This window comes from Apteryx mantelli, chromosome 4 (assembly GCF_036417845.1).
Source record: "Apteryx mantelli isolate bAptMan1 chromosome 4, bAptMan1.hap1, whole genome shotgun sequence".
NCBI lineage: Eukaryota > Metazoa > Chordata > Aves > Apterygiformes > Apterygidae > Apteryx > Apteryx mantelli.
In genome coordinates this window covers 36,486,899-36,606,672 of record NC_089981.1, presented here as the reverse complement: position 1 = coordinate 36,606,672, position 119,774 = coordinate 36,486,899, and the positions used below count along the sequence as shown (strand labels likewise).

General features: G+C 38.2%; 2 protein-coding genes across 4 annotated transcripts; both read left to right on the top strand.

Moving 5' to 3' along the window:
- The first annotated feature begins 2,705 nt into the window (after nt 1–2,705).
- ANO5 (anoctamin 5) lies at nt 2,706–62,148 on the top strand. 3 transcript variants are annotated; one of them, XM_067296243.1, is made up of 22 exons: nt 2,706–2,810; nt 15,196–15,266; nt 21,169–21,207; nt 22,598–22,645; nt 29,563–29,676; nt 36,014–36,082; nt 37,303–37,587; nt 37,923–38,036; nt 39,213–39,328; nt 40,196–40,330; nt 41,711–41,816; nt 41,904–41,964; nt 43,649–43,800; nt 47,882–47,956; nt 48,613–48,835; nt 51,314–51,483; nt 52,620–52,717; nt 52,990–53,120; nt 54,834–55,039; nt 56,228–56,409; nt 57,496–57,601; nt 58,445–62,148. In XM_067296243.1, exons 1-22 carry the CDS (start codon nt 2,750–2,752, stop codon nt 58,664–58,666), a joined length of 2,784 nt encoding a protein of 927 aa, XP_067152344.1. In that variant the 5' UTR covers nt 2,706–2,749; the 3' UTR covers nt 58,667–62,148. The 3 variants fall into 3 exon arrangements, with proteins under 3 accessions (XP_067152344.1, XP_067152345.1, XP_067152346.1); XM_067296244.1 differs by lacking the exon at nt 21,169–21,207; XM_067296245.1 differs by lacking the exons at nt 21,169–21,207; nt 22,598–22,645.
- A 17,955-nt stretch (nt 62,149–80,103) lies between these two features.
- Nucleotides 80,104–111,897, top strand: SLC17A6 (solute carrier family 17 member 6). The gene is made up of 12 exons (XM_013959297.2): nt 80,104–80,189; nt 83,079–83,331; nt 84,488–84,606; nt 101,550–101,664; nt 102,606–102,693; nt 102,793–102,879; nt 103,772–103,914; nt 105,969–106,118; nt 108,629–108,761; nt 109,492–109,602; nt 111,044–111,171; nt 111,565–111,897. Exons 1-12 carry the CDS (start codon nt 80,104–80,106, stop codon nt 111,895–111,897), a joined length of 1,746 nt encoding a protein of 581 aa, XP_013814751.1.
- Nucleotides 111,898–119,774: the final 7,877 nt, after the last annotated feature.

Genomic DNA, 119,774 nt, shown 5'->3' with positions numbered 1-119,774 from the left:
CATCAGGAAGAGTGTTGCCAGCAGGTCGAGGGAGGTGATCCTGCCCCTCTCCTCAGCCCTGGTGAGGCCACGTCTGGAGTCCTGCATCCAGTTCTGGGCTCCCCAGTACAAGAGGGATGTGGCACTACTGGAGCAAGTCCAGCGAAGGGCTACAAAGATGATTAGGGGACTGGAGCATCTCTCTTATGAGGAAAGGCTGAGAGAGCTGGGCCTGTTTAGCTTGGAGAAGAGAAGGCTGAGAGGAGAGCTTATCAATGTGTACAAGTATCTGAAGGGAGGGTGTCAAGAGGATGGAGCCAGACTCTTTTCAGTGGTGCCGAGCGACAGGACGCGAGGCAACGGGCACAAACTGAAACACAGACAATTCTATCTGAACATGAGGAAAAACTTTCTCACTGTGAGAGTGACAGAGCACTGGCACAGGTTGCCCAGAGAGGTTGTGGAGTCTCCTTCTCTGGAGATATTCAAAACACGCCTGGACGCAATCCTGTGCAACGTGCTCTAGGTGACCCTGCTTGAGCAGGGGGGTTGGACTAGATGATCTCCAGAGGTCCCTTCCAACCTCAGCGATTCTGTGATTCTGTGACTCTGTGACTGTACAGCCTTATGATCACCAGTGAAAATACAAGGTGGGAGGAAAAAAGGTTTGTGCCTTTTGAAGGAAGCAAGGTCCTGGATCACTTAAGCATACTGTGAAACCAGAGTGTGAGACAATAGTTGCTTAAACTCTGAATATACAGGAAACCTAAAAGCTGGGTGTTGCATGTACTCAGCTTATGTGTGCCTGCTAAGGGCACAAGGCCTTCATAGCTCTTTCTGGGACAGCAGATTTCTGACCTGTCTCTAACATTGGTCAGTGTGTAATTTACACAAATTCAGTGCCTCAACAAACTATGAGCCTGTCCAATTACAGAGATTTGCAAAAGCATCTTTAGCATTCTAGATATAGTACTTATAGCTTTAGATATGGTCAGCTTCACTGCTGCACATGCAGGGTGGAGCTGGGAAGGGCGAGCACATAATTGGAAGGCAAAACCTAGCCTTGGCCACTGAAATCCTTGCTATTCCTGGCTCTTATTAAATACTGGCTTCTAACTGCATCTTCTACGGGCATAAAAGCTTTTATCCTATCATATAAAGCTGTGATAAAATTAAAGGCTTAGAAATGCAGATTTTAAAGTAATCATTCTGACCCAGTGAATTGTATGCAATTTCAAGTTCATAAATGCCTCCTTTGGTATGCCATTTCTGTACTCTTTGTTCCCATTACCCTGTATCTTCAGATTAAAATCCAAGCTAAACATTTCAGACTTTGGAAAGCAACCAAGTATGTTTTTAGTCCTTCTTTTGACTAAAAATACATTTCTAGAAGCAGTTACACATTACATGAAAAATAAAGGCCTAATACGACATATAGACCTGAACACAACCCCAACGCCTTGAGTAACTTTGACTCACCATACTTGATTAACTTCATGCTTGAGAAATCCCATCATGACACAGCTGTTGTGCATCAGTTGCCCAAGTAACAGAAATGCAAATCAGTTTGTTGTGTGAAGTTGTTATTTAGTCAATAAAAGGTGAATATGCAAAGTTGATCTGAGAAAAGGCCTCAGGGTCTGCCCTGAAATGATGTTAGCGAACAAAAGGTATATGAAATAAATGAAAAGAGTATTGGAAACCACCCCTAGCTATTGAAGAAAATGACGATAAAGCGAGGCTGCTTCACACATGGAAAATCTGTCATTAGGACATCTAATAGCAACTTCCCACATTGCCTGATACCGGCACAAACAAGCCCTCCGAGCACGCGAGAGCCCTGTGCACTGCACGGTTCATCCTTGCAGCACCATCAAAAGCAAGCGCAAGCTGGTCCTCAGTAAAGAGAAATGTGAACCTAACAAAGGGAATATTATTCTATCCCACTTCCTTTAGCTTCTCCTCTTCGCTCACGGAAGGTTCACTGTTATAAAAGCTCCAGCCAGAAGGACAACTCCTCTGCTGGATCCAGCCTGGCAAGTAACACCGCCAAAGGGGGCTGCTCTTCTAAAACGCTTCAAGACAGGCAACGTTGAAACGCACATTGTTAAAACTGGAGTTCTGTGTAACATTCATGTTTCAAATGCTTTCTCTGTTTGTTTTTTTGTAGTTATTTCAGTATTGTCAGCACAAATTCAAAGATTTTAACAGAGTCCTTACCCAGAGACTGCATCAACCAAAATGTCTCTCTTCAAGACTTTAGACAACACGAAACTGCAGAGAGACTGCTCGTCTCGACACAGCCCTGTTTTACGGGAACATTTCGGCTAAGAAAGGCACAAAAAGCGTTCGAGAGGGAACAGAAAAGCGCTCGGCGCTCCGCAGCGCGGCAGGGAAGCGGCAAGTCCCGGTTCAGCTCCCGCCCGGGGCCCCGCGGCCTTCCCAGCCCTCGGCGGCGCCGCGCCCCGCCGCAGCCACCGCCGGCAGCGGGGAGCCGCCACCCGCCCCGCCGGCTGCCCCTCACGCCGCCCCGCCCGAGGAGCAACGGCGCCGCCCCGCTTCCCGCCGCGCCAACGGCCGCGGAGCGCCGCGCGGGGCGGGGCGGGGCGGGGCGGGGCGGGGCGGGGCGGGGCCGCGGCGCCCCCCGCCGCCGGGGCGGGCAGTGCGCATGCACGCGGGGCTGCACAGCGCCGCCGCGGTGGCGTGCGGCCCCTGACTTGCGCCGCGCCGCGCCGCGCCCAGGCCGCCCGGGGAGGGGGCGGCAGCCGCCATGAGCCGCCTGGGCAGGAAGGCGGGCGAGACCCTCATAGAGATGGCGCTGACCGCCGACGGTAGGTGCCGCCGGGGGAGCGCGGAGCGGGGCGCGGCGCCACTTCCCGCCCGGCGGCGGGGCTTTTCGGCCCCGTGACTCGGGGTCCCGGAGCGGTGGCGGTTAACGAAACGGTTGGACCGACGGTCCGTTGCCCGCTCCCTCGGAAGCGGGCAGCCGTGGGCAGCCCTCGCCCGCGGCGCCCGGTCAGTTTCCCGCAGGTTCGCGGTGTGCGGCGCGGCTGGCGGTGGGGTCTGCTCGTGGCAACGGTTTCCAGCTCGTGTCGGTACTTGGCGTGATTATTTATAGTTAACGCGGTGATCTTATGCTTTCATAAAGCGAGATTGCGTAAATGCCAAGTGTGTATGTGTCGGTACCTCGCCTGGCAACACAAAGCAACAGTCAGATATGAGATTGTACATGGATATTTTCAGAAAGATCCTTCAGTATTAAAAAAAAAAAAAAAGAAAAACATTGCGCTGGAAAAACTTCTTTGAGAGTCATGCTTTGACGTCAGTCCTGGAAGTAAAGACTGTAAGGAAGGAAAGGACCACTAGCAGCATCTGGAGTGGCCTCTTGGCTTTACGGGCTCCTGCCTTTCCCTCGCAAGCCTGACTGTTGTGCCTTTTAGAAAAATATATATTGCCATTTTAAACACTCCAAGTAGTAGTGTAAAATCGTGTTTTTTCAAAGTATTTGACAGTACTGCTTTAGGGAAATAGTACTGCAAATAATGCCTGTGGAAGTTATCTGAAGGAAGCTATTTGCAATGACAGCCACAAGCATAGCATAGTCCAGCTCCTGGAGAGGCAGGGGGTCACAGCTGGTGTCAGACAGACATTTGCCGTCTCCCTGAAAGCATCTTGCAGTTGGCAGTCTTGCTTGGGAGCTGAAGCAGATGGGATATCACAGCCTCTTGGCCAGTGAAGCTTTTCCAAAGCCTTGTGGGGAGACCTGAGTCATTGCCCTTCCCACTGCACGTAAGCATGGAAATGTGCTTGAAACTGTCTCACTGTTCTAAGCAGTAGTGTTTTTTTCTGAAGTAGCTTGAGACTAAATTTTCATCATGATTAATAGGAAATTAAATATTTGCAAAATATACAATAACCATTTAGGGAACAGTGTTGGGAAGTCAGGTTTATAAACACGATTCCCTAGCATTCAGTTTTCCCGTGTAAATCTTGTGGTTCATTAGTCATAAACATTGAATGTAAGGAGATTTGAGGGGTTTCAGTAAACAAGGATGATTTACCAGAATTTACAGTACCGTAACACATTACTGTCTGTGCAAAATCTTGTACCAGCTCCAATCTTTTTTTTTTTTTTTAATAAAAACTTTTCTGAAACAGAAATTGGGCTATAGTGGATAGAGGAGAAAACTTCTATGTTAATTTGTTGTTCAAAAATTTCTTGGGATTAGAAAAAATGTCTTTGGTAGAATAAATAATATTCCTTCAATAATGGTCTATGAAAGTTAACAACAGGCATATAAGATCTCCGCTAGGCCTTCTAGTAGATCTAAACATGTGCTTTGTGCTCCTGAGAAAAAACATAGCCTCTTAAGGAGACTCTAAGCTGTAGATGTCCGATGTGCAAGAGGAGGGTCTGTGCGAGTCAGTAGGAACGAGGCAGGAAAAAGAACAACTGCTGCATATTTCCCTTAAAGACTTGTTCATATTTGGTGAGTGAATATGCATTTAATTCTGTTTTACTACTGCATTTCGTTAATGAATGCTGAAGAATAGGTTATGGGAATGAAAAACTACCTACTAGCAGCAGAAAGTTCATCTCACAGTCTGTGTATAGAGGCCATATGCCAAGCCTTCTACCTTGAAGGAAGCTTTCTTGCTTCCCGTTGAATTACTGCAGCATGAGGTAGTAGCTTCCATTTGCATGTGTGTGATTTTGCTTTTTGTTGAAGATGTGATATTTACCTAAATATTAAAAACTAAGAAAAATGAACTTCCAAAATTTGAATGTAAATATCACAGGAGGAAGACCATAATATGTGGTTAGGAGTATTTCCTTAGGTCTATGCTGTCTTTCAGCTTTTTTTTTTTTCCCCCTCCCCTTAAAGCATGAAACATTAATATTACAGTAGCTGTGTTGTGGAATATGTCCTAACGCTGTGAATCTTCTTGAAACTAGTAATTGGCTCAGTGTCATGTTTTGAAATGAACCACCTTTATATCGGGGTTCTTTCTGCAAAACTTCTGGAAGTATGGTTTGAACTTAGAATATTGTAGCAGATGGTAAGAGATTATACAGAGTTTGCCTTCAGTAGCAGGAGATTGGACTCAGCTATGGATCCTGTTTCTAAGATTTACCGTGACTGCTCTAATTTCAAATGCTTACTTATGTTGTTTGGCATCTTGTTCATCTTCCCTCATCTGAAAAAGTAGGTAGCAAAATATCAAGAGAAGCTGATGTGGTGACTTCTGAAGAGCATTTATTCCAGTTAATTGCATTCTAATAATGCATCAGCATTCTGGGCCAAATTTTAATATCATTTAATGGTGTTACTGTACATACTTAATTGGAACTATTATGATTAATACCAATAATAAAAATTAAATATGGGGCTCTGTTCAAAACCACATCTGTCTTTAATTACTGAAGAAATACATGTAATAATTTCTGGTCTATTTGTAGAAATGGAGATATCGTGTAGAATGGGATATCATGTTCCCACAGGACTAAACTGGAAGATTTATTAACCAGAAAACAGTTTGAAATACCATCGCTAGATAATGAAATAAAAACTCCAATAAATGTAGATGTATTTAGAATATAAAAGATAGGTGAGAAAATATTCTATTAGATCAACCAACATGTAACTCCTGAGCGGAATTTCTTTACTGGCTGAGATGTGTCACTGTCCAGGCACAGTTTAAGTATAGGCTGGTTATCCGAAAGGTCAACTTTGTTTTAAGAGAAGGCTGCAGTTTGTGGTAGGAAAGTGTGTTTTCTGGAACCGATTCCTACAACTTGCATAATATTGCTTTATATCTCTGCCATGTATATGCGGTGGTGCTTTTAATGAAAAATTGAAAACTTCAACCCCATTCCACCACAGTTCTTAAATATGCATTCTATCCAAAGGTTATGTCAATAAAAAAGGCCCTAGATTGGTGACTGAGACCTATAATACTTTTCTTTTAGATGAGGACCCTGCATATGAAGTTAAAGTCACTCTGGCATACTCTCTCTGCAGCCCAGTGATTGGCAAAGTAGAACAGCTCCAAAGAGGAAATTTAGGAGTTTCACATATGCCTTATCCCACATAATTGCTATTGGGTTAATGTTTACGCCACTCTTCTGAGAGCCGGGAAATAGAGCTGAATCCCTCAGGTACAGTAAAGAACAGAACAACCATCTCTCACAGCTCAGGTGAATGCTGTCAAGCCTGTGTATTTAAAAAGGGTTTTACAATCTCACCTTCTGCTCGTAAATTGAAAGAAGAAACTCCACCACTCTTTCTCCCTTGCACCTTAGTTCTTAAAGGAGGGGCCTTGTTCTAACCTTCAGGCAAAGATTTCAGATTGTGAATTGTTTCAAATTAGACTTTTTAAAGTATATATGGACTACACATTCACTAATGGTATAATATAAGCACCTCATTATTTTATCTTGTTTGTTCTGCGTAGGTCTTCTGGTACAGTCAGAACCATCCTCCTCTGGTTATCGGTGACAACAGGTAGAGACAATGGAGTTAGGTGTTCCAAGTGCACTTTTTAGGAGGCAAGAATATTTTTTCAGTAAAGTGCAGTTTAAGACTGGAAATCCTGGATCATCTCCTCCTCCTCCTTAGCAGGCTTCCAAGGGTAAATGTGAAACCGGGCCTTTGGCAAGATGACAGAACACAGCAGGCCCTGTGGGTAGGGCTCAGGATCCCAACGGTTGGTCTTTCATTTTCTGCACTGGCCCTAAATTACAAAGGGCCCTGTGGTTTGTTATTCAAAGGGATTTTCCTAACTATTGGGTAGGAAATCAGAAAGCCTATATTTGCCCGATTTGTAGTGTGCTAGAAATACATCATGCTGATGAGTAATGACTAGCAGACACGCATTTTTGAGGCCATTGGTTGGTTAGATACCCTTCTTTACTTCAGTCCTGTTAATGAACTGGTGCTCACATCAGAAACTGTAAGCAATGGGAGCCATGGCCCATTGCTCTGCCCATTTTCTTGAATGATGGGAAACTTTTTCTCTCCAGGGCCTATATTTGACTTCCACAGTTATCCATCTTTTCTTAAAGTAATTTGGACAGAAAATGTTAGTCTTGCAAACTGAGTTCAGGAAATTTTGTTTGTTTTGCTGGGATTCATTTAAAGTCTTCTTATATTGGTATACTTTTCTCTTGTTTAACATAAGAAAATAAAATCTTTATCCTGTGGAATACAGTAGCAAAATTCTCAATGACTCCAGTAGTGCAGGCATTGTTCCCATACTTCACTGGAAGCAAAACCAAAATAATGTTGAACTAGAGCATGAGGACCAGAAACCAAAAAATTGCAGATGAAATTGGCCATCTGAAATTAAATGTCCTGGTAACATGAATTTCAGGACTATTACCAGTGGACAGTAAATGCAAGGTGTGGTTCTCCATATAGTGCTTGTCACTGTCTTAGGAAGAGTACGTCATGTATGTTGTTAGCTTATGCTACAACCCTGCTGCTCCCCCTTCCTTTTTTTTTTTTTTTTTTGCGCTGTTTCCTTGTCTTCTTGGTTCACTGTTCATGTATTGCTTTTCTCTTGCAGTGTCTAGAAAAAAATCTCTCACACATGGATGGATATTTTACCTATGTCCCTTGAATGAACAGTACATTGGGTCCCCCGATATTCCTAAGAACTAATGTAACACAAATAAAAATGGTGAAGGATAGTAAAATGGGAGATTGTGTTATTTCAGTCTTGCATCAGTGTTTTCAGAGGAAGCTGGAGAAGTGCGTTGATGAATGTTATAAGATTTTAATGGGCTTCAGCGGACGCTAGGAAGGGAAGTCTATGTTACACTTTTTGAAGTACTTGTAATTCCCTTGAGCTGTGAAATACCACAGTTCCCCTTTCTTCCACTTTTCTTAATGAGACTTGAATACACCTGGCATTTTTATACATGCGCAAGGAAAGTGAATTGCTTGGGCTGTTTTGTCTGCTTCTGTGGTCATATAGTGCTGATCACAGTCTGGCCCTGAACATATAAATAGTCTAAGTGAAAACCAGCATGGCCATACCGCTACATAAATTGCCAGGATTATTTCTGAACTCTGGTATTTACCACCATGCTTTTCCAAGATTTACTTGCCATCCTATTCCCCTTTAGTTATACACACCTAAATGTTACACAGTTTAAGATTACCTCACTTTCTACAACTATCGCTCATTTGGGTTTTCTTTTTTTTATTTATTTGTACCTGTTACATGTGTCATTCTGCAAAATGATGGTACCTGAAAGATATAAATGCTGACTTCAGTGCTCACAGTAAACTGTAGCATGCACTGTGTCCCAGTGTAGACAAGACTTGCAATATGGCCATGGTTACTGCCTAAACCACATTAAAATACCATTGAAGTTATATGTTACAAAACTCTGCTTGTGGTTTTTTGCTAGGAACGGATTTATGCTTTTTGTTTTTTTTTAAACCCAATGCCCTCTAATCAAAATGGGAGGTTTTATGATTCTTTACAAGGAAGGCAGCTAGGAGCAAATCTCAAATTCTGAGTTTAAACTATCCATTTACTGTAGGAGAGATTAAAAGTGAGCAAAAACTAAGTCAGTATGTAAGATTTGGTTGGTATTCTGTAAGGTGATAACACTCATTGATTTCTCCTTTCTGACTCATTACTCTAGATAATGTTTTAGCATGTAGGAGCTATCCTTCCTATCTTTTATAAATAGTAAATGAGGCTCTTCTTATTGCTAGGAATAGATTTCTCTCCCATATATTTATGTCTGTTAAAATACTAGGTTTTCTTCATTTACTTCCTATGTCTTGATAAATTCCTGTACTCTGGAGTCACTCATTTAATAATAAAGCACATATTATAAATTAATGTCTCTGCAGCAGATTAATTCATTCAGTTTTAATTTGATTCTGATTTCTGGAGATTGAGATACACACACAGAATTCATACAGTATGAAAAATAGCTATACTTAGGTAAACAGTGTTTTAGCAAGCACATGACAACTTGTTCATATGTGCTCAGAAGTTTCTAGCTAAAATGGGTTTGTATGTGGGCTTTAACATCTTCAGATGAGAAGCACGAGATCATTCAGCTTTCTATGGCAAGTTTTATTTATTGCTACACATTTTGAATATAACACTTTATTTCTATAAATAAATAAAAGTCAAAATGAAAATTCAGTCTGTTATGAGAACAGGGTTTTCTCAGGTGTCTGAGAAATGTTATGTCTCTGCAAAACCTGAAGAGAGATTATGAAAATAAGATTGGTGTTTACTTCCAAAGAAATCTGTTATTTCTGTGTGTTAGTATCCTAAGCATAGAAAAGAAGTTACACTGGTGGTTTTGTATCTGTTAATTTGAAGATGTATCCCTCTCTTTCAATATTACTGACTGCTGCTAGATTAAGTGTGCAGTGTCTAGTAAAAAACATGTTTTCCTGAATCTCTTGATGTGTGGTAGATTTTGTCTTTCTTCTTTGTGTCCATGTGTACATGTAAGGATTTAAAAAAAAAAAAAAAAAAAGCACAACTAGCTTGGTATGACTTGTTAACTTCCGTATGATTATTTCTTAAAGTCATAAAGTACTTTTAAAAGGTTCCTACTAAGTTATCTTGGATTTACTGAAAACTTAATGTTTTAATTGCTAAGGAATACATTTAAATTTTTAGGAGCAGCTCTGAATGTGTCTAAACCACCACTTCAAGAATAATCTTGAGATTGAATTTTTGGTTGAAGAGTACAGACACTGCTCTTGCAATGACGCCAGAAATAGTAACTGTACTGCTAAGAAGCAGTAACATGTACTGGCTCAGGAGCCAGTGTACTAGGTGGGTCCTCAATTTCCCCAGGCAAACTAGTCATCCAGGGCAGGAATCTAGGCAGTGTACCATGGTTCCCTTCCAGTCCCAGGAAGCAATCCTGGGAAACCAGGGTGCAGCAGCTTGTGTCACTGCAGAGCAGGGGTGTGTACATTATGTGAGCTGGAAGGTTGTGGTCAATGGGTATATAAATACAGTTAAATCATTTTAAAGTCATATTTTTTTAGATATGCAAGCACTTAAAATGCTCATTTTTGAAGATTACTTGGAATGAGTGGCTTTATTCTGGAGAAGTATTTGTTGAGTATGCATTTTTGTTAGTGACTCAGTGCTGAACTGAACTCCTAGGTCAAGATAGAAATCAGTAAGTCCCAGTTGATAAGTACAAACAGCAATCCCACAGTGATTTTTTTTTTTTTTTTTAACTACTTGGTAATGGTGAATATTAGAAAATGTCATTGTAGTTGCTTCATAAGCAGTTGCAGCTGCTTCATAACAGCTGAAATATAAATCTGGTTTTGTTAGTTTTGTTTCAGCTGAAACATCAAAACATTGCTTGGTTGTGTGTATATATATATGTGTGTGTATAAACCGATGTGCCAAAGGTATCTGATGAATGCAGAACAATCTGACAAGTCCAAAAGTTTCTGCTGACTGAAAGGGACATTATTGCTATGTCTGAAAAAATCATGGAAGTATATAGAAGCAGTATTTTGGAAATAATAAAATAATAATGGTACTAGTAATAATACTGTTTTCTGCTAAGCAATAAACAATTTGTTAGCTCCTGCCTAAGAATTCTGGCTCTGGCTTTTCCTTTGGGATAGATCTACCAGAGGTCCGAAGTATGCAAGTGTAGATGACTTTCTCATTTTAGCAGCAAAATCAAAAGTTTGATCCTTAAAATATCTATTCAGCTGCCACTTGGCTCTAGAAGCACCTAATATGTTTAAATTTTACTAGCAGAAGCATACCTACCATCTACCAGTATGTTTCTCAATGTGGCTATCAGTAATGCTTTAGTCTTGCATGCCTTGTCTTCTGAATTGACGGGGCATTTCAACTGCATTATTTATTTCAAGCTCTGATATTCACTTTTGTCTATTGTAGGTGCTCCTGATTAAAGGTTGATTGAGCCCTTGAGACTATGTACCCTTACTTCCATGTTTAAGGTGTTTGTTTTGGAAGGAGAGACCTAGGAGCTATCACTGTTGCAGTGGATGTTTAAGCCATTTATGAATACTGAGTGAGAGAGCTTTGCTTTTCCCTGCCGGGGAGGGGGAAGGACGATGCAAGACACTTCCGCCCTCAGCGTTTTGGCTTGCTGACTTAATTGGCTTTCTGCTCATTTGCTGTCTTCTGCAAATCCGGTTCTAAATATCAGATTGTGCATGCATTCTCTAGGCCCTGTCTCAAAGCTCAGGCTTCTGCTTTGGTGGAAGATGGCAAAAAATTGCTGAAGGAAGTGTGAGGATTCATTAAAAAATGAGCGCTAGTGGAAGAGAGGGAGGTTACTAAAAATTCTGGCAGGTTTCATATTGTGCCAGAGGGAGGTATAAACCTTTTAAGGACTCATTGCAATACGTGGAGTGAGATGCAACTGTGAGAATTTCTAGCTGGTTTGTCATCTGTGCAAGAGCTCTACTTGGTGTGGATGAGTCAGGGTGCTAGAAGTTGAAAGAAAGGGAAACTTTAAAATGCCCTGTCTTAGTCTGTATTCTGACGCAGAGTTGCTCTAAACTATGCCAGACTGCAGTAACTACACGCCAGTTGCTCAGCGCCTGAATATATTTTGAGTGTAGCATCGTTGGCCATGCTTTTTTCTTCCCATCAGCCTCTATACCCCAGCTCTCCCTGAGGATGCTGGAGTGACACAGATCGTCATTGTCCAGGGAAATTGCCAGTTGGGTGCTGTTAAAGATGTTAGAGTCTTACTGGCTGGGCCGGATGTGCAATTAATTTCCTGTTATTTCTTTTTCCACATGGCAAAACTGATGTTTTTTGTGAAAAGTGGTTCATGCAGTTAGAACAAATTTACTAGTCTGGAATGCCTAATCATTGCATTACACAAGAAGCCTTGTTTTTCGTGCTTGTTACAGAAATCATAGGAGTGCACTAGTAAAGGTACCTTTTTATGTGGAGTAAATCACATGTATTCTGAAAGACCAAGTCAGTCCTGATTATCTTCACCAGTCTTCCCTTCTGAATGTTGATTTCTCTGAACTGTTTTGGATTACTGTTGCTCTCATCTTCCAGGTCTGTAATTGAAAGAGAAAAGTTCTGTAATCCTTGCAGATGACATATTGAATGTTTATAACTAGGTTGCCCTGTAATAGGGTGTAGTTTGGGGCAATGAAGGTTAATAATACTACAAAATTGTAGGTCATGTGAAGCTCAGTCATTGCCAGTAGTGTGCAAACTCCCCAAACTCCTGTTTTTAAGGAGTTATGAATAGCTTTGTGCAGAACTGTAAGGCTGTTGGAGATAATGGCCTCATTGGGAAAGAGGCATTTTTTTTCTGGTATGACATGTGCATGCCTGTGAAAGGGCAATAACTTGAAACAAAATTATTTATATTTGAAACTACTTAAATGGATTCTGATAGTTACAGTGTTGTTCTGTGCTTAATTTTGAACAAATTATTCGCAAGGAGTGACTGCATCTCTTGTTCAAATGAATTTTGCATCGAAGGGCCGTTTATGTTCAGTGGATGTCCTCATTCTTCTTTGGTGTGCAGACTTTTTAGATCTTCTTACATACAGTGGAGCACGTAGTGTTGAAGAGCAAGACGGTTCCCTTAACTATGGTGGTTTTATCAAAATATTGTTGTACTCCCTCTTTAGATATGAAGATGTAATTTCTTGAAGTGTTTTTCTATAAGCATTTTCTTGGCTAGTGGAAACTTCTGCAGCCCTCCCTGCTGCTGGTATGGGCAAATGACATCCTTGTTTATGTTGCTGAATATGGTGCCTTATGGTACCTGGACAGAAAGGTGAATGTTGTTATTTCAAGGGGAACCTGCACCATGCTTTTTGTGTAGGTCATAATCCTTGGGTTTAATGCTTGTTCTTTTGTTTGGACATAGTGGTTTTATGGTAAAGGAGAGAGGAGACTTATTTAATGGGCTAATGTTCAAAGTGGATTTTTCTTCAAAAGACTTTTGTTTTTTACTGAAATGTTTTTTCCTTTAAAGATGACATTGTGACTCTCACCAAGTTCAAGCCATGGCGGTCAGAAGGTATTGTACTAACCAGCTTTCCTCCCTCTTGTGTGTGTCGTCTGTTAGCTTTTGTTTGCTGAGAGCTTCTGGGAATCAGGCTTTAGCTTTGGTCCTTGATATCACACACAATCAAGTTTTTTTGCAGTGTGATTTACAGTCAGTTCTTATTTATCTATGGGCTGCTCTCATGGTTAAGAACTTACCAGGCATCTCCATTCCTAGTGTGGTACATGTTGTAGTTCTGTGTTGTGGCTCCTTTACACCTTCCCACATGACGTGGACATACATTTCTCACACTCCTGCTGTTTAGGAACATGTTTATATGCTTTTCAAGGAGTGACTATTTTGAGTATGTGGTACTTCTCATTTATCGTATGTTTTGCATTCTCTCTTTTGTCTTCTTGTGTGCTTTACTTGGATTGTTCTGTTTTATTCCCCTAGATCAGAGATGCCAGGAAAGCAGTAACGGATTCCTTTTCACAAGTTGCATAAGTAATCCACTTTCTTATTGAAAGAGCATTAAAAAAGTAAAACTCTGAATTATGCTTGTTAAACTTGTTAAACTTTCACAACTGTAGGAATGGTAATCCAGAAAATATAAGACTGAGGACTGCTGTTCTAGGCTGCAGAGTCTTAGTTCTCTCAGCAGCATAGGCAAAATTGAATTTTGCTACCCCAGAAATGAAGTGTCAGGCTGCTTCTGTCACAGAGGATTGTGACAGAACTTTTGATGAAGATCCCCAGAACTTGAGCTTATGGCTCCTGGGCCCTGGCCTTGCTACCTTCTTTAAAGCAGCAGCAGCAGCAGGTAACCTGCTTTCCAGCAGTATAGGGCAAACAGGCATTGAGCATGAATGTTATGCTCCCTTTCTTTCATCAGCCAGCAGTCTGCTGTCTTAGCCAACTGCCTGGTTTGCTTATGTTTAGAGCCAGCCTTGTCTGAAGCCAGCCTCTCGTAGGAATGTTCCTGTACAAACAATTTCTGAAGTAAATTAATCTGAATATTTTGATAGTCATTTTCAAGTGGACTTCCATGTTCTTATTGTGATACTCTCCTGTTACGTGCCATTTGTTTATCTTGGGTATTGAATGTTTGTGCTTTGGGGAGTGAACTAAATTCAGTTCCATGCTGCAGCTTTTTCTTTAAACCTTTTCAGTGTTCGGTGTTGTGTTTCAGAAAGAGCGTAGTCCCTGAAGCTGTTATGGTACCGCTGGGTAGGAAGAATGAGCCTAAATCAGTTACTTCTACACTAACTTTTTAGAGGTGACTTGACACAGGTCTCCACACTTGTATCAGCATGTGCAAATACCTTTCTACAGGTGCATAAATAAAACTTATGTGCTCAAATTGTGAGATATCTAATACAGACTTCTGCAGGCATATTTTGCTTTAACAGAATAGCATGCAGCAACTTTAAATGTGTTATAATGAAGATGTTTCTGAATGCTGTATTATATCATTGACCAGTTTCTTTTCACATCAAATGAACAGTTATAAATTACAAGGACCATTATTCAATGTGATTTCCCCTGTAATGTTAACATTTAAATAATGGGTGGAGTAAGCTATTTGTGGGAAAGTCATTCCAGAAATAGTGCTGTTGTTAAAATTAAGGACTTTGCTTTAAAAAACAGGAAGTCTAGTAATTTAAGCTGATGTTACTATTCTTGATTCTCTCATTATGCCTCCATTATGTGGGCATCTATAATATGTAGTGACATGTCAGGGTTATACACCATTGATCCCTTAGCTGCAAAAGGTGATTTCAGTTTCTAGCAAACAACCCCAGAGATAATTGAACTTTCAGAATTCAGGCAGCAAAGTTCCCACTGTGTGACCCTTGTATATATGAACCAATCAGACATTTGAAGCAAGAAAAAAATTTCTTTTCTTGAATACATGATGCTGGCATATTTTGTTTGACTGTCAGAGTTAAAAATTTGTTTATATGACTGCAAGGTTACAGCTAGCCTGGGCAGATTGAGGTTATTGTGTCTCACAGCATTCTTCTTCCCTTCAAAGAATCATTCTTTAAGACTTTATGTAGCTGAGTATTATTTCCCAGCTGTCGCTTTTGGTTGTTTGTTGTATGGCGCCTTGAAGTTTTACTTCCTCCTTTTAAAATATTCCTGTATGTGAAAAGGAATATATGCATGTGAATCTTTCTTTCAATGTTCTTTAGGAGAAGAATGCAATGGACCTCTAGTTGAAACTATTTCAACAACAGGATCAGAAATCCCAAGCAGCTCTGAGGTAAGGTACAGTGCACCCAGTGTTAACATTGCAAATCTGTAAATACTAATGGTGGAAAGAAAGAGGAACAATACTGTGAAAGATCATACTAGTTCTAAAAAACTTTTTTTTTTTTTTTTTGATTCTCTGTTACTTACATATTTATCCATGTACAAGTTTTCTTCCTCTAGTGTTTTTAAGGAGCAAAGCCATGAAAGTAACACTGCTACACAGTCTTACAAAAGACTTTACAAAGCATCAGTACTAACAATAGTGGAAAAGAGCATGGGCTTAACAGTATTTCTAATACCAATCTGAAGTAAGAATCACATGATAATACAATGTTTTGGCAATTGGAAAAACATAATGCTCCTGCACAAATCCAGCATTCTTTTTATGTTGTGTGTTACATTACTGGTTTGATGGGAAAATCGGGGCACTGTTGTATCCCTGTGCTCTAGGAACTTTTTAAGAGTGCAGCAAGATTTATGAGAAGCTAAATGAAGGTTTGGCTATAAGAATTACCTCTTCTTACATATGCAATCCAAAAACCATCATCAGCCATTCATTTCTCACAGTACCTCATTGCAGTACATGCAGTACACTATCTTAAATAGATGGAGGTGTATGTTTACTATTCAATTAAAAAACGGATATAAAAATAACATTGAAAGGTACACGGTCTTGAAATCAGCATTTTATTTTAATTTCTCCATTATAATATTTCTTTATTATGGTTATTATTATTATGTTTTTAGAGGAAGATAGGGATAGTTGCTCCGCTGATATGCAGTCTCGTACTGACTGTGAGCACTCATCTGAAATGGTATCTATCGAATTGAGTGTTGGCAAACTGGTTGTTCTGCTGAACTTTAAGTGTAAAACATTTCATCACCTATCTCTAAGAAGCAAAAGGAGAGATTGTCCTGTGAAATGACAGAACTCAAAAGTGTTTCCTAGATTACACAGATCTGTGTCTCGCTATCACATGCAACCGTATCATATAAATATTTTTATAGATCTACCAAATTCTATCTTAAAAATGCTTAGTATTTTGACTTTGCTACTTCTCAGTCTGTTGGAGGACTCTTGTACTAATCTTTTCTTCAGGAAAATTTTCACTGAACAGCCATATCAAATGTTTCGCTGAAACCTGGGCAGATAAGATCTCAAATTATGACATGAACCATCATACCATGATATACAGCAGAGTCTGAAGCTGATTCTGAGTTCTTTTGAGCATCTGTGTGCAGATGGAGATGACCTATTTCACCAAAATCTGAAAGAATTCATGTGAGAAGGGAGAGAAGGGAGGGAACATGGAAGACAGGATGTGAGCCATGTGTCTTATATCTTGGGGACATAGGATTTGAACCTTGTTTAAGGGTCAAAGATGCATGATGGAGAAGAAAAGGAGGAGATGCTTTGATCTTGAGCACTTTCTTGTCTGGGAAATGAGCCTCCTTATGAAAATACATCTGGTTGCCTTTGCACAATCTATCCTTGGTAAATTTGTGCTGCTTTTTCTCTCGTTTTCTACTTAGGTATGTTCCTTATTTTTCCTAGTAATTTGTTGTGAGGTATCACGAAGTATTGTCACGCTAATATGTCTGTAGTTGACCAGATCACTGATTTCCTGCCCTCTCCACCAGGAAGACATAGCACATTGGTTTTACTAATTTTTTCAGTATTCTGAAACGGAGCTTATTTAGTTTTCTCCCTAGAGTTCAGTAAGCTGTTGAGTCTTGTTTCAGTCTCAATTATGATAATTTCAGTTTCTAAAAATTGATTCTCGGCTATCTTGCATTTGTATCTTTGTTTCGCATAATGAAAGCCAAAACAAAGTATTCATGGGATCTGGGTATTAGGTTTAGAACACATTTTGTTTTGAAAACATTGTCATTGCATGTCAGCCTCCAGTCCACTTGCTTTTTGTGCTCTTTTTATTTATAACACTAAAGGACCTTTTGATATTTGTTTTAGTTCTGCTTATATTTGGCAGTTTCTCCTTTCTGGAAAACTTAGCTTTAGTTTTCTAGGACTCCAGGTTTCTCTTTGATCAGTTTTTTTTAAACCATATATAGATACTCTGATTTTTTTTTTCCTTTTAAAATCATATTTCTTTCAGCAATTGTTTTCCAGTAAAGATTGCTCTTCTAGAGCATTTGTGGTACCCCTGTTTGGTTTCACTTTCTGCACACACAGTTCAAGTTTCTGTTTGGTAGCCCAGACTGCAACTCAGATCTTTCTCTTGGACCTAACCTAAATTTCTAATGATTTTACATACAGTTTGTTTCTCCAGGTGAGCTGGTTATCTGATGCTTGCTTACATTTGAGTTAGTACCTTCTCTGTGCTTTGCATCCTCCTACCCCGTATCCCTTAAGATGGTCTCATTTACCTGATTTTTCACTTTGTGTTCATTAACCAGACATAGAAGTTACACAGCTACTTTTAATCTTCTTGCCCAGTTTAACGGTCTAATCAGCTGTGATGGCCTTGGCTCAGGGAGATTAATGTCTTGGATATTCAGCTGAAATCTATGAAGTCTCTTTCCATGAATTCATTCCAACAGTAACATAGCCCAGATTTTTCATATAATGCTAATCCTTTTTCTTCATCTTTTGTCACAAATTCAGTTTTATTCTCTACAAACCAGAAGAATCTCCTTTCTCTCAGTTCTTCCCTAGCCTGCCTTCATCATCCTTAATGCACTCCAGGGAAGTTCAGTAGGGTAAACCACCCTGGCATAAAAGTCAGTCTGTGATTTTTTTTTTTTTCTTTTTTTTTCTTCTTCCTCCTTCCCTCTTTCCACCAAGACCCTTTTGAGCTCAGGTCAACATGTTGTGTTCTTGTTCTTGGCAGATAGTGTATTTTTCTATTTTATGAATGTACTCCTGTGATAGGCCTGTTAATAGGGTTTGCCAAGGAGTCCTTAGTCATATACACCTAACTCGCTCTTGTGTACCACTTTCTTTGTTACTTCACCAAAAACTACACTGCAGTAGGAAAATGTTAACACTCAAAGTCTTAAAATCATTTAAATAATTAAAGGAATTTAAAAACAGAAATTGAATTGATGAGTAAAAGGGGCAGTGGCAGTGTTTAAGTGAATTTACATGTCGCAGCTTCATTATGTTTGGGCTGTCTTGGCTGTCTTCTTGGAAAAGAAAAAAACACATAAAGTAATAGCATGCTGCTCAGCAGAAGGGAGAAAAAGTTATTGCTTGTACTGTTGATCTAGCAAAGGAGGGAAAGAAGATTCTGAATTTAAATACGGAGAACAGAAAACATTACCTATCTGTAATTCAGTGAAATAATTTTTCCTTTTGTAATTTGTAACGTTCCTGAACAAGGAATGATTGCAAGTCAAATGAAAAAAAAGTTGAATAAGTGAAGTGTGCCAGAAATATATACAAAACAAGTCAGATGAACTCCAGTCTTAAAAAAGCATTAGTAGTTACCATCAGTGATGCATTTAGTCCTTCCTCATGGTTTTGCGTTTGTGCCCTCATCTTGTTCTCTATTTTTTACCTTCTTGTTTTCTCTTTTATCTACTTCTTGTTGAGTCTCCGTATTTTTCTTCAGTCAGTGTCCCAGAAGGATGAAAGAAACAGGATTACTTAGAATTCAGCAGCCCTTCATATTAGAAGCTTTAAATCATGAGTCATCTCAAGATGCTTTCAGTGTAGAGAGGCATGGAGAGCTTTTCAGCAAACGAGAGGAAAGAAAGGAGTTACGATAGGAGTACTTTTAAATAGAAGCTGCAAAGGGAACTGTGCTTCAAATTGTGACTGTTAAAGCAGTGGTTCACAGACAACCACTCCTGATAGGGATAGGCAGCAGCCCTCCTAATTGATTCTGTAAAGACTCTAGCTGATTTAGGTTTTATGGAATTCCTGTTTCAAGGGATATATAAATGCCTCTGATAGTCCTCTCAGGCAATTTTGAAAATGAATGAAATAAAAGCTGAGAATATAATTTTCCACTGTACTTCATGCAGAGATAGAACTAGAAAATATATAGTGGTACAGATATATTTTGATAGCATGTTGCATCTCTTTTCAGTGATCTAATTATTTGATGAAGTTTCCAAGTAATGGCAATGAGGGCTACTGGCAAAACAGAGTTTCAATTCTCAGGAGGGAAGAAGGTCAATGAAATGCTTTGTTTAAGGATTAGAAGAAAGATTAAAAATTACAATTTGTATGTAATTTCCTGAAAGTAAAATTTTAGGCCTTTCAAGTGGGATAATTTTAAGACTACTCAGATCTTGTTGGCGATTGAGTCACTAACTAGTTGGCAATTTCTCAACATCTGTAAGATGCAAATACTTTGGAATATTTATCTGTCTCCTATTCCAATGAAGAAGTTTAAAATCACTTACAGTATTTGCTATGTATATCTGCTGTGTGTACCTCAAGTTCATCAACCTCAAAGAGCAGTGGCACTGTTCTCCAAGTGAAGCTGCAGGATTGTGCCCCATTCTAGCTGTGAGAAACTAAATTCTCTTTTGCAGAATAATGTATTAAACTTTCACCTTTTGTAGCAATTTCCCACCAAAGAAATGCTCACTGGAAATTTCTGTTAAATCAGGATTTCTGCTAGTTGTGATTTTCCTGTATTGTGGCATAAACTTGACTGTGAGAAGATCTGAGAACCAGCAGCCTTTATTTAAACCAGGCTGTGAGCAGAAGTTGTTATAGCTCCAGCAAATGCATAAAGCAGTGCATTTTACCAGCATTAGCAGTATGGCCCATGAACTTTTTTTATGAGAGCAAGCAGGAGCTCAAGATCTTTACCTGTCTATCTCAAATGAATGGTTTTTCTCTCTGAAGAAACACTATCATAATGCTCATTACTTTCTTGCTTGTTCATATTTCAATTTAGAGCAGTGTTTCCGTGTAGAAAGGAACATAAAACACAATATTGTGAAAATGGACCAAATTAATTTCAGCATCTAGAAAGAAACACTCAAAGGCTTTTTTTAAGTGTAACTACGAAACATAGCCTGAGGCGTATTTCAGAGAGAGGATGTGCCAAAGATGTACAAGTTAGGATTCCAAACGCTAAGGACCAGCTGAACTCTGCTGCTACCAGTGCCAAACTCTCATTCTTGACTTTCATCTAAACAAAGTTAGACTATTTGAGTGTTTCTGAAAGGAGTGTTTAGTTCTCGTTTTGGGGTTACGTTTTCTCAGGATTGAAGCCTGCTGTGCTGTACACACTTGGGCATATAATCCAAAAGTGGCATCACTGCAAAAGTTTTCACATTTTAAATGTTGAGGAAAAGGTATGTTGGATATCAGCAGTTCTACAATACTTAAACCTTGTGGCTTCAGTTAATTGCAGAGCAGGGTAAGTTCCCTGGATTCACAGGAAAGTATTTTACAGAAAGCATAGGAATGTAAAAAGGGTTTTCAGTAGCTAGACTGTGCCTGCTGTATGTCTTCATCCTTCACTTTAGATTTTTGCTAAATGTATTAAAATACTATCTTTGAGTGAAGCAATGTGGGCAGCATCTGAAGGCCAGTAGGTGGCTAAAGCCTATATTTACATCTGATCGTGGATATGAAAAGCTGTGAGTGGAAGGAGTATGAGGAGGAAACTTGAGGGGCCCTGGAGGGAAAGGGAGATAGAAGGGTGTCAGCTTGCACAGGAAGGGCCTATGTGAAGTGAAGGGGTCATAAATCCTCCGGGGAGCAAGGAAAAGCAAGACTGCACTTTCATTGTTCACAAATTTGTACAGTACTTTACAGGGCAGATATTTTCAGAATATAATTGGAGAAAACTTTCCACTTAAGTGTCTCAACCTCTATTTCTCCACAAATAGCACAGGTTTTTCCATTAGCATCAGTGACAAGAGGGTTAGTGAGTTCAGAATACCTTGGGATAAGAGCACAATGTTGTTATTTTTATTTGCAGTGCTTCTCTTCTCTCTGTGGATTCCCTGGAAAAAGACAGGTAGATTGATCTTCCTGTGTGTGTTTGACTAAATTATGAAAAGGATGCTTTTTGTTATTTAGATGAGCACTCGAATGGCCTCATCAGCAAAGAATGGAGAGACATTGTTTGTTCCCTCACAGTGTAAGCAGGAACAAAAATAGCGTGTTTGTTTTACAAAATTATGCAAATGAACTGTTGTGGTTTTTCTAAAGTAAAATTTTAATAGAAGAGAAAAAGTGAACAAGATTGATTAAAAATGAAAATTGGTCATTTAATTTCTAATTTTGAAATTAATACACTATTTTGTGAAAAGTGGATTTTGGGAAACGGTCTTTTTGAAGTACTACAGCCCCAAACCAATAAATAATGATAAAATCATGAAATGATGTCAGTATTCTGTTACTGCTGAAGGTTGTTTCCACTGCATAGAGAAGCGCTGTATTTTCTTCCCACATTCCTGCTGTTCAGTTGCACTGCCTATACCTGGCTGTTCAGAGTCATTTTCAGAAGCAAATATGAAACAACGCTGTGAGAAATTACTAACTAATAGATTTAGATACTGCAAACCCTTATCCTTTCCATTAGTAAAGCCTGATGCCAAAATTCCATGGTCATGCAACTAATCCTACAGTGGTGGGGCAAGCATGCCAAATAGTTAATGGATGCTTTGCAGACTCTGGCCAGAGGACGTTGCAGCTCCCTCCGGGCCCACACTCACGAAATAATGTGCACCCAGATCTTGTACGGTTAAAATCAGGCTAGGGCCTCACCTGGCATGTGTTGGAATTAGAAGCTGGGAAGTGCTCCCAAGTCTCATTAGCATAACCAATATCATGACTGATAAGAATTTGCCCTGCTTACATTAGGAGACTTAATAAATTTCATCATATTTGTTCCCATTCAGTGTGCATGGTATAATTTTGCTTTGAAAGTATAGCTAAATAAGTGGCATCACAAATGTACTGAATGCAACTGCAACAGTACTTGCTCTGTATGCTTTTGCTTTTGAAATTCAAACAAGAAAGATATTTTTAATCAGTTGGTCGTTATCATCTTGTAAACTTGTAATCTGTGTCAAGTTGCTTACGGGCTGTAACTTTTGTAATGGAAATGCTGAGGAATACTGTATAACTTCTCTTAAAAGTTGTTCTTGATCATTAAAAATCAATATGGGCCATGTAAAAGTCAGTGATAGTAGTTTGGAGAGCCAGTTGATCTGAGAAAGTAGAGATTAGTTTAAACTTCTGATATCTGGGCTGAAAATCCAAGTATAACCTAGAAGAGCTTTTCACCAATTTAAACCAGAAGCTACATTGTTTCTTCTGAAATAGCCTTTTTTTTTTTTTTTAAAAGCATTCTTTGAGTCATCACTAACAACATTATGTTTTTCCTGCAATACCACTGGCAGGGCCTAAACAGCACTGAGACTACTTTACTCATCCCTGATCATCAAGTGGTAAGCAGTAAAAAAATATTCATGCTTCCTTGCATGAATTTGTGTGGCGTCTTCTATTGCTGTGTGCCAAAAAGTCCCTTACAAAAAAATTTTCCAGTTTCGAAGCCATCCTTCTAAAAATAACTGTGTTTTTCAAGCGTATAAAAATGAATATGGTTTTCAAGTTTATTCCTAGTAAATGGCCCCATGAGCACATAATGTGATGGCTTAATTGATAAACTCAGGCAAATTGAAAGGGTTCACACAGCAAATAGGCAAAACTGAGAAATTAACCATTGGTGGAAAAAACTGGAAAGTTTTGCTTTTTCATTATTGTTTTGGTTTGATGGGATATAGAATATATTCTGCTTATGGTGTTATTAACATATGCAGGATTCCTTTTATTATAATAATCTGCAGGTCTCAGTCAGCATGATACTTTAAAAAGTTTCAAAGAGCAAGAAATAAACACTGATATTTGATATGTGATGCATTTGTTATTTCAGTAAATAATAAGGAAAGGCTCAAAATATCCTCTCATTGAAATTATCAAACATGAGAATTGTATTAATTACCAAATGTACCAGAAAACTTAAATACCTATTATTCTTTCAAAGAAGAAAAAAAAAATTTTAATTAAGATAACTGGAGAAGTACATGCTGAGGTATATTAAATTTGTCTGCTTGCGTACATTGGGCTCTGGTGTCTTACACTAACACATATTCCTCTTAGCATAGTTTTTATTTTTTCTTCTCTTTGTTTTGCTCTTGTTTAATGTCCTCTTTTATCCAGAGAGGTTTCCTCTATGCATTTAAATTTTAGTGTGAACAACTTGGTATCTTAAACAGCTTTGAAATGCATGTTTCCAAGCTTTCAGATTTTAATGTAGTTCAAAATTGTAAGACAAATGTAGTAAGGTGCAAAAATAGCTTGCAAAATTCAGCTCCAACAAACTCATGTTTTCTTTTTTAATGGAATATTTTTTGTCTATAAGTTTGTAGCCTGCATGAAGCATAACTGGAAATTGGGACATGTATGGTGTTAAGAGTTGTTTTATGCTCTTCTTTGAAGTCCATAAGCATTTTAGTTACATGGACTCCTCAAAGGAAGACTATTGACGGGAACTTTATGCAAAATTCATCTCTGGTATAATAAGAACTGAAGTTACTGTTGATAAACAAAAGTGGAATTTGCCTTTTTGATTTTTAGTGGAGTGCCTATATATTTGCATGTGTTGTATGAATACATTTATGGGAGTTTTTTTGGTCTTGGAAATAAATTTTATTGAACAGTACATTTAGCATAGCAGAACTTTAATCCGTGTTTCATTCTGTGTAAAGGTTTATATAAATGTTCTGTGCAAACTTGGAATCTAAGGGATGGTGATAACTTTGTTTTTAAGCCATGGAATATTTCTTGTCCTTTCAATTATGCAGATATTTTATTTTGATGCAGCTTTCAAACCCTTATATTTTCATGCATTTCAGTATTCTGGAAATATTTCTGCAGTGGATTGTTAATTTATAAAGAATTAACTAATTGCTTTGTAATACAGTCATTTTGGTTTGTCACGTTGACTATAACAATAACTAATTAGCTGTGTGATTATCGAAGGTGATTGCAGGTAAATAAATATTTCGTTTGTAAACCATATCAGGTAAGCATGCAAAATGTTGCAAAACGATGTTTTTTTCTTTTCCCCCCTCTTTTTGTAACTTCGGCGACTTTTCACTTTTCTGGCGATGTAGGACTATGACTGTATACCTCTTAGATGTGCTGATGGGGATAATACCATTGATAAACCTTTTAGCATACCAGTTATACCAATTCCATTCATAGCTAGAGATTCTTCATTATGCTATAACTCTACTGAATGTAATTTTTCAGGTTCCTTGGTCTTAGGTTAGTGTTGGTTACTGCTCTGTTACTTTGGTTACTGCTCCAGAGGATCTTTTTCACTCTGAGATGCAAAAAACAGAAGCTGAAGGAAGCTGACCGCCGAACCTGAAGTCCCAGTTCTGCAAGGTTGGACGTTTGTGTCATGTTAAACTCTGGAGGGAGAGAGAATTGAATTTGGGAAGCATTTTTCTGAATGCAGTCCCCTAAGAACCTTGCAGTTTTCTGATTGAATGTTAATCTGAAAAGTATTGCTCTAAGCAAAATTGCTCCATCTTCTAACATGAAGGCATGGAGATGGCTAGGATATTTAGTAGCAAGGTGAGTTTGGAGGAAACTTGGTTGCCTGAAAGGAGAGAGCTGTGCTAAGCAGTGTGTAAGGTTATGTGGATGGCCAGAAATAAATTCTCTCTGAATCCTGTGAGAATATACAGGATTAAATCATTCATGCCTGATATAGTGGCATCTGCAAAATATATTCGCTGTTCAGGTACTATCATTCAGTCAGACCCTTGAAGGATAGCTGACTGAATTAACCAAGGTCAGACACCTGTGCATTTTGGTGGGTGAGTAAGGCTAAGGAAATATTTGCCACAGTCTGTCACTCAGCATCAATGCGAAGTCATTTCTCTGAAGCACTTTCTGTTACTATGTTTAGTGGTTGATGCCACATCCAGCAGTTTGCTTTCCCCTCTCCCATTAGTGGAGACTGGCTTGTTTGCTTTGGATCTGGAGAAGCATAGCTAAACCCCCTGTGGGGATGAGGTAGTGAAGGCCTGTTCGTGAAGTATTTAGTGGTGTGACAAAATTTAAAGGATTGGATTTTAGAGTGTAAGTAGAGGGTGGCAACCACTGGCCAGCATTTACTCACTTTACCCAAATCAGTTTGGGCAAAACTGAACACGGTGTGTTGCAACTTTTCCTTTGTCTGGGACTAGGCTTGCTTTATTTTGATACTAACATTTTAGTCTTTCTTGTAACCTCTCTCCTCCAATTGGACATTCCTACCATGGGACTTCTGTTTATATCTAATATAAAGATTGCAGTACACTTACTTGTAGTGTTATTTGGATTGTTGTTTAGCTGAACATAGTCCAGCATGCTAACCTCAGGTGGATGTCTAGGTAGAAGTTAACAATATGGGATAAACTGTGAATATTAATATAACTCCATATGAGTTATCCAGTAAGTTTGCACTTATGTAACTACATAAAAGGAAAATTCAGCCCTGTACGGTAGGCAGTTTGTGTTCAATTAGCCAATCTGTCCGAATGCTATGAAGTCACTTAGTTTTTACAGAGATGATTAGACTTTTAAAACTGGTGTTACTACAGGAAAACAGGAGGATATTTTCCATTTTTTTGAAAACGTTTTTTGAACAGGCTTTTGAACTATAAATTTACTTTGTAGCTGATGGATTTATAGAACTCTTGAAAGCACTGGTAAATGTTGAACATTTGCAGTATTATCCTTTCATAGGACCATAAAATAACTTAGGTTGGAAGGGAGCTCTGGAGGTCTTCTAGTCCGACCTCCTGCTCAAGACCAGGCTGACTTCAAAGTTAGATCAGCTTGCTGAGGACGTTGCTTGGTCAAGTTTTGAAAATCTCTAAGGATGGAGATGCCGCTGTCTCCTTGGGCAGCCTGTTCCACCTGTTCAACCACTCCCTTTTATTGAGCAGGCATGTCCCTTGCTGGGACTTGAGACTGTTGCCTCTTCTCCTTTTGCTGTGTGCCTCTGAGAAGTCCGACTTGACCTTTCCTGTAATTTCTCATTGGGTAGTTGAGGACAGCAGTTATGCAGAAGCTTCTACTCGCTGTATGTATTACTTTGGGAAATTTTAATTCAGATACTTGTATTCCAGAGATATACAAGTAATGTAATGGGGTGTCTGCTAACTGTGGTGGGGGGTGGCTTAACTTAATACCTGTAAGCTGTCTTAAGATCAAGCATTTTGATCACAGTTCGGCAAAGAGATATTAAAAAGTAAAATTTAGTAATCCATCATGTCTTATGGTTCATCTGTGCAACCAGTGCAACTTACCAATGTTTTATATATTTTTAGGTGTATAAGTTTACATTTAGGCACAAAACTGCATGAATATGCAAGACTGATCTTGTTGTGAAATCAAAGAACAGCAAAATGGGAAGGAATAATTTGAGTTTAATAATTGGGCCTGTCATTTTTCTGTGATGAGTAATTATATGTTTAGAAGGAGAAAGATTTGATGAGTATTCCCCTTCTCAAACCAGATCCAAAAATAAACTATTGTATCTTCACATACCTAAATTAATAAGCAAAACTTCAGTGACAGCGAACTGGATTCTGATACATTTTAGAAAACCAGAAGACTTTGACACTAAAGATAAAATATTATTTTAACTGTATGGAATGACTGAATTATAACTATGCTACCTGAAGAATTTGGGAAACTTGCCTTTGGCAGGAGCTTTAAGTGAATATTACTGAGCTCATTTTATTTTTCTTTGTGTTTATGGCTTTTGATAGTTCACTAGGACAAAGCCTTTGTCGTCTTAAATTGGTGGTTGTGTCGGTGGGTGTTGTTTTTTTTTTTTTTTTTTAGGCAGATTCTCAATTTTGTAAGTTGTTAAAATACACTTTGGGGTTCAATTATTTAAATGCTGCATAATTACAGTACTGCTAGCGCTGTGTAGATTTCTGCGTGGTTCTGTATACTAACCAAATTCACATCTAAACAATTGCAAATTGCTTGTTGTCAGTTATTTGTACAAACAGAACTGAAGGCACAAAATAAAAAGAATTTAGAAAATGTTAACTTTCTCTTTTCATGGATTCCGTGATTTTTGTGAGCCTCTTAATTTTACATGGTCATGTACAGTATATGGAAGCAAAAGCATTTTCTGAGGTACTGTCCTGATTTCAATTCTTTTGAAGTAGCCTATGTTAATTGGTCTGCTCTAAATATTTCACAAGAAAAAAACAGAATTGCCAGATAGTGAAGACTGAGGATTGCAACACTTTCAGGGAATAAATAATTATAGTGTGTTTCTTTTTTAGTTTCATTTGCAAAATAGTGTTTTGTATCTCCCAAAGACTAGTATAGCTGCAGAAATACAGGAATTCATTGGAATGCGTGGATGGTCCAAATAGGCTAGCATCTTGTTTCAGCAGTTGTCAGTGTCTCTGTGGAAGATGCATTAAGTTGTGCAAAACTATGGAACAAGAAGGGTGTCTTCTTGGTTTTTTTGTTTTTTAACTTCAGCCTGTTTGAAAATACATGCATGTTCTGTAATACGTGGATATTATTGCATATAATTTTGTCAGCTCTGGAATTACATGGTTGTCATTTTTCTTTTTATGTTCCACAGGATCCAATAAAACATGAGTATAAGAGGAACATGTATGCTCCATTCATTAGCCAGTGCTTGTTTTTTGTTGTTGCATTTGTATTACATTCAAAAAAACTTTTTTATTTTTCCCTTTTTAACCTGTTTAATTAGCCAAATAATGGCAATTAGCAGGAGGGGTCATTATTTTAAAATACCTGAGTTTATTATCTCGGTGAATGCCAGTGCTGCTTTTCTTTTAATAAAAGATAAAGATATTAGTCAGACTGTGGATGGCTGTGTTTTTCCTAATAATTGGGGGTGTTTCTTGGCTTTGTTAAGCACACAGGTTTCTCACTAAGCTTACTTGGGGGTGGAGTGTGGGCTTGAAGCAGTTGCAGTGTGGGGCTTGGCGAGGAGCAGTGGGGCTCGCTAACGACTTGTTGGTTATTCCAGCAGACTGGAAGGAGATATAATCTGTTCCTGAAGCGACGTCTCAGGGTAAAACAGTGATGAACGATATTGCAAGTGGCTTGGATGGCTGCAGTAATAACATGCTTCACTGAGTGATGCCTCTTGTTAATTGGGAGCCACGTTCACAGTTACAAATACTTTGTGCTTTTTCAGAGAACTTTTTCACTTGCATCTCTATACAGTTTAAGAGGGAGGAGACGGACATATCCCTGTGTAAATCATTTGTGTTTTGTTCCTAACCTAATAAAATGAAAACCAAATTCAGTCCTACGTAAATACATACCACTTCTGCTGATGGGTGTGGCTAAAAAAAACCTACCTCAGCATAGACTTAAATTTAGACTAGAGTGTTTGCCTCTATAGAGAGCATTTCGTTGTAAGAAGCTGAAGTCTTGTCAACAATTTGAAGAGATAAATACTGACACAAGAATAAATAATATTCCCTAATATGTCGTTAGCTTTCCTAGGACAATGAGGTAATCGTCTGTATTGATGTAATGTTAATTGTTGTAGCCTAACTCATTGACAAAGATGAATGTTATTAATACAACATTCTGGCATGCTGATAAATGAAACTATGAACTTAATGGGTCAGTTGAAATACTAATTTCTCTGTTGAATTGATACATTTTATTAGTCTTCTCCCTCCCCCCCCCCCAGCCCCAAGAAAGCAAGTACCCAATTTTGCATCCTATGAAATGTAACCTGTGTATAGTTTGTGTGCTAATTCTGTATGTGATCACCTAAGTATCATTGCTGGGACACACTTCTATCTGGTGGCTGGTTGAACCTTTTTATGGAAATGAAATGCATGGATTTTACCTTTTGCTACCTGCTTTAAGTTGAACTGTGCCCTAATCTGCTTTTGTGTGGAGTGGCATTCCTACTAACTTTGCAGAAAAAAATCATACTGTCAGATAACACTTTCCTTGATCATTTCTGATGTATTCCAAAATCTGTGAAAGAATAAATGATAGCATTGTTCACAGGCATTACCACACTAACATATAGACGACTGCTATAAGAAGAATAAATATACGTAGCATGGGTGTATAGGCAATTAATTTTTAAGTTATTTTCAACTGGGTGAAGCCATTGTTAAATCTTGCCCAAGTACATCTTCAGCTATGAAGAAACTGAAAAATTGAAGCAATTTGGGGAAACTATTCTGTCTTTTGTTGTGTGTGTGTGGGGGGGGGTTTTGAGCAACAGCAATACTTGACTTCTTTTTTAATCAGAACCCTGTATTTTCCACAGATTGATAAAAGACATGAAAGCAAAGATTCTATTTTCTTCAGGGATGGTATCCGTCGAATTGATTTTGTTCTCTCCTATGTGGACGATCTTAATAAAGAATGGGAAAAAAAGTTGGTAAGCTGCTTCTTATGGCATCTTTGTAATTCTTATTTATCATAACCTGAATATCCTTTGCCAAGCCTTTCAAATCACTGTACTTGGTAGGAACTGAACTTTGCAAACATTTATAGCTCTGTTAAAAGCCATTCTATATACAGAAATCTCTGTAAATTATTCTTCTTCATTTTGGACCTAATCTTACTAAATATTTAGGGTTTAACTTACTGAATTGATGACTCTGCATTATTTAAGCTGGTCAGTATATTATACAAACAGTTTAATGCCAAGTAATGCAAACGATTTTACTGTCTTCATTTAACTATCTTATAATTAGTTGTATTGTTGCTGAAACCATGTCTGTAAACAGTGGTAAATGAAGGAGGTTTCTTCTAAATGAGTAAAACATTATCCAAGTAAGATATAAAAATAATTTATATTGTATAAATGGACTATGTTTTGATTTTTTTTTCTTCCTTTGACTTCAGTTAGAGCAGAAATAGATTCTTAGATGCAACACTGAATCCATGCAATTTTCCCTTTTAATTTTTTTATACTCTGAGTAAAACAATCTCATCATCTCTCCCCTGAGGTTTTGGCAGTGTTTGGCCTGCTCACTACGTAAGTGTCCTCATTCTTTTAGAAGGATATTTAAAGTGTCTGTGAAAAGAGACCACCTGTGCAGCAGGACACAAGGTACAGGCTTTCTCCACAATGCCAGTTAGTGATCATCCCTGAAGTTCCCAGCAAGAGCCAGTTGCCTGAATGGTAACAATAGGTCAGGAGGAATCAATAAATGACGTAGGTATTTGTTCCTTGCTCACACTGACATTTGAGGTCTAACTTGGACAATATGTAAATTCAAGCTGTTTGTTCATGCTGTAAAATCCAATATTATGAGCTGCAGTCAAGAGAAGTAATAAACTTATATAAAGCATAAGTTAAAAAAAAAAAAAAAAGTAGGCATTTTAGTTCTTTTTGTTTCTCTGCCTTCTTTCTGAGCCAGGAGAGGATATGCTTACAAACTGGTCTCTGCAATAAATTCACAAAAGTTTGTTCTTAAAAATGGCAAAAGCCTTCATTTTCAGGTAATCCCATTATTCTGAAAGATGAGGCTTTCTGAAAAAGTGTAATTATACTGAGGCTTATAATAAAATCACAATCAAAACTAAAGCTCTGAAGTAAAGAACATTTCTTGCCTGTATGTTGTACTATTAAAATGTTTCATAATTAAAAATGATAATTTCCTTTGAACAAAAACTACAAAATTGGGCTGTTCAATAAAACTACTGATTACATTTCTCTGTGAAAGAAATACTGATTTCATTAAACACTTATTTTCACTATACTCATATGCAAATACAATCTAGTGTAGAACACAACCCCTGCATCTTAATATATCTTATATAGACAAATAGCTTAATATATGGATCTACACACACACACATATATATAATATATCTTTATAGCTATGGAACCATAGGTTTAAAGGCATACTTTTTGAGTCCCACCCTGATTTTTTTTTTTTGGCTTCTTCAGGTTGTAATCCTAGCCAGATTCTGTCTTCTGCCATAAAGCAAAATGCATTTAAAAAAGAAGGAAGAACAGATCACTCAGCGCAGAGAGAAGAAAAAGACACCCCCACAAAATATGTGAAGAAACTCTTAAACTTTTTGCACAATAAACAAACTTTTTCCATTAGTCATGCTCAGATAACATGAGGAAAGAAAGGGAGATTATTTAGCAAATATTTCAAGTAGTAAGGGAAAAATGAACTAGAAGTTCATTCTAGTCAGTCATATAGTGTGTAGCAGTTTTCTTACCTGCTGCTTGATAGGTCGTTGTGGGAGGCAAGGATCTTAGCCAGATGATAGACCATCTACCTAGCTAGGGTGTCAATGACTAAAGGATTCCTGGGGTGCAGCAGGGTGGGGGAGAAGCTCAAGAAATAGTAGCTAATTTTGTGGTTTCTGTTTGAGACAAAAAGTGAACCTACCTAGGAAGAAACATACATCTGTTGCAAAAGAGTAGAACGTCTACAAAAAGGCTTGAGATTTAATTCTGCATACATCTGCTGCTAGCAAACGTATGTATGGCTCTGTGGAAGAAGGCCTTTGGTCTGTGGCTCTGTAGGCTCCCTCTGCAATTGCAGAACTGACAGGCATGAAGGCATTAATCTTAGGGCACACTAAGTTTTACACAGAGTTCTTGGGAAATCTGCTGAAAAAATGAAATTTACCCTGGATTTATGTCCGGTGTAAGCCTTTTCACAATGAGTATACCAGTAAATTAATACAGGCCTTCTAGCACAGAAGTACTGTGCTGTCTCCTTTGTGGGGACAAAATTTAAATATTGATGCAGTGCAGCCTTTGGAATTTGTCTGAGATAACTTACTTGTTATTGTACAGTTGTCGCTGGAAAGAAGTGTGAATTTCTTTTCCTGCAGTACAATGATTTGACAAAATGGAAAAGCTAAGAATAGAAACGTTCACAGAAAAAATAACAGTTGTGACAAAGGGTTTTATTTCCTTGTCTCAAGGAAAACAGCTTTATTCTGCATTTCTAAGAATGAGATGAATAACTTTGTGCATTTCAACACAGCCCTGGTATGGATGTTTTGGGTAAGAGGCAGTATGTTCACCTTCTCCCTTAGCTTCATGCAGAACAAGTGTATTTGTTAAGTTCTGTGATGTTCCTCAGGAATTCTCCAGCTTAAGCAGCTTAAATTCTGTTTTGAATGTGCCTTCTATGAGCTACATGCATAAATCCTAACCACAAAGTCACTTCAAACAAACAAAAAAAAGATTATATTTTTGTGAGACAATTTTTTTTCCTCAGTGCCTCTAGCAGATTGACTGAAATATTTTTTTTCCATCTATGAAATACAGAAATATGGAAAAATAGATACAATTTTTAAAGAATACCTAACAAATTATTTATGTAGGCCCAAGACATGATCTTTATTGCCCAAAAATGCATTTCTTCATAGGGAACTGCAGAGCAGTAGAACTCTGAAGTCTCCATGTGGAGTAACTTGTCTGTGTTTTATTAGAAGCAAACTCTGCCTGTCTCTAGTGGGGCATGGAGATAGAGAAAGCAGAAATTTTATCCAGGCCTTTCCCACTTTTCATCTTCTCAGACAGAACCTTCTGCATTATCCCAGACACCAGATAGCCCAAAGCTAGGGAGCTAGGAGCAGCAAAAAATTCGATGCTTGGTGCTCCTACTGCACACTGTTTGGCTGCCAGCTGGGAGAAGCAGTGTACCCAGCTCTGCAGGGGCAGCTGAAGATGAGGCTTGGTCCAAATTTGGCACCTCCCCACACTGCTTCAGAGCAACCTGGCTGGTACTTGGGAAAGGCAGGTGTTTGGTGTGTCTAGCACTATGCAGGACATGCTCACAAGCCCCATGGGCAGCCCCTGAGCGGCTGTGGTGGGTGCAGGTACCTCATCTGTCTAATCAACCTTTACTTATAGCCTTATGACTGAAGGAAGTGACATGGCAAGTGGTCTCTCCTAAATGTCTCTGGTGTCACCTGCAGATATGTAGGCAGCCTGAACTCAGATTGAGTGCATCTGTGTGAATCCTGTGAAGTGAATTGTGTTTTCTCAGGGTACAAATAAGAGCAGAATTCATGTATGCCTTATGGTCCTGTAATATTCCTAGAATTCATATTTATGTCCCAGTGTCCTACTCAAGACTGTGGTTAGAATACGTTGGAGCACTGTGATATGTAACAGTTGGAGCTCCTTGCCTAAAGGAAGGGGAAAAGCAAGGGGAAAGAGGCTTTTGATTAAAGAATGATACGTTGTAAACTTTGAAAATGATTTTATTCTTTTATTTGCTGACTGCTGTTACTAGCAATAACAACATTATTATCAAGAAACAGGTTTATAACAGTTATCTATCTTCCTTAGGTAATTTATCATGCAGTGTTGCCTCTGCATCGGGCATATTAGTGCCTTTGGACTTTGTACCTCGCTTTATTAATCTTATCAGGATGGTTCATTACGCTCAAGCGTACATTAGATGGTAAAGTTATTGTGCACTAGTATGTGAGATATCCACAGTGGTGTGGTTGGAGAGGCAAATGCTCTGTTGCATTCTGTCCTATATATGCCACCGTGGTTTCAGAAAATGTGGTTTCTCTTCAGAGAGGTTTAAGATTATTTTTTAAAACTATACTTAAAATGCGAGGAAGGGGATTAGAGAAGACTAGTATTAGGCTAGCATAACTGTTTATTTTGCTTCTCTCTATCCTCTGTGATAGTGGAGTTATATAGTCTATTGTGGAATCCAGAATACATGCCCCAAGTGTGGCTTTTCAGGTTTATCAGACCGTGAAGTTGTACCTATTAAACAAACAGCATCAACGAGACAGCACTGGCCCAAGGCTACATTTTGTCCATTTTAAGCCTTAGGCAGAGGCATTATGAAGAAAGTAAGTATTTGGCAAGAAAGGGGAAACTTATTTTTTTAGTAGGTTGATTACCTTTTAAAGATGGTTATTTCCAGTGCCTGGAGAGTACATGAATGTACAGTACCTGCATATGTGTTTCAGAGGAGATGACTTAGTGGGAAGAAGCAAGCTGATAAAAGCAGCATAATTTCTATTACAGTTCTGCAATTTATCGCAATAAGTACATGGTAAGAAAAGATAAGTAAGATGGCTCTGCCTATTACTGAGCTGCGCAGAAAAAGGAGGAACTGGCATGTAAGTGTTTCTAAGGGCTGAGAGTCCTCTGTGCTGACTCATTTGGATCTCCCTCAGGATTGCTAGGGAAAGAATGCAAGGCAGTCTGCTTTGTTTGGAGAAAATGTAATCCAGAATAGTACATAGCTTTGGATACTAGACTTGAATGTCAGCTTTTATATACCACCTTTGAATGTAATCATAAATTACCTTTAAGTTGTATTGTTTTCTGTAAGATTGGTGGGTCAGCAAACAATAGTTCTCCTGTGTGTTTATACAGGTGCATATATGCATGTTTGTGGGGTAGATGAATTAAAAAGTAATGCATGGAATTGCATTTGCCCCAGCATGCACGAGAACACAGGGATTATCATGTTTACTAAGTTTCTAGGCCAGTATCTAATTTAATATCCATTGATATTCAGCAAAACCAGGTATTACAGATAACAGTGCAAGGCTACTATCGGTAAATATATCAACACATTTAGCGTACATTTGAGGACCTTTAAACCTGTTCTTCAGTCTGTATTAGAGTAGTTTTTGCAAACTCAAGTACAAATAAGGCAGCTTGCTCTTCGCAGAAATACAGGAAAAGGAAATGGGCTGAAAACTTTTTTCAAAGCACGTTTGAAAAATGTTATGTAGGGCTGACAGTTCAGTCTAGAGAACACGTCTCGCACAGTGTTGCAGCTGTTGGCTAGAAATCAATTGGTAGTTTTGCTAGTGCTTTCTAATGAGGCTAGGGCTCAATATTTCACATAAATTCTGTTTTTCTCCTGGCAGTTCTTTAGCAAATTTTATATAATTAAAAGAAAATTAATAGGATCTCCTAATAGGAGTAGAAAATGGTCTCATTCTACAGAGGAGAGGAAGATAATGTTCTTGTCTAAAGTTGTTACCTGGGAATTACTTGACAAAATAAAGAGTTCAAAGGGGTAAACCTCAGGGTCTCCGATTTATTCCCAACTCGTTGCGTCATTAGCATTGACACAGAGATGGACGCATCACGCAACTGCCACGCACTGGCTTAGTGACCTCTGTATGAAGTCCACACTGACTTTATGCAAGCTAAGCATATGTAGGCTTACATGTCATGATTCTTTAGACTCTTACCTAGTTGTACAGTTTGGTTGTTTATGAAGTATATTATTTGCATTGTCTTTAGTCAGTATTTGAACATCTGCATCAGGAATGACTATTAAACTGGTAATTAGCTATCCCTGCAAACAATAAATGATCATTCCTAACCTTCCAGAATTTTTCTCTCTGTTTATCTAGTTTTTCCATTTTCTCTAAAACATATAGCTTAACTTTAACAGTAAAACGTTCCCCCTGCCAAGACCCAGAAATGCTGAAGACTTGTGACTTTATTGTGGTGGCTGGTTTACAAATTTGCATAGTGTATGAGACTCTTCCTAAACTACCAAGTGGCTGTCCCATTTTGTGCCACAGTCACTCACGTTGCTAGTGAACAAAATTCATGTTGTGTTGCCACTGGCCTAGCCGTTACTCAGAAGTGGATTGGTATGCATCAGCCAATTTTTATCTGCTCTGCTTTCTTTTACAAATTTCATATAGTTTAAAGAGGTCTTCATCAGTGCAGTATGAAGGAGAAGAACTACCCCAGTTCATCAGTTATTAAAGTCTTTGTTTATCTTTAGGAAAGAAGAAAAGAATTTGAGAACAATCTGCAAAAGGCTGGTTTGGAACTAGAAACAGAAGACAAGAAGGTAAAAACAAACAAACAAACAAAAGAAAAATTAGGACCAAAGAAATAGATCTGCAAATTACTAATTTATCTTTTCTTTTCCCCCGTGAGAAAAATTATTTTATAAATGATTATGATAATGAAATCTAGCCGATGTCAGTAGTTTGACTAACTCGAGTGAAACAAGCTAAATGCATCTATCTTTGAGTTATTTTTCCAGATATGTTCATAAGAGTTTTGAGAAGAAAGCCATTTTGTTTCAGGAAGAAGTGATTGCATTTGATTCTGTAACAAAAAGGAAGTGAAAAATAGCTGTGAACTAATTCAAACCCAAGCAAATGGGAAGTATACTCACAGCTAGATTTAATCCACTTAAGCCTCTTCAAAGCTGAGTGAAGCAACTGGTATCATATTTTGAAGTCATGACCACTGGGTATTGTAATTAGGATGAGGAAAGACCCCAGTGTGACGACTTTAGGACATTTCATTGGTAATACTGTTTTGCTTAATATGTGTGGAGAACACACAATCCTGACTTCCTCAGTCATCATCCTCTTTTTCTTTTTTTCTTTTTTTTCTCTCTGCCAGAGATTGGGTGGGGAAAAATAACTTTTGATGAAGTTTAGACTTTAATATCCACAGATAGGGGTTCACTGAGATACATGTTAAAAATATCTGATTGCTGTAGTCTCCTGTGCACGCATATACAACATACGCAGAAGAACACTACATGACATATGCTGTGGGGTGAGGGCTATGATAAGATTATTCCTTTTCATAGCTGCAAGGCTGTAACCCACTTTATGGGTCTTGTTGATAATAAGTTTTTGCAGGGAGACTTGTATGGTCTGCTCTGCTGTATGAAAACTGCCCCCTCTAGGAAATGGAAGAGCTTTACAATGCAACATGGTGGCAAGCAGGACATGTGGGTCACCAAGGGGCGAGTGCCCCCCAGCAAACCGTTCTATTGCCAATGCAGAATGTAATGAGAGTGTTCAGGATTCAGCATGCAAGATTAATGTAGTTTCAAAATCCTTCGTGAGCTTTGAAACGCAACAATCTGTATTGAGAATCGACTAATCAGATAAGCTTTTCAGTAAAGATATCCACCTCTTTTTTTTTTTTTTTTTTAAGATTTTAAAAATGTGCAAAAGGAAATAAACTTTGTGTAACAACTGTTCTAATAAATCTTGCAGTAAAACGCAGTTTAGTCTAATGTCAGATTTTACTCTTCTGGGGCAGGAATCTGAAGATGGCAAAATTTATTTTGTGAAGATCCATGCCCCGTGGGAGGTTCTGATCACGTATGCAGAAGTGCTGAACATTAAAGTTCCCATCAAGGAAAATGATATTCCTTCGATGGTGGAGAACCCCTTGGACTGTATGCTTACACCATTCAGGCTTCCTGAGAAGGTGATGCACCCTGAACCAGATTATTTCACTGCACCATTCAGCAAGGAGAAGCAGGAGTTGTACCTTATTAATGATGAGAGTACTTTCTTCTCACCATCCATGAGAAACAGAATAGTACGTATATGAATTTGTCTGTTTACATTTACATGTAGATTTACACTGACCCATGGGAGTATACATGCAAGAAAGGAATATATATAATACAAAATCTCTGAGTAGGTGTGCAGACACCTAGATGCCTGTGCATCTTTCTTAGAATTGGTTGGGATGGATCGGGACCTTTACAGGAAGGCTAGCTTGCCTTCAGCAGTCTCATGCAGGGTACTCCTGGTAAGCAGAACTGGATAAATACACAGTTCGTGTACAGTGCTCTTTCCATCAGCCAGTATAGGACTCTGTTAAATGGCTTTAAAACAAGAGAGGTCTGAAATGTGTGTGTTTGAATCTAGGTTTATTATATTTTAACACGTTGCCCGTATGGAACAGAAGAAGGGAAGAAAAAGTTTGGGATTAAAAGACTGCTAAATAACGGCACCTATTCAGCTGCATATCCTCTTCATGATGTAAGTACTTTAGTTTTCTGCTCCTTTGAGCATTTCCCAATGTTTTTATCTTTACGTACAGTGAGACTCCTGTTTCCAGCAGAAATGAAAATATACTCAAACCCTTTAACTTGTCCCAGAAATTAATTCTGTTTTATAATACACAAGAAATGTCTGCCAGCCCTGCTATTTGGCATTTGTGTGCCAAAATATTTCTTCTTATGGATGATTCTTATTTACTTTCAAATAATTAAAAGAAAATTAAATATGTAACATATTAAAATATTTTTAAATGTGGAAATTTTTGATTTCTTAAAAATTAATTTTTGTGCTTTTCTTCATAGCTAAGAGGCATTCAAAAAAAAGCCAAACAAGGTCACAAACTGAATTTTTAGCATAGCCAAATATTTTGAAGAGGCAGAGTTTTACAACGCAGAGCAAAATTACAAGAGCTGTCAGAAACAGTGCTTATTTTAACACATTTCTAGGAAAATGATAAAGTTGCAAAATTTTTCTTAGTTTGAGCTGGTTGATACCTGATGGTGATGAACACCACGGAAGTTAATTAGAGTCAGAATTTCATTTTGCACACACTTGCATTACAACTTTAGAAACCACAGCACTGAGCACAGTATAGTGCAATGTCTGGAGGCATGAAAACTTGAATTTATATCCCCCAGTTTACATCTCTCAGTGAAAGGCTTTTGGCTGTGAAATTTTCAATGAGAGCCTGATTCTGAACTATAGAGAACAGGATTTAGATTTGCATTATTTTTAATAAAGGGGGAGTAAAATAGGGGTTTCCTATTTTAGGGAAGTTTGAGCTTCTTCAAGTACGTATGCTATAAAGGAACAAACAATTTATTTCAATAATCTACCGGAGTAGATGAGTATCACAAAGTGCATGTTGTACCAGTGCAACATTAGTGTAACATAACATGATATGGTTACAGTACAGGTTGGCTAAATGTCTAAGATTGATGTTCTCTGAAAATGTGTTTTACCTTAAAAAGCTACATATACAGAGAAGGTTCTACTTATATAAAAGTGCTGATGTACAGTGCTAACTTAAAATTTCAAGCTATTTTAATTGGCCCAAGCTTAAGAGGGGCACATCTTCACTAGTGTTCATTTCTTTTGATGTAGCATTTGAGTCTGTCGTTGAGATGTTTTGCCTTTCCTCTGATTTGCTCACAGTGCCAGTACTGGAAAAAGGCAAATGATCCAAACTGTGACAGTGAGAGATACACACTATACATGGAGTGGGCCCGTTTCTTACGATTCTACAAAGAACAGCCCTTGGACCTCATCAGGTAAAATGCTGTCTGAGAAGCATTTGCTGTGTTTGAATTTTTACTCCTTTTAAGGTCTGATGGGAAAGAGATGCTTAATTGGGCAGTAGGTCTTTGGAGTACATGGCAAATGTTTTTATTAGCAACTGGAAAAATACTTTACCTCAAATCAAGCCCCGTTCAATCTAGCCAATGGTCTTGGGGTCAGATATTTTACAGATAATTCAATTGTAGATGAACACATATGAAGAATACGTAGTATATTACAATCAAGATGCTGTGGCAGGTGTTTTTAAAGATGGAGCTGAAATTATGAGATTTCAACACAGTCTTGAAAATATTTTGAAAACAGTCAGTTTGTGAAGCTTGACTCTTCATTCAGTATTGAACCCAAATTTAAACTGAATTTACTCAAGATCTCTTTGATTCAGCTCATATTCTTATATAACAAATATATTGCTTTATTCATGGGTTACCTTTGCTCCATTTTTAATACAACCAATTGTGTTTCTGTGATAAATAGCCCATTCATTCCAACTATGTGATCAGAACTATTGCGCCTAATTTAATTTTGTATAACTACTTCGAAAATCAGAATTGTAAATCTTTATGTACATTATCCTGTGGGCAGGGGAAAGAGTGTTTGAAAGCTGGAGCTTCTGCCAGAAAGAAAGGGTCAAAAGAGGCAATGTATTTTGTTCATTCAACTTGTGTAACTCTCACCTATGTCTGGATTCAAATCTTGTTTTTACCAGTGTACGTTAATGGATTTACTCTTCTGTTAATGAGAATTTTGTGCAGTGTTTCACTTTGACTGTGGCCATTTTTCTCTTTTATAACTTTAAATATTGCTTTGTATTCCTATTCATTTGCATTTTTTTTATTCAGGAAGTACTATGGTGAGAAGATTGGAATCTATTTTGCCTGGCTAGGATTTTACACTGAGATGTTATTCCTTGCAGCAGTTGTTGGCTTAATCTGTTTTCTCTACGGCTTGTTTACAATGGATGAAAATATGAGCAGGTGAGTGTAATATTGAAAATCTCCTGCACTTATAATGGTAAAAACTAAGACTTACCTGGCAAATCAAGTAATGCAAAAACTTTGTTCCTGCGGAAAAACAGATAACATGTTTTTAATCTTGGGGCAGACTAATTTGTTCTCCAGCTATATTTATTGACTAAAATGGTGATGGACAGCTAGTGTAGAACTGGTGACTATTAATTAGCAAGACCCAACTTGTAGGCAAGAGGTGGTATTTTACTGCTGTTTGGCAACAGTTTTTTATATTGGATTACCTGCAATACTTAGGATCTTAAGAATACCGCTAACATCTTTCAGAATAGTTTGTTTCAACTGTTTATTGTTTCCTTAACCTTCTAAATTTTATCTTAGCTCACAGAGTAGTCTATTGACCTTTTGCAAAGGTGAAGGGGGTGGGGGTCATCATTTTTACTATCTATCAAAAGCATGAGGACAATGGAGATCAGCAGTGTTTTCTCATCAGAGATGAGTCCATTATGTCATAAGCCAGACTTTGTTAAAGTTTCTTTTGTAAATAATTTTGTATTTCTTTCTTCAAGGAATCCCAGTATTTACTATATTCAGGGATTTGTCGGGGAGGAGGGTTGGCACCATTTCACTGCTCCTGATTTTAATGAAAAGGCTTCCAGGAGCTTTCTTCATTTTTAATCATAAAAGATAATATAACAAATTAAAATTCAGAAACTAGCATATTACTTATATTTCTATACAGAAGGTAACTGCTGTCTGGCCCATTCTGTTGAATTATGTTATTTTGAGACTTGCATTACAGTTACCATATTCTGAATTCACCTGGATATACTGCTATGCATGTTCAGATTTCTCTGGATATAATGGAGGTATATATAGGACTGTAAACTTCACCCACTGTAGGAATTAAATTCAGTGGGGTTTAAAATAGAAATTCTTTAACAGATAGATTAAAGAGCTGTGTCAGATTGAAGTAGCACATTTTGCTGTAGATAGCAAAGTTGAATTAATACTTTTGCTTTTAGAAAAGGTGTGATGAGCACTTTACTAGTCTGATGAAAAATAACATGGTTTATATCTCACCTGAAAGCTGTGCATGCGCAGTTCAGCTTCTTATGGACCTCTGATCCATTTCTGACCCTCCCCCCCCAAAAAAAAAATCCAAAGCATATACTAAGTGAATTGCTAGTTTTCCTCCTTGTAGCAGCTGCTTTTTCTTGTCCTGACCTGACTCACTACAGGTTACATCAGTGGATGTGACAAGTTTGTGAAGCTGCAAATGTTGATCTTCGAACAAATGAAGCTCTGACATTTTTTTTCTGAAATAAATTCATGTAGTGGTTCTTAAGATAGTATAAAGCAGATACTGTAAAACATTTTCTTCTTCAGCAAAGAAATCTGTGACCCTGCAATTGGAGGAGAGATCATTATGTGCCCTCTTTGTGACCGAGAGTGTGACTACTGGAAACTAAACACCACCTGTGCATCTTCAGAGGTCTGTATCTGGTTCTCCAGCCGTTGTCATTTTGTTCATGCTGAAAACTATTTTGTTACTGAACTCTTCCTATGTGTTCTGTTGCAGTATTCCCATTTGTTTGATAACGTGGCAACTCTTTTTTTTGCCATTTTCATGGGCATATGGGGTGAGTACATCTGATAATAAATTTATGTCAAGCAACAAGGAGATCTTGGACAAACTGCTGAGGGATGCTGGGGTGGGAAGAAGGGGAAGAATGGCTTTATGTTTTAATGTTCTGTCTCAGGTGCGGAAGTATCTACCTGGTGAAAGAATAAAAATAATTTAAGGTTATGGAGTGATTTGACATTAAAAAAACAAACAAACAAAAAAAACAAAAAACAACCCCCCCCCCAGCAGGTATGTAGGCTGTCTAGGATGTCATAAGCATTGTGTACTCCAACTACTACCATTTGTTTCTCTACTTAGTAGCCTAACCTAGAGTGATCCAACCACATGTAGTCCTTATAAGAGTTCTTCCTACTGAGTCCTGCAAGTTATCAGTGCCCACATGAGGGAATAGAGGGCTTCTGCGTCCTTTCACTGGAGCCCAGCACTACCACGTTACCAGCAGCACTTTTAGGACAAGAATCAGTTTGCTTCTACTCCAGTGAAGTTCATACATTACATGTATGTTTTGATGATGCAGAAATGGGTAGATTTCCTGAGACTTGCTATAAGGGTGGGTTTACACCAACAGATATTTGTTCAAACTGTAAGGTTATGTTGTCTTGAAAACATGTTCTTTTCTTGAATTCTATACATCTTCATAGATTCAGGATAACATGGTTATTATTTCTCACTTCCTTAAATACCTTGTCTACTGTTTAGGGGAAACACTGTATCAAATACCATAATTAAACAGCCCTTCAATTTGGATACAGATCTGTTAACACACAAAGATTTGTCTATTTATTATCAGAACTACTAGCTTTTTCACAGAGCATTCTCAAAAAATCTTGAAATGAGATGTTGTGTGCCTGTTTCCTAAAACTTTTTTGGTTATAAACACTAGCCTTTGGGTGACATAGATTAGTCATTCAGGAAGCACCAGAAAAAGATTGTAGAACTGCACAAGATAAAATTTCCTGTGTTTGTGTAAACCATAGTCTCTTGAGTTCAAATAAGAATAATCAGATTACCAAAGGCTTACATTTTAAAATAGTTTATAGAAGGCTTTTTTAACATTATATGGTATTACCACTTTCATAGTTGTTTGTTTTATATTAAAAAAAACATTTCCCACTTGTATTTAAAAAACAGTTCTTAAGCCAGCCTCAGTCTCGGTCACTTGAATAGCATCAGACATTCACTGTCTTCAAAATGACCACAATATCAAATAATTACCATAAAAGTAACAAAGTCTTTGAACTTAGTACTTTGAAACAGTTCTGCTTATCTGTAATACAGTTCATGTGTTACACATCTGTACACAGGGAATTAACTGAATTATCTCAGTTCTTTTGTTAAGCCGTGTTGATAATTGCGTTTGAAAAACAGTTAAAATGTAATTGAACATGGTTGTCGTAACTATGGAAATAATCCTATCCTGTCTTGACATCTCCCTTTTCATCCACTTTTGGACTTCAGATAATAAATATATTTAATCCATGTTATTGTTCTTAGCTATGAACTTTAATAGGTAGTCAATAAAAATAGATGGGTCACATTGTGAGAGCAAATAATAGGCTGCAGAACAGGAGCCAGTGCAGAGACAAGTTATTTAATGTAGGTAATAAACTTGTTCACATCTCCTAAAAGTTTTTTTTTTTTCTCCTTTTTAACTATTTCTCAACATTTTCAAATTGAAGTTACTCTTTTCTTGGAGTTTTGGAAGAGACGGCAAGCTAGACTGAAATATGAGTGGGACTTGGTTGATTTTGAAGAAGAACAGCAGCAGCTCCAGCTGAGGCCTGAGTATGAAGCCAAATGTACCCAAAAGAAGAAGAACCCTGTAACTCAGGTAATTAAACATGCTGGATTGACATGCTTGCAAATTCAATTTTGTGCTGAAAGATGTTAGGGGGAGGGTTTGATAATGTATGAGCATCTAATTGCTGGGTAAAGATTTGTGTGACACAGATAAGCAGTACAGCATGTATATCAGAGCAGGGCAGGCCCTCAGCTATAATATCTCCACGCAACTATGTTTATGATTGCAAAGATCTTGGCTTAAATATGTAGAACATGGTGCCAACCACACCCTGCTGCAGCCTCACTGACCACAGTAGAATGCTTTGGGTATCAAAGCAGAATTCGGTAACCCTTAACTGTTTTCTCACTGAAGGCATCCAGTTGGTGAGAGCTGAGGTTTGCACTCTTTGATTGACTAATATCAGATATAAGCTCTTTAACTGCTGAAAGTAGTGTTGCTGTGTTAGCATTGATTGCTACTGGAGCTAACAGCCCTGCCTTTCAGGGGTCAGTTTATCCTGGCACAATGCCACGGTGGTGTGGCTGTACTGCTTTCCAGTCCGGAGTAACTGGCTCTCAGCACTTCAGCCTGTTGCGTGGCAGGCATGCCCCATCTCTTAGATCATGGCTAGGCTTCTTGACCCACAATAAATGAGAATGTGTTTTTTTCCTCTGGGGTGTGTTCATAATTTTAATTAAATATCCTCTAATGATTTTAATTTCCACAGGAAACTGATATATTAAATGAGAAATACTGAGGCACAGCTTATACCTTTCAGTTTGCTATCACCATCTTTACAGTGTCATTCACATTTCAGCATAGCAGTCTCTGAAATCTTCATGCTCTCAGTAGAGCACTCTTTCTCATCCCTACACAACATGAAAAGGAACAGTTGTCTTGATATAAAAATGCTTAAGTGTGACATAAGCTGTGGTTTCACTTATGATATCTAAACACAGTTTGGGGAGCATTTAGAAGATGAAGGTTGCTAAAGTCCTTTGAAATTTAACTGAGATGCAGTTAACCACACTATTTAACTCTTAAACAAGTTCATCGTCTTCATTAAAACTTAATTTAGGTAGGAGTTATTTGACAAATTTAGGGACCAGATGGTTACATTCCAGTACAACATCTACTACCTCAATCAGAAGTATTTAAATCATCCTCTCTCTTCCTAGAATTGTATTGTATGTAAGGAATTTATTTTCACCAGTCATGAGTATACTAAGGTAACCCAGTCTTCAGAAAAGAAATAGAAACTTGTCCAGAGCATGGGAAACACCATTATTATGCAAACAGTAGCCTGTCTTTCAGGGCTGTCTCCTTAATTAGGGAATATATACACTAATCTCATTTCTCATGAGTGTTTCTCTTGTTGCCTTTCAGCACATGCAGCATTGATGTTGTTGTTTTTATAACTGTAACTTGCACACTCCAGTCAAACAGAGATCTTTGAAGATCATGCAGTACGATTTTGAGTGTAGCTCTGCAGAGGTATTACTTTCTGCAGGCTCAAGAAAACAGTTTCAGGCAAATCATAATTTTGGACTAGCTAGTTCAGCTAATTGAAAACAGATGCCTGCCTGTTGCATGTTATTTGCTAGTGTTAGTCTTTCTGTATGCCTAGGCTCAAAACCTCCATTTTCTTAGGTAGCTACACAATAACCAAAACTGGCTGAACCACTGTGGTTCTGCTGCAGTTGAAGGAGAGAACAGGGGAAAATCACGCAGGCAGTTCATGGCCCTCGTGTCCTCTGGAGTAACATACTGCAGCAGAGCATAATCAGGTGAGGACATGGAAGGAGTGGAGTGACCCGTAGGCAGTGCTTACATGCAGCCTGGACCGAAACCCGTAGTCTGGGGAGGTGAATCAGCCACAGCAGATTACAGCCAGAGACGGCACAGGCTAGTCCATTTGTGTTAGTGCTCTGGAGGAGGAGATTGTTACCTCTGTAAGTGCACACAGATCCCCTAGGTAAGATAGTTTATTTGGACTTTATTTAGCAAATAAAAATGGGATCTTAATATATTTTTTTCATCTCAGACTGAGATACTGACTTATAATATAGGATAGTCAGTCCACAGCTGTTTAGTGTTGCCCCCTATGTATGCATTGACAATTACCATAGAAATACAATTATTGGATAGTCCTTTATTTTATGACACATCACATTTATTACCTTGGTAGATTTGCAGAAGCTATTGTGTGGCAGGGTTTTGCAGTGATCCTTGTCAATGCCCAATTACAGCAAACTATGCAGGTTAGCCACACTGTAATCTAATTTCCTTTCATTAGATAATGTGTAATACTGAATATGGGAAAGGAGAATGATTTAAAATAGATTTTTTCTCTAGTCTGAAAAGATGTTATGGATACAGATCACAGAGTTTACTCGGTCCCAGGAAACTTTGCTTCAGTTAGAAAACCTATTTTCTCATTACTCTGCCATGAATCTAAGTTCTAGGTACACTGAAACAGAAATCACCGATCTTGAGACTTAACTGATACCTTATTTGCTATTGATAAAGTATCGGCATCATACTTGTGGTGCTGAAGTATTTAACTAAATGATAGCTAAATTTCATTTTTGCTGATTTCAGCAAAATCTTAATTTATATAAATGGTGAGGCATTCCATTCAAAATTAGGCCATGTCACTGCACAGTGTTATTGCCTACATTTTGTTCTTAAGTAAAAATCTACTTGCTAAATAGCCTAGAATGTCTGAGACATTTGTTCTTAATATAGTGTATATACATATTATTTGTTAATACATAATATGTATTAAATGTTATTATGTAGAGTCCCCTGGTATCTATGCCCATATCAACTTATCTTCAGCCTTTTTATAGTACTGTTAATAGAGCCTTTAATTGTTATCATCACCAAAAACCTTGTAGTAAGTCAAAACCAAAGTATTCATAATAGTGTTTAGTAAGTATATACTTTAGGCAGATATAAGCAGTATGTTTTATTCTCTAATGAGAGAACAGCACATTACGTTTAAAACAAAAAAAAAAAAAAAAAGAAGAAGAAGAAGATAGTACTGCCTGATCTGGCTACAGAATATTGCCATCCAAAGGAACACTTGTCAGGTCAAATGATTAATACTGCTTGATTGTCTCAAGGGGAAACGTGCTGCTCAGTTTTGTGTCCATTGTATTCAGAGTAATTTTGCCATGTTACACTGGTGTGTTAGCACACTCTGGACTTTTGTGTAACAGAAACTAAACTTGCTTCAACAACATGTTACAGCTTAAATGTTTTCCGCTTTCAGAACAAGTATCTACAATTTCAAAAAAGTCATTTGTAGCATACTTAAAATTGTGCTAGCCTGTAGTAATTGGGGCCCTTTGTCCAAGAGTCACATAAGCACAGTACAGTGCCCTTGTCCCAAAGTTTTATCAACTTCATATTATTCTGTATTAAATTTCCTTCCCTTGGCATAGTTCTTAAGTAATCTCTTCTTAATACATGTAATCTGATATTTTAGGAATTAGAACTGGTTGCTAAAAAGAGAACTGTACACGAACATGGAAAACTGTTCTTGTGCTATATGGGAATAGTCTTTTGGGTAAGACCTAGCCGCCTGATACTGCAGCAGAGATTGGCAACTAATGAATGTAGCCATTTCTTCAATAAAATAAATAAATTGAAGGAGTGGAGGAAAATGCTTTCTGGCTGTGTGGAACAACATGGTACATCCAAATAAAGGATGATTTTAAAAAAACCTTCACATGCAGAATCTCTTAAGATTCAGTCCAATTTTGAACGCAGAGCTTGTATGACAGCTGACCTAGCATTACAATAAATAGTTCTGTCCTGTTCATGTGATTAAGAAGTGGGTCTTTGTCCTTCAGGCACTGATTGATTTTGCCAAGTTTTAATTATTCTTTCCAGGTATTGTGTTTACTTTTAGCATTGTTTACGGCCACTTCTGTCCTGAATATTTTTTTTTATCAGCACATTCAAAATCATGTCATACTTGCCCTTATAGAGAGAGGGGTTATGAATGGTTTTCCTCGGATGTGGTGACTTTCACACAGCTGTTGAGAGCTCTCTGTGCTGCTTGATATTAAAATAAGATTATGGATTTGTGAACTGTGCTGTGCTTGCTTGACTGTTTCAGGAGATGGAGCCTTATTTGCCTCTAACTAGCCAGGCTGTACGGTTCTGCATCTCAGGAACTACAGTGTTGTTCTGGGTGAGCATTTTTTGAATCATCACCTTAACATGTATTAGAATTGCTGATTATCACTAATCGTCACATTAACGCATACTAGTGCGTTTAACCGTCCCTTCTTACTGTTGTCCTGTACATTTCCTGCTGTCATGCAAAGTGCACTTCAATTCAGATGAAAAAGATAAAAGACCCTGGAAATCTGTCATTAACTAGAAATGTGATGAGCCTTTCTAGCATAGGGATAACTATGCTGTTACCAGATCATCTTGAAAAAATGTAAAGGCAAAAAAAAAGAAATCACTACAATGAAATGTAACACCAATTTAAGAGAAATAGCTATACAAGGAATTTGCCAGGAAGTGGGCAATATAATGTAATATGTCCTTTCTATCTTCATTTCTGTGAGTCTGTATTCTTCTGCATTATTTCTTTTTTGAATATTGATATTAAATTGTCTTGCTTTTCTTGTGTTAACAAAATAATTTCAGTGGGTTTAATGTATCTAATAAAACAAGATGTCGCCTGTGTACTTTGCATTTCAGTGCTGCTGAACTCATGCCCTTAAAGAATGAAATAAAAAAGTATAAAGCATGATTCTTTATATCTTATCTCCAAAGTTGCATGTATATAGCTATACTGAGCTGTCAGTGTATTTTAAATCTCTGTCCTTTCCTTAGGTATCTCTGATTATAGCTAGCATGATAGCTGTGATCGTGTATCGTCTTGCAGTGTATGCTGCCTTTGCCAGCCTCATGGAGAATACTCAAACTTTAGAACCCATCAGTGGATTACTGACACCTCAACTGGCAACTTCGGTCACAGCCTCATGCCTGAATTTTGTCATCATCATGATACTTAATTTCTTATATGAGAGAATAGCTATCTGGATTACTGATATGGGTAAGCAGTGCACTTGAAGACAATACTCTCAAGGAGTCACTACAGATAGAATCTGTCTAGAGGCGCTTGACGTAGCTGTCCTCACCTTGGGCACGCTGGGAGCATTATGTTTGCAGCAACTACTTGTCTGTATCCATGGCTATATGGAGCATATTCCCTGCATTTGAAAGGTTATAACAAGCTGGTTTCTCTTAGTATAATGTTGGTATATATTAAAATTAGTCCAACAGAGAGGCAATCATGTTTCTGAACATTAATTAAAAATCATTTTGTGTTACATGAGATTCATCAAAGTGAGATGAAGCTGTCTTGATTTAGCACTATTTCAATTAATCCTGAATGTGTATTAAGTAATATTCTTAAAAACAGATCACAGTTTTTCGACAGCCATTTTTACAAGAAAAAAGGCTAAATAATCGTGTCTCTTACTTTGGAGGAGAAGGTAGTAGAGTGGGGGATAGGATAGTGTACACCTTTCAGGTGTTGTGTCAGTACTACCTCCCTTAGCTATGGATTTACAGGTCCAGAGTTAACACGACTTGAAGGCAGATACTGAGCAGGTTGAGAAGCAGTCAGGCCTAAGATATCTTGTGGCTATGGCCATTGGTAGTGTTGTCTCCTTCCAGAGCTGGTGGCAGGCAGGCAGAACCAAAAGGGTCTGTTGGTTTAGTAGCAATTTCATACATGAGTCTTGGGGTGAGAGCTGGAATGCTGGAAATATCATTTCCTAGAACCATTTCTGTGTATTTTGCTATTTGCCCTTTATGATTTATACATAGAAGTCCCTGCAGGTGCTGTACAGAAAGAAATGAAGTTTGCAGAATATTCAGTTTAGGAGAGGGGGAAGCTGAAAAATATTACACGCTTGTAATTTGTACAGCTGTCATAAAACCAGTTGGATGATCTTTTTAAAGAGTTCTTATAAGTGGAATTAACAATTGGAAGGTGTTTCTTGCAGAAACATAATAGGATGTTGCATTGACTTTATTTTGATTGATCCTAGACTATCTCTTAACTCTGAGATTTTTATTGATTATCTCGCTAGACCAAATTTGAACAACGAAAGACAGAACAAGTAATAAGTAAAATTGCCACTAGCAAAAAAAGAAAAAAAGAAAAAAAGAAAACCATCTTTTACAGCTTTTATCCTTCTTGTTGAAGGACAAAAATAAGAGCATGAAGGCTCAGCCATGTTATTTTGCTGCTTGTAAATGTGGGGTATTGTAAGTGTCAGCACTACTGTGTTTTTTAGCTACCGAAGGAAAACAGTGTTTAGTTTTACGGGACTGCTGCCCTCCTATGGCAGGCACGGGAGGCTACACTCAGCTGGGGTTTAGGGATACAGTTGAATATGGGAGTATAAAATGCTGACCACATCTGTCAGGAGTGTCTGTTCTAACTCCCTTCACTCTTGAATTCTTTAAAAAGGTTAGGCCAGATTTTGCTTTCAGACGTACAGGTACAGCCCACCTCTGGTGTTGTGAACACAGTGTTTGATGGAATCATCTGAATGGCTCACCAAGAATAAAAAGTATTTTTATGAACTCTTGCATGATAGGAAGACTGTACCTCACCTTTCTGAGTACTGCCTCCTGTATACTACACTCTAATATCAAGTTCCTGGTAAATACCTTCAGTAGCGCAAACTTAGGCCAAATTCAGAAGCATTAATTTACTCCAGTTAAAATACCTTTAGCCTAAGGCTAAAGGTTAGTTCAGCATGTTTGCCAGATTCTGACCACATCAGAGGAGCTGGAATTCTTGGGGTTTATTTTCTTCCCATCTCTTCCAACTTGAATTGGTTATTTGGTATTATATAACATGACATTTTACTAGTGATATGCTTAGGGCTTCCTACTACTAGAAAAAAGTAAGCAAAATGGAGAATGTGATTATGAGAAGGCAGCAAAATCTTAAGCAAAGGCTTGGTGATGTTCAGTATCACCAAAGTTTCTGTATACTTCCCTCATGTTCCCCTACTATGAGCCTTGTCTTTTGGAGGCACTGGGCCCATCCAGTTCATGCTGATTTCTGTTGAAGTTGCACATATCCAGCACACTGAAAAAACACAGTACTGTAACAGTCTTCTGCCACAAAGCAAAATTTTTCTGTGTTTGTGCATTGCCAAAATTAAAGCTCCCTATTCTAGGGGACACTGCTAGTTTTGTTTTGAGATAGGCTATTTTTAGAAGCTGAAAGGTGAGAGATTTTTGGAGCGGGACAAGTGCTAGTGGACAGTATGAAGAAGGGGAAACTGAAGCTGATAAACATTTCAAGAATGAATTCCACTTGCCTGCCTACTCAGAACATTGCATTGTAAATAAAGAGGAGGGTGTCAGAGAACAGGAATACCATTTGCTGAGCTCTTTTCCTTTGGGATGTAAGGGCACCGGGGGTGATGAGTATTTATGGGCATAAATATTTATGTCCTTTTAAGGGCATAAAGGAAAATAAAATTATTATATTCTGCTTTCACAGAGATTCCCAGAACTCATCTGGAGTATGAGAACAGGCTCACTATGAAAATGTTTCTGTTCCAGTTTGTCAACTACTATTCATCCTGCTTCTATGTGGCCTTCTTCAAAGGGAAGTTTGTTGGTTATCCAGGTGCATACACATACATGTTTAATCGCTGGCGAAATGAAGAGGTAGGACTTTATTGATGAAGGTGGAATGAATAATAAACTAGCTAAACTGTTCGTCCTCTCCAACCCCTGGAGCCATAAATTGCCAACTAAACGTTTGGTCTGGAATGAGCTGGACCTTTATTGGCCATCCTGAGGTTGATGAAGGGGCTTCCAAGGGCACTTCCTGCTGTTGCTATTTGTGGAAACACTGGTAGGGAAAACTTGTGGCACTCAGTCACAAAGGTGAAAAAATCTAAAAGTTCTTGTTGGCCTCACTTCTCCTGAAATACCAGTGGATCTAACCATATGTTTGAAAAGTGACTCTGTAGGTTAAAAAAGCTAGTATAAATGGAGATGGTCACTGGCTTCCAGTTATCTTCATTAGCTTTTTGAAGCACATTTTCAGAGAAGCCATTTGCTAAGAGGCACCTCTGTAAGTTTTTGCTTTTTTCTCTCATCATTCCTAAGTATGCTGCATGTACAGAGATGAAATGCAATATTTAATGCTAAGTATTGCTTGAAAGTCAATAGTGAAGGAAAAACTTGATGCAAAACAGAATGAAGTAATACAGTGCAGTTAGTAATTGAGTATCTCCTAGTACTGGTCTGGCCACTAAATTATTAAAAAAGCCTCAATAAAGACTAGAAATGTTAAAGCTAGTGTTATCAGCAAACAGCAGAGACCAGATACTGGCAGGTATTTAAATACCTCCAGTGTAGGGAAACAAATAAACAGAGCAGGTGCTTGCTGTATCAGTGTTGGTCTAGGTGTTTTGAGCTAAACAGGCACCATAGATTCACCTTGCTGGGGCAGTGGGGTTGCTGCTGCTGCACATGGTACTGCCCCATCTTGTGTACCTGCACAGCAGTCAGTCTGAATCACCCAAGTTGCTCTTAAGCATCAGAGTTACATCTTTAAATGGTCTCTCTGTTTTAATGTGTGCTTTATTGAGCATGTTGTGCATTTATAGCCCTCTGTAACAGCCTTCCTTAAGAGAAAATCTTAGCTGGCAGTCCGGGTGTAAATTAAGTATTGCCCTAAGGAGTTTGTGAACTTTTCTTCTCTCCTTTCTCTCACATATACATGTGTAGGATATGTTTGACCTGGGTAATGTCCATTATGATGTTACTGTTAACTCCCAATCTGTCTTTATCAGTGTGATCCTGCAGGCTGCTTGATAGAATTGACGACACAGCTCACCATAGTCATGGCTGGCAAACAGATCTGGGGAAATATCCAAGAGGCCATTGTACCGTAAGTTATCCCCTCCACTGAGATGCCTGTTTTATAGACCTATGAAATGATTGGAAGGAGTGATAATCAGTAGGCCATATGAAGAAGCTAAGAAAGATACTGTATGTAAATTAACCACATCAATTCTGAAAAGTAGACTTGCTTTATAGATCTTTTGGCTTTTTATTTGTGAAAGCCATGCTTGTAAAAGCACATTGCAATAAGGAGCTTGCTTAGAGAGAAAGCAATACTTGATCTGCTTCCTCCATTGTTACCTTTTTCTGCAAATACAGCTGGATTTGTAACTGGTGGGGACGCCGGAAAGCGAGAAGTAATCCAGAAAATTTATACAGTCGCTGGGAACAGGACCATGATCTGCAGATATTTGGAGCCTTGGGCCTATTCTATGAATATCTAGAAATGGGTAAGTTAAAAAATACACTTTTGGAATGAGGACAAGACACTTTTTACTGACAATTAAAAGACAATTGGTTTTCAGTTATTTTTTGAGGGATGATGGCACCACTTTAATCTGGTAAACAGTAGAGCATGAATTGCTGAAAATCATGAAATAGCCCAGCCCAATAAACAGAGCTGTCTTTACATCTTGTAATGAATGCAGGGAGTTTCACAGAAACACTGCAAGGACTGTTTTGTTTCCCTCATTTGACTGGTGAATATTATTCTTGGTGCAGCCAGCTCTGTCACTGTGTATTCAGTTCTTGTTCCCAAGCATGTTTTCTGCTGATGTCAGTGGAAATTCTAAGTGTGGAATGAGTGCCAAATATGCTGTAAGACTCTGTGCTGCAGATACGAGATCTATGAACTGGATCAGAGAGAACACATTTGGTTTTAGGTTTGCACTGATGAGTGCTTTGATGCAATCCAGTAGACCAGCAGAGGGAGCATGAGTAACAAAAAAGAGATTTTTCAGAAGTGATGCTAACATGATCAGCTTAAGCAATTTGTTTACAAAACCCAAGAAACTAAAACTGGAAATTGAAGCCAAACTAAATCTAAAATACACTGGAAAAAAATATATGTCTACTAGAAGGACAAAATTTGTTGAAAAGGGTTCTCTTGTATTGTTTTATTTGCAGAGAAATAATTTTAAGTGTTAATAGATTGCCTAGAGCTATGCAGCTCTATTCCTGTCACATAGCTGGCTCATACAGGGCTACGATCTGGTGAAATTCGTATGCCAAGGACAATCGGTTTTGTCAGTCATGCCTGGTAATAGGTTTCCTTGCTGTTCCTGAATCGGAACTGAGCCAGTACGCTCCAGCACTGTGCTGGGGCTCCTGAGCTAGGAGGACTTCTGTTCGACTAAGATGAAAAACTTATCACTGAAGTCATGAAAGAGCGGATGACCGGTGTGTGGGGAGTTATTATCATCCACTGCCTAAACCAGACAAGATGTTCTGTTTCGTTTCCTTTGTTTAAAATATAGTGGTAGTATTGGCTCTGCACTGAGGAACGTCACAGAATGATACAGAATGTGTCAAAAGACATTTTGCTTTGGTAGTGACTAAAGGGATCATTTATGTATTCTGTTTGCAGTTTTTAAATTAATATTGACTCCCACTTGAACTAATGTGAACAAAATTAACATTAATAATATCTTGACTAAACCAATAACAGCAGGTAGAGGTAAGGTTGTGATAAAAATTAAAATATTTTCCCTTTTTCTTTAGGAGTGAATTGATAGCAAGTTTAAAAGGCCAAAGGGCTTGCTCTGCACAAATTGCAGGAGAGGAGAACCAGATTTTTTTTTTACCTACTCTCTCAGAAACTCAGAAATTTAGCATATGAGTACATTCCCTTACAGTTACTTTCCATTCACAGCAGGAAAAGTGCAGCTCCATGAAAAAATTGGTATCCATCACTACTGGTCCTGTGACAGGACCCAAATGCCCCTTCCTCTTGGCTGCTGCTGAGAGGCAGCCATGGGAGACTAGAGAAGTTCACGGGCTGGGGCACACTGGCGTGTCGCCCTGGGCAGGAGTAGGGACGCTTCATTGCGCAGCCTGGCAGAAGTTTGCCGTGTGTCCAGCAGCGGTATCTTAAATGTTCCGTTGTCACCCTGAAGATTCTCTCCTTTGGGCAGATTTTGACACTTTTCTTTTTTCCCTTGCAGTAATTCAGTTTGGATTTATTACTCTCTTTGTGGCCTCCTTTCCTCTGGCTCCCCTTCTTGCTCTGATGAATAATATTTTGGAGATCCGAGTGGACTCCTGGAAGTTAACCACTCAGTACAGGAGACCTGTTGCTGCCAAAGCACATAGCATAGGAGTTTGGCAAGAAATCCTGAATGGAATGGCCATCTTGTCTGTTGTCACTAATGTAAGTAAGTTAACTGTGCTCAGTCAACTTTGCATTCATGTTTTCAGAATTTACAGATTTAAAATCAGCAGACGCTTTCTCCTTCATCAACAATACTCATTTTATCCCATGCTGCCCTAGGAGATACAGTCAAACTATTTGGGCAGTTGGGCTTGGCAGCGTGTTGATGACGTGCATCTCTCAATCCACATTTCATTGGACCATAATCTTTCATTCACTTGTCTTTTCCAGTATTTTGGAATGGCTGTTCTGATGAAGTTTAGTTGGAAGCACCCAGGTTGTGCAGAGGGAGCCATAGGGGATAGCAGAGGTGGATTAATTTCATCAGTTGGATGATGTTTCTGTCTTGTTACTATAGGGTCTATGTTGTGGGAATTATGCTAGTTCAGCTGCTTCTGGATTCCCCTATGGGAGCAATGGCTCTGAATACTCCTAATAAACTGGAAACAAAATGCTATGTTTGGTATTACATCTTTAGTATAATGTAAAACAGTCTGCTGAGCAAAATAGTTACTCTTTTTAATGCAAAATATTAAACCATATCAGATCTACAAATGTGTTAGGTAACAAAACCACTTGCAGCTACTGCGTAACTAGCAAGATACCTGGGCATTTTGAGCATTTCAGGTTTTTAGACAGAATGTGCTGGTAGCCATCGTCTCCTTCTGAAATGCAGCTGGAGAAAATGGCTCCCCTTCTTTCATAAAGTAACTTAGTGCTCACACACCAGATTCAAGTTCATCCTTTCTCACAAGAATTCAGACCCACGTCTCTTTCCCTCAGCAGTGCTGTAATCACGGATAGAAGATGGTTTGGTCTGAGGATAGGAAAGTATAAGCAATCAGTTCTGTATTGCATAAAGTAATTCATACTTTATTAAATGAGAAGGGAAAGGGAGGAATGGCTTTGAAGTCCAACACTCATCTGGGGAAGAAGATTTTTGGGTTTCAGTGCCTCTTCTAAGGACTGTTCACATATTTTGTTCACTAAATGTTTAAAATTAGCTAGTCCTTGCAGTAGAGGCTAGAGCCAGCTCCTTTGCCAAGGCAAGTGCCCTAATCGCACTCACCCTTGCTCAGTGGATCCTGGTTTATGCCACAGACTCACAGTAACAAAAGCCTTTTATTAATCTGCTCACAAGTTTTGTGTGGTACTTCCTCAGTTTCTTTTTCCAATTTCTTTTTTCAGGCTTTTATTGTTGCATTCACATCAGATATGATTCCTCGTTTAGTTTACTACTACGCTTATTCTACAAACGAAGACTCACCTATGTCTGGATACATAAACAATAGTTTGTCAGTGTTTCAAATCTCAGATTTTCCTGACAGAAACAAGCCGAAAATGAATCCAGATAATTTTGTCATATGCAGGTTTGTGTTGGTATAATAATAAGCATTTTGTCACTATCTGTTTAGAATACACCATAAAAAGTCAAATGCAAATCTAAATAGTCCACTAGGAAATAAATGACATAATTCTCAAGTGTAAAAGGTAGTGTTTGAGCCATTAACAAGACAGTGTTTGAGACAGTAAGAGATCCTGCCATAACCAATGAAAAGTCACCTTTTTATTGTTAAAGAAAGTCTCATTTGCTAACATGAGAATTTGTTTCTTAATTATGCTATTGATTTTTTTGAGTGATAGAGATTTATGTCCCTAAGGTTGCAACTTAAGCCTATATTTTAGAATGTATTTAGTTGCAAAGCTTAAGTGGCCAAGGAAGCTTTATTAAGGGGCAGTTTAGACTCCAAAGCATATGCACCACTACTGAAAATGAGATATGGTCTTTAAAGTCAAATGTCACTGTGCTTAATAGCATTGAGAATCTGGACTGTTCATTTTCGTGGAAAAAAAAAAGTCCTTTCTCACTAGAAGAAAAATTGGAGGTTTCTAGAAGAAGAACTGAGAGACAAGGTTAGAGAAATCCATGGTAAAGGAAAAACACTTCGTATGACGTGGAGAAAAATTCTTTAAGAAGAAGCTGCAGTTGTTTGATGTTTTAGCTTTAAAGCTCCAGGAGTTCTACCTATATGCTGAATGCTGAACACGTACTCAAGACTGCCCTCCGATTAAACCCGGCATCTGTCCAGTACATAGTCTGTCAACTTCCATTGCATTTATTCAACATTTGTCCATTACTATGTGCTACATTGCATCACTCTGTCCTGCATTATTTGATCATGGCCTGAAAACAAAAGTAACCTATGTATAAAATTGCACTTCTTGCCCGTCCTCAATCCATACTACATTGCTGTGAATGAGGGTGTATAAGCAAACATAAGATAGAAACAAATTATGAGATCCAACCTTTTTCTGCGAAAGGAAGCAGACCATTTAAAACAAGATGAAAAGGTTCCTTAAATGACAGCTGTATCTGCATGTAAGTGTCACTGAGCTTGTAGTCTGTCTCAGACTGAATATGACATTTCACCTTTACATGTCTTTCTACCTAACAGGTACAGAGACTATCGATATCCTCCAGATCACGAGAGGAAATATTTACACACTATGCAGTTCTGGCACATTCTTGCTGCAAAAATGGCCTTTATAATTATTATGGAGGTATGTTCCCCACATAATTTCCTTCTGAAATTAATGTTATAGATTCTGTAGATAGTTGTTAATATGGGAACTAGAACTGCTGAGAGTATGAAGTAGTTTCTTCCCTAAGTAATATCAAATATTACATGTCCAAAACAAATACTATGACTTGGTCTTTTAGCTTCAGGAAGTTAACCTCAAAGTAGAAACAGTGAAAGCAGCTTAAGAGAGTGCTAGATTTGATCCAAAGAAAACAGCAGAATAAAAAATATCTTTATGCAGATGGCAAGAGCCATGAACCACTAGGACTAGCACTTGAGCTCCTACTGGTTTCCTTAGAGTGCTGTATGTGAAACAACTGCTACACAGAATCCTAAAAACATTTTTGCAATCATCTATATTGGATAAAAATAGCTAAATCAACAATTTGGATAATTGACATTTGAGTATTAAGCTGTGTTTTGCAAGTTCTAAAGAGAGAAGGGGACTGTTAAAGGGCTATGCTTATCACTTCTCCTACTGTATCTTATCAGTTTGCAAAAGCTGTGCGTTATCAGCATGGGAATGTGAATTTTCTAAGAAACAGAGGTTTGAACGCTGGGTGTTCAAAACCTGACATTTCCTCTTGGATTTGTTAATTAATAAAATGGCTTGGAATTAAGGTTTTGCCCTAAAAGGAAATGTTTTAATTGCTGTGCACATCTCAGATACACATGAGTTTATATGAGATATTGTTCCAGGACAGCTGAATGATAAATAGTCTGTATGAAGAAAAAGAGAAGCGATCATTTTGGTATTAAATAAAATAGTAGTTCTTTCATCTGGTAATGAGTTGTTACATTTCCCCTGACTTTTTTCTTGCAGCATGTTGTATTCATCGTCAAATTCTTTGTAGCATGGATGATTCCCGATGTCCCTGCAGACGTGAAAGCCAAAATAAAACGTGAAAAGTACTTAACACAGAAGATCCTACATGAGTATGAACTTGAAAAACTGAAGGAGAAGCTGTGTCGAGGTGATACGCAAGCCACAGAAAAGGAGTTCATTGCCACAGAAGGGAAAGTGGAGTTATCCAGTGCAATGTAGTTGAAAAAACTACTGTATGGCATTTAGCTCATGGATCTGTGGGCCTTTTTTCTGTGATTTGCTCAGTATGCATCATCTTGAAAGCTATGGGTAGTTTTAACCCTTTGCTTTCAGTCCACAGATTTCAGACTTTTTAAAGAAGTCTTAGTGAGCATTCTAAATTTAGTCAATTTACTTAACTCCTATGACTTTAGCACTGTTTTCTATTCACCCATCACTTTGAATAATAATTGTATTCTTGTTATCCTAAAATTTGGATTCCCAGGATAGGGGATGTTCCCCTCTAAGGGCTCACACGTTATCATGTGGTCATTATCACCAAGCCCTTCCCCCTGTTCCTAAATGCACAGTTCAGGCTGTGTCCCAGCTGAAAGAAAAGGACATTATAGATGACTCCTGCTATGGAAAATGCTGAAAATGATTACTTTTGACACGATCATTTAAATCAGATAATACTTCTGATGCAGGGATTGGGTTATGTTTTTTTTTTTTTTTAAATCCACTACACATCTTACATGATATTTGTTCACAACTTTGAACTTGTACACGTTTTTAGATGGAATGGATTTTTAAAGATATATTGGTGTAATTCCACTTGGAATTATTTTAAGGCATAGAATTCAGTTAATACATGATGAAGGAAAAGATACCTGCCAAAAGGTTTGCTCTTTAAATGCAAACACTGTAGAATCATCTAATTAGTGTTTTTGAAAAGATGTAGACAATTTGGAGAAATGCAGCTAATTTTTTTTTTTCCTCAACCTCAAAAACTACCAGTAGAAAAATATGCTTGACATTAGTTTTGGCCAAAGCTGGTCCTTGGTTTGGTTTCTTTCCATCTCTGTGAAGGCCAACAAAGGGCTAAAATAGTCTATCTGTACTGGGTGTAGACGGTGGACTGTGACTTTTAAACAGAGTCCGGTGGTTTGGGAGCTGACCTGCCATACAACTTGATCTAGCTGTGTGACTGTACAGAGATGAAGATTACTATTCAAAACATTTTAAGAATGCCAAGTAATGTATGTTTATGTTGCTATTGTCCTTATACATAGGAGACTTGACTTTTTTTTTTTTTTTTTAACTTTAAAGGAGGATTTTTTTTCTGCTTTCTCATGGGGCTTTTCTACAAAGTTATCAAGTTTATATATAATATCTACTTGTGCAAAATAGCTACCAGTTTATGAATGTGCCCTTGTTTTATAATTTTAAGTAGTTACACATTTTTATGATTTTGCTGGATATTTAAAAACATATCAACACTTTGATGCTTAGTGCCTTGTTTATTTGCATTTGACAAAAGATGTGAAAATGATCACTATGTGGAAATGTGTATTTCCAAAGTGTGCTTGCAGGCATCATGATACTGTGAACCTGCACACGTAACTGTATGGTGTTAGCCAGACAATGCCTGCCTTAGCACACTTCTGTGTGTTAGCGCTATGCAGACTATTAGAGCGCAGTTCAAAACTGGACTGCTTAGATGAAGTAGCACCAGACTGTTGAGTTCTTTCATGCTGAAGTATGCTAGCCAGAGAGTTAGAAATTTTAATATATTTGCACTTTGAAAGTTATACTTCCTTGCAAGTATACAAAAAATCAGATTTGTATCCTGTATCAGCCAAATAACATACTGTTTACTAGGTCCACAAGTTAGTTTCCAATTTTGTTTTAGCAGACTCAGCCTATGTCTTGGAACATTTGGCTACTAACCTTATTATTGTAACAGAGTGTTAAATCACTGTTTTGGGTAGAACTGTCATTACTAGCAGAAGTTGTGACGTCGAAGTGCCTACCTCTAACAAACATTGCGTGGTTCGGCTCCAGCCAGGGAGCTGAAGCAGGTGTATACATTTCTCTCTACTGTAAGTTATTCGTTTTCATTCTGTAAGTTTGCTTGATAAATCAAGCATATTGGCAATTCATGTTTATGATGAACTGACCATGTTCTTGAATATTCACATGCATCTGAAGTAATGGATTTACTGCAGGAATGCGGTAAATAAGATAGCTCTGCTGCTTAATGTATAAGCCAAAGAGGAGTATTGGTCATTGTAATTATGTATGCAACACCAGAATTTAAATATTGCAAGCACTTTTCTGCTTCTTACATATATACTGCTAACGATTCCACAGTTTTGTTACTGTTAGCAATGGCAAAGAATTGCTTCAAATAGTGAGGTGATGAGATGCAAAGTAATATTGATACTTCTATGCAAAATGCACAGGTCTGAAGCTAAAAACAGATTTGAAAATTCAGCAGTAGATGGTTTCTGAAGACAGAACATTAATTTCCTCACGTCTTGTAATAAAGTGTCCTAATATATTACACTTGAAAAGATGTCAGCAAAATAGCTATATTGTGAATGAATAGTGCTATTTGAAAGCAAGATGGAGGAAAACAAGGAGGAAACAAAGACTGGGATGCAGCATTAATGTGCAGAAGCCCCACACATAGACTCCGACTTTGATTGGATGTTTGGCCCCATTTCTTGCTTTCTTGAAGTTTGTTTTTTCACATCACTTCCTGTTTCATGCTATAAAAAAGAGGTTCTGCATATGTCGTATCCTACAATAAAAAAGTGAAAAACTGTGGCATCGGCTTATTTAAAAATGTATATAAATATATCATTACAATTCATAGCATTACTTCTTGGTATATAGAAACTGTTCATGAGAGAATGTGTTGTCATATTAACGGCTAATGTCACATAAGACCACAGTCTAACACACCTCTTTATGTAATAGTTTGCCTTTACAAGTTATTAAGCAGTATTTTCACAAACAAAAGATTATTAGCATGATTAGGATTATAATGATCTACATACATATATATTTACTGAAGCGTTCTTGAAAAGTGACAAAAATCAAAAAATGGTCCATTCAGTTTGGGGATGTACTTGTTCTTTCTGTTGGAATATTTGGTTTTGATTTTAAAATATGTATCTAGAAGTGTCCTTTAACCAAAGTAAAGCTACTCCTGTGTTGAAACTACTGTAATTTAAGGAACAGTAGATTGCTTCATTAGAATTAGTTAGAAAACAAAATTGGCCTTTAAAGTGTAGTAAGATCAGGGATTTTTTTTTTCCAGTTGAAATGTAGTATTTTTACCTTAGGAAGATTTAGTATGGTATGATCTAAGCAAATGACTGCAAAATAAGAGTGTTACTACAAAACACTATACTGTTTTTCTAGATTTTATTATTATGCTTTTACTTTTTTATGAAAACATGAATAATACCATTAGTTTGAGATAACAGGAAGGAATGGGAATAGATGTACTTTCTTATTGTTCTGTGTATTGCTTGTTTTGACTTGTACTGTCATGTAATTGGAGTAGCATTCTTGTCTGCTAAGTATGATGCTGATATACATGATACACTAATGTTGGGATAATTTTTTTAAACATTGCATTTGGCTAACTTATATATGTAAATTTAATAAGAATTAAATCTGTTGGCAAATAAAGCAGTGTTTATTTTTAATATGCTGTCAACTTGTTTTTGGAGATTCCACTAATTCAGAGAATAGCTGAAGTATTAAAAGAAAAGTGGCCAGAGAGCCTTATGGAGAAAAGTATTCGTACAGATTTCTCCAACTCATTGCAGGGTATTTGGATGCTGTATATAGATTTCCTTCAATAGTAACCTCAATAATACGAGTAGGAAACTTGTTATGAAAGTCTGCACCTGACTACCCTCTTCCACTTGAATGATAACCACATTGTGGAGCCGTGATTTCTGTCTTTATGTATTTTCTTAAGAAAACAGTTACCAAGGCAAACCTGTACTAAGTTCTGCATATAGTGTTGACAATGCACACTGACGAGGTAGCATGTGTATATGATACTTCATGAGTGGATTTATCTTTGCATATTCTTTGTATTAGAAGTCCACAATTCAGTGAAAAAGACTCTGTGCTTCCATCTTTCTATAGGTATGGTACAAACAGTACATTAACACACAAGTGGGTTCATTTCAGCTAGGCTGTTTTCCCCTTTATTTTTAGGGTACGGTGCTGGTTCTTTCACTGCCGGGACTTCAGGTGACTTCTCAAGTTCTCAGTGAGTCATGCGCATGGTTTCCACAAGTAGCACCAGTGGTTCACATGTATGCACTCAGTCTTGAACACACACACTGGAAAATATGGTAAAGCTAAAGAATTTCCAAGGGATTGGTAAAGTATTATTGTTCATGGATACCTCTACCTATTTTAACCTGTATCTTAAATCTCAATTGTAGCACCAGCATAGGCCTCTAGATTAAATGACAATAAATCTGGATTGTAATGTAGCATTTGCTATCAGTAACTAGCATCAACACATGCTATTGCTCCTGTTACATACCACATTACCAGAACTTATTTGGGAACAAGAAGACCCTCCAGAGCTAGTAGGTCATTTCCTTTTTAACTTAATAAATTAAGACATGCAGTAGCAATAATCAAACACAAATGAAAGAAAGGTGTCAGATGAACAAAACACAGTCTTGTTTATCTTAAAAAAATGCAGCAGGTAGAGTCAATAGACAAGCTGATTATTTATTATGCTATGCTGGTTACTGAGATGGGATAGGTTAATTAGGTATCAAAAAGAAAAATAAAAACAATATTAAGAAAGAAGGAGAAGAGAGCAGTGGCTGCAAAAGGTGAGTGAGAAAGGAGAATAACAGACCAATGAAGTGTTGTTGCTCTGCCGCAGTAGGGGATATTTAGGTATTGCAAAAGAGTTAGAAGCTCTCAGGTGAAATCAAGCTTTGGTCTTGGAGGCTAGATCTTGCCTACACTGAGGCTTGTGGCAAATACTTAATGAAGTTCAACTAAAGCTGTAAGTTTATCAAAAACAATTATATAAGAAGGAGTGGTATGATAACTTGTGAGACATCTGCAAATCCTGGAACATAACAGAACAGCTTTGTATCCCCCATTGTCATAAACTGTAGTTACCCTGCAAAAGTCTCACCTCCTTCATTTATCTTGTACAATATGAAAATCAAGGGCTGCCCCAAAATTTTGACTTTTGTTCTTTTTATGTAGGAAACATAAGTACAGCATTTAGTTTGCTCAGTGTCTTTGGCTACACAGATTAGAAGGTCTTTCGAAAAAACTGCCCTTGTTTATTCTATGGGAAAAATGGCAGGGAGCATTGAAATAGTGGAAGAAATGTTTTGAACATATGCATCTCAATCAACTGAAATAATGCATAAAATACATTGTCCTGCAAGAGTAGATAATTCATTACTAGACCAATGGGAAAGAACAAACATCTGGAAGACATGGTATCCCCAAATCTGCCATTTACATGTTTCATGTCTGTCCCAGGTGTATGGGTGGTGCAACAATTTTTTGTCTAATATTCTTCAAAATGTTTGGAATTAACAGAAAACCTGTGTTCATGAAAATAATAATGCCTTAGATATGACACTGAAAATATTTGAGGTCAGCACAACTACACCAGTGGCAACTGCTCAATCTCAGCTCCCATCTTGTAATTGGCACGAGTTTTAGAGCATTTATCACTGAAAGAAGCTGGGGAATGGGATTGGGGTCCCTGGCATCTGGTAGGGCAAAGAGATTGTACAGAGAGAAGGCAAATACAGCCTAGCAAAGGCCATTAAATTAGCATGAAAAACCTTCCTTCTTTGAACAGCTGGAAAGATGTAAAGAAAACACATGCTCATTACCATATGAAAGATAACAAAATAATTTCCAGAATATTTGAATTACTTTGCAACCTCAGTAAACTACAGTTACTAGGGCTTGTCTGTCATCTTGCATGCTCAGGGTGGGTGCAACAACTCACCAGCACAGTCCTGGCATCCTGGAAAAGCCATAGCTAAATTAAATCTTGTTCTGGTTTTAAATAATCAGCCATCTCTACCCAACACTTACATCACTCAGACGCAGCTCAGGAAGTTTTTTTATATACATATATATATATAAGCATGTGTACTGAGAAATCTGTTGGGAAATGAGTAGGCTGTGAAATTCAGCAGCCATATCAATTTTTGGAAGGTGCATGTGCATATTCCCCTGTAACAATTAGTGACTACACTTTCTCAGTCAGAAATGAGTCAATCTAAAACATTTTTAAGGTGTATTTTTTTCTTAACTCCTGGACAAAACAGTGCTGTTAACTAATCAGAAATATATTTTTATTTGAGATTACTAACTGACCTAGCTTTGTCCTTTGGTGTTCTAAACCTTCATAGCTATCGCTTAAAAATACTGTGCATTCAGTGAACAGTCTCTGCCAGAAATGAATAGAAATCTCAATTATTCTGTGCTCAAATATTGAACATCTATCTAGTATAAACAGAAATAAGGATAGACATTTAAACTCAGGTGACTTTTTAATACATTATGTGATTTAAATTGAACCATTGTAGGTAGCAATAAAGATGCTAAACTAATGGCACCAGTGCTCTTATTTAAAATGATAGTGTTTATAATGCATGACAGCTCTTTTTTTAGGATATCTCACATCTCTGATATAAGCCCAAAGGCAGAGCAATTGCAGTAAAAACTCATGGAACTATTTTACATACAAACTCTTGTGAATGACACCTTTAGTCAGTCGGGTTTAAACTGCTGTGTTTAAAAGCCAAGTAGTAAATGATGGGACAATCAATTTACAGCTGCTTAGCTATAGAAGAACAGCCAAAGAACTGTTAATTAGATCTCCAAGTCTAACGACTATAAATGGTGCTGTAAATACATAAAGGACCTGATTCTATTTATGTGCATACTACTGTAAAAATGGATAAAGTCTAGAAGAGTTACAGAAATATACAGGGCTTTTTTATTCATCTGTATTGAACTGCATATACACTAGTGCATCTATTAACCACACTCCAACACTCTTCTACGAGTACTTGCTTCTCCAGAACCAGGGCAATCAACCACCCCCAATACAAGCGATGCATCAGAGACTAGTCCCATTTACACAAGGGGAAAGCTGAAGCAACCACAGTGAAACTGAGCTGTTAGTTTAGATAAACTGTAACACTGAAGCACAGCTCCTTGCTGGATCCGTGCTCAGTTCCAGGCAATCCTTCTAGTCACCCGTCCTACTGACCTGGAGGGATCATAGCAAGAGTATCATCTGGGGGCCTTAAAGAAATGATAGCATCCCAGTGGCCTACCATTTTACAGTAAGATAAAGGGAATTTAGCAGACTGTTTTGGTCCTGGGGTACTTGGGGACATCATAACTATGTCTAAAGTCAAAAGGCATTAAATAAGTAAGTCTTTTATAAAAAATTGCTATGTTTTCCCTTCCATGCCATAGCATATTTGAAATGCTTGCCATTGCTGGTACATCTGGACTGTGTCAGCCTCAGCGAAGAAAACCTGTGGTAGGAAAGTTCCAGATCAAATGGCCTTTTATTTCAGCTCTCTCTCATGCTCATGGTTTTTACCAGTTTGTCTCAACTAGTCCTTGGCACAATGTAACAGGAAGCAAACATTCAGTAAGCTTGTGGGCTGATGAACTGGAGAAGACAGAAAAACTGAAGCAACAGACAAGCTCAAAGCCAGACTATGTCAAGAAACTGCTATGGAGACTTGTTAATATTCAGATGTGTACAAGAAGCCTTTAAATGTGAACTCTAGTCTGTCAGCAAGTCTCCCTTGCCTAGGAGAGAGGAGCCAGTTTTATTAGCAGTTAATACAAGGACCGAAATGGGGCATTCAAAAGATTGATTCTGAGGGGAAGGGAAAAGCAGGCTTTGCTTTACTTTTGCAGCTGGAAGACATCAAACACAAAGCAGTTGGAGCAGTATCTTGCTTCATTTTCAGTGTGAGGATAAACTCTGTTTCAAATGTCTATTCAGTGTAATCAGACACCTCCACATGCACTGAGCAGCCTTCCCTTCTCCTGTGCGTGCAACAACATTTATCAGGGATTTATTCATGCATGTGCCATTGCAGGGACGTGACTCATTCCTCTGCACAGAGAGAGTCACAGGAGCAAGCACTTGTGCAAAAGAGTGTAGTGTGTATGATAAGGATGTGGCAAATGCTGAGCAAGGTATGTAACGTCACTTTCTTTTGTGGGGAGGACAATTACAGCTTCCTCTAAAGCTACCTTGGTGGAGTTTCTTAATTCAGAGCTAAATGCTAATGAGCACACAAATGCACAAAATTCTTAGTCATTCTGGAGCTTTATAATTGAAGCCTCTATCCTGCAGAAGAGTTGGTATTTTTCAGCATAAGAAAAGCAAGTGATACAGGATCAGTGTCTTCAAAGAATATGTTGTCACTTTTAAAAGCTAAGATTTACGCAACTCTTTCAGAATCTTTTTACTGCCATTGTTAGGCAAAATGGCAAATTCAATCCCATCTATGGTCCTATTTCAGGTGCTAAGGACAGAAACGCTGATTCTCAAAAACCTCTGCTCACCTGTGGCCCATCCTGAGGAGATGCAGTGAAGATCCCGCACGTCTCCCCCTCATGTTGTATGCATACGTGCACAGGAACCCCCTGTCTGAACTGCCACAAAATCCAGAAATGAGACATTTTCATACTCCTGCCCCATGGGATTTGATGCAGAGGCGTTCTTAGACTTGTCTAGTAGATCATGTTCCCAGAAAAACTCACCTTAACAAAGAAAGTTAGTTTTTAGCACAAAACCTTGCATAAATGAGAAACATGGATACACAAGTATTTTTCAATATTAATTTAAAAAATCTTATTTTAGGGAGCATTTCTACTGCCTGACTACTTTACTTAGAAATATATAGAAAGTTCAATGGCAGAAAAATATGGCATGGGCGCCAGGTGAATAGACAAAAACAAACAGTGTTTAGTGTGCTGGAATAGCAGCTGCTCCAGAATCGTTCTGATGGGGCCAATCCAAACCAGTAGGTAGCTTTTTCCTTTTGATTATAATGGGCTTTAATCAGACCAAACTGATTTGTCAGTAGAATGTCAAACACAAAAAATGAAAACAGCCCAACCATAAATCTCTTCTCGGAACTGGCAGTAATGATACAACCAATCACAGGATGTTCATGTTAGCTGTAATGCCGAGAGCGGATTTCTGTCATGTAGAGTGTCGTATTTTATTTCTCTGCATCTGAAAACAGAGACACGTTTTTGGGGAAATGCAGATAAACATCTTGGACATCTTTCAGAGGACTCTCCTTCCAGGGACTTTCTTCATCCAATCTGTGGGGTGACTTTGAACATCCCTGTCATTTGGATTCTCAACTTCCAGGGGAAACACTGTGTAATCTTTTCCTTTCCTACCTGGTCTTAGCTGACATGTGGTCTTAACCCTTCCATTTCTGATCACCTACCACATGAACCAGCTGCACTGCATCTTTGGAGCAGTCCTTTGCAAGATAACTAGGACTGTTTACCACGTTTGCTACTACTGCAGCATTTATTTTGTCACATGTCTGAGCATGGATCACTGTTTGGCCATAGTGCATCCACTGAAATCCTTGAGAGAGTTAAGCAAACAGTGATCGGTACAGATTTGCCTCTCCACATGGACAGAGATTACCCTGACCCATGTGCCAGTCAGCTACATTGCCAGCACTCAGACATGCCTAAATTACTAAACTATTTACATTCCACCATGTTTGGAGGACAGATACTGACATTGATGCTTATATTCTAAAAGCTACTAATTTGGGCAGCTCACTCCTCGAATCATGCAAGATGGCGATGGGCAATAAAATTGTCAGTCTTCAACCCTGAATATTCTATGATTTTGAAGTTAAGTAGGCGGTGAGCAGAGCTGGCAGGAAAACTATACCCCTGAAAAAAATTATGCTTTCAAAATTTTCTTTCGAAGATTCACAACCAATCTCTCCATCAATATTTGTTCATTTCTTTTATTCCTTTCATACATCACATGCACTAGTGAAGTGAAATGAAAGAGACTAGTGAAATGAGTTACCACATTTTGAACCCCCATTTTTGAAAAATGAAATGATTCCCTCAGTTTGCTTTCCTGGTTGTTAATCTAATTTTTTTAAATAGGACTTTTCATGAAAAACAAAACTTCAATGTTGACAGTTTTTTAATTGAAAAGTTTTAAAATGTACAAAACAAAATCTTCTAAATGGGTGATAATGTATGCTTTGGGGAACATTTTCAAACACTAAGAACAGAAATTTACATTATTTTTGATTATTCTTCAAAAGCAAAAACAAGTTTTTCACTTTTTGAGCTTCTCAGTCTTCTGTCTTGTTCTGCAAGACCGGGTTACCAATTTCCACATTCAAGTTGCATTTCAGCTACTTGCATTTACGTGTTGCCATGTGGCCATAACATCAGCAAGATTATACATGATTAACAGCTTATTCCTCTTAGCTGGAGAACTAAATAATAAATGCTGAGAAGTACCAGGTATTTGAATGTAATCAAGAAGAAAAAAGCACTTGCATAAGCTCAGTTTGCTCAGTCCTCCCTCCTGATGCACAGAAAACAAAGAATTCCTGAACCTGATTTATCTTGGAACAGCTAATAGCAGCTAAACTGATGAAGATACATCGAGGTCAAGCATTTCTTAATGGAATCAGAATTGGGCCTATATGTTTAGCAACATGATCAACAGTTTATTAATTCTTGTCAATTTGGAAGTGGTATTTTTCTATTTATGTTCCTCTGATTTTTCTGCAAAATAACAAGGTTTAAATTAAGAAAAAGCTTGGAGAAGAAAATGAAGAATTCAGCTACCCTGCATATTGACCATCCCACTTCTGCTGATAAAAACATTCATACATATGTCGGGAACCACTGGGTCTGTAAACTGTTCATTATCCTACTACAGGGAAATGGGGACTAGATGAGAAGACGAAGCATAAAGTATTTTGGAAAAAAGGGCTATATATGTGAAACAGAAATCCCTCTCTTCCCTGTCAAAAGGCCTAGTTATGGTCTACCTTCAGGCTGACAACCTGCCTGTAGTGCAGGAAAGCAATACCAGATCTTGAATCTGGGTGAGATTTTTCTGCAGAAATGCAAGCACTCATGAGACAGTCCCATTTTATTTAAGGTCATATTCCTGGAAAATGAGTTTGAGTAGAGAAATTTGGACTTATTTTTACTCTACCTGATGTCCTCTGTGTCCCAGATAAGCTTAAGAAACAATCCTGCTCTCTGTCCCCCTCCCTGGTCATGTTTTCCCATTACCTTCAGGCTGTATGATCAGTCACCCATCCTTTTAGTGAAGAAGGATTAATGAGAGTCATTTTGAAACCTATTAATACTGCTGGAGAGTATAGGGCAGCTTTTGAAAGACAAGCAATTGATTTACAAAGCCTTTTGGAAAATACCAGTCAAGGTACAACATATGAGCAAAGAAAAGATGCCCATGCAGACTGGGAAGGAGTGTGCTGTGTGAAGCCCTTAGGTATAATGCTAACCAGATGCAAAAGTACCTCTCAGTGATTTATGATGTGCACTGATGGTGAAGCATGCACCATTCAGAGTGATTAATATTCTTGTCATAAATGGTAAGAAACTGGCAGCCCTCCATGGAAATTTGTCTGTGAGAGCAGAAGACCAACGCAATTCACCAAGAGTGACTCAGTAATATGAAACTGATTGAACTCATGGATTCAGTGGAGATTTTTATTAAAGATAAGCTACCTCTAGGGAAAGGTGTTTCCATGAGCTGAAGGGCCTCATAGTAGAAGAGGATTTGGAAGTGAAAAAGACGTGACTGACAGAATGGGTGTTCAGGAAGTAGTCGCTTTTCAGCCACTTAGTTTGGGGATACATAGCTATTTCAGAACCTTGATTATTATTTGATTATTCCTAAAAGAAAGTCAAAAAGCCATGAATTCCACTGTTCCAAAGGCCCCCAAAGCTAGCCTTTGTAATAATTCTGATGTGTTCAGCCCTTTGAAAAGCAGCAGACATCCAGAAAGAAAGAAATATATAACAACATGTTAAGTGTGAATGAATTGGCCAACCAGACCAATTCTTACTGGATACACCCATCTCCCCCAAACAAAAAACCCAAAGCCTCCACCATTCTAGGAAAAAAAAAAAAATCACTGGCTACAAATAATGCCCAGTTAGGGAGGCTGAGTCTGCAACAGAGAACCTGCAGTTTGAAAGTACATGGAGTCTGGTCTAAAATCTAGGTGACACTTCATGTTCAGATAGAAGATGGTGTTGAGAGATGGGAAGGAAGAAGCACTGTGCTGAGCATATTACTCAGCTGCTGACTCTCTAGTCCCTTTCCTTGTATGTACGCAAAGACAGACACATGGGATAGATTTGCCAGTTCTGTACAGCTAGTACCTTCCTTACCAAGAAAGTTAAAAGTCAGGCTATCATGATGAAGGCAAAAAAACTGATCTGCACAGAAAACATATGGCAAGATTCAAATCACTGTACAAGAAAGTATTTAGATCCTTTGCTCTAGAAATAGCCTCAGTGATTTTATTGGAATTATATACAAAGTAAGATCTACAGTTTGGGACTGGAGGAAAATATTAAGTGAGAGAGAACAAGAAAACAAGCAGCTAAATTTAACAAGTTATGTGTTGCAGAAATTAATTACTTAGCTGCAGCCCCAGGGTGTGATCCCAGGACATCTGGCAAACAGCAACAGAACTGTTCTCATAGCCTACCTTTTCTTACATATTTATACACACTCAGTCTTGATCTTTACTTGGCTGTAGCATAATGCATATTTTCATGAATAAAGCAGGCTAACAGCTAAGAAATATCTATTCCTGAACAGGACTTTAAAACAACCTAACAGTGAGACAATTTTTGAGGAATTGGCATCACTTCTGAAAGCAGAGTGTAGAAGATGTAACACTGTGTATGGAGGGGCTCTTAGCTAAAGATAGACCACTGGTAAAATGAAATGTGCACATTAAAGTTAGTTCTATACAGAAGGGCAAATCCTGGATTCCTTTCTTGATATGTTTCTGCAGAGACAAGCCTCCTGCTGAGCTAGGTAGGAGTATAGCCCAAGAAGAAACTTCAAGGTTTGCCTTGTTCCTCCTACAAATTATTTTTTTCTAATGCATTGAGAACTTTCTGTAGCACCAAAACAGAGAATAAGTACTATTCCCTTATAAGAACTTTAAATCTATACTTCAATATTTGGCTTTGGCAAACGTAGTGGGATTCATAGGTCACATACCGCACCACACAGAGATAGCATTAGTGGCAAAACTGATCACTTCTCCAGCTGTGAGAGAAGAAGCCAATTAAGAACTGCCCATAAAACAGTATTCTTTGGGTAGAAAAGGGAAGCAGCCAGAAAGTCTTTGCCAGAAGAGGAACCAGAAAGCCCCTCAGCTACGGAACGTAAGTTATATAATCAGATATACACAGTAAAAGGCCATGGTGAGGGCCCTATATATCTCAGTTGTTAAGCTGAGGGTTGTTGGGCTGAAAACTAAAAGAGAGAGAAGCTGGTCCTGACTTTCAGGATGAAAATGCCAACCTAAGAGACAGACTAATAAACCTTGAGCCTGGAACAGTCTGAGGTTGAGTGTAAGTCTTTTGAACCGTTTGAACTTCCGAGTCCTGCAATAGACTAATAATAAATGAAATACATCTCCCCTGTAGGAGAAACCCTGGCATAGCTAATGACATCAGAAGTACTCATGCAGAGACTGAGTCAGACAAGAATGAGTGGGCTCAGTTTGACCCAGCTGTCATTGAGTAAGCCACAGGCGTTCCTTGAAACATTTGAAGTTGTGGCTAACTACGTCCAGGGGAATCTGGGGAGGAAGGGGAAGGACAGATTTCAAAGAGAATCAGGACCATGTTCTTAAATGTGCAGATGGGCAGATCCTTAATCTTATTAAGGTGCTACATAAGGATCCAGAAGCATTTCACCTGCTTCAGTGAATGTGTCTGTAAAGCCTAATTATGCCAGACCAGTGGCATTATAAAGTCGTTATCAAAGCTAATATCGCTCCATGGCACTATACAGTGTATTTGGAGCCACAGCTTCCTCTAGTGGAATCAAGTAATTCATCCACTAGATCTATGATGATTTACTTACAACATACAATAAGAAAAAATAGATATCAAATATATACACTAAAAGGCCAGATAATAAAATAAAATGAAAAGAGAAAAGAAAAGAAAAGAAAAGAAAAGAAAAGAAAAGAAAAGAAAAGAAAAGAAAAGAAAAGAAAAGAAATACGCATGAAGCCTAAGCATGACATTTAGAAATAGGATCTGAATTCAGGAGAATTTTGATATTTTTAGTTACATTTAGAGATTCTGGATATTTTGACAGCAGTGGAAAATGAATGGGTAGAGCACTTTGGCCTAAAACTATCTGATAGCCCTGGTCCTTCCCACCACCACCATGGGACACAATATAATCACCATTGCATTCATTAGCACTGCCTTAAAATAAAGCATAAATTTTCCTGTCACCTTGAATTACATACTGTTCTAATGCTTCCAGGGGAGGAGAAACAACTTATGTATTTAACAAAACAACGGGAATAGCCATTCTGTGCTCAGATTCCCTCAAAACCTTTTATAATCTTTGCTTTTCCTTTATACCTGGTGGTAAGAAGAATAACATTTTGACTTTTATCCCTTCAAACCCATGGATATGTTCTCCAAAGAAGGTATCTAGCTTTTTTTTTTTTTTTAAGTATTTATTGTAAAAGGAGGGTGAGACCATTGTGGTTTACACATAGCAGAGGAACTGTTTTTCAAATGACAGAGTAATATCAAAGGGAACCTCTACTATTAATGAAACTGGAGATCAACAAAACCAACATCTAGAGCTGATTGTTTTAGTCTAGATTTTTGCAGAAATGAGACCTACACAGTTTCGTGTGTCAGTTCCCTCATAATCACTTTGAATCCTATTTCAGTCCAACCTGTGATCTGGATTAACAGAGGAGAAAAAGAAATTCCTCCCCAAACATCTCCTATTAAGTTTTAAAATAACATCAATACACAAGTCAACAGAAAAGTTTACTGCACCTTTAAAAAAGCTGATTCTGATTTTCTAATTCTAGCAATAAAAAGGCACCATAACACATTCTTCAATTTGTACATTTGCCTTAAGGTTTTTAAAGTAGTGAAAAGAGACCTTAATATAACTAAGAAGAAACTGACACTTGTCTAAGATTAATCTATGCTGTTAAACAGCCAATGATGAACATCATGGAAAAACAAAATGACAATAGATTATAAAAGATCATTAACTATCACATTAATAAAAGATAGGATATTACCCTCAATCCCTGGCTAAATTTCATTGTGGGTAATTGCATCCCACTCACCAAGTGTTGCATAGCCTTCTTGTATACTGAGAAAATTGTTATTCTGTTTCACCCCCAGAGGTAGGTGCATTTCTGTCTGTGTAACATAACAGATGCCTTGAAGTCCTTAGGGATCCTTTTGCATTTAACTGATGGATCAGTACAGGAATTCAAAGGAACAGAGGTTCCTATAATATTTGGCAAGAAGATAAGCACCTATGTTTACTTTTAAAATAGATATATTTTATACTGTCAAAATCCCCAACAGATATAAAGAAAATGAGATTTTTTTTTAAATACAGAGATCATTGCTTCGACAATTTAAAAGGCATTTGCCATTGGCCGAATTTTTATTAGAATTTTTTTTTTTATCTAGTTGCTAATATTAAAAACAAACTAGGTCTGGGAGAGGAAAAGGGGAACAGGGGAAATTAATAAATCTTGATGTAATATAATGGGAAAATTTCCAGCCATGAAGTAGTCATATATGCTAACCTAAAACCAATTAGTGTTTTGTTTTCAAAGTGAAATACCTCATGCTACTCGAAAATAAAAATTAGCATCACTTCAAGTGCATTAATGGCTTTTACCACTAGAGGGCTGAAGCAACAGCTTTAACAGGATAATGAAACCTGCCCTTGCTACTCACGAATCAAACACACCTTGGATTATTTGAAAATTAGATGTTGCCTAATCTAATAGATTAGAGTTACTGTTAGGAACTTAATTTCTTAAAATATAAAATATCCTTTAAACAAAAACAAAAAATGCCGTTGTCTGATATTTTGTGCTCTTTTCCTTCTTTTAAATTACCACTGCTACCTTCTCAACAAGTAATAACAACTTTCCAAATATTGTTTTTTGTAGCAAGTCATTAGATTATTTCATCACCTATGTTAGTGCAGAGATTTTTGGGTGCAGTACCTCCAATTCAGCTTGAAACTACAAATCTCCCTGCAGAATTAGGGTGCACTTCTGTCTATGATTACGTCTTCACTCTGTGTGCTTATTAGGCTAATGGCAAAGCAATGTAATAATGTTTCTAGCAACTGAACATGGGCATCTGAAAGATAGTAGCCAAATTAGCTTCTAAGCTGTCACATACCACTGATAGGCAAAGTAGTAGAAGAGCTACACAAGTCTACTTGCCAAAATCCTCAATCATAGCTGCTTTCATCCCTGCGACCAGCTTCCTGTCAGATTTTTCTCTCAGTCTGTCCCTGTAATCTTGACCCAAAGTTCCAGAATTGTGCTTCATGAAGCATGGGCTGGTTGAGAGTGACCGTCCATGTGAACGTGTATTTTCTGTCCAGATGTTGTGAGTTAGCATGTGTTCTTTAGCGTATTTCAGCTCAAACCTATACTCTCCGAGGTACATAAAGAGAAAGATAAATAAATGCCTTTACAATGAGTCTCATTTGCACTGTTGTGGCAACACAGGTCCAAGTTCTGATCCCCAAGCTCAACTTTTGCCATGTTTCTTTTATAGTGTTTTTCAGACAAAGCAATCAGGATCATTCCACTCGCCGTTACACCAGCACATTAAATAAATTACCAATCTAGCCCACAATTCAGGAAATTAAAATCTCATTCATGATGTACCTGACAGAGATCATGAGGAACCAGAAAAAAATTCTGTGAACTTCTAACATTACAGCACATTACAGGTACTCCTTTCAACACAATTGTGCAAAACACTTCTCAACAGGACGCAATGACCACATGGTGCACATAACCTGGGTCTGGAGTGACATGCACAAAAAAGAGCAAGGCTGTTTGGTTATAAAACAGATTTTAGCCACTACTGAATATGTCTCCCAGGCTAAATCATCTAGGAGGTAGTGTCATCTCAACTTCATATAATTTTGGCTGGGATTCAGGAACCTTTACAGGTTGAAGTGCATAGACCCCTTTTTAATGTGTCAACACATGGGCACTATATATAAATGCTTAAATTGCCTGACTCTGCGATCTCTCAAGAGAGTTGACCAGTTGCTGCTGTGGATCACCTGGCATGACACTGGAGGATAAAACAAAAAACTGACCGAAGCTGTTCCAGAGAGTGACGCCTCACATTCAAGGACAATGAGGAAGTTAATGGTTTAAAACTATCTATCTCTTTGACCCCCTTTTTTGCCTCTTCAGTCATGGTCCTGGAACAAGATTTTATTTGTTTCAGTAAACAGTTTACTGAAAAAGAGTTTAGAAAGCTGTTGCTTCTTCCAGACAACCTTCCTGGCAGCCTGAGAAGTTAAATCATTATTTTTGGCATTGCTTTGGGATTTTACAGTTCCACAGTTCCAAAATATATAACAAATTGCTGTGTTCTTAAGATGACACCAAATTCCATTGGATTTAATGGCCAGCTAACCTAAATAGGAGCATGAGTTAGATCTTAATTTGTGAAGCATGTTCATGATGTTCTCAGTCCCAAGTGGGTCTGTATTACATGCAAGCATTTAATGACATAACTAAGATTTTAAGCACATAAATTATTTCCAAAGATGAAGCTATATCATTAAAAAACATATTTTGTAGCCTTTTAGTAGATGTGGAAAACAAAATCTCTTAGACAGAATATATGTGATCATATGAATTTAAATCAATACATATATGGTTATTTTTAAAAATGGATCATAAAATGCATCTTCATTTATAAGCTCTGCATGCATGACACTTAAGAAAGCAAATTCATACTGCGGAATATCAGCAGATAAGATCAAAAATAGAGTTTACACAAATCACCTATTTTTCTATTACTGCAATGCATCACTGATGAAAATTTCGGCTTAGGGTGTAGTTCAGGTCAGCAAGACCAAATCTTAGAGACAGAAATGTCTATTACTGTATTGATTATATAGTACCATGAATGGGTTGTACTATATTTAGACATTATTCTGAGGGTTGTTGTGGAAAATCTTGACATTAGATATATAGTAATAGGAAAAATTGAGCTAAAAACAATATTTGTAATTACTCATCTTCTTTGTTGAAACAGCTCAATCAGAAACTTGTAAAAAGAGACTATTTACTGAAACAAAAGGGCAAGTAAGGACTCACTCCTTTAGACTCCAGACAAGCAAAGAAAAAATAAAATTTATCAGGCAAAGAGAATTTAATTCAATTACAAGACTTGAGGATTAAACAATCAGCTTTCTGTCCCACATGAAGAACTGCAGGGATTTGCAGCATCCTGTTGGATCTACCACATCATCCCACAGTTATTCTTAGAACTTTCTCAGAACTGTGTTTCTTACTGGGTGACTTCTGAGTGAATTTCTTTGAGCATCTGTGAGCATTTTGCAGTGATAATCTGAACTAGAATTTTCTGCATAACATCCTATTTCATTTGCCATTGAAGCCAGTGGAAAGAACTCCCATTCATTTCAATGGAGTCTGAATTAGGCCTTTTTCTGAGAGAAGTCTGTTCTTGACAGGCATTCATTATAGCAATAATTTTTAATAATAATATTGATAACACATTAATGTGTTGTTTCTTCTAGAAATGACTTAATCTAACCAGACTGAAGAACTAATATACAATGTTGTTTTAAAAGCTGGTAAGACTGTACATATTTTATAACACTAATGACATTAGCTTTTTACCACACATGCTAGTTTCTGAATTGAAACCAAAACAGTTGGGTTTGACCAAGAAGTGGTCTGGAAATTCTGACTATTATACATGATGGATATAAAATTTCTATTTTAAATGGCTACAGCAGCAACCTATTCACTAAAGCATTTTACTATCCTAGGGATATTTGCCATTTTTCATATTTTATACAATTAAGGACTAACTCATTTTCCTCCAGTAACAGACTATGTCCAAAAAAGTCTCATTTGGCCTTTAAATCCATTCTTATGTGATATGATAAACTATTTATTTCTCCAAATTGGTCATCATATACTTATTAAATGTTATTATTTCAGTAATATTTATTGCTATTACTTAGTAGTAGTAGTAGCAGCAATAACATCAGTGCTGAGCTTTCTAAAAAAGGGCTCCTTGTTGTAGATAATGTGTGAATAAACAATACTAAGATCCTCTGCCCCACAGAATTTACAATCTCAACTTCCAGCTCAGAAAAAGTGCTCAGGTACTTTTCTGTTAGGATTGCTTTTCTGAATCCAGTCCCATTTCTTCCTTACTAAATGATTTCCTATTCCTTCTGCCCCTCAGAAAAAAAATCTATTAATACAGGTTTCTTTTGAGCATCTGCAATGGCATGCTGGAGCCATGAAACACTGGGAGGATTTGGTTATATAACTCTGTAAGCTTGTATGTACCGGGAAAAGCCCTTTCAGTGCAATGGTAATGAAGATTCTATAATGAACCCTATGTTGAAAATCACATTCAGTACCTACCAGGATGTAGATATCAACAATGTATTATGGTGCTAGTTAACAACGTTTCAATTATACATAGTTTTAATTTATTTGCCACTGTAATATTTCATGTTTTTTTTTACATTTTTGAAATAAAATATTGAAATTCTACACAGATAAGATAGTCATTATGAGAATTTCAGTGTTAAAATAATTGGCCTTTCTTGCATGAAAGTGTTTTGTTGCTGTAAAACTTCATTAACCCTCCACCAGAGGGCAACATCAGAAAAAAATATTTATATAATTCCAAAGAGCCGTTGCTTTCAGGATATTGCAGGGACATCACACGTTTTCATCGGGGAATTGGTTATTTTAATCTTTTTTTTTAATAACATGATCTTTACATTTTGTCACAAATTAAGTAAGCAAGTGAAGGACCTTAATGATTTCAGACAAATTTGTTGAGGGCACAAGTTATACTTTTTTTTTTTTTTTTTTGTAATTAACCAACCTACTTCACAGAAATTTTAAGATTAGCACGAAGCCTGAGAGAAATATAACATTTAGAAAGATTTAGAAAAATACGACATTTTGCATCTACAATGCCCTGCAAAGTGATTAAGGTCAGCAGATTACTACGAGATTCCGGAAAGAAGAAATAATCCTGTTGACAGAATGTACCCGGCTCATTCCGGGGCTATAAATACCACAAACCAACCCTAGATGCTGGCTATTCCAGGCATGCTATTCCAGGGCATTAAAGCAGAGGACACAAAAGGTACGAAAATATTAAAGGCTTAAGAGTAAGCAGTCACTAATGGATGTCTAATATCATATGGAATAGTCTGTGCAAGAAAATATGGATATAGAGATAAATATACCTTCAGAATAGATGCTATCTATCTATAGCAAGAGCAGTATTCTTTGCAGCTATTGCCCCGTTTCCCCAGAAGTGCGACTGACTGCACAGAGACCATGTCCCTTCTGCGCACAGGCAGCACGCAGGGATCCGCGACACCGGCCCCGACGCGCGGCGGACCCCGCGGGGCGGCGCGGTGCTGCCGCGGGGCCGAGCGGCGCCGCGGAGGCGGCGGCGAGGAGCAGCCGCGGGAGCCGCAGCGGGAACCGCAGCGGCCCCGCGCTCCCGGCCCGACCCGGCCCGGCCCGGCCGCCCCTCCGCGGCGCAGGGGCGCGGCGCTGTCCGCGGTGCTGACGGGCGCGGCGCTGCCCGCGGTGCTGACGGCGGCGCGGCGCGCTCAGGGCGCCGCTCGCCTCCACCCCCTCCCTGGGGCGCGACCTGCGGGCGAGCGGGCGGGCGGAGAGAGGCCATGCCAGGGCTCCTCGCTGCCCGAGGGATTTAGCCAGCGGATCCTGGGAACTTCATCCGTCTGCCCGGCGCGGCTACTCGCACCCCTCCCCCTCCAGCTCACGGCGCAGGGCAACCGAGGTTTCTCTGAAACTCTCCTGCGAAGGCGCCTCCTGCCCTCCCAGCCGGGCCACGGCACTGCCTCCACCTGCCGCCCCTGAACCCTGCCCGGCCGAGGAGACTTTCTGACCGTGCCGCCCAGCTCTGCGCTGCCGGGAAACCCGGGGGCTGCCTGCGGCGCTCTCACAGCCGGCTCGCTGCCGCACACACGCGCGCTCTCCCTCGCCCTCTCCCCCCCCCCCCCTCCGCCCCGGCTCTCACGCTCCGTCTCTCTCGCTCGCTCGCTCGCTCACTCTCACACACACACCCGCGCGCGCTTTCTCTCCCTCTCCTTTTACCCGGAGGTGCACTGATAGACATTTAATGAGGGGGAAAAGTTAGAGATTAAACCAATATGAACCATCGTTGCTCATAGCAGTGCCCTATTCAGAGCAGAGCGGAATCCAGCGAGCACCCCTGCAGGAATGGAGACGGTAAAACAAAGGATTTTGACCCCTGGCAAGGAGGGACTGAAGAATTTTGCCGGAAAATCGCTTGGTCAACTCTACAGGTAAGACCGAGATCTCTTTTAGGATTGTACTTCTTACTAGAAACAGCTGGAGGCTTTTCTTAAGCCCCAACTGCTGAAGAAGGTCGAATAGTTATGCGCTGGGTATGTTTATCGTTGACCGGCTGGGAGCTCTTTAGATATCGCTGATATAATCTGGATCCTGGAAACTAATGCTGAAGCTTCTCAATATGGCACCCTCGTAACTTGGCTATCTATCTGATTCGTAGATGGTGTCAGTAAATATGTGGCGAAGGATTACCCCATCTTTTTCCCACAAAAACAGGATCCCATCCTGAAATCATAATCAGAGGAGAGCAGCTCCCTGTATTTTTGTTTTGTGTTAATTTTGCAATGCAGTCACAGGATCTTTCTCCCTGCCCTTACCAATCATTTAAAAAAATAATAATCCTTCCTGGTTTTGATTAGTCTTGTCCCTTGTGTAATTCGTCGTCAGAGGAAGATAAACATGGAAATGTATAAATAATTGATATCTGAACGATTTTTTTTCTTCTTAAGCTGAAACGTATAGAGTGATATGTTTAATTATTTATCCGTCTGCATTGAGAAGCATCCACTTGATTTATAAGTAATATATAACTGCAATTGCTACACTCGTAAGAATCACTCAACAGTATGTTTCTCTGTGTATGCACATTTCTATCATCTTCGAGATGATAGATATACAACCAAAAATTCAGACATTACCAGAAAAGGTACGCACAAAAGTTGAAATATCGGGTTCCATCAAACCCGGTGACTTTAGTGACCTCCAGGATGTTTGAGAATAATCTGTGAAATTCCAATATATTTTTGATTTTCTCCTCTGCTAGAAGTTATCTCGAAAATTTTTAGAATTATTGATTAAAGCTAACTGCGGTTTTATCTGCCTACTGTAGGTCACGTAAAAGTCTTTTTTTTCTCTACCTATGCGGCAGTGTTGGGCACGGGCACAAGGCTGTTCCACAGCATGAGTCACAACTTCTGCTGCCATTTTAAGGGAAGGGGAGATATCAGTGAAGTAATAAAGATAAAACTAAGATTTCCATTTTAAGTAGGAAGGGTGCAGTTTTAATAAGCCAAAAGCAAAACCAAAGCCAACAACCCATAGTGAAAACATTTTATGGCCATACTTTAAGCCATCTTCAATGATCAGAAAAAGAAAAATAACTATCTGATAATCCAGAATAACTCTTAAAAATATCATTAAGGAAATAAAATCCTTTTCCATCCTAAAAGACTCAATAAAAAATAAATAAATAAAACGATCGTGCCCACTTCTTTTTATATTGTCACACAGCGAATTATGGAGAAACAGTGTTTATATTTTCCAATGAAACTCTTTTATGCTCTCCCTTGATCAACAAGTGCACCGTTTACTAATCTTATTCAATGCACAGAACTGAACTATTTTGTTTCCGATTCTAAGAAGTAAAATAGTTTTTATGTCCCTTATACCTTAGTGTCTTCCTGAGGACAACAAGCCCATTCAGTGAGAAGACACTTCTACATCATTCTGTATTCGCACGAACGAATTTTGAACATAAAAACACAGTGTTGTATTTTATTCACAACTTTAAAACACTAAGAAATGCTGCCGTCTTTACGAATGGAACTAATTCTCCCAGCAAAGAAAAATCGGGAGGATTTCAACCGAGTAACTATTGGAGGAATGCTCTATATTTTCTACAAAACACAGAGAACCTTCTGAGCCTGATTCTGCTAATTGTTACTGCTCCATTAGCCGGATGAGTTAACCTCAATTGAGATGGTCCTCAAAGGAGAGTTTCTGACATGAGAAAGCACTCCTAAAGCAGAGGTTAGGGCAGTGGTAGGGAGAGTGCAAAGTGTCGGGAAATGGTCACATACTCGCTCCTCAAGAGGATGGAGGTAGGATGAAAGCGGTTAGTTTTTCTGTGTTTTAAATATCCCAGTGACAATAAAAGAAGATTATGAGATTCAGCATGGGACACGTGCTTGATAAACCTGATCTTTCTTATTGCCGACACGGCATTTTGAAGCTTTTCCTCCAGAGAAGAAATCAAATTAAATGTTCTGAATCACCTTTTGTGGAGGACAGTTTTTCTCGTTATTTTTCTGTTGGTTCGAAATAGGTGCAAATAATCATTTCTCACCAGAATCCTACGCGTTGATTTCTAGAGCTAGAATTCCCAACTAAAAATAAGGAAACGAGGGCAATGAGATCGAGCATAAAGCTGATCTGGGAAGATTAAAGCTGCTAAACGATCGCACGCTCACAGCGTGTAGCTGAGCAGATGTGATCTTTGGATAGACTTCTCCGGAGATGCCCGTTCTTCAAAGACAATCATATTTTCTTCCACTGCTTGTGACAGCCATTTTGCAAATCTAAAATAAGTAGCAATATCGCCCCCTCCCTTTTTATTAACATTTCTTTTGTTCCCAGACCAGAAGCAAGATGTACACCGATATCATTCCCCTTAATATTTCTAATGCAGCAACGAGAGAATAAAACCTTCTCCAAAAGCCTGTTTCAGTTCAAACTATGCCTCTTGGACTGCCCAACATGGCGCCTCTGCAGTGGTTACAGATGATGTCTTCTTAATGCGTCCTACATATTTAAACAGAAGTCTTTAATTATAGATGAGCAATTCGCAGCTAGAGCTCCTCCCTGGGTTTCTGCGGCGGGGTGGCGGGGGGAGTTGGGGATGACTAATCGTGACTCCCACAGGTCATTGCTAAGGAACAGCTGAAGGTGAACGGAAAACAAGGAGTAAACCCCCAAACCAAACCAGCCCAAGGGGCGGGGGAGAGCTGAACGCACGCCTTCAGCCACTCGAAGTAAGTGTGCCTTCAGCCGGCCAGGGCGGCGGGGCTGCGGCGGGCTTGACTCTCCCTTCTTGTGTCGGGCAGGGTCTTGGAGAAGAGGCAGAAGCCCGGGGACACCATCGAGCTGACGGAGGATGGGAAGCCCGTGGAAGTGCCCGAGAAGAAAGCCCCGCTGTGCGACTGCACCTGCTTCGGGCTGCCCCGGAGGTACATCATTGCCATCATGAGTGGACTGGGATTCTGCATTTCCTTTGGCATCCGATGTAACTTGGGAGTGGCCATCGTGGACATGGTCAATAATAGCACCATACACCGCGGAGGAAAAATTATTAAAGAGGTGGGGACCCTTCCCTCGTAAATCCCCTATGCTCTCAGGGCAGCCGCACGTCAAGCAGGTTAGAGCAGGCGACAGGGGCCCTGCAGCTTTCGGGGCTCACTTCCCGCCGCTCCCGGAGCGGCCCCGATGCTCCCCGCCACCGCGCCGCTCCGCTCCGCGCCGACGGCCGGGGCGCCGCTGCTGCACGAGCAACAAACCCTCCCGGTTATTCCGGGTTTTCCCTTTCGGTTCCCGGCCCAAAGCCATTCCGCGGCACTAATTTGTGGGCACGTTTTTGCCGTTTGTGCTTCGGCAAACGCAGATATCTCGTAAAATAAAGGTAGGGAACGGGGGAGGAGGACATCGAGTAAGCGACAGCAAATGGATGCGCGGAGCTGTAAAGGAGACGGGGAGGCTGTGCAGGAATGTCTGAAAACACCAGGATGAAAGAATTCGCGTTAATAAAATGCGGGTTTTAAATGAGGGTTGTAGTCCAGTGAGAAAGAGGTGAATGTTAAATATAGATGAGTATTAAATACGCAAGTCCAAATGCAAACCCCTAGAGCTTATACCTGAACACATTGGGGAGCAGAGGCAAGAGGTAGGTGTCTATAGGCACGGGGGTGCGGGCGCGGCGGGCAGGCAGCACTTCCACCCCCCGGGCGCCAGCGAGGCGTTTGCAAGCCCAGCAGCCTCAGCCGGGCCGGCTCCTGCGGGCCTGGAGCTGCGCTGGCCGCGCCTTGCCATGCCGTGCCGTGCCGTGCCGTGCCGTGCCGTGCCGTGCAGTGCCGTGCCGTGCCGTGCCGTGCCGTGCCGCGCCGGGGCACCCGGGGCTCCGGTCACTGTTGAGGGACCCGGCCGCCCCGGTCCCACACAGCCCCGGGCAGCGCCATTCGGCGATTCTTACCGAGTTTGTTTTGCTGCTTATTTATTTTGCGGGCAGTTGGAGTATTTGCTGTCGTGAGCAGGCAGGAAAGGGAATATATTTGGGAGCCTGGCGCCCTGCGTCCTTTTCCCTGTCCCCCGGCGCTGTACCGGCTGCCAAGTGGCACCACCGACATTAGAAACTCCCCCTTCACTGCCCAGTATGAAGTTACTGCGCGTGAATGCTTTAATCTGGCACCGTTACAGCCTTCCTCTTTTTCTCTCCATCTCTCCTGCTCCCCTGCACTGGAAGAAAGCGAAGTTCAACTGGGACCCTGAAACAGTCGGCATGATCCACGGCTCTTTTTTCTGGGGATACATAATCACCCAAATCCCCGGCGGCTATATCTCGTCCCGACTGGCAGCTAACAGGTAACGGCGGCCCCACGCCCCTCGCTTCGCGTGCGCCTGCAGACCAGAGGCAGCCTCGGCGGGCTTGCGCCCCGCCGCGCAGCGCAGCGCGGGGGGGCGGGCGCCTCCCTCCGCGCCCGCGGGCCCTGCGCGGGCCGGGGAGCGCCGGGCCGCGCCCGCGGCAGCCGGGTCCCCCCGCGGGCCCCCCGGGCCCCGGCCGGTGCCCCGGGCTAGGGGCGGCGTGCGCGTCCGCGGGACGAGCGCAGCGACGCGGCCGGCTGCCCCCGGCCCAGCGCGCTCGCTTTGAAAAGGAAAGGCGCCCGCGCGAAACCTGGGAGAGCGGCTCTCGGGCCGCGCTCAGCACCCACAACTGTCGTCCGGTTTTGTGCGGGATTTCATGTGTGTCTCCTTTCCCTTTAAAATGCAATTTTAGCGGGCTGTGACAATGTTATTAAAAACAGAGGCAAATTCAAAGGTTCATTATTTCATCAAAGCTTGAGACATTTTTTCAAAGACTGGATGAAACAAATTTATGTTTTTTGTTTTTGTTTTTTTAAGAGAAGGAAAACCATCAGCAGGAATTTTCCTTTGACATTGAAATGAATTTATAATGGTCAAAAAAACATGTTTCAATGAGATTTACACAATGAAAAGAAAGTGCAGATGGTGCAGGGACTTAAGGATTCGTTTCTATGGTGTCTGGCAATATTTCAAGCACCCTGGGTGCGATTCTACCTGTTAATTAGATCCACTGAGCATTGAAGACACATGAGGCTTTCACATCCATCCTTAATGCCATAGGCTCATCGTTAGGAGAAGTAGCGAAGGTCCTAGTGCCACTCTTCAAAACAGTAATGAACTAAGTGCAAATGGATACTAAAAATGCTAATATATACCTTTAACTCTTTTCAGGAGTGAGCAACATCAAAGGTAGCCCTGGACCGACAGACATACTATCTGCTTGCCTGGGGAGCAAGCTTCCTTGTATTTGTTTGGGAAAGAAGGGGAGGAGAGAGGGGAGCTATGGCAAAAATACCTTCTCTGTGGGTAGCATACTTTTTAGACAGAGACTTCCATTAAAAATAATGAGTATTTACAAAGGTACAGATCCTCTGTATAACTCTATCATCCTTCATATTGCAAATAAAACCAGAATACAGCATTTCTTAAACAAGGGTATCCACTGTCTGACAGTTTACAAGATAATGGTTCAGAAACTTAAAAGGATATTTCAAATAATGATGAAGAGGCAGATAAAGGGTTCCTTCCCCTTTCTTCCTTTCTTGAGCGTTTTTGCATCTTTACACGGCCTGTAACCACTCAGGATTAATAGGAATCTTGCCTGAGTAAAGACTGAAGGATTTGAGCCAGAGAACTAAAAAATTGTCAGCATTTACCTAGCATAACTTTAGCAAAGTAATTTGAATCAATCCAGATTTAAAGTAGTGTAACTATAAAGATCTGCAAAAGAATGGCATGGACATTCCCAGAAAATTCAGTAGTATAAACACACAGCCTGGATTATGTGAACCAAATTTTCCTCCCCTTCATGATGTTGTAAATGCAGACTAGTTCTAGTTATTAGCCTGGATGTATTTTAACTCAAGAGTTTTCACAGATCAGTGGTTAGTTGTTGCTGTTGTGGAAGCCTCTGAGACAACTCCAACACAAGGCAAATGACCGTTTAAATCACAGATTTAATTAAGGAACTAGCTATGACATATATGCCAGTAATCATACATAGTAAAATATGGATAGTTGTCTTGACTTATATTTAGTAGACAGATAAAAATGGCACAGAACAGAGAGTTAGGTGTAGTGGTCAGAATAACAGGGCATTGAGAAAAGCCAAAAACCTAGTTCCTGAATGCTACAGATTTTGGGACCCACATGTTCAACTGAAATGCACAGGAAGATCTGTAGGGTAAAGCAGCACCCAAAACCGGGTGATGCAAGCCTCAATGTCCACACAATTTCCAAGAAACTCTGCATGAGGAAAAAGTCAGAGGAGTAAATACTTTGGCCTCAAGGCCTACAGTAACATTGATGTCAGCTACTATAAAAGTCAGTGTTGGTCTACGTGTCAGATGTTACAGCCACAGCTGGTCCCTTCACATTGTGGTGGATGACAGCCAGGTAACCTTCCCCCCCCCCCCCCCCCCGGCCAAATCTCTCTGTATACCTTTGTGGCATCATTGGTTTTCTCTGCATTCAGAGCAAGTCTGAATTTATACAGAAAAACTAACTTCAGGTGTGCTCTACATGCAAAATAACAGACTCCAGAATAGCATAGCAGGATTCAGGACAATCTATTAGAAACTCAGTCTTGAGTTTAAGAAAAAAGGGAGATTTTCAAGATGGAAAACGATTCATTCCCTGGAAGAGAAGGAGATAAAGATTACCTGGAAAGGATAGCATGAATGAAAAACTAAGTCCCACTGCCAAGAGTGTCAAGGAAAGCAATGAGGAAGGAAGGTTAGCGGGTGTTTTGTGAGCTTAATTTGTTATTTACAGGCAGTTGCTGAGTTTGCTTGATATTAAGATTCAGTCTAGCAGCCAATTACAGAGATTGGGACGTAATTTGAAAGTGTCACTAAGGCACAACACATGGAAGAAACGACCCTCCTATAGTATCAAGAAAACCTTTCTACACACAATGCATTAATTTCAAGCTGGGCTGAGACTCTTTATTTTAATTTTGTCCCTGTTTTAAAATGCTTACTGCCAGTCAAGAATTAGCCACACTGAGCTCTGAACTCTGCTATTTTTTTTTTTCAATTGAGCCAGTCAATGGGGAGCTTTTCACTAACATGCTTTCCTAATTGTAAAACCCAAGGCTGCTGCAGCATAGTGATTCTGTGCTGCCTTGACCCACAGCTCTTATCATGCATATAGCTCCCCATTGCTTCTGAAGGATGAGATTTATTGACATATGATGAACGGTAAATCGAGTTTTTCAAGAGTTTGCACTTGATAGCTTGGATCTCAATTTATCTCAGATTGCATCACTGAGCATTTTCCTTGTTAGAGTCTTTTCAGCCCAACACTGAGAAAAATGCTTTAGTTAAAAGAGATATATTTACACTTTCATAGTAACATTAAGATCAAACAAAATTGTGTTTGAAAATTCCAGAGTACATTCAGAACATTTACATCTAAGGGATCAGTAGAAATTGGGTTATAGCACATTACAAAGGCCAGCACTCCTGAACACTTTCAAATTCTGTTGACTTCCATAGGAATAGGGAACATTCAATACATTGCAAGACAACTTAATCTTTCAAAAGACTAGGGTTGGGCCTCAGGTGCCAACTCATTTGCAATCAGTGAAGCTTTAAACTTGTGTCCCTTGGGCAGTGTGTGAAAATAGAAGAGGATTCCCTTTTGCTACAAGGCTAGAGACCTTTTCTCCCAGAGGAGGATATGCCTCTGGAAGATGTTGGTACAAAACCATTACGCAACCAACTACAGCAGACCAGAGGAACGACAGAAGCACAACGTGGAGTCCCATGAGTAGAGTTTATTACAGCTACACCTTTCCTCAGAGCTAAGTTCTCAATGAACAATGAACAATTAACCTTGCTGTCGATTAAGCATTAGATGATGATAGCAGAGAGTACTGAGACACGCTCTGCAGAAGGCATCCTGCCTCAGGGGCCTCCAAGTCTGCAACTAGTCTAGGTTACTCACTTCCCATATTTGAACTTATGTAGAGCCTTATATTGAAAACAGTGCCCTTCTCCCTAGGCTGCAGTACACTGGGAGTAGTGGATGGCGCCTGTAGAGATTTTTACATAAATTTCTTTAACAAGAGAAAATCAACTATGATTTAGAGCTTTTGAGACTGTAGGGGGATGAATAGACAAGCAGATTACAGAGATCCAAAAATATTATAAATATTTTTTAGTTACAACTAAAAGTTAGTTACAACTAACTAGTTACAACTTTTTACTAATGTCACAGTGGATTTTCACTAGTGTGACTTGGGTTTGTAGAAGGAAGGAACTGAGTTGCATTCACATTGTTCAAAAGCATTTTTTCCTTGAAAATTACAAGGAAACATGAAAATTCAAGTGTAATACACTACTATCATGTATTCACACTATTTAATCAGATGAATCATAATTCCCAATGGCAACAAATGCCATTTAAAAGCATGGAAAATCTCATTTGAATGCTTTTAAAGTACAGGTTTCAATGTCAGCATTACAGTGGCTCCTACCAGAGTGGCTAACATTATAAGATTACCATGACGTGTGAACAGACTGCAGTCTATAATATGCTGACAGTCTTCTAACCTGTTAGTCTTAATTTCTACTTAGGCCACAAAAGGAACTTTGGCTGGGGCTAATCAGACTTCATCTCAGCTTGACACATTTAAAAAAGCAATAATCATTTAAAGTGATTGAAACCTTATTAAAAGAAAAAAAAAGAAATTTGTGGTTTGGTGGTTCTTCAGCTCTATCTTTCAAAATTGGATTAAATGGAATGTGATGGCCAAGATGTTTAAATGCTTTAAAACAATGCAAGGAATACAATATTCTGATATGAAGTTTAGAAACGACCATTTAATAATTATACTCTTTTGCAGTACCTTAGCAACTATATTATCAACAGATTTTGGTGTTCTGATGCTTTGAAAAAAATGTCAGTATATTATCTGGAAATTGCTAAATTTTTTCTTGACTTTGAGCTCCTCCAGGAGGATTTATACATTTTAAGTAAGCAACTGTTTTAGGAAGCACTTCAAACCTCAAGTGTATTATATCATTCCCAGAAGGTGCTCATCTCTGCCCATTGACTATATAGGGACTCCAGAGTACTTGGGCTACTAGCTCAAGTCATCACGTAGGTGTGATGAAACCCCTTCTTTTTGTGTTTTGCACAAACAAGTGAGTGTCTGTAACTGGACTAATGATATTTATCACACTGGTATGCTATGAAGATTAATTAACTAGTGTTTATGAACCCTTCAAAGATTTATATACTGTCATGACAGTGCTGAATAGTCCTTTAACAAGATCTAGTGTAATCTTCACATTTTATCAGCCATTTCATAAGTACATGTAAATGCCAATAAACTTGTGGGTACAAAGAGGACAAAGATAATATATTGAAGACCACTGGTAAATTGTTTTTTGTTCAAAACCATATACACTATAGTCAAATGCAAAGTAATGTCAGGGTATAAGGCCACCACTTCTGAATGGGAAATCATCCTGGAAAGCAGTGACTCTGAAAGGGATCCTAAGCCATTCTGTACCAGTAACTCATCACGAGCTTCCAATGTGGTGCCCTGCTAAAGAAGTTGATGTAATCCTGAGATATTTGTTTTTTTCTGTATTTAGTGCTATTAAAACTAACTGTGGAATTACTTAAAATACAGAAAAAATGTCATATAGAAAAAGAAATAGCAAGAACCATGTGTTCAGTGTATCAGAAAGAATACTGGGAGATAACGATTATAAAGTATGCATGTATCTCCACTGGGAAAAATCACTGGGTATAAATGTGCTTTTTTAATCCTATAGAAAGTCATAAGAAGAACCAGTAAGCTAAAGCCAGATAAATGAAAAAAGCATAAATATTAACAATGAGTACTAGCCACCACTGGCCCAACCAGGGAAAGAATATGCTAGATTCTTCACTTTGGATGTTAGATTCCTATTCTGAAAGTTTTATTTTAGCTATTACAAAAACATGCCTTCAGTAAGGGGTAATCAAGTGAAATGTAAGGGTCAATGCCATAGAGGAGGTCAGGCTAGATGAACTAATTTTTTCTTTGGCCTTAAAATATATTCACTTGTTTTATCGTTAACCTAGAAAAATAATGATTTTATCTAAATTAGTGTTTCCTGTTCCACATTCACACTACTGCAAAGCTGCAGTTATCTGTGAATAATGTGTGGTTTCAACTACCTGCTGTGCTGTCACATGCATATGAAAAGGTGTGAAACTGTACTGTTTCTTACAACCTCATCTCAGGATAATTTAAATATCATTAGATTTTAACTTCTGATATACTCTTTAAAAATTCTGTTAAAAAAACAGTGAGAATCTGTAATGAAACCCTTGCCCCATAAAAGACAAAACCAAAATGCTGGGGCAGTATTTCATCACTGATTTTCTAAGCATACAGGTTAGACACTTAGTGTAAAACAGGAAAGATTCACTGCAATTAATGGGTCATTGTTAGCTTACACAAGCTAGAGAATTCATTCCCAAATGTTCAGCTAAATATTTAAAATAAAAATGCAGTTATTTGATTGTACATGGCCATATACATTTGAACAAGTAAATGCCAAGTTAAATACATAACATTTTGTGGATATATACAAATCCAATAGATACAAGAAATTATCAGTAGTTACTTGTGCAAGTACAGTTTCAAAAACAGATCTATAAAAATCACAGACTCTGGTAAAACAAAAGACTGAATATTTAAGCTTATTTATTTGTACTCAAACATTAGAACTCTCCTACACAAAGACAGAAGAGAATTACATTTTCTAAATTAAAGTAACCTATTTAATTCTATAATAATGACATACATTTCTCATTATCTGTCAAACAGCAAATCCTGGCACTGCTCACATTAATAGTCATGGCTACAGAACTAAACTGAATTTCTGAACAACTCAATTATCTCTCATCTGTGTTGAACTCTGCATCGTTGTCTCATTCTAACCTGAATGAAAACATATAAATCAACCTTTCATTTCAGATTCTTCTCTGCTGTTAAAATGCCATTGATCTTGTTATTAAGGGCCAAATCCTTGTTCCCAGCAAGTAATCCATTAGGATTATTTCCATAGATAAATGGAATGATATTTCAGACAAATATATGTCAGTGCATTTCTTCTCAGATTCCAAAAGATTTTAACAGCAACTCTGTCGTTAGTGTGTCAGAGAAATGGTAATGTCCATCTCCCTAAATCAGTCAATTTTAATGACAACAAGAATAAAAATGTAAGCCAAGGTATTGGTTTAGAAATACAAATACAAAGTCCTCCTAGAACTTTACATCTTTACATTTCCCCCTTTTTAAAAGATAAATTATTCACTCTTCTTTAATATATAGGCATAATATGTGTTTTCCTGTTTAACAAACAGTTCATAATTCACAGCCTAACCAGGGTATTTTGGGATGGCTAGACAAGGGCTAACTTCTGCACTTAGGAAGACATAAATTGACCTTGCACTGTAAGACAGAGCTCTGTAGTTGTGCTTGCCAACTCCACCTTTCACGTTCAGTTCAAGATCCTGCAGCTGACACTGGGCTATGATCCCAGGCACTGGTGGTGGGCTCCTCTGTTTCCAGGCACAGAAGCCAATATTGCACAAAAAAAACAAGAGGATTTTGTCCCCCTGCGGCACTGCACGGGTCTTTTAAGTACCCGTTGCTGCAAGAAGGGGACTGGGGAAACCTCTATGAGTGGCTGGTACTGCTGCTCCCTCTGCCATATGGCTTAGGGTCCTTCCATTTCTCTGTCATGAATGATGAAGCTGTTTTCACAATTTAATGATGCAACAAGGGATTTGGATGGGACTTTGGGTTGATAAAAGGGGGCCTCAGATGTGTGACAAAAATTAATAAGGTATCCAAGCCCTTATTATACTAGATTAGATGGCGGGAGGTCAGCTTTTACATATTAATGCTTCATGAAGGGCTTATAATAGGATTTAGTTTGAAGGGCAGACAGACATGTTGCCTCCTCCCTTGTACACACATGAATGAAAATAACCTGTTTTATCACATTTTTAAAAAGACAAACAAAGATGCTATGGTATGGCTTCTGGCCACAGATTATTATTAAAAATGATCAGTTTTAAGTGATTCACTCTCAGGAAGTACCTTCAACCTATGACTGGCACCTGGGAATAATTGTTCCTCTCTAATGTCAAAGGTAGCTGATTCTAGCTGTTTTGCTGGGCAGCTGAGTTCATCAGCCACTCTAATATTCACAGCATAATCCCAGCTTTGTTAGTCCTATGCCATTTTATGCAATTTAAAGGCCTGATTCAGAAAAACACTACATCATGTCTATCAGTTAGGAAGCTATAAACTGTCAGGGTGGCCATTTCAGATGAAAACGTCTACTGTAGAGTGGTCAATAGGATCAGTGGGAAATTAGCCTATACTAGAGAACAGTAAGAATAATGAAACAATGTCACAAAATAGCTAAGTAGTATCTCCCCACACTGGGTTCACTTGCATTTGAATAAGCAAAGAGAAATAGAAAAGGTCCCAAGAAGAATTATCAGGATAATTACAAAGCAGAAAGACAACTATAGTAAGATAAATATTATCAGAATTATTTAGGTTAGAAAGGGGATGAACAAGTGACATGATAGGTAAATACTTAATAAACATGAATATAGGTCATGTAAATAGTCCAAATGAATGGCTATACACAGTTCATAATCAAGGAGGTAACCATTGATGCATGGGGAAACAGCTGGAAAAATGCAAACGATCATCACAGTATATTACTGAGGCAAAATAATCCTTTCAGAAGCCAGTAAGAACATTTGTTTACATTTACATAAATTGGAAGCAAGAAAACCATCATTAATGATATTAAATTTATTGCTTCCAAATGGACCTCATGCAATAATGTTACAGGCTAAAACACAATTTTCTCTTACTGAGAAGCCCCTGTATCAGTACCAGCAGAGTAGTACAAGACCACAAAAGGTAGACTTTTGGGACTATTTGGATATAGGATGACTGTGATCCTCAGGGTACTAAATACAGACAGCTACATTCACTCTCATGGAGTTTTTTCAGGACTAGATATACCAAACTGAGAACACGACCCGCTTGTTCAAATATAACTAACAGGACCAGGATTAGGTCTTAAATCAGGACTTATTTTTGCATTCCATCTTCCACTGACCTAAATCCTCTAAAATCAGTATCCATAGAAAATTTGCTACATTCTACACAAAATGACACCAGACTTGCTTTCAGACCAAGCCTACAAAGAAACATATTATTTATCTAGATTATATCATCCAGGTATGTCTACACTGCCAAATGACTTTGCTCCCAACTCTCTGCCAGGTCCTCATCCTCCATACTGCATAAATGATACCTCATAACCAGGGTCCTTTTTGGAGGGAAAAAACTAGTCCCCTCTGAACCGCCCCCCCCCACCTAAGTTCCTGGCATCAGGCAAGATGGTACTAGGGTTATGTTCTCAGCTACATAGTTATGTAGCATTATTTTACTAGGCTTTGTCTCCTTCATCAGCCCTATGTGTTTTGATACCTCACTCCAATACAATATGCACACTTGATTTCATGCTACAGAAATGCCCTTTATGCTGGTTGCACAACACTGATGACAGAACCAGTGTGCTCTGAAGGAATCTATGTTTAATCTGAGCAGTCTAGATACAGTCATCTGTAACACCTGGGCTTTATGTCAGAAAACACTCCATAGAGCCGTACAGGTATAGCCTTTGAGTCCAGCAATTATCCTCCAAACCAGCTCCACAGAATATTTTAAAGTTAAAAACACCACTGATTTATTTCTAACTGTATTATATGCCTCTAAGTCAACAGTTATGAATCATAGTCTAAGATCTGCAACTCAGTAAGGTAATTTGAACGAGATGCTCTTGGTTTGAAACATGATCTAGCAGATTACATATTTAAAGAGCAAGCCATCCCAAAGCTAATGAGCTAGAAAGAATGAGTCAGAGCTTTATCTAGGCATATGTGGTAATAATGAGTTGTAAAATGAAACCACAGGTTTGAAAGATTCCCCAGCTGAATTCAAACTGGAGAGGCAGAGGGGGCTAGGAGGGTGATCAAATGAATGGAGAAGAGGGGAGATGAGATGAAGAAGGCCTAGCTTGCTTAGTGAAGCAAAAGGGGCAGAATAGGATTGCTATTATGGGTAAATTGCAGAGATTAAAACTGTGAAAAATGACAGCATGGGTACAAGGTATCTACTGGCTGTTGGAAGTAACAAGCTGGAAGGGCCTCCAAAATAAATAGGACAAATGCTAACTACTTCTGAGATGTAACCTGATCTGATTATGAAAGGATTAGGTAATGTAGTTGCTGTTAAGAGCAGGAGAGTTGCTGGTAATGACCCAGGAATCTTTTCCATTCAGCATGGATTGCCATGATGCTGTCATCCAGCAGTGCCAAAGTACTTCATAAACCATACACTGACATATCAAAAATGGGTCTGTGAACAGTCAATGCAAGGCATGACTTGAGAGCTATTTAGGGTCTTGGTTTGATCTGTATGAGCCAGTGGCATTGGTGGGGGTCAGAGCAGCAAAAGGCTGAAGGGACTTTGTGTTACTATTACACATTAGCTTTACTTCTGCATGGGATTTCACTTGGTGCTTCATCCAGACTATTCAAGTAACATCAAGATCTTTTCTACTAAAAGTTTTGGAATATTTTGGGATTTGTCTGTCTTAAAAGCTGGCAGATCAAACCTCAGGTCCTCAAAAAGTTCATGTTCTGTATTAAAGTCTTCGAAGAGCCTCATCTTACCTTATATGGGTAGACATACACTTAGTGAGAAAGGAAATGTTAACTGGCAGCTACAAAACTGGAATTTCTATATTTTCAGTCACTCCACAGTTCACAGAGAAACCGAATTTACAAAGGATGATCACAAATTGGCACTGCTATGACAAGAAGGATTTTGGAAAAAGTCTGCATGACTATAGACATTCCAGATAACTCTTGTCCTGGCTTCTCCTTAGACATAGTCTTTTACTTGAAAAATTAAGCATTGAATCCAGCATTCAGTCTTGCAGTTCCTCTCAGGTAGGAGATTCTTTGGGTTGCGTAAAAAAAAAAGCATAATCAGTTCTGTTGTGTGTTCTTGGCCGTTTGCAGGAGGAGCTGTGTCAAAGATGAATGATAGTAGGTACAGTCTGAATAAAAGATAACAAATTGTAGTAATCTTGAGCTGACAGGATAGTCTAAGGAGTCACTCTCAGTGAAACATGCTCAGCAGCCCAGCTTCTGCTCTGGGATTCTCCCAAACATAGTTTCAGGAAAACCTAAGGGTGATTAGACCTAGTTTATTTTTATATATGTTTTATAAAATACATATTTGTTCTTTAATGTATTTCATGCATCTTCTGTAAGGAAGAGGAATGGCAATAATGGATGTCAGCCTAATCAGCTCACCAACTTGAATCCAAACATATTTCTATTTTTTCAGGACAGCATCTTCATCTTATCTTTAGACTAGTTTGGGGAAACTCATGTTTTCACTCCTATTTGGTTTCCACCCTTACTTAATGTAGGAATTTCTGTCTAAGGCTAGAAAAAATATTTTATCTTTGTTTACAGCCTAATATTGGATTGCTGGTTCAGTTTGTATGCAGCGCTTCCTATACACAAGAATTGTGCTCAGTTACCATCAGCTTAGCTGAGGTAGGACTGTGAGAAAAAAAAAAAGTGAAAACATTCATATCAGTGAAGAGTCATTAAGTATTTTCGCTTCCCACATTCATACTAACTTGTCCACAAGGACAACTGAAGAAAGGCATTGACCTGTGAATGCCTGTGCAAACAAGTATTCACAGGGTGGCAAAAACAACTAATTGAATGGTTAAAAAAAGTTTAGACATTTCATTAAAAGACAGAAGGCAATATTTTAAATAAAATGTTCAGTACAAATACTTTACTCAAGGAAAATAAAGTCCTTTATAATATGATTAGTATTACTGCAAAATCATCAAGTACAGTAATTGTACAGGCCAGAAATGAATGTAGGTTATATTTCCCACAGGTTCACAGTCAGAGTAAAACTCCCTATAATATTTTGATTTAATTTATTGTAGTAGTGTGAAATGCTGTGTTTCTTCCTCATGATTCCCCAGGAAATTAAAATAATCAAACTTGCCTATTCAATAGATAGGTCTTTTAAGTGAAATGATGATTGGTGGCTTTTTGAAGGCTAAAAATATTCAGTTAGTCCTGAATGAATTTCCTATCAAGGCCAGTGAAAACTTTTTTAGATTATCATGAAGAGTGAACTGAAACCTTCTATGACCACATAGCTTTTAACGGAATTCCATGAAAAATATTTAGAATCTTGTTTTGTAGTCCTCAGTGACCAATACTTACTACTTTTTAATTATTTTGGATTTTAATGAAATGTCATTCATACTTCATTTATAAAGCATACATTTAAGCACCTTAAACCTAAAGAATTTTCCCTTTGAAATAAATATCTAAAAATTCTATTTTGAACATACTGAGTTACTCTTCTGATTTTTTTTATATAGGACAAACTTTAGTTAAGGTCAGACATATTATTTGGTTTTCATAATAGTTTCTTTTTCATGAAATTTGATCACTTTATTCAGAGAATAAAGAGACACAGTTAATCATAGCATTTGTCAATCATATTAAAGAATGACATCAATAGAAATACACTGGCTTCTAACAGCTGAGGAACTGACTCTTATCCATACACACATGAAAGAAGATTTAGCTTTCTGGAGTCACTGCAGCAATTTTCACTCCCATTTCTTGGGGTAAAAGGATGCTGCCATCCTGGACTCCTTATCTTCAGATATCATATGCATAACCCAGTATGCCACCCCTCTGGCATTCAGCATTTGACATGCCTCTGTACTCCCTTTTTGAGCTAGCACTTCTTCCAGCCAAGTAGCAATATTGATAATGCACTTCTGTGCAGAATGCTCATGCATTGCCCAAGCAATTGCTTGGGAAAAGGCAGCTGATAATAGTGGAGCCATGCAGATGCAGAGATTAGAAATCCAGAGATGAAAATAAATGTATTTCTTTTTCTTCAGTTTTTCCCCAAACAGAAAAATGAGCCAATTGGATTGAAACCCCAAAAGATTAATTTCTCCTGCAACTTCATTCCATTCTAAGCCTTTTTCCTGAACTGTCAGAGATTTCCTTCCGCTGTTCCCATCCCAAACGTCTCTTAGTCAAATATGATTTTGCTATTATTACTACTTGTAGTACAGGCGGACTAAGTCACAGCTCGTGACCTTCACATAATGCCAATGTCAGTAAAACACTGAAGAACAGTGTTAGGTTCTCTCTTCAGGGACTGAGTCTACTGAGTCTATAAATAGAAGCAGATAAGCAAGGCATAATTCTTTGTTTCAAGGCTTCTTCTGCTCATTTCTGAGGGCCAGGACTTTTTTCCTTCCTTGACATACTACCTTTATTTGTATTCATTTATTTTCTTCTACATATGGTTATTTTCTTCTCTATATGTTACACTAATTGCTGATTGAGGTCAGAAAGGAATTTTCCCTTAAGTCTAGGGACTGCTGAAGACATATCAGGTCATTTTAATCTCCTCTTAGTGTCAGGGCTGAGAATGATGGCAATGCCCTTGGCCTCTCCTGCTCTTGCTCTGTGGTATATTCTAGTTTCCTTGGAGTTTACCTTCAACCTGCTAAAGCTCTTAAATTTGTCACATGGCATTAAGATGCATTTTATGGGTTTTGGAGTGTGACCAACATGAAATATACCTTCCTGGATAGCTTTAAAGAACAATTCAACTGCACAACTACATGGCATTCCTCAGCTGGGCTTAATCTTATTTTTTGGGCTTGGTACAGTGAACCCAAGAGGCAGCATACAGCAGAACTTGGCTCACTCTATAATATAGAGACCTGAACTCCACTGATATTTGTGCTCGAGGTATGAAGCAGCTTTAAGTGGATGTATCCAATATGGGGCAAACCTAGACGTAAGTGAATAGTTCAACAGGAAGGTGCTATCTGTTCATGATGACCTCAGAACATCAGGAGGACACACAGATAGATATATAAAAAATGCAGTGCAGTGTGGGATAGGAACAAACAGTCCTTAAAGGCTGAAAGGCTTGTTTTAAACAGATGAACCATGTTTGTCCCAAAATGAACTGAATATATTTTTAATTGCAATAAATATAACTGTGGAACCTAACATACTGTCAATTTGCTAAGGAAATAAAAGGATCTTCAAGAAAAATATGGTTTTAACATACACACAGTTTATCAGTTCTTTTCATCAGATTTATGCAGATGAATATCTGAGTAAATATTAAAATGGAGGAAAATATTTCTAGAGCTACTGCAGCTGTGCTTTCTAACACATGCTTGGGCTTAATTCTATATCTAAACAAATGAGCAAATGAGCATAGTTTGAGAAGCAGAACAAACAATACTCTTAGGAAGAATTTAGCATTTGTGGAGGAGAAATAACTGTAACAAGAAAAAAAAGAGCACTAAAGAGAAAGTCTTATGATAAAATTCATAAATCAGTGATCTGCTTATGCATGGATGTGCACTGAGAGATGCAAAGGAAATGCAGGAAGATGTATTTACTCTGAAGTGAGAGTTATAAAGGAAACTAGCTCACCAAAATAGCAATGCATTAAAATGATGGTACTGTTTTTAATCTGCATTCAAGAAAAAGGATAAAAAAGCCATTTCTGACAAGAATCATAATTTAGCTTTACTGTATTCTACCCTTAAGTCCATATACATTTGGAATAAAAATCATAACGGATCTGATTTTGAAAAGGTTGGTCCAATAAAACATAGCTCTCAGAAGGAACTGACTTATAAGTGACATGCAAGGGACACTGTGGAATTATTTCATCATCTATTCCTTAATGTACCTAAATATTTATTCCTACTTGCATGTCTAAATACAGGCAAAATTTTCATTTGCAAGATGTGTGCCTGCAATCATTCTTTAAACTACATTTTCCTTTCTCTTCTAGAAGGGACAGTCTCAAGAAAACAGCTTCTCTTTGGTGAACATGAGAACAAAGGCTATTCTGGGAAACACAACTTTCAACTGTGGCAAACAGAATCTCATTTCAGATATAGAATTGAGAGAGAAGTAAAATTCCTTGAAGAAACAATTACATATCATAAACAGTTTTGTAAATCTCATCCTTATAAGATGGCAATTTCTAATATTCTCTCCATCTTAGCATGATTTTAACAGCAGTGATTTAGAAAGAGTTGCACTGATTCACACTAGCTAAGAATCTAGTCAAGCAAATCTATGCCAATCACAAACTTAAAAATGCATGGCTGCGTAACATGCTTGGCTAAATAGCTATTCAGAACTGAAATGGGAAAGGCTTCAAAACTACAAACAGTCCTTTCTTCTTGCTCACGAACAAACAAGGATTTTATAGAAGAATTTTGGTTTAGAATAGTTATGGCCTATTGCTCTTCAGAAATGCACGGAAAGGAACATCTTATTTTTAAAGGGCATTTGTAAAAATCACAAGCAAATTCCTGTGAGTCCCAAACTATTTTCACTTATAAATAAAGAAAAAAAAAGCAAATGAAAAATAAGACATTACTTTGGTGTACGTGAACATATTGGGGTGGGCATTAAAATTTAAGGAAATGAACTGCTCATGCTTTTGGACTGAGTCATAAAGCTATAAAACAAAAACTTGTACATTAAGAAATTAAAGACTAAATACAGAATTCAGGCCAAAATAGTTCACACGGTGAAACACAAACACACATACTAGTTAGTCCCAGTAAATACATGGAACACGCTGCCAAACAAAGCCAGGAGAACACTGCATGGGCAGCTAGACATTGTCTAGCAGGAGATGAGAATCACAGGGAAGCACAATAAAGGGAGCAGGTTTAGAACTAATTAGCAAAGCTTCCTTGAAGGTCCAAGAGGCTTTCTTCTGTACGTTGTCTTTTAATATTTGTTGAACTTTAGAAGTGGATATTTTCTATTTGCTGTTTAAGGATTTGTATCAGGCTGCAGTTCTAAACACATAATATGAAACACAGATATATTGGGGAAGAAGTTTCTTTCTGAAACTAATCACTGCTTTCTGTTTCTTTAGCCTAAGGTCTGTTTCTCACTAACTTATGGCACTGTACCAATTTCTAAAAAACACATACTATGGTTGAAGGTTCTGTCAAATCAGTTCCACATCAGATATCATGATGCCATATGTTAAGAAGTCTTCAGAATTTATCTTAGCATAACATAGTTTCATATAAAGAAAGTGGCCAGGCATTGCTACTGGGTTCATGCCTTTGCACAGTTCCTGTGAAAGGAAAACTGAGAAAAATGTTGCATAGTTTCAGTGAAAGGAAAAGTGAAAAAAAGATTGTTTCACAATATTGGAATAAACAAACATGAAAAAAGAATATAATAATGCTGGAGAAAAGGCATCCTCCTGCAAGGGGTAGATGTTTATTAAATCAAATACAAAATTCAGTCAAAACAGTGGAATTTGGAAAAAGAATCATCATTTCACATATCTGTTTAGACCTTCAAATGTGCTCTATTCAAAGCAATCCCTAGGATGCTGTTGAAGTCAAAACCAGCAATATTAAACAAGTAACCCCTGAAAGACCTGCAAAAAGAATGATTTGTTTTTTATGGATAAGCATTTCCAGATTTACTGACTTTTGTGTCTAAGAAGATATAGCTCTGTTTGTTTGAAAATTTTCCTGCTGTTTTGGCATTTATAAAAGTGGATTCTCTACTGTTTTGTAAGAAGTGAGTGCACATTGCCACTTTCTTACAATTAAAGCACTAATACGACTCTCTCTTTTACTCAGCCACTTATTCTATCAAAACATTTAGGGATTCGATTTCTAATTTCTCTAGAGAGTGGAGATTTGGTTGAAATTGGCCAATAGATTAGAAAATTAACTAAAGAGTGGGTATATAAAGGGATAGTCAGATATATACCCGTGATAGCATAAGATTTATTTCTTTAGGAAATAATGCTAAATATATGGATATGTCCATGTTTGGTCTGGGTCTCATCAGAGAGGTTATTACATGACATGGAAGTAGACACTAATCCAGTCCAGTGGTTGGTATATTCCTACATAAAGAACATATATTTATATACATCTATATTGATATGTGAACATATGTGGAATAAGTCAATTTGAACAATACTGAAGTTGTTTCCCTTTTTTTTCCCACCTTTGCAGAGTGTTTGGTGCTGCTATATTGCTGACATCCTCCCTCAATATGTTAATACCATCTGCAGCCAGGGTGCATTATGGGTGTGTCATCTTTGTTAGGATCTTGCAGGGCCTTGTAGAGGTATGGAAAAAGTATAAAATAACCAGTAAATGTGATAAATGTTTGTTAGCTTTTGCAAAAAAAGCCTTTTGCATTTGCAAAAAGTTGTTTTCAGAATTTTGCATAGGAATCAAAACTTCAAAAAGTAAGAAAAAATGTAACTTTCTATAGAACAATGCAGGTCTCATAATAATTAAGTATGAATTTTGTAAAAATTACTGTATATTTCATATTACATTTTCTAAGGTTTCAAGGCTGCAAGATGTTTCTGTAGTTTTTCTACCATTAAAATGAAAGCTGTTTTTGAAGGGACACCTAAAATGTAACTGGTTTAAAATTGCATCAACTAACATCCAATTCTTTGCCTTAAGTGCTCAAAAAGGTTTATTAGAAACAAAGATAGCTTCTCTTACAACCTTATATTTTTAAGCTCACCTTGATTTTATTTTCTGATTTTAGAGCAATGGAAAAATTATTCATATATTCATACATGGATGTATTTCATGTACCACATTTTAAATGCTAAAAGGTCACCAAGAGTCAAGATTATTTACTGAGGGTTGAAGAAATGAGCCCAGCATTAGAAAGACTCCTGAGGATCTGTGTTTTGATCCTGTCTTTGACCTTGATACTTGTGCATTAAGATTCTTTTTTTTTTTCATCTTCACTATTCTTTCCTGAAAAGGCAGGGAAAAAAGGGGGATAGTTATGTTTTATATCTGTTTCATAAGGCCTCTTTAAGGATTCAAAAATCCTTAATGTATATATGATGTAAAAAACCCCAACATTCCAACTTCATAGGAATTGGAATTTTTCTATTGTTGTGCTCAGTCTTTGCTATAGAAATGTGAGGTATCTTCATGTTTAATGTCTGTACTAGCTTTAAAATATAAGTTCATACAAAGGTGATGCATTGCCTGATTGATCAGCATTAGCTAACATGTGGAATGCCAATCCCCCAGGGGGTCACCTACCCTGCCTGCCATGGCATCTGGAGCAAGTGGGCCCCTCCACTGGAAAGAAGTAGGTTAGCAACCACTTCCTTTTGTGGTAAGCAACCTTCTGTCTTTGTCTTTCCTTCACTTGTAACAATACAATATTTTGAGACTGATTATTTTTCCATTTTCATTCACACGTCTTGTTTTGTAGGTTCCTATGCAGGAGCTGTCATTGCAATGCCTTTAGCGGGAATTCTAGTTCAATATACCGGGTGGTCTTCTGTGTTCTATGTGTACGGTATGACATTTTTGCTCATCTCATTCCAATATTGTATGACTCTATTCTACCCCTTTAAAAACGTAAAAGCTACTCTTAAGACCTTTGAAGCTAAAAATGCAGTCCAGGAAAAAGGAAAATGAAAGAACAGGAATTAAAGGAGAGCAGGAGAGCAATGTCATTAAACAAGAACAGAAGCTACTTCACAGCGAAACCTTTGTTACTTTTAGAATGAGTAGCGCAAAAGAGCTATGCAGTTCTGTAGAATCTCAGATCATGTAACATCTTTCTTTCATTTATATGAACGTAAAAGTACCTGCCCTGAGTAAAATGTCCTGATTTTTAGCTGCTATGAAGACCTCATACATAACTCTATTCACACTAGTGCTACCTTGACTTACACTGATGGAAAACAGTGCCTCAAAGGAGTTTATTCTGCAGCACAAAATTGATGTGAATTAGGGGTAAACCTTATACGAAATGAATAAACTACTCAGGAAGTGCACTACTATGTTGAAAACAGTGCCACAATCTTGTACTTTGCCGGTAAAAATGTTAGTGCAATGCCCTTACAACAAGGACGTAAAGCAGAATGGAACTTCATTTATAGTCTGTTGCAATGAAATAGAAGCTGTTTCATTGCAGTGCACTTTACAAATTGCTGTAAAGATATCAGTGAATCTTCCCTTACAGAGAGGTCATTCTGTAGATGAAACAAGGACTTCACTGTGGTCCAGCTGTTCGTGTATTTTGTACACGTACTGTTTGCAGGATCTGTCTCTCTGTTAGAGTGACTTGGTAGAGAAGCAGTAACAACAACTGCCATTTAAATTTATTAATTAGCCACAGAATTTTTCCTTGATTGCTGCTTTAGTGTACATTTCTTTTCAAAGTCTTTCTTTCCATTCCAAAGGGAGCTTTGGTATAGTCTGGTATATGTTTTGGCTTTTGGTTTCATATGAGAGTCCCGCAGCGCATCCTACGATCACAGATGAAGAAAGGAGATATATAGAGGAAAGCATTGGAGAGAGTGCCAACCTCCTAGGTGCAATGGAAGTAAGAATATTACTCATACTTATTTCTTATGAGATATTAAAAAATATATATATAAAAAAATTAAACACCCTACTTTAACATAGAAAAGCATATTTTAAACAACTGAACTTGGGAGGGGACATCTGAAATCTGCTGATGGATTTCTGGGTGGATCTTGCTTCCGCATAAAAAGAATACAGGTTCCAGGTCTTCTAGAGGATCACTCATGGAATTTAACTCTGCTCTTTCTAAAAGCTAAGGGCTGTGGGAAACTGTTTTCAAGCAAGTGAGAAAATCATATCGAAGTTTCTATTCCATCAGCTGTCATTGACCTTCCTTTCACTGATTTCTCAAGGCATTCTTCATTGCTTCTACCTCCAACTCAATGCTTTCTTAGTCAGCTAGACATATTAGGCTGAGATCAATGCGTCTGTCATTTGATATTACTGAAATTCAAAGGAAATATGGAATCACTGTGTCTTATTTAACCTAGATCCATTGTATTTCCCCCTCTCCCTCTGAAAATTAACAAAGAGTTTTGGTAAATTTGATGGTATTTTTTTCCCCAAGATCCAGTGCTGTCACTCCATCTACCTTGCAAACTCAGAGGAACAGACATAGAAGAACCTTACATATATTAGTATGTATAGTATATATGCACAGTGCTGTGACAAAGAGGCATGCAATTGTTTGTTACCATATTATTAAATTCTTTTAGCCACTAAGACAGGGTGGCTGCACATGAACATCCCATTGTAAATGGTTTCTGGTCTCTACTAAGTCATGAACCAGCAATTGCCTGTGGGAGGGATAGTTGGTCCAGACTGAAATCATGCTAGAAACCATTCTAATAATCTAATTTCCTCTTAATGAAAAGCTTTTATCCAGATTAAATAGGAAGCTGGAAATGCTTAACAGAATCACTTCTTTGACAACAGACATTTTTAGGTGTTCTTGAGCTAGCGTCCAGACTGATATATAATGGTATACAGCAATGTTTATAGTTTCTTACGGCTATAGGTGCTTTTGAAAATCTCACATGTAATGAGATATTTCAAAGGAAGTCAGCATAGTTCTAGTTTGGGTTGGATGTTTTCTGTTTACTTTTTTGGGGTGCTTTTTAATTTAACATTTTTGGAAGTAATTAGTTTGAATTAATAGTTCAATTGCTATTGAAATACTCAAGCTGAAATTCTTCCCAAAGTATCAAGTCAGCTTTTCCGGCTGGTTTCTCAACAATTAAGTCTTGTTTAATCTGTCTCTCTTCAATGCAATTTAATAAGTATACAAGGCATTGCAAATACCTATCAACTGGGCTGGGCTTCTTTGAAGAAATGCCAGTATTCAAGGCATAGTAGACCAAATCTAGCCTGAAACACTGCTGAAGTAATTTTCAAATACTCATCTGGGGCTGGATCATGCACTTGGATCAGCACAGATGGACAGAACCCTGGGCTCATGAAGAGGTGCAGGGACTCAGCAGGATTGTAGTTCTGTCCATCTGTCATCTTTTTTTGTTTACTATGCAATTCATTTCAGAAAGACAATAAAACAAGCCAAAAACATATTGACCAAACAGCTTCAGCTGAGACTTGGTAAAAAGAATTATTCAGGGCTGGAATTAAAATTTAGATGCTAAAATACATGCTTAAAATAAACCTGGATGAAACTGTGTGCTTATAGTGTAAAATCTGACTGTTGCCTTAGATACAACAACATTCTCTTTTAAAGACACATTACTTTGGCCTGAGTATATTCATTTTTATATGACTGAATGGGATTGAACTGACAGCACTTGTACAAGAATGTTAACAAGTGATACAGCTAAGTAACTGGGTTTCTCCACTTGTATACTTTGTAGTCAGTTTTTACTTGCTTATGTTTTTAAATTAAATCTTGATTATCCAAACATCGATGCATGCACTTTATGACAATTAAAGTCTGGAACACAAGTACATAAAGTTGCGCATACATGTGTTTCTTGGAGTATAGGTAAAAATAACAGATAGGAAAAGAGAAGATATATAGTTGATAGTGATCAAAATATTAACTGGATCCCCCTTTTTATGTTTCAGAAATACAAGACTCCATGGAGAAAATTTTTTACATCTATGCCAGTCTATGCAATAATTGTTGCAAACTTCTGTAGAAGCTGGACTTTTTACTTGTTACTTATTAGTCAGCCTGCTTACTTTGAGGAAGTGTTTGGATTTGAAATAAGCAAGGTATGTAAGAATAACATAAAGCCTTTATCTTAGAAAAGTAAATATCAGTCATGTTTGTGGTCTTTATCAGGAGAAGGAAAGATAAGTGATCTGCATCTTTACCATGGATTTACAAGTCTTAAATCTTATCCCACCAGTTATTGTACTGTCAGTACATATGAGTGAAATAACAAAAATGAAAAGCTAGTTGATAGGGGAAGATGAGGGCAGGATGCTATTACTTAGTGATGATCTACTTGGGGCCATATTTCAAAACACCTTCAGTTGGGTGCTTGAAACCTGACCATGCAAGGTATTAGAAAGGTATAGAAAGATGCATTATACTTCTTCCTGACACCCCAGGGAGCACAGGGTGCTACCAAAACTCTGGGGAAATATGGAGAAGTAGTTGCATTTTTCCAGGTGTACTTTGCAGAACACAGCCACCTGGTTTTAGGAAGGATAGGAGTCTACATTCTCCTTTAATGTGGCAAGAACTGCATCTCCTTTTTTACTGAGGAAGCGAAACAGATGGTGGCAAAATATGAGACCTAAGGATGATCAAAAGTTCCAGGCAGTTCATATGAATTTTGGATCAGACCCCTAATGGGAATATGAATAGATGCAAACAAACCTCAAGAGTGTATATTAAGCTTTCCACAAATATAACTTCCCTTTTGTTAAAGTGCTTTTGAAACTCCTGTATTCTTTTGATATTGTTCTATGAGGTACTAAGTGACCCTAAATTTTGCCATAAGTGACAATTAGAACCTTCTAAGTAGCTACCAAAGTGTAGGAGTATTATGGGATATTGTCACAATTACGTAATGATATCCTGCATTTAAAGATGGGATGGAGATAAAAAATTAAGTCCTAGAATTCCAGCCTTCAGATCAGATCTAAGTGCAGATCTATAGTCTATTCTATCACATGAAAGAAATCACTTTTGAAATAAGGATCAGGTTTGGACTTCTCCCATAAATATCCTAATCTTCAAAGAATGGAGTTGGTTTGAACTGGTGCTTTGGTTTTAGGATGTTTCTATACATATGGTACTACATTGGAATGGAAAAAGTTAAACAATTCATGATAATTGCATCATGATGGAAAATGAAACATTTGAAATTTTAGTTCAAAATCAGTATGTTCTTACATTTATTGGTAAACAACAAGAATGTTTGTGTATTTTCTTGATAAGTAAAGCAAACATGTAAATCTAGTAGTATATTTATTTGAATCTTTAAACCAGTCTATTGAGCGTTCAGAATTCTGCAAAATGGAACTTGAAATCTAGCTGGAGTTCTTTTAAGAAGTTATGCTATGTTTGAAACATTACCTGTTACACATGCAATTAGAAGGGTCGTGCCTTATAGGATTAATCTGATCATTTTGTTCTAAAAGACTTTTCTAAGAATATATTCAAAGAAATTTGGAGCTGTGTAAACAATGGCAGCAGGGTCAATTTTCATCTGCCGCAGAGATGCACGGTCACAAAATTAATAGTTAGTGTTTACTCAGGAATTCCTCACAGTAGTAACTGGAACACCACAGTTATCTCCTAGTTAATATCTGACTCAACTGGAGTAACACCTGCTAACGTGAAGCTAGCTGTCACAACATAGTTTCCACATATGTGATCTGCACTGCATGCTGACGCACCTCAGGCCAGACTGACACAGACAGCAAATATGCAAACCTGGGCTGAAGCACATCTTCAGGTATACACAAAATCCAGAATTCCTTATTTGAATAAATGTCATGCATGCTAAAGCAGACTATTTGCAAGGCAGTTATGTTGTCAGGAGATAGCAGGTGGCAGTTCGTTTCATGCTCACAGATACTCTGTACTGCTTTTAAGGAATGGTCTTCAAATATGTTATTACATTTTGGGACAGTCACTGCAAAATTACTATGTCTTAATTTTTAGTATCTATAGCATTTTGTATATTATCTATGGATATTTAGTTTACTATCTTTCATTGCACACAGAATTTCTCAGATGTATCCTTTGCCCACATAGAATTTGAAGCTTGCTGGATGTTCAGAAATCAAAGGCAAATGGCCATCGTGCAAGTGATGATGAACCACGGGGAATCTCTCAGAGGCCTCACACATCTAGGCATGTTAGTCTTTCTGGGCAAAGCTATGCCCAACACATCACCAAGAGAAATGCAGCACTTCAGTTAGACACACTTGATCATAAATTTTCTCAAAAGGAAGTGTAAGGTGGCCATCAGTCAGAAAAAAAAAAAACACTTGATCAAATATAAACAATTAAAACAATTTATAAATGTAAAGTTTCATAGCATCAGAGATTCTTAACAAGTCTGGCTGTCCTTTAGAAAATACAATGACAAGTTAAGATCACAAATTTTGTTCTTTTAATAAAGCAAACAAGATTTTTAGTTTTAACACATAGTCTGAAACTGAAGAGAATCAATTAAATGATTCAACTTGCTGATTGCTTCAGAAACTGAGAAATCAATATTTTCTTACAGTTTATACTCTGTGATTTCTAACTCCTATTGTAGGTGGGTATCTTATCTGCTGTGCCACATTTAGTGATGACAATTATTGTGCCTATTGGGGGACAAATTGCAGACTTTTTAAGAAGCAAACAGATTCTTTCAACCACTACTGTGAGAAAGATAATGAACTGTGGAGGTAAGTTTTCCTATTTTATTAATAAAGTTTCTTGTATAGAGTCAATGTCCACCTAGCATCTTATATACCCAGTAAACAAACAAACTGCATGGTTTTATGTACATATGAAGTAATACTTTGCATGTTTCTTGGGTATTACAGATGTGGTTACTAAATAAGAGTAAACACAGGTGTTCCTACTCCCAATGTCAATACCCATGTTTGGTATTTAAAAAGGCACTTAGGCACTTAAAGAAGCAGATGAGCTTTTGGGGGGGGGGGGGGGTGTTATTTGTTTACCCTTAGCTACTTAATGAGCCTTAGGTACTCCTGTAAACTCCATCTGCGCTAAGAGAGCCCAGAAAACTAACTGTCATTCAATACCTAATTGCTAAGATGCTACAGTTACACAAGCTGAATCTCAGCTGTGATGACAACTTCAAAATTCATGAGCAGGTTAAGTGTGTACACCCATTAGGATCAAGGGGAACTACCTGGATAACCTAATCACAACCCTTTATTTTACCTTCAGACTGACAGGAAGTAACAATAAGTTAGCTTACAATGAAAGAAGAATTATCCGATGCAGCAAGGACTTGTGGGTTTTAGGGACAAAAGAATTGCCTGACTTTATTTCACTCCGAGGTGATGTTTTGCCACTCTGTCCTCCTATGAAATGTGGTATCCTAAGGCTTGCAATTTTTGAGAGATAATGAAATCTGATATCCAGTTTTCTTTATGATTTCCCAAGGTTTTGGTATGGAAGCAACTCTTCTTCTGGTGGTGGGATATTCTCATAGCAAAGGAGTGGCTATTTCATTCTTAGTGCTTGCTGTAGGCTTTAGTGGATTCGCCATATCTGGTAAGATTATATTACTGTTATTAGTAAATTATTTTGATTTAAGAGAAGGAACATCTCATTTGTTTCTTATTGATTGACAATAATTTAACATAAAACTCAGAATTCCAAATGATATTTGCGATTATTCCAAATGAAAGAGCAATAAATACATCTTCTGTATTAGATTTTTTTTGTTCAAATACTTCAAAATTTTCCATATTCACTGCAGCAAACTAGACATTTTTTTCAGTGAGGTGCTAATGTACACCCTAGATTTTTCTTAAAATTAAATGTATAATACAAATGGACTGATATTCTAAAACAATATTTAAATACAGACATGTATTTGTTTAGACATAGATATTCTACCATTTTTCCACTACATATTGGTTACTCTTTTGTTTGTGTTGCATTTTTTATTATTTTGCGACCTAATAACTAGCATTTTTTTAATTTAAAAACCAGCTATTCCCCTCTCCTGCTGATATATCCTCCCTTTTTGCAACACAAGTCACCTGGCCTTTACTTGTTTTCCCACTGTGATCTTAGTATCCTCTTCCATGCTGGTTCCTTATGTCTAAAACAAGCTCTCTTTTCTTCTGTGCCAAACATCTAAACTCTCCTCAACAAATCATTTCTTAATTTCACTTATTCTACAAGTTATCATGCTTTTTCTGTAGCACTTAAAAAGCACACTGTACTTTATCAAAGAGTTATCCATATCCTATCACCTGCCTTTTCCCTTTTATTATTTTTCAGTACCCGAAGATTTGTTTTCTGCTTTCACTGACTTATCTGCTTATTTCTGGAACGATGGGCTCTGCTACTTCATAGAACCATGTGTTTTTTTCTAAGATTATTTGAATTGTTACTGAGCAAATTTGAAGAGTTAAGCTGTTGGAAATGCAAAGAAACAAAGAAATATTTTTAAAAAATAATTATTAAGTCATTTCTAGATAAATATAATAAATGATGGGTGAATCCCTTCATCCTCCCTTCCCCCACAAGAACAGCAAGTTCCTTCTGCTGGTCTGTGTGACAAAAAGAAAAATACGGCCCACAGGCAAAGAAAGGGGCGCAAGCTGCCGAAGTGGTGACTCAGCATTTCGGCAAGTTATTTACACCATAAAAAGGTCGTGAATGACACTGGGGAAACCTGAACTTTACCACTGCCTGCATATCTTCTGGGTTCTCTACCCTACGCAGTCATAATTGTGACTTTTTTTTTTTTTTAACTGCCATTTTGGCAAGAAAATACACTTGGTATCATTTTATAGTATATTTTTAAAAGAAAGTGAAAACCCAGAGGGGCTCTTTTTAAGCCTTTCAGAGAAAAAGAAATCCAGTTAAAGAGCCACAATATGTCATAATGAAATTGTCAGGTGATAGCCTTATTTTTCAGTTCAGAACTGAAGCAGTGCTCTGTTTGTGGTATGAACGTTTGTTGACATTCGTATTGCAGGTTTCAATGTCAACCATTTAGACATTGCCCCAAGGTATGCCAGCATCTTAATGGGGATTTCTAATGGAGTCGGGACCTTGTCTGGAATGGTTTGCCCTATAATTGTTGGAGCAATGACAAAGAACAAGGTAAACTGCAATACAGTTTTCAAATCTTTCAGTTTAATACTATTAGCATCAAGAAAAAGACCTTCCTATTGAACAACTTGCCAGAAATTCTGTATTAAGGTCTGGAGACCTCCAGGTAATAGCATCCAGAACTTGCAAATCTGAAGCATGCTTCACTGCATCCTCAGCATATCAATGCTTTTGTAGGCTAATGAATAAGAAACAGAATTATACTGAAGTAATATTAACCTTTAGACAGTGATTTTCAAAGGATGATGAATATAAGTAACTGGAAACTGGACAGTTAAATGTTTTAGTCTGTGCTGACCATCAGAGCCTGATTTAAATCTCTGAGCTCAGAAGATTTAGAGCAATCTATGCAGCGGTCTGATCTAGCAAATTTCTTTTTTACAGACACGTGAAGAATGGCAGTATGTCTTCCTTATTGCTGCTTTAGTTCATTATGGAGGAGTTATATTCTATGGTATATTTGCTTCAGGGGAGAAACAACCCTGGGCAGACCCTGAGCAGACAAGTGAAGAGAAATGTGGCTTTATTCATGAAGATGAACTTGATGAAGAGACAGGGGACATTACTCAGAATTATGTAAATTATGGTACCACCAAGTCTTATGGTGCTACAACCCAGGTCAACGGTGGCTGGCCTAATGGCTGGGAGAAAAAAGAGGAATTTGTACAAGAGGAAGTACGAGACTCATACAACTACAAGGAAGGAGATTATTCATAACAAACCTAAATATTGGGTATATTTTGTAGTGTTTGTGACTAAATTCATTGTGATTGTTTGCACACAGAAATAAAATGTGGTATAAACATGTAAACACATATCAAACAGGAAGGTCTTACTGTAAAAAAAAAATCCATTAAAGTGCAATCTGTATGAGTTGTGACATGTCATCACTTTCATTAGGTTATATTTGTTCTATAAACATTAGAGTTTTAAGGGTTTACTGGTCAAAACTATAGAGGCAACTAGATACTTACAGTATATATGAGCTGAAACTCATAACTAAGGATTAAAGCACAACTAAGCAACTAAGTTGACACATCTAATACTCTTTTTAGAAAGCCAAAATCACCTGATCATTAAAAATGCACTTATATATTTGTTACACTGTATTGAAAGAGATTGTGTTAAATACATGCGTTTATGCAGTGCAATGTAGGAACTGTGTGTTTGGCCTAAGACAAGAGCTTTCTTAAAGAAGAAGGGTTGAGTCCTAGGCATTTAGGAGGGACTGATCCAATTTCCTTTACTGGTAATTGTATCAAGCCTAAAAGAACAAATAGGACATATTGTATGTTTATCGTGATTACATGCTGCAGGCTACTCTGTGATGAATAAAGGAATTATTTAGGAGTTTTATATTGAATGTTTGGGCACAAATTCTTATTTCTATTCTTTACAGGATCTTATGAAATTATAGGCATTGTCATGTTCTTCCCTGCATTAACCAACTAGTATAAAAACAATATATAATGTTAAGTCTGACTTTTCATGCAGACTGTCAAATCCCTTTACCAAGAACAAGCTTTATTATTATTTTATTTGCAGTATATTCCAACTTTGTACTGGTATCTTTAGAGAGAGAGAAAAAAATATAACCTAGAAAAAGATATAGTCTTATACAAAATTCCAAAGAGAAATTTACTATGAGTATGTAGCCCTAAGAAAAAGGATGTATTTGTTTTGCAGAATATTTTGAAGCCAATAGACACAACAGAGTAATTTAACCCTTATTCTTCCCTTAATAGCTTTCATATTTTTACACATTGTGCCACAGTTGTATACATAGATATAAGTTTATTGAAGATACTGTAATTACAGAAAATGTTGCTATTTTAGAAATCCCTGAAATAAAAATTTATTTGTCTTTGGATTAAACCTAATAATAATGGACAGTGAATATGAGTAACTTATATATTCACAATAAACCAAAGTGGCAAAAAACTAGTGTTGGGTTGAAAGAAGCCAACAAGCATCATGCTTGTCTTTTCAGTAAAACTCAACAGTGACTGCAACATTAGTGTACCAAGCAATAAGTGCAATGCATTATAAAGTGCATAATCTTCTAGTCTATATATTAACCTTCATTTAGCTTGTTGTATATATTTGGGGTTGTTGGGATTAAACCAAACCAAACTGAAGTTAGCAACACCAGACCACTTCTTAATACTCTAAAATGACAACAATGATCCATTTCTTAATTCAATCAAATGATTATTATTGTATGTAATAATCCATTCTGGATTCTTGGTCTGTTCATTGTATTGTGCTAGTGATTGGAAACCCTGCTACTGCAATATACAACTTGAGGATTGTTTCTTCTCCTTTTTTTTAATGCAAATCATACCTTGACCTTAAAAAAAAATATTTTGCTTTGTGCCTCAAAGTGATGTAAAATGTGACCATAGCTTTTGCTCTGTTTACTGAAAAAGATGTGGACCGTGTCACTTTTGTTGCTGCAAAGTGTTAATAAAATGCTCTATTTATCCTTTTGTATAAAAAGGACCATTGTAGTTTCTTGTCATTTTTTTAGATGCACTTTAACACAGATGACTAAAATTATACTCACTGTGGAATAAATTCTGCTATCAGTGTGGAGATAATATTGTAGGTCTCAGCTGGGAGCTATGCTGGATACCCACAGCCCTGCATGGTCTAGCCTCTCCTCTGTCCATGCACAGATTAGTGGTGGAAGAGGTGCCTAATGCTGGATTGTTGTTCCTCTTCTCAGAAAGATGTGTGAAGTAGGTGTGAATGAAAAAGGAGCAAGAGGGTCAATGCACCAGCCAGTGCAGCAAAACTGGCAAAGACAAGAAACTAATCTGCGTTAGCTAAAGGGCTGGTGTGGATTAGCATTCTCTAAAACAAATGAAAAGCTGTCACAGACTTCTATTCTTAGAATTTGTTCCCTGTCTTGCTCCTGCAATGATATTACTTAACTGGAGGATAATGTTACTTTCTGTCCACCTTAGATAGATTCTATGGGAATCAGTGAAATTCAATGAATCCTACATTAAAAAATAAGAATTTTTCTAACAAAGGTTTTGCTGCTCAGTGATTTGCCTGAACCAAGCAGAAAACTGCAGAAGCACCAAACTGAACAGAAGGCTACAAAACATTAGACAGGACAATAGTGTGCCCAGTGTTTCTCGCCAAGAGACTAGTTGTCATCAGATGCTGGGTCCTCACGTAACACACAAAGTTACTGCTAAATGTCTTGCTGGGCTGGTGTGAAGTCACCATGGAAACATCCTGGACCATACAGGAGTGGGATAAATAGGGGCTGTAAAAGTGCTGTTGTGTTTATCGTAGTAAATGGACGGGTTAGAAAATGAAAACTAATTAGCACAATTAAAATCAATTCTTCTTAGTTTTCAGTCTAATTTTACAGGTGCTTTATCTTTTGGAATTGTTTCAATAATTTCCCTTCACTAAGTACAGGTAATTTTTTTTCTTATTAGGCTGACACCTTTTAATTACTTTGAACAAAGGAGAGACTAATCCAGCCATTAGCCACTGCACTGTTCAGCCATGCACAGCTCAGCGGGAACTCAGCATTTGCCTTACTTGATAGAACTGGGGGGATGAAAACAAACATTACCTGGAATGATTTGAAAATTCTTTATAAGCAGGGGGCAAATGTTCTGCAATCTTTTTTAGAATGTTTGAATAAAAAATATTTGTGACATAATCCATCATTTAACTATTTTCATCTTTAAAGTACCTTCAAGCACCAACCAATTTACTTGCTATGTAGTTAGCTGACTTTTCTATCTTCTAAAAATGCATCCTCTCTGAGGGGTTGTTTTCTTCTTCCCTTCACTTAAAATGTCATGCCATCCTAAGATCCTCCATGTTTCTTTCTAGCTCTGTGCCTCTGCTTTGACTCTTTATACTTCCTTTTCTAATGCAAGTGGAGAGGATTTCATTTGTCTGGCAAGGAAGAGGAGGTTCCTCTTTGCAGAAACATACAGCAACCAAACATCAACAACATGACTGAGAAACAAGAAGAAGAAATAGAGAAAAATATTTGGTTTCTTGCAAAGGATGATTATGTGAAGACAAGCAGCAATGGCAGCATCTGTTTTGGGGAAAAGGAGGTTTGAGGGGACATGGCCCTCATAAGATGAGGATCTTAACCCTTACATTTCATCTCAATAAATGTTTATGCTTCTCTCTGATCTGAACTTCATTTTTATAAAGTAGCATTGCTAAAATATACCCCTTAAACCCCTCCTGAACTGTGCTCTTTCTGCCCAGAGGTTTCTCTTCTGCTCTCGGATTCCAAGACAAGCCCTCAGATGCATTGCATTTCTGTGGTGCAGTGTTCCCATTCTGCAACTCCTCCTAGGTCCAATCATCTGTGTTTGTCAATGACACTGAGATTCAGTGGTCATAGTCACTTGATCTTTTTATCCTGTCATTTATTATTGTTCTGTTCCCCCTATCTGGTACACTGCACTTGCTTAGTATGTTAAAAAGAGGAAAGGAATTGTTATTCACATTTTTATCAACCAGTTAGTTATCTTAAGAGAAGAACAGTACGTAAAAGGAAGGGGCAGAATCTAGGCTCCATTAAAATCAATAGAAAAACTTCTTTTGACTTCAGACGGGTTAGAGTATCACCTCCAGTGTTCACCTTTCTGTCCTCAAATGATTTCATGTACATAGTACCACTCAACCAATGACAATTTTAAAATATTTGAATTCACATTGGTCAGGTCCCTTCTGTTAACACGTACTCTCTGTTGCAGAGATAAAGCTATCAAAAACTGCTTTTTGCTTTCAGAAATGATCATGAAACTCAGTGGAGCAAATTTTATAAAAATGCTTTTATATGGGAAAAGAAAGCCTCAAGGTAAAGGTTGAATAACAGTGACAAAAGAGTATCTGCAAATTTGAATGAAGTTCTCTTTCAGCATGAAGCCAGGAATAGGAATGAATGTGGAAGTCAGAATAAATGTCACAGTTCAAAGCTGTACTGTTAGAAAGATAACATCACAGACGCTGCCTTTGAAAGATAAAATATTTTGTTCCTTTTAGGATAAGCTGTGAAGGAGTTTGAAGGCTAGTCTAAGTCTAGATTTACTACTTAACAGCAGCTGCTTTTGTCCTTATTTCAAATTTGTCTGCATTTTTTACTTGAATAATTTTCACTGCACTGGGAGATTTAAAAGTAAATAATCAAAGGATATAGAACTACACTGAGATATTTTAAATTGGGTATCTATGTATATCCTTCCTGATCCAGTAATTGTGTCTGACATTACTACTCTAGCTTTGCTTAACACTTTCTCGCTCTGTTGTAACCTAAGGCATGGCATGGAATAAGGTGTGTTATGTGGTTACATATGCACAACTATTGAAGCCCCTGTAATTAGTTATTCTGAATTCAAGTGCTTAGACAGTCTCCTCCTTGTTTGAGAGGGAATGCTACAAAATGATTATTGACAAATGCCTCCTGGAAGAGATTTTTAACATTAGAAACATAACCCTTGCAATTTTTGCTTTAGGTGAAGCAGCATTCTCTTGAATGCTACAGGTGAGGCATTATAAAACAACATAAAATGAGATTGCAAATGACAACACATAAGAAAGTAGAGAATAAGGCATGAACAACAGTATGAAAGGCAGAGGTGATATCAACCATGAAACATAAAGGTAAGTAAGTTAGAGATTACAGGAAAAAAAGCAAAGCGTTCTAGGAAATGCAAGGGAAAGCTTACAGAAGAGCTGCCAAATCTCCTAGCTTTTGCTCGTGATAGTAGCAAGGAAAAAACCTGAAGAGGAATCCCTACCCATCCAGGAAGGTCAGCTCCCATGGGAGGGCCCTGGGTGAGCGAGGCCCTGCTCGCGCTGGGGCCCTGCCGGTGCTGGGGCACCTCAGCCCCGGCTCAGCCTCCCTGGAGGGGCAGCCCTGCTCTTGCTGCTCCCTGGCACCCCCCTTCCACGCTGCACTGGTGGCGCCAGCTCCCTGCTACCCCATCTCCCTGCATTAGGGACCTTCTCAGCTGGCTTGGTTTGCTTTCTTTCCAGCTCCCTGTACTATCCAGAAACCACATGGAAATCACAGAAAAGAAAAATATGATGATAGATAAAAGAAAAGATGATAAGGATTAAACATATTCTAAGTCTAGGCAGTTTTGGAAAGGGCCTGCATTCTTTGCTTATGTGCTATATATAAATCAAAAGTTACCATACAGAAATTAAGACATGTAAACAATGACAATTCCTGAAGTACCAGTTCTGATTAAAATAAGCCTCCCAGTCTTGTGACAGAAACAAGCGTGCCTTTGATAGATAATCCAAAGCCCCCTGAAGTAAATGGGAAACCTTCCCATTACTACAGCTTATACCAGCAAAGAAGCAAAGACTTTATCACTCAGTCTAATGATTCATATGTTACTAAATTATGCAGCTTTTGGTACTGACTGTGAAGCTGTTGCTTCACTTTGTGTGCTACTTAAAATACCTTTCTTTTCTAATCATCTTAAGTTAACTACCTTTTCATCCAGCTTTTTAATGCAGGTAAGCATTGATAACTGTTAAAAGCAAATGTGCCGAGATAGTCTAGTAAGTTTTCCCAGTCTCAGAACTTCTAAATCATTAGTCAACCTTACACGCATAGGATAAAATATGTTGTTGAAAGAAAAGTACAAATTATTACTATAACATCTGAAGTCAGATACTAAGTCTCACTGTAAGACAGTAACAATTAAATGACTAGTTTTCTTTAGCAATTCTCAGCCTGTATGTTTAAAGTTTCAGATAAAGATTTTCAGAAAAGCACTCAATTTACAGTAACATCATTGCCTCTTATTCTTCTGTATCTGAGTGTAGCCAGTACCCCCAGCCATAAGGACACCACAAACATTAGCTCTTTCTTCCCTCCTTCAGAAGCTCCACAACCTTTTTATATGAAAGATACTTTTTGAAAGACACTAAACTTGAAATAACTACATTATTATTCGGATACAGGAAGTACAAAGGAAAACTTCCAAAGTGGAGCTTGTGTGCAGATACATTCTCCAATGTGGTGTGACTGCAATGTCTGGTCTTCTGAAATGGGTAGAGAGGTTAGGTGAGTTCAAGCTAACAGGTCTTAAAAATGATACTAAATAGTAAGCTAATTAATGTAGCTTTACAGTAGAGAATTGAAGTCTCCCCTTCTTTAGAAAAACAAGTAAACTCTTAGCCTTAATTAGTAATCTGTAGAAAAAAAGAGAACAGCAAATCCAACCGCTCCAAGGGCTGAGAACTGGATGCATACTGAAGCCAGCCTGGGCTTCAGTTAAGGCTGAAGGTGCAGTTAAGTTAAGGAGCAGTTTAAATGCTCCTTCCAGTTAAAGGAATACTTAAATCAGCTTCCAAGATGTAATCTGTCAAATCACTGAAAGAGCCACACTTTAAATGGCATTTTTCCCCTGTACAGCTAGAAGTAATAGCTGCATGTCACCTGCAACTCTTTCTCTGGAGCCTGAGTTATCAATTTTGGCAGTAAAATCCCTGGCTATTTGTAAGGATTTCATTTTAAATGAAAATCTTTTCTGGGGGTGGAGGGAGAATATGTATCATTGTTCATAATTAATGCCGTTTTCTGTTTAGCGCAGTTTATCTTCTTCAGTAGCATACGTAAAAATGACTCTGTTCTTTTCTACAGATAAAAGCAAAGTCTTGGCATTTCAGTACTTAATACACTTTATCGTAAGTTCCAGGACTCAGAGCTGCCTGCATCCAGCTTGTGATATCAGCAGCTCTTGAATGTTGTTCACCTAAATTTCAAGTGTAGATTTTCTGATATCGGTGCACAACCTTCTCTCCCATTTATGCCTCTGCATTCCCTTTCTGCTTTCAGGTTATTTGCTCCATAAAAGAGTAGTTTAAAAATAAAATTTTAACTTCTAGTGCAACCAGTAGAATGTTACTTTTTATTAATATTATTGCAAATTGAGATAGGAATCAGGAGCTGATTCCATGGAGACTTGCTAAACTTCACCTTATGTAAGTGTGTATGGTCAATTCACAAGGCTGAAACTAAGCACCTGTGTTAGTCCATGAAGGAGCAGAACCGTGGATCATTATCCCATCATTATTTTCCTAAAATACAGCCAAACATACTGACTTGACAGGACAAGATTTTACCTGTTAGATACCATGGCGTACTACTTCATTAGTAGTAGGTTTTGGATTCCTGCGCAAAGCCTGCCTCTCTCACAGGGGTACTCTACCATTGTGGACACACTCATGGTGCCAGTTTTTTTTCCAGCAAAGGCTGTTTCATTTGTCACTGTGTCTTGATGGAACTGAACCAAGTTTTCATCTTTGAACCCACTGTGGGCTTTCTTAACTGTGTTCAGGGAGCTGCTATTACTGTCCTCAGTCCTTCTGCTGGAGGTGATCAGCATTTACTTGTACTTTAACTCACTTTCCAAAATAGGTGGATTTTTACGCTCTGTCTGGCTTGGCATTGTTGCACAATGGTGTAGTGTCTGCTCACGAATGCATGCAAGCAAACGGTGCTCTTGATCTTTGCACTAACCAGGGTCAGCAGTTAAAACTGATGGCTTGCAGAAGTAGTGAGCAAGGCACTATGAAGA

Coding starts and splice junctions, on each gene's coding strand:
- ANO5 (XM_067296243.1), top strand. CDS start 2,750: ATGAGCCGCCTGGGCAGGAAGGCGGGCGAGACCCTCATAGAGATGGCG. Junction 36,083..37,302: donor TAGAAACAGAAGACAAGAAG/GTAAAAACAAAC, acceptor CTTCTGGGGCAG/GAATCTGAAGATGGCAAAAT. Junction 39,329..40,195: donor CAGCCCTTGGACCTCATCAG/GTAAAATGCTGT, acceptor TTTTTTATTCAG/GAAGTACTATGGTGAGAAGA.
- SLC17A6 (XM_013959297.2), top strand. CDS start 80,104: ATGGAGACGGTAAAACAAAGGATTTTGACCCCTGGCAAGGAGGGACTG. Junction 83,332..84,487: donor GAGGAAAAATTATTAAAGAG/GTGGGGACCCTT, acceptor CTGCACTGGAAG/AAAGCGAAGTTCAACTGGGA. Junction 108,762..109,491: donor AAAGATAATGAACTGTGGAG/GTAAGTTTTCCT, acceptor TGATTTCCCAAG/GTTTTGGTATGGAAGCAACT.